The 144,179-nt window shown below is 36.5% G+C and overlaps 2 protein-coding genes across 4 annotated transcripts; one reads left to right on the top strand and one right to left on the bottom strand.

Annotated features, from left to right (window-relative positions):
• Positions 1-27,406: 27,406 nt before the first annotated feature.
• AP5M1 (adaptor related protein complex 5 subunit mu 1) lies at positions 27,407-49,512 on the bottom strand. 2 transcript variants are annotated; one of them, XR_008671488.2, is made up of 9 exons: positions 48,751-49,510; positions 43,220-43,865; positions 37,727-37,954; positions 35,932-36,071; positions 35,144-35,229; positions 34,933-35,051; positions 32,521-32,615; positions 31,156-31,252; positions 28,646-28,685 (listed from the first exon to the last, which is right to left on the bottom strand). XR_008671488.2 is itself a non-coding variant. In XM_004055222.5 (8 exons), exons 1-8 carry the CDS (start codon positions 48,822-48,824, stop codon positions 28,603-28,605), a joined length of 1,473 nt encoding a protein of 490 aa, XP_004055270.1. In that variant the 5' UTR covers positions 48,825-49,512; the 3' UTR covers positions 27,407-28,602. The 2 variants fall into 2 exon arrangements, 1 of the variants encoding a protein (XP_004055270.1); XM_004055222.5 differs by lacking the exon at positions 32,521-32,615 and having other exon boundaries at positions 27,407-28,685; positions 48,751-49,512.
• EXOC5 (exocyst complex component 5) lies at positions 49,148-111,290 on the top strand. Of its 2 annotated transcripts, XM_031001584.3 has the most exons (18): positions 49,148-49,517; positions 70,245-70,339; positions 71,103-71,250; positions 73,606-73,800; positions 78,317-78,381; positions 80,570-80,598; positions 82,108-82,217; positions 83,900-83,944; positions 84,049-84,189; positions 85,185-85,267; positions 86,218-86,427; positions 88,059-88,206; positions 95,492-95,600; positions 98,457-98,577; positions 99,827-99,913; positions 107,826-107,934; positions 108,103-108,318; positions 109,085-111,290. In XM_031001584.3, the coding sequence occupies exons 1-18, from the start codon at positions 49,491-49,493 to the stop codon at positions 109,271-109,273; spliced, it is 2,127 nt and encodes a 708-aa protein (XP_030857444.1). In that variant the 5' UTR covers positions 49,148-49,490; the 3' UTR covers positions 109,274-111,290. The 2 variants fall into 2 exon arrangements, with proteins under 2 accessions (XP_030857444.1, XP_055217877.1); XM_055361902.2 differs by lacking the exon at positions 73,606-73,800 and having other exon boundaries at positions 49,372-49,517.
• The last annotated feature ends 32,889 nt before the right edge of the window (positions 111,291-144,179 follow it).

Here is a 144,179-nt window from a genome sequence, read left to right as displayed (position 1 = left end):
GATTTCATATGTTTAAATTGATATTGGCTATTTCCTGTTAAGTTTACTGTGAATTTAATCTTATGCTACTGTTTAATACATTAAAGTGCCATTTTGGTTGCTGCCACTGCACTGATTAGCATTAAATTTCCCCAGAATGTGTTCTGAATATGAGTGAGCTTGTTCAGGAAAATGAATAATAATTTTATTGTTTTTAAAACAATGAAATATTTGATTACTTTGTAAAAATTCATGAAGTGAACTTTGATGAGGCTTGGGAATCAAACTAAGACTTTTAGAGGAATTGAACATACAAGTTTTGCCTTTAAAATTTTATTTTTCTGCTAGTGGAGATGTGTTATATTTGCATTTTTGAGCCTGAATAATTTTAATTCCATTTTTATTGTACAAACCCAAGAGGAACATTTGCTTTGTTTTCACTGATTAGTTATACAATTATTCTCTTCAGATATTACATGAACCATGAACCATAATATTATATTTCTTGTTAATACATTTTGGCAAAAGTATTTACATGACAACACAATACATAAATGTAATGACTTTCTCAAATGAGTACATTGTTGCCATGAAGCAGTCACCTTTATTTTAATACAAGTAAAATTCATTAAAATTTTTCTCAATTAGCAAAGTGACTTTTCCAAATGAACTAGTGAAGGAAAAACATTTCTTGTTTTATCCTAGCCCAGCTGATTTGCTTTTTATTGCCAGATGTCTATTTGGGAAGGAGAGGAAAAAAGAGGAGTGTTTAATTTTAATAAACTCGATGCAATGCTGACTCCTAGGGGATTAGGTATGGTTCTGATACACTTAGTTCCTTTTCAGTTAGTTTCAAAGTAAAAGTTAAATTTGAAAGCAAAAGCCTTTGAAGCAAAGATACTACTTTCAAGACTCTCTCATGTTGAAAGTTAAAACTTGGAGAACCAAATGAACAAATCCTTTGAATTCCAAACTTAATTTAAACAAAAGAATATTTTATTTTTCTCCTCTCACTAAAATGTTTAAATCCCATCTTAAGTCTAATAACCAGATTATGTCATTTGTCACAGACAGTTGAGTTGAGCCCTGTATCTGTAAATGCAAATGTAGCTTTTTGGGAAAAAATATAATTAACTTTGAATTTGCATTTACATAGCATAGATTTCAGATTAATTTAACTTAACTGCTCCTTATGAAGTAATTGTTTAGGCCTAGTTTTGGTCATTCATTTTATGTGTAGAATGAAGATATCTTTTTTTTCCTTAAGATAAGTTAAAAAATAAATGACAATACCTGTGTATAGACTGAATGACTCAGAGTATCGAATTTGTAAAGTATGTTAGCTTTTTTTTTTTTTTTTTTTTTGAGACAAGGTCTTGCTTTGTCATCCAGGTTGGAGTGCAATGGTGCCATCTCAGCCCACTGCAACCTCTGTCTCCTAGGTTCAAGCAACTCTCCTGCCTATTCTCAAGTAGCTGGGACTAAAGATGCCTGCCACCATACCTGGCAAATTTTTGTATTTTTAGTAGAGCGTTTTGCCATGTTGGCCAGGCTGGTCTGTTAGATATTCTTAATAAAAATGTGAAGTCTAAGAATATTAATTATCCTATATGTTTATGTGGCCCTTGCCTTTAAGATACTTAGCAACACAGAATCTAATTCTTAGAATACCTGATTAGCATTCTTCGGATGGATTGTAAATTGCCAATTAAATAATATTTCTAAGGGAATAAGGTTAAGAATGAAAATTTCAACTTCTAGTAATGTTTACCTAGGATAAGTGACAATTAATATTGTCTCTGTCTTGTAGGAAGCTAGATTAAGATGTTAAAATAAATTATACATTAATCATGAAGAAAGAAATCAATATATTTCTCCTTCCCTGGTCTTCCAAATAGCTCTTAACTTTACAGAAAGAGTCAAGCTGTAAAAAAATAACAGCAATAAAGAAGAGGTACATGATAGACTCCAGTTAAAGGAGCCAGGCTCCATAGAAAAATGACTGATCATAGAGCTGATGCAGGGAATATACACCATGAACCTAGAGCATCTTGTAAAACTAGAGGGTAAGAAAGTGCTCAAAGCACAAAAACAGACAAAAAAAATGAGGCATGTCAGAGGAACACAGGAGCCAAACTAAAGCTGCCAGTGGACAAACCTGGAATAACTTGGGCAACAAAATAAATAAGGTGGTATTAAATTATAACCCAAAGTATAAAATAAATATTCATGAGTCAAAGCTTGAATAAACAAACAAATAGGAGAAGCTCAACACCACCCCTCAAGTAGGTAGAGTTTAACACTCCAACCCTTGAGTTTGAGCTGTGCTTGGTGACTTACTTGTGAGAAGCAGAATGTGGAAAGTGGAAATAAGTAACTACAGCGGAGAAATGTATCATCTGGCTCCAACACATCATCAGTGAAAAGTCATATTGATAGCATGTTCTCTTGCTATGATGAGAATGGCACTTTACCTTCATTGTCTTCCTCCCAAATACTCATAACCCCAGTCTAACTGATATGGTTTGGCTCTGTGTCCCCACCCAAATCTCATGCTGAATTGTAATCTCCAGTGCTGGAGGTAGGGCCTGGTGGGAGGTGATTGGATCATTGGGGTGATTTCTAATGGTTTAGCACCATCCCCCTCATGCTGTCTCATGATAGAGTTCTCATGAGATCTGGTTGTTCAAAAGCGTGTGGCACCTCTCCGCTTCTCTCTTCCTCCTGCCCCAGCCATGTAAGACGTGCCTGCTTCCCCTTCACCTTCCGCCATGATCGTTAAGTTTCCTGTGGCCTCCCCAACCACACTTCCTGTACAGCCTGGGGAACTCTGAGCCAATTAAACCTCTTTTCTTATAAATTACCCAATCTCGGGTATTTCATTATAGCAGTGTGAGAATGGAATAACACACTAACCATGATTAAAAAAAAAAATAGACAAACCCAAATTGAAAGACATTCTACAAAACATCTAACCAGGAGAATCTGAGAAATTGTCATAGACAGAGGAGGTTAAAAAGACATGATGACTATATATAATGTGATATCCTGGAAATATGACCCTGGAATAGAAAAAAAATTAGTGAAACTGAAGAAACTGTGGAATTTCGTTAATAGTAATGTACTGGTGTTGGCTCCCTAGTTGTGACAAATGAGCCAGGAGAAACTGGGTGAGGGGTATAATAAGAGAACTCTGTACTGTTATTGCAACTTTTCTGAGTCAAAAACCATTCTAAAATTTAAAAATTTGTTTAAAAAAGAAAAGGTATTTAATATTTCATTTCTGTTACATAGATCTTGATAGGTTTGGGGGGAAATTGGAGATGGAGGATAGGAAAATATGACACAAGAACTAATTCTGTCTCCAAAAAGCATACATGATTTGTGAAAAATGCCTCCCCGCCACACCCACTCCCAAAGCTTTCCACCCTTCTGGATATTAGTGATCATATTGTAAACTGGGTTTGAAGAAGTCCATGTTTTATATTAAGCTAATGGTTAACGTGATGGATTTGCCTGATCTAGCATAGGCTGGAACTGTGATTCTGATACAACCTGGACTGGCACCTGTAATTGCTGTTGTGCTGGGGATTACCTTTGCCTCTCAAATGTGTAGGATCCATCCCCACTCTATTGGTCTATTGAATTCGAAGTTTTTTTTTAACTGGCTTTCTCTCTCTCTCTCTCTCTCTTTTTTTTTTTAATGGAGGACCTCCTTTAGAAGTTTCATTGAAAAGAATACATAAGGAAGAAAATTTTGGAGAACTTGAATCTCTAAATGTCTCATTTAAGTGATATTTTGATTGGGCCTAGAATTCTAGAATGTAAATTATTTTCCCTCAGAATTTTGTAGCATTATTCAACCTTCTTCTAGTTTTCTGTGCTCTCTTAAGAAGTCTGATCCAATGCTGAATCTTGATTGTTGATGTCTAACATTTTCTCCCTTTAGAAACTTTGTGGATCTTCTCATTGTTCTCTGAGTTCTGAAGTTCAAAATTATGAGCCACGTATAAGTCTGTTTTTATTTATTGGACTGGACACATACCAGGCCCGTTGAGTGCAGAAAGTCATGTTCTTAATCAACTTTGGAAAATTCTCATGGCTGTTTTTTGTTGGTGATTTCTACCTTTCCCCTTTCCATTTTCCCTGTTATCCCATTATTCAGATGTTGAATCTCCTGTATTTCTCCTCTGGTTTTTAAATAAATACTCTTATGTTTTCTATTTGTCCTGACCTGAGGGTCTCCTGACCTTGGGTGATTCACCTGCCTCGTCCTCGCAAAGTGCTGGGATTACTAGCATGAGCCATTGCGTGAGGGTTCCTCTTGTGTTTTGTTTTGTTTTTTTTTAAGAAAAAAACCCTTTCCTGTTATTTTTGTGTGTTTTGTTAAGGCTGACAGAAAACATGCACATGTTCAACCTGTCATCTTTAGATGGAGATCCAATATGTCTTTATAGAGGGCCTACCATGGACTGGACTGTGCTAGGAACAATGGGGAATATAAAGATGTTCCCTCGAGTCATGAAATTGAATCACTGTCAGGACTCAGTTTTAACCTGAAATTTAGAATTGGCCTTAGGAAAGACTGAGTAATTCAAGATGCTGATTTTCCCATGATTGAGGTCAAATCAAAGATGGAAAAAACATAGTGTAATAATTGTTAGAATGAGTAAGAAAAATCTTCCTTAGGTACTTTATGTATTGAGATTTCTATATGCTGTAGTAATTTTTTTCTTCTTTTCTTTTACTATTCGACCCAAAAAACTAATTAAGATGAAAAAGAGAAAAACTTTTTTTTTCCTCTGAGCATTTTCAAGATAGTCTTGTGAAAATAACTCTACTTTGAAGGGGTGTTAAAGTCCCCCAGGATTCAAATATAATAAACTTGATGTCACACAGTCAAATGTCCATAGAAGCTACCTGGGTGTAAATAAAGAGAAGCAATAGAGAAAGAGACATAATATATGGCAGAAGGCCCTTGACCTTAGAGCTGGGGGACCACAGAAAGCAGCAGGAACTGTGGAGAACTGAAAAGGGCATACCCTATTTAAAGAGGGTCGTCGCTATTGAACTTCAACCTGTTGCTGCCTTGTGGAAATGAACAATCCAAGTTGTCAAGGGAAACCAGAAATCTGTGTTTTTAATATGAAAATTTAAAATAAGATATTAAAACAAAATATTAAAATGTTAATGTGAAATAGTCCAATTAAAACATTTTAAACATTAAAAAGTAGCTAAACATTTTTTTAAAAAAATACTGTACAGGCCAAAGAAAATGTGTTTGTGAAGCAGGCTGAGTTGTAGGTCTCCAGTTTGCAACCTGTGCCATAGTCTTCTATTTGCCCTGGATTCATTTTTCAAGATTATATAGGGCCATTCACAATTGTCATGGCAAATGTAGCCGCAAAGATTGATATTCATCTCTGTAAATATTAGGCTTAGCAGGATGCAAAAATGGGAGATTCCGACTTACTAAAAAAGTGGCCCAAAAATCCTATATGCTGTTTGCCATAAGAGTTACACTATTTTTTCACAAAGAGTTTTGACTCCATTTCTCGAAACCAGCCAGCTTTTTCACAGTCCTTCTAATCAGAATTGAATTTTTTTGTTTTTTTTTTTGGGACGGAGTTTCACTCCGTCGCCCAGGCTGGAGTGCAGTGGCGCAATCTCGGCTCACTGCAAGCTCCACCTTCTGGGTTCACACCATTCTCCTGCCTCAGCCTCCCGAGTTGCTGGGACTACAGGCGCCCGCCACCACGCCTGGCTAATTTTTTGTATTTTTAGTAGAGACGGGGTTTCACCTTGTTAGCCAGGATGGTCTCGATTTCCTGACTTCGTGATCTGCCCGCCTTGGCCTCCCAAAGTGCTGGGATTACAGGCGTGAGCCACCGTGCCCGGCCTCTGATCAGAATTGATCTTGCAATGCTGTATAGCTGTATATAGGAGTGAAGAAGCTCTCTATCTATTGTTAGGAAAGGACTGCCAATATATATTCTTAGGTGAAAATAATCAAGGTGAGGAACAATGTCTAGTGTGCTACTTTTTGTGTTAAAATAGAGGAAAATAGAGACATATTTGTCCATTTGCTTGTATATGCATGAGTAAAATCTAAAAGGTTACGTTTTAAAAATTAGGAACGACCTGTGGGGTACTGGGCAGATGGCCGGGCGCGGTGGCTCACGCCTTAATACCAGCATTTTGGGAGGCCGAGGCAGGCGGATCACGAGGTCAGGAGATTGAGACCATCCTGGCTTATACGGTGAAACTCTGTCTCTACTAAAAATACAAAAAAAAAATTAACCGGGCGTGGTGGTGGGCACCTGTAGTCCCAGCAACTTGGGAGGCTGAGGCAGGAGAATGGCGTGAACCCAGGAGGCGGAGTTTGCAGGGAGCAGAGATTGCGCCATTGCAGTCCAGCCTGGGCGACAGAGCGAGACTCCGTCTCAAAAAAAAAAAAAAAAAAAAAAAAAAAAAGAAAGTGGGCAGATGGGAACAAACTGGAGAGAAGGCGTTCATTATATACCTTTTCCTTGAGTTATGATATCATCTTTTTGAAAAGTTAAATTAAAAATTATTCTATTTTTAGCCACGTGCAGTGGCTCATGCCTGTAATCCCAGCAATTTGGGAAGCCGAGGCGGGCGGATCACTTGAGGTCAGGAGTTTGAGACAAGCCTGGCCAACATGGTGAAACCCCGTCTCTACTAAAAATACAAAAAATTAGCCAGGCATGGTGATGCATGCTTGTAATCCCAACTACCTGGGAGGCTGAGGCAGGAGAATCGCTTGAACCGGGAGGTGGAGGTTACAATAAGCTGAGATTGCACCATTGCACTCCAGCCTAGGCGACAAGAGTGGAAACTCTGTCTCAAATTTAAAAACAAACAAACAAACAAAAAAACCTATTCTCTTTTAATCACAAATCCATATCAAACTAACTTAAGTTTGAAAAGGGTGGTGTATTGCCCTATGTACCTGAAGAGTCCAGGAGCAGGACTAGCTGCACAAGGCATGGCTGGATAAATTAGGATTTTTTTTGCTTTTGTTTTCTTTCCTCTCTAACTCTCAACTCTCAGTTTGAGGGTGTTCGCTGCCTTCTCTTACAGCAGATGGCTGCCCCCTAAGATTCTGGAAAAATGGTTGCAAGATGTATGAGTCACATGCCTACAGTGGCTACAATCTATTATTATAGATTGCCAAGGAGGAAGAGAAGATATCTTTCTTCTTTGGTAATAAAGTCCAAAAAAGAACTCTGGATCATCTTAGGCTACATACCCATCCCTGATCCCTGAACCAATCATTATGGTCAGAAGGTAGAGCACTTTGATTGGCTAGGCTTAGGTCACATGGGGATATTTAGCTTGTCTTCACTTGTACCACATAGAAAGGGCAGGGATATTCCCTCAAGCTAGGGGTGATGGGCCATGAACACAAATCTATTATAGAACCAAATGGGCTCAAAGTTAAAGCAACCCTTCTAAATCCCTGTGGCTCAGATCTTTATTAAAGACCTGCTGCAGAACTCAGGGAGCTGCAAGATGCCAGGTACCTGGAAAATGACCATTAATCATCCAAAAATACACTCGCAATTTACATAGGCTGCAAAGTTGAGACTAGAATATGACATCTTTTCCTAGGCCCCTACCTGATTAAAGTTGCTATTTTGCATACCAGGAAACAGAGTAAGCCCGTTTTCCTCACAGATTGTTTATTTCACTCAGGTATAAATGGTTTGAAAGCCCAAACTAAAATGATGAGAGAAAAGAAGCAATACAGCAAGCTCTGATTTCAGAAATGATGAATTAATGTTCACCAACTTGACAAATTTTTCAAAAATAAAAACTCAGCTACGTTCATTAAAAAGTCATCTAGTCTGATGACTGAAGACAAGTGAATGAATGTCCTGTCAGTGAGTTAGCTAGTTTATGCATCCTGCAGCTTTTTCAGGACCTGGGGAAAACTCATTTGCTTCAAGGACTGATTCCTCTCACAATGCGTAAGGTGTGGCTATTTTTGAGTGTACCTAAATTCTCTCTTGAAGGCTGAATCTAGCCACTTGAATCCCTTGAAATATCAGTTTCTCTGTCTTTAAAATTGAGATGATAGTTTTGTTTTATAAAATTGTTGGGAGCTGCATTAGTGTCTGCTATAGACTGAATGTTTATATCTCTCCAGAAAGTTCGTACATTGAAATCCTAACCTCCAGTGTGATGGTGTTGGGAGTTGGGACCTTTGCATGAGTGGAATTAGTGCCCTTATAAAAGGGACTCCCAGAGAGTTCCTGTTCCCTTCTGCCACATGATGTTACATGAAAAGATATCTGCCTATGGACCAGGCAGCCAGCCCTCGCCAGATGCCAAATCTGCTGGCATCTTGATCTTGGACTTCCCAGCCTCCAGAACTGTGAGAAATAAATTTCTGTTGTTTGTAAGCCACTCAGTCTACAGTAGTTTGTTACAGCCACCCAAGTGGATTAAGACAGTATCCTAATTAGTCAATTGGTTGGCCATGTTTGTGGTAATTTGTACTGCATTTGTACAATTTGCATTTGTACACTTTGTGTAATTTGCAATACAAATGAACACAAATGTAGCTTAAAACAACACAAAATTATTATCCACAGTTCTGGAGGTCAGATGTCCAAAACGGGTTGGCAGAGCTGCATTATTTCTGGTGGCTCTAGAGGCAGAAGCCATTTCCTTGCCCTTTCCAGTTTCTAGAGGCTGCCTACATTCCTTGGCTCATGGCCATATCACTGATGTCTCTCACAGTTATATCTTCTTTTCTGACTCTGACCCTTGTGCCTCCCTTTCAGAATGACTCTTGTGATTACACTGGCCCACCCAGGTAATCGAGGATAATCTTTCATATCAAATCCTTAATAACATCTGCCATGTAAGGTAACATATTGACAGTTTTTGGTGACTAGGATACGAATATCTTTGGGGGATCATTATTCTGCCTACCACCAGAGTAGAAAATGAAATAATGTCTGTGAATTTTCTTAGCACTGTGCTTGCCACATATTAGATACTAGATTAATGCTGATTTTAAGTTTCTAAGTTTTACCAATTCAGATGTTTGACCATGCATCCTGTCTAGCCTTACATTTTTGGATGTTTGGTATCCTGGTAGAGCAGAATATATAATATTATATTCCCATGAATACAAACCTAATTTTTTATACTTATGAGCTCTTCGTACTTGAAAGAGATTGTTTATCCAAAAATAAAGGGCAGTCCTTGGATGGAACTATTTTAAGCGGCAAAATTGCCAACACGCACATTCTTTTCAGCTACTCTGTAAGGAAGACCAAATGTACCACATGGATTGTGGAGAATTTTCAGAGGATACTCAATGTCCTAAAGAATGTTCCATCTTATATATAGCAATAAAAGGGTTAGTTCATCAAGGTACACTGCAGGAGGTCAAGATTTGGCAGTACAGGTGTTTGTACCTTAGCACATCTCCCCATTTGTCTTTAGGTTAACAGGTTCCAAGGGCATCGCAGTGTCCTTCTTTTGGGGGGGGGGGGTCCTGCTGGCCCAAAATTATACTCAGCATGGCCCAGTGGCTCTGATTCGGGGGGTTGAATGGTGAATTTTGATGTTTTTCTCCTGGCCTATTATACTCCAAGGACTTTAATGGCAAAACAGAACATGCTACCACATTGAAGAATGTGCAGTGGACTTTGAGAGCCTCCCAAAATGATGCATGAAGCCTAGTCACATATCTAAAGAAAGGTCAAGATTAAGGCTTTATGTATTCTAGCAGAAAAAATGAATGCCCATGATTCCCAGAGGGGTCAATCTTTGCAGTAATGAAGTTTATATTTGGGATGATGGGCCATCCGTCATATATGTTCTTTTGGTTAATAATAGTCTTTGTTTAGTAGTCACTCTCCTAGGAGGGAATGCTAATGTAATACTCACTGAGTTTTCTGCTGCTGGCTGGGGATTATCAATAGGTCATTAATAAACTACCATCACATAGAAAAGACAGTAAGATTATATATACTCCTACTACCTCCAATTACTGTAAGAGTAACAATTATAAGGTTGTACTCCTACAGCCACCCTAGGGCGAAAATGAGAGGAAAATGTTCCATTAGCTTAATGAAGAGAACACGGCAGAGCCACAAATTTCCTCACTATTAGCACCCATGGTGTGCCCCAGCACAGGAGGGAAGCTCAAGTTCCAGGGTAACAATTAAACTTTCTGACAATTAGCCCCTGCAAGGTATGGTCTCTGAACCTAAAGGAGACATTTCAAGGAATCCCATTTACATTTTTCTCACCTCTTGCCTCTGAAATTTGAGTGAGTCATTTGCTTGTGGAAATGGAGGGCATCAGGGCAAAAGTTTCTTTTACAGATGACTACAAAGCATTATTGGCAGGCTTGCCAAAGAGCACCCATCAACTGAATGCCCCTGTTAGTAAAAGGGAGGGTTAAGAAAGGTGAAAGATCTGCAGAGAAATGTTCACACCAACCTAATTAGGGAAAAGATGAACTGGATCAATGTGAGTACTTCAGCTTTAGTGTTATTTGCGTTAGAAAGAAGACCACTGAAGAATAAGATGTAAGTCCTGGCATTGCAACTGTCAAAGAGTCAGGTTTGCTCCTGGCAGGCCTTGTATTAGAGGGAGAAGAAATCAGGCTCCCCAGACAGGCTGCCCTGTATTCACATTTTGGCTCTATCGTTTACTCTCATCAAGCCCCGATTTTTCTCCTCTGCAAAATGGAGGTACCAATAGAACAAACTTCCACGGTTTTGGGGAGGATTAAAAGAGAAAATCCATAGAGATTAATCAATAGTAAGTGCTTGACAAATGTTAGGTATTATTATCTAGGTTCAGAATTAGCCTACAACACCATGCATTTGTATAGCATAAGTAAATATGTGTGATAATGAATACTCTCAACATTTCCTTTGCAAAATTTCCATGTTCAAACTTTACTTGGGTGTAATTAAATAGTTGACTTAAGATCCTCTCAATTTAAGAAGTAGTACAGAATATTTATACAATTTGGAGATGTAACATGTCTGAACTGTTCTACAAATTGATCATAAATATATGGATAAATATGGGCAAATAATGGACTTTTCCGTCATTATCCAAAACACAAGGGGCTTTTGTTTCGTCCAACTTCTTTACCCAATTAAATGGAATACTGATGTTGAGCACGCCAGTCCACTACTTCTCTTGCCCCTTATTGCAGCCAGAGCCTGTTGAAAAGTGGGTGGTCTACTGCCTATCTCTCTGGGCAAGACAAAGCAGTTCTTAGACAAAGCCCAACTTCTCTTCCTTGGAGCTGACTTTGACCATGGTGCAGCTCTAATGTACGCCTCTTTCTCTTTTATACCCCACACCCTCCAGGGTAGCAGTTGGCCTCAGCAACTCTAGATCAGTCACCTCATGAATGCAGTTCCCCCCTCCCCATAATTTTGCTCAAAATACTCTCAATGGATCTCCTGAATTGAAAATTTCCAACCTCTGACTTCCAATTATAGTTACTAATAGAAAGCTTAAAAAAAAAAGTCAAATAGCGGACTATCTTATTGAGAAACAGTCTTGCTTAGGATACAATATTTCAAGCATTATCTTTCATACCTGTGGATTTTACACTGATGTTTCAGAAGGTAGTTGGCAATTGCAATTAGGCTTTAGGTGTTTTGTGAAACTACAACAGTTGTTTTTTTAAAAAATCTTTTAAAATAGCAAGATACTGAGTTTGAGAAATAGAAGTACTTCTCAATGATACCTTTGCCTGTCCTGTGACACCTAGATGTCCTTGTGATGATTAAGCTTGGGTCACTTCTTTTTCCCGGTGTGTGGATTTTGCCTTTCACAGCACTTGCTTCTCTTTTCCCGATCATTAGAGGGTTCACTTTTGCCCCCTGCTACCTGGCTCTCCCCCATTTTGTGACCATTATACATTACGTTGTAAAAATTGTACCCCACTTCCATTCCTATGACTCTTTGTCCTGATTACCCCTCCCCTCTTTTTTTAACTCCAAAGAATTTATCACCACCTCATATACTATGTATTTTACTTATTTACATCTTTATTTTCTATCTCATCTTACTGTAGTTAAGCTCCTTGAGATCAGGGGATTTTGTTTTATTCATGCTGATCCCCAGTGACTAGAATAATGCCTGGCACATAGTAGATGTTCAACAAATAGTTATCTATAGGTAAAATGTATTAATTTTTAAAATTGTGACCCAACCTCCAAAATTATAGGTGAAGATTTTTATAACTCAACTTCCTTAACTATGAACCCTATCATCATTGTCATCATTACTTTTTTCTTATTAATTTGTCTCATCTCTCATGGCTACTAACAATAAAATTTAATACCTATACTAATTTAAAAAGAGATCTAATTTTAAAAAAAGAGGTTGACTTTTTAAAAGATTTAAAAAGAGATGGATAAAAAACAGATAATCTAATCATCTTGTCTTGCTTCCACATTTTTCAGATTTAGAAACTGAAAATAGATATAATTGTGATTGCACAGCTACTTGCACTGTGTGGATCTCGGGGAGTGGGGGAGTGTTGTTTTAGTTTTAAGATGGAAAAGCCCTGTGACTTTATAAAAAGATTTGATAACCTGTGCTCATGAGGATAGATGCTCCCATAAGCTCATGAGCCCTAATTCCCTGTTTGCAATCACGAGTAATAATTTTGGCTGTCCCTTTATCAAGGTGGATGGACCACATGAGTAGGATGAATAAGGAGGTGCTGATGTAGCATAGTTTGAAAGGTATCTAACAGTATGGAGGCCCTATAGCCCTAAATACAGAACACTGTCAATGTCAGAAATCGCACCATTGGCCTTTTTGCTCAGCTTTACTCACTTTGCAACATTCTATCTGAAAAGCAAATCCTCTAATATTAGAGCACGTGAAGTCGCTAATACTTCAGTGGGGACACAGAGACTTGGAAGTGATTCCCAAAATCTAGGCACACAGAAGTACTGAGATTTTAGGTATGGAGAAGGGGCAAAGTGGATACTAGTAATGTACTCAAAGAGAAAGCAAAAATGCTGAGGGTCAACTGCCCACCTAAGGCCAGCTCTGAATTTCCTCCCCAGTAAAATGGGTCAAACGAGCCTGCATAGTGTTAATGGTGGACTATGATGCAGAACTAATCACGTTGTATAAACGCCTTTGGAAGCATGTGGTTGACACAATTATTTGAGAATTGTGAATTTACTAATAGATAGCATCCTTGGATCTCCTTCTTACTAAGTGAATATTGACGAACATATAGCATTCAAGGTTGGTGCAGCACATCTTTGAAGGTTTTCTGCAGTTGGATGTCCCTGGCACAAAACAAAACACGTTTTTGTTGAGAGAGATGAAATGAGGGAATGCAGTAATGTGTCGAGGGCAGGGTAGTCCCCTCCTGATGCAGGCAAAAGGGGATGCAATGTCTGTAGAGAAGTACACAGTAATAAAACTGACCAAAATTTGTCTGCTTTTCATTATCACTATGTGCCACCAATTCTCAACTATGCAAATAATAAAATAATCCTCCTGTAAACTGCCTTGTGTTAAATTCTAAACAATTGCTCTGGTTGTGGTTGAGTTGAAATAAAACATATGAAAATTTCAAATGAGTACATCTTGATAACTTACCCTTTAATAAACATTGTATCCTACATGTAAATTAATTTGGAGAATTTCCAATTATACAGTTAATACCCCACAAAAGGGCTCTGCTATACCCATTCTTTTTGAGAGTAACAATTGTGAAGTGCTGAAACTCACTTTGAAGGCAATTTCTATGTTTAAGCAGTATAATTGAAATTAACAATTTAGCGCTGTGATTTTAAAGATGAAGAAACAGAACCTGAGTTACTTCAATTAGGTCATTCTGTGTAGTTTTTATTACAATAGTGAAGCAGCATGCCAAGTCTGAGGCATGTTTTTCACAAGTGTAAATTTAATGTTTTTGACAAGTGCAAATTTTATTTCAAGCATCATCTTTTACTAAATTTGAATAGTATTACTTTATTGTTAACTCTTTTTTTTTTTTTTTTAATTTTGAGACAGGGTCTTGCTCTGTTGCTCAGGCTGGAGTGCAGTGGCACAATCACAGCTCATTGCAGTTTCGACTTCCCAGGCTCAGGCAATCCTCCTGCCTCAGCTTCCCAAGTAGCTGGAACCACAGGCTCACACCACCACACCCGGCTAATTTTTAAAAATTATTATTAGAGACATAGTCTCCCTGTGTTGTCCAGGCTGGTCTTGAACTCCTGGCCTCAAGATATCCTCCCACCTCAGCCTCCCAAAGTGCTGGCATTACAGGTGTGAGTCATCGTGTCGGGCCTGACCATTTTTTTTTTTTTTTAACTAAAGAATAACTCAAGAAAACAGAATGTTACATCAGTGGTGTAATCTAGTTGTCTAAATTGTACCTTTTGCAGATGTTTTGGTTTTACTAAAACTCAGTTACCAGTTACTGTAATGTTAGTATGCATTACTGAGACAGACTAACATGTAGGTATAAACTCTCCCCTCTTTTTGAGATATATAATATAATTTAAAAGTATTGGTATTTTTTATTCTGTAATATTTCCTTTTTAAATTTTTGTACTGGCATGATTATTATGCATACACACACACATTTTCAATAAAAGACCATTTTTAGTATCTGCACTCCTTTTTCAGCCATCATTCTCATTCCTTTCATGATTATTACTGAAAATAATTTTGTCCTGTGAAGATGGGTATTAAAAAAATCCACTTTAGGTGTGAAATACTCCAGATATGACACTAATACCTACAGCACTGGTACTACAATGAGATCTTTTACTCGGAGCTCTTAATTAGCTGCAGCTTTGCAAATACACTTTGTACCTTCACTGGCTGATTTTTCTAGTGATTGCTAAAACAATGAGCTACTTAAGACCAATCTGAGCTCCGTTTAATTCAGTTAAAAGATAATAATTCTTATTATTGCAGTTACTTTGTCTTGATTGGTTAAATTAACATTCAGTTATTGGGGTTGCTGTGCAATATACGGTACTATTTTACCTACTGTGTGTTCAGAGTAGTCTTGTCATAGTAACAGCATGCTAGCATAGGAAGCATTATAACAAATAGGTAAATACATGTCTTTTGTGAATTAAAGGAGGTAATTATGTCAGCCTTACTGCATTTGTGGGTGAATAGCTAAAAATAAACTAAAAATGCCAGAAAATATTTAACATTAAATAAAAATAATCACAAGATTGTCATGAGTGAAAATGAGCTATAAAACATAATTTTTAGTTTCTCTTGATAGACTATTTCAAATTAGAATATGAAAACACATATACAAATACTCTTTTATTTTCCCTTCATTCAAAGCAGTCCCAGTCCTAGACTATACTCTACAGCTACGATTGCTGTAATTTTCCTGTCAAAATATTTGTTACAAAAGACTTCCAAATAATTGTTTTTATTTTTATAATCTATCTTTATGCTTTGTACAAACAAAACCCAAATAAATCTTGATATTTAGAATATTTTGGCTCCCTAGAAACATGTAGGATTATGCTGTATGGGGTGTCCTATTGAGATTCATTTAAAAACAAACACATCAGAACTTGCAACTGAGCCTCCAAGTAGTCTTTGGTTAACTACACACTTATTCCAATGATTCTGCCATTGTCCCAAATCTTTCTGGGAATTTTTTTCTTTGTGGATGGCCTTTAAACCATGTGGCATATTCTTCCAAATATTTGATGTATTGAGCCTCATGAATATAAGGTGGTTAATTATGTTAGATAAAATGGTTTTTATTTAAACAAAAGAGGAAATTATGAGGTTCATTTTTCTTTTGTAGCTTCTAAATTAGCTTCGAAGGCTTTTCCAAGAGAGGTCCCCTGAATATTTTTCTAGCTAGGATACACTGGAATCGTATCTAGAGGAGACTAATTTGAAAGACATGTATTTGAACTGGTAGAGTTGTTAATGATGTGAGTCCTCCTTTTTCTTTTAATAGTCAAATAGATTTTAATGGCTATTGATGTAAAGCAACAATCAGTGGCATAACACAGCCGTGTGTGGGCAAGAATGAAATGCTTAAATTTAGAAGCCACCAGGGAATTATCTGACATCAGTTTCAGGATCACATTACATTTTCCCCAATCTTTTTTTCTAAATTTGGCCTAGAACATCACTCAGCAGTGGGTTGACATTATTTTGCATATATAATTATCCTCAGCCTTATTCCAAAAATGATTTGAGAAAACTATAAGAGAAATAGTAGTATATCAATAAAGATCAGTACAATATGATAGGGCAGTACAATAGGATGCAACATAAAAAATAGATTGAGGGTGGGAGAGGTGACTCACACCTGTAATCACAGCACTTTGGGAGGCTGAAGTGGAAGGATTGCTAGAGCCCAGGAAATCGAGACCAGTCTCCCCATCTCTACAAAAAAAGGTTTTAAAAATTAGCTGGGCATGGTGGTAGGCACCTTTAGTCCTAGATACTTGAGAGGCTGAGGCGGGAGGAATGCAGAGCCTGGAAGATTGAGACTGCAGTGACCCGTGATCACACCACTGCACTCCAGCCTAGGTGACAGAGCAAGACCCTAGCTTAAAAAAAAAAAAAAAAAAAATTTGAGGCAAAGGGAAAATAAGGATAGAATAGAAAAATGAAGACAATACAAAGCTATTAACAAAGCATGTACATGAAAAGACTCTGCATACCTCTAATAAAGATCAGAATTTCAGCTGTCAGTTTCCTAGTTACCAAACCAGAGAGGAAAATAATCTGTTACAAAACATATATATACTAATATGTGTGTGTGTGTAGGTGAGGTGGCACTGGTTAGCTTAACTAGATGAAAATCTAAACCTGACTCTGCCATTGACATAAACTTTTGATTTCTATGTGTTGCAGTAAACATGAGGATTTAATACTTGGCTTTTCCCTATTATACTAGAATACATTACAAACAATAATTGGAATGTAAGTAATTATGACCTATTTTCAGTTCATAAGTCATTAATAGAAACAGCTGACATTGATATTCGAGGGGAGTCAAAGGGAATGAACAGGCATCACCTATGTCGCATTCACTTTGTATATGCTACATCATTTAATTCATATACCAGTCTGAAGAGGTAAGGTTCCTATTTTATAAATGAGGTCCCTGGGCCCCAGGAGACCTTCTTAAACAGAGATGGCATTTGAACTGTGGCCTGCCTAATGCTACAGCCAGAGTATATTCTCCACTTACTACATTGCTTACTAAGCCTGCCAAAGGCTTTATTGAGAAACTATCTTAGGTAGGATAATAAAAAGTTATCTTTCTTTTGGATTCCCTAAGCATCAATCTTTGGTTTTCACAAAGGCCCAAGATTACTGTGCACTCATTTGAGTTTTAACCTTTATGTTAGCTATACTCTACCCAAATGATTTACTCATTTTCTTTATATGAATTCCTTTTAAATTTATTTAAAGATAACTTTAAATCACTATTAAAAATGTAAAACCAATGTGTTTGCCAGAAATAGAAGACACAAAGAGAAGTAACTATTAAAAGATGGGAATATGTGTAGTTCCTAAGAAGCTCTCTGGCACTACCAACTGTGCCTCCCTGGAGGGTGGGGGCCCTCCTATGCAGGACTGGGAAGTCAGGAAGCTCCTTGAGTGTAAGGGAGTGGTCTCCGGGAGTTTCTGAGGATCAAATCCAGGCCTCGATGTCATTTACCTTTCTCTTTTCAAACATGAGAGAAACTTGGCATTGTGGCAGAGACGCAACCCAGGGAAGATGAAGGAATATACCCACTGCCATCAGAAATGTGTAGCTGCAGCCTAGGATACCTTATTCAATGGAGCAAATTTGGGCAAAATGCTGGTAGAATAAAACAAAACAAAATGTGTCTTTTCTGTGAGATAAGAACAAATTATCTCCCACTCCTTTTAGCATTACTGAGATTTAAGTGCCCTTGTTCTGAAACTTCAGATTTTCAGGAAGTAAAATTTGACAACTCAAATGTTTCACCACATGAATAAATCAAATAATCTGATATTAAAACACTTTATGTTGTCAATCTTTTTCTATTTTTTTATGAAAAAAAAGTCAAGAAACCCCAAGAGATAACAGCTGGTACTCAAAGCATTTCTACATCTTTTAGATTGTAAATTTTAGGAAAGCAGGTACTTATTCTAATTGTACATTCCCGCACCCCCCCACCACCAAACAGGCCCCAGTACACTATTTTACGCAATGTGTGTTAGAATATTCTGAACATATTCATCTCTTTACCAGACATCCAACTCAGGTTTGATCATGGTTCATCTTAAAAAGAAATGACTTCCACAAACAGCAATTTGTTATGAATGGTACAGACCATATGTTGGACAATGTAAAAGACCTCCAGAAGTTAATTGAGCTCTATTAATAGTTTGTGCATTATTACCACATTTGTTCAATGTTCCTGTGGAATAATTTTATTTTCACTCAATCCCACTTTGGGTAGAATATAACTGTTTTCTTATAATTTGTGAATTTTGAGAAAACGTCTTTCCATGAATAATGATGAATTGTTAAACTTTAGCAAACTTTATAAAACACTTACACCCACTCAATTGTACAGCCATTTCATTAACTCCAAACACCCATTCAAGCAACTGAGTAGGCATTCCTGCAATACAGAATTGAACATTCAAAACCAAGGGCACATGGACAATTCATATAATTTTGATAATCTGAAGGCACAGTCACATAATTATAGGTAGAGACAATTCCATGAAAAGGCCATTATAAGTCTTTGATACAGAAGGGAATGAACACTGATTGAATACCTATGCACTTATAACTTGGTATCATTCAATGCTCACAATAACCCTACAAAGTTGGGAGGAAACTGAAGACCACAGAGGTTAAGTAATTTATCCAGGACCACCCAGTTTGTAAATGACAGAGCTGGGATTTGAAATCAGGCCTGTGTGACTTCAAAGACTGTATTATTTTCTGTATACCACTTTGCCTTTATGGTTAATGGAAATGTTCTAAATAATCACTTGGAACTTTTGGATACTGGCGACTCCATTTCATTAGTATACGGGGACCGCTGAAAGCTGTGGCTTTATAGGATAGGGAGAGTCATAGCATATCAGGTCTCATTATGCCAAACAAAATCAGGATTGACTCTAGTAAATAGTAGGGAGCCCACAAAGCTGTTGTAGAGTGAGTTTCGGAAGGACATTTCTAAGATACGAGTGCCAAATGTTTTAAAGTTCACTGAAGCATAACTGCAAGGAATGTGTCCTATGATGGGCAGCCTCAGCTGTTGCCAGTCTGACAGTTTAAGCCAAGGCACTACACAGTGTGTCTGAAGATCAGTGTCATAAATGGCAACAAATTCTCTGAAAAGTGCTAAAGATGGCAATCGCAGGGCAGAATTCACCTGTGCCCAATACAGACTGAACCACTGTTTGCAAAATAGCCTTTCTATATACACATGCAAAACCCTAATTACTCAAACATCACTAATTTGTTTTAGGTGACAGGACAATCTGTTTTATTATGTATTTAACATTTTGCTACTTCATTAAATCAACACTAAGCTGCTTTTGTGTTTCTGGTGGCACTGGAAATCTAAAGGTATGAAAATGAATGTCATTGTCCACAAGAAGTTTGAAATATTAGGGAGGTAGGGGAAAGACTGGCACACTAATATAAATCAATGTGAGGCCACTACTCTAGAGCTTGTATTTTTCTTGTTTTCCACACATGCGCACACACACACACACACACACACATTCAAAATAAACAAGGCTAAGAATGTTTTCCAAGGTAGAAGTTCTACTGGATGTGAACTATCCTAAAGAAAAATTTAGTTTATCAATTGACTACACATTAGGATAGTTGGTAAATCTAAGACACATTAGCATACAAATGTTAGATTACCTAACATTTCTTCACATATATATTTTCCTTATAATTCTATATAGACATCATATTTTCTTCACTGATAAGGCAGAAGTAAATCTCATACTAGCAAATTGAGCACACATTCAGTATCAGTGAAGGAGGCAGGAGGGGAATCAGTGGGAGAAACGTATAGTTAGTATGTAGGAGTTTTTTGTATTTAATTTAGTATTTCAGTATAATAAATTAAATATCAAATCAAATATAATAGTAATTACTTTCATTAGACATTTATATTTACCCTACATATCCAAACCCCAAACATCTGGAGGCAAAAAAAATTCTCTCTCATGAATATACTTACTATAATCTTTATTTCCTTCTGCTATATCAGGTGCTCAAGTTCCTGGGATTCTGTTTGCTAGAGATAGACCCATGGAGATATGCTGCCCCCACGGTGTGCCCTTTAACTGGCTGGTGAACTTCAACCATCACCTTTTTGGGCAGTTTCTGTAGTAACATACAGAAATAGTCTCCTACGCTACAATGCTAATAAACTGCAGGAGGTAGACTATATCATTCAAAATATGGAACTGTTTTTTGTCTTTTGTCTAATCCCAGAGTGGCATACAATATGAGCACAAAGCTTAACATTAATTATGAATTTTTATTGACTAAATTAAGGTCTCCCTCTCAACCATATTGCTCAGCAGTTCTAAATTCCAAGCCATACCTTATGTTCAATTGTGTTTAGGCCTTCAATATTAAATAAAATAACGTGCTATTTTAATATGTATGAGAGAAATACTTATGGCACGAGACCACTGCTATTCATATTAAAAAGTCCTTTTGCTCCAGTTGGTTAACAAGCTACAAATATTACTAACCACTTCTACTGATTATTGCCTTAGCAAAAGCAGAATTAGAAGCGTGGCCATCTACTTTATTTTAGATTAAACATTTTTTGATTATTGACAAAGACATAACTTTTTACTGATTCTAGACTTAAAATAAATATATGATGCTCTATAAATGTACATGTTATAGAAATGGTAAGTAATAAAGTAACAGGCTAACAGTTTCTTAAGAGCCTTTAGCAAGGGGTAATTAGAAGCGTGGCATCTACTTTATTTTAGATGAAACATTTTTTGATTATTGACAAAGACATAACTTTTTACTGATTCTAGACTTAAAATAAATATATCATGCTCTATAAATGTACATGTTATAGAAATGGTAAGTAATAAAGTAACAGGCTAACAGTTTCTTAAGAGCCTTTAGCAAGGGGTAATCTTTGATAACTGTGATAGATACCATTTTTAGGTTGAAATGTGGGAAAAGGCCGACAACTTGTCCTGTTGGTAAATCTAAGAAAATAGTTCTTCAAAAATCAGCCAATCCATAAGGGATTACAGAATACTAAACTTGTATTCAGTAACACTAAGAGACCAAGTAAAACATTTTAATCCCTGTTAAATACTATATTTCAATTTCTAAAGTGTAAGAGTGATTTAAATTGTTCATTTTAGAAAGGTAAAGGCTAAAATTCTTTCTAAATTTTTAATTACTAACTTTCCCATTTATCAATGCATATAATAAAGATTGAACTTTTAAAGGTCAAATTGGTACATCTATTGTTCAATGGCTTTTTCATTCTCAATGTAGTCTTTACGAGGTAGTTCAAAATAACTGTAGCTCTCAAAAGTTATCACAATAATCAACCGGTATTTCTCCAATGCATATATTACATACTCAATTACATACTCATTTCAGTAATTTCATAATTGTTTTCATTTTTTGATTATTTTCAGCTTATTATTTCTTATGTATTGCAGCTTCTGGGAGGAAAGTTACATAAAGCATCTGGAAGTAACTGGAAGGTATACCCAAATAAATAAATAAGAGTTTCTTTCTTTTTTTTTTTAATGGAATATATTTCCTAGAGACAAAAATCTTTAGTAGAGAAGGTAACATTAAGTTTGGCACTTAAACATTTTGAAGTAACATAGTTGAGAAATACTATGTTAAAAGTTATTTATTTTCTAAAATGTACAAGTGACTGACTCATTTTTATTATCACTCATGCACTGTAACAGTCTGGAGAGCAGCAGGTTGCTTGAACAAATGCAACAAATATTCTTTCAACACTTCAATAAACACAATGTAAACATTCACTTTAATAATGTTTCCTTTGTTAATGCAAAACCGAGTGCATTTTTTCCTTCCCTCTGGCTGAGCTATGACTAGCTGAGTAGCAACAGCAGAGTGCTGAAAGAATTTTTCAACAGCAATTTGCTTGTTCTAATTTACTTTTCAAGGTTGATGATCAGAATCATTACGTTGCTTGCAAAAAGATCTATTTCTATTAATTTGATCCAGTCATTCCTCTTCTTCTCATCATATTTAATTTCCCTGGCAGCTTCACCAAGTAAGTTAATTGAATCAGAAGTGCCATTACCACTCCAGTTCTGGTTTCATATAAAAAATGAACTCCTATGTCCTTTAGAAACAAATCTGCTACACCTGTTGAGAAAGTATGGGTGTACTGAAATGAATAACTCATGTATTTCCACAGGATGGTGATGAAACCTTTGCCTTTTGCTCTTCAAATACTCTTTCTAGTTTAGTAGACCCATGTCTGCAACGGGCAGTACCAAAGTATTATCTGTTCAGTACTCACTTTTTTAAAAAATAAGAAATTCTAAGAAGGTCTGTTTTTTGAGCTAGAACACAATCATCATCAACAAGATCAAGAAAGAGAAATCTTGTGTAATTTTCAAATTATTTTCTTTCATGTAATTTTACATGATGCATGTTGAAAAAGCAAGGCAAACGTGTAATATTCTAGAAACATAATGGGAAACAAGCTATTCCCTACATCTGCAATAACTTTCAAAATAGCTGTTTTCCTAATCTCCTTTCTGTGAGGGAATGTGTGTTACTATAGTTACAACATTTAAAGAGCCCCAGCTAAGTAGTCTGGAAGTTCAATGGTATCACATTCTTCACACTAAACACACCTAGAAAACCAGTGGAGAAAAGAAACTCCAACTTCAACCACTGGCAAATTAATAAGAGTTAATATAAATAAATTAGCTCACACTTTCTTTGAAATTGGGTGTAAGCAGGCTATGTGTATGAAAGAGAAAAATCACAGGGTTTTAAAATAGATATAGTCACTAATTATCTCTTTATAACCTGCAGAGGGCACCCAAGTCCTTTGAAGGAAAAAGTAAAAATTTAAGAGGAATAACTAATTTTTAAATTTTTCATAACAAAATTTATAAACATAAAATATCATTTAAAGAGGCCATTTAAAGGAAACATGTAGTTTTGACTTTAAATGTTCAACAGATTAGAAATGCAAAATTTCACATCCTACTGGAAAAAAAATTCAGCAGGTGGTTTTTAGTGTGGAGCATTTGTCCATCTGTAAATGCTTGTGCATCATACATTAACATTACACTGATGTCAATTACGCAGATTAGCTAGGGCATTAGAGAAATCAACCAGACCTTGCAGTATCCTGCTTATAAGGCAAGAAGCTAGTGATACAGGTACAGCCTTGTATTGTTCCAGGCTATACACAAACACTAATGTTATATCCATGAAACAACTGGTGCGGACAGTTGGAGGCTAGTTGGAAAGCCTTCAGGTCATAAGAGTTTTAATCACTTTGTTTCAATCACAAAGGAACTCATGAGTTCCTTTGCAATTTTCAGTTTAATGAATCCTTTCATTACTATAATACTGTGTTTGGAGGAAAGATATTTGAATATTTGACCTTAAAATATTCTTCATCTTACATGATACTGACATGTTTCACAGGGAAACCCACCAAGTCAGACACACTAGTGTTGTACACATTTACGTAAATTCATATACTTGTTTATATATGTTGTGTATATATATATATTCTGTGATGGTGAATTTCAAAATATATCCTGTTTTATTGAATAAATATAACTGCACGGAGTGTAATGATTAAAAACACTAGTTTCTTGGCAACATAGCCATGGGAACCTGCCCTCTATCTTTATAGAATGCCGTATCTTATATTTTTCCTGATCCGCAATTTTGCTGTGGTTTAGGAACTTGCTATTTGAAACTAGTTATTAAATTGAAACTAGAGGAGTCTGGCTTGGCACAAACGTAAGTTAGGTATGCACTTCTTTGAGTCATTGTTTCAATTTATAAATTAGATCACAAAAAGTCTGAGCCAAAAAAAGTATAATAATCTAAATACATCCCTTGTATTGCAAAATGCTACTAGAACAGTAATTACTAAGCATTAAAATGCTGTTTATAACTAAATCATTAATCAAAATCTAATCTTTAAAAACACATTTTGTAACAAATCACTATAATTTTTTTTTAAAGGTCTTAAAATATACTGGAGGAATAAATCCTGATTTGACATCTTACAAGATAAAGACTGACATTGCTATTGAAACAGTTTTAAACAGCAAATTGAGAAACCTACCATGAAACATTACTTTTCTTTCTCAAAATACTGTGCAAAATTCCATATAATATTTCAAAATTTAAAATTACGGAAGAAGAGGTACTCAGATAACTGAGAAAAAGGCAGGCAGAAAAAATTTAATTACTCGAGTATTTTGGTAATGCTGTCACTTTTTTTTTTAAAAAAAGCATTCTGAAAATGAATGCAATTATTCTTATAATGGAAACACAAGAAGCTCCTTTGCCTCAAGAAAAGAAATAGTTAACAAAGCTTCGAAATCATTAGTCTTAAGGTGGATAACTGTGTACTGCAACACATTTTCCTCAACTGGATTTCTTTACCACACAGTATGACATTTTCTAACGGTGGTGGTGGTGGTAGGGGGAAAGGTGAGAAGAAACCATGCAGCTTAATAAAACAGAAGCATTTTCTCAGCCTAAGTTGTAGCCACTGCTTTGATTTTTGGTTATGTCAGGGCCAGTTAAGTATACTCCAGTGCATGAAACAAAACTAGAAGCAATACTTAGAATGTAGTCTTTGTTTCTTCTTTCTTCAAAGCCTATGTTTCCTAATATCATTGTTAGGCAAAGCAAAAAGAAATGTTTGTTCTATTACGTAAGAAATAAACTTCATTTGGTATTCAATTGACTTTCTAACTTAGCAGACAGGACTTTACATCTTCAAATACTGAAAATAAATTGCATTCTTGGCCCTTGCTTTAAAAGGTTATAGAGAATAAACGCATACCCTGGTAGTGTTCTAGTGATCTCCCTAATCTCAGTTGCACTTTGTCAGAACGAGGTAACTGGTAGTTAAGTGAAATACCCTAGATCAAAGGGGGATTAATCACCAACTGAATCCTTGCTGAATAAACCTGTCATTCAAGAAAATTATTTCCACTGAACTTAGCAGAGGATTGAAGGTATTTGCATAACAGGGACCAACGTACTTCAGCCAGGTTAAAAGGTTCAGAATTCATCCCATGTTTAGCTTTTTGCCTCCTTTTCCTTTCAGCAGCCTGGTACAATGGTTTCTAATCTGATAATACAGCTAACTATCTAAATGATGTCAGAACAGGAAAGTATTGCAAAGTTTGGATGAGGGATGGATCAATTTCACTTTCAGTAACTCCTAAATCTGATTTGTTGGAATTTAAGATGTAATCCTAAAAAAGTCCCTTAAACCTGAGGACTGTTTATTAACACCCCTTTTTCTGACCTTTGTCTTAGGAACAACCACTCTGTTGTGGCAGCAGTCCCTACAGAAGGCCTGGATGATAATTCCACCTACCTAGCTCCCAGGGGTAGTGTAGGAGTCTATCAATGTCTATGAAGTATTTTGAAATACTACAACAAAAACCAGAAAAAAAATTGGCAATTGTTACCAAGTATAAATGTCTGCCTTGAAAGATCTTAAATCATACAATGTATAAAAACACCATAATTTTAACCTAGTAGAAATACTGAATTGGTGTGAAAAAAATGAAAACGATTTTATGGGACAGACTAATGTTTAATAAAAAAATTTTTTTAAACAAATAATTGTCATCAGAATTCCTGACAAGACTACTTCAAACTTGACATTTGAATCAATTACTTAAAAAGTTAAAAAAAAAATTGCCACCACCGTAAGGGTATTGCCTAAGTACTATATTGCTGGCTCTAAAAAGTTTTTAAAATATTGTTTAGTAAAAAATGGAGAAAAGAAGGGTTTACAAAATCATGAACCATCTTTTCTGGAGTTCATTCTAAAAAATTTAACACTTTTTTTTTTTTAAACCTTTCGAGTTTATTGAAGAATAATTACCTATGTGATAGACATCAGATTTCATAACCATATTTTGGCACTAAAAGGGAATTTAGCAATTTTGCATCTAGAGAAGGTCTGACACTATCCAAATCTTTCACTGGAAGTAGTTGCTCATATTCACTGCAAACGCAAAGCATCTTTCAAGTTAAAAAATGCAAAGAATAGTTATCAAAGAAAATGAATAAAATCCATAGTGAGATAATTTTTTAGAAAATGATTGAAGTTTTAACCCAAGAAAGGACTCTTAGAGTGTCTTATAGCTTAGAATAAGAACATGTCAATCACGATTAAGCTTCTGGAATCGGAATCCCTTTGAAATGCAGCTGTTTCTTCTTTAATTGTGGCAACGGACTCTGAAGAAAAGAAAGGTCCAGCCTTAAAGATGAGTAAGGAATACAAAATAGCTCAGGATTAGTTGTGGAGTTCAAAGGTCGCTAATTACACTAAGGAGTTCCCAGACACAGGGAAAACATTAAACAGGTCACCTACCAAACGGGAAACAGACTTTGTCTTCAGAAATTATCCTGAAGTGACAGGTTTCTAGACAAAATCAAAAGCATCACAGTGTGCCCAGCTGATCTCAATGGGATGAAAACCTAAGTTGGTTCAGTTCTGTAGCACTATGTTAGAATGAAATGGCAACAGATGGCATCAGGTTCCCCAGCACCTCATCACTTTTCCAGGACACCCTAGATTTTCCTCCAGTTTCTAGAAATGTCAAATAGAAGATTCACTGATTTTTCTAACTGCTTATAAACTTTTGCCTAGGGGATTATTATATTAAATCTTTGCCTACTCACTAGATAAATGCCTCTTGCTTACCTTAGTGTATTTGGTAAACATTTATACAATCAAGATTCCAAATGGCTCCATTACCATTAACTTTTCAACATAAGTGAAATGTTAAGCTTTATTTGAGTTTAAGAGAGATCAAATAACTTATAGGGAATGATATTTTCTTCTTTCAAAAGGAAAGTTTTCACTGCTGATTATCTATGATTAAGCTAGAATAACAAGTTAAAGTCCTGGTCAGGCAGTTATTCTTTTTTTCTTTGTTACTTGGGATAATTTTGAACACAGAACCTTATGCCATGATAATGCTTTGCAGAAAATGAGTTTATGAGTAGGACTGACCTTAATTAAAAAATCATATTTCAAATCCTAAATTTATATGCACTATACCTTTAAACTATCATGCTTTCTTTTGAGGAGTTAGCAGCTTTTCTAAGCTTTTCCTTAGAAGACTCATTAAAAAACAGAACCCAAGATATAATCAAATTGAGTATTAATCTTTAATGCATATTTTTTTTCTCATTTGTAAAAAGACATGAATGAAGTTTTGAGGTTCGTGAGATTTCATCTTTTCTTGAATGGTCACTTAAAGTCCAACTTGACAATGAACTACTCTGAAAACATAATATGATATATAATTGCAGAAGCAGGTAGAGGATAAAGATGATGACTAGATGGTTTCTGAAGAAATCAAGAGAATGGTAAGAAAGTGAGAGTGACAGCTTTAAGGAGATATATACTACATGTGACTAAAATAAGCTTAAATGATACTCTCTACTCACAGAGTGCCTTTTGAATTTTTACCAGAATTCATTCATTAATTTTAACTTAATAAGACACAGCAAGAGCAGTATTAGATCTAAATTACCTTTAAAAATTTGGCTGCAGACATTAAATGATTACAAAACACTATGATCATCTTCTGAAGGTATTCCACACATCTTAATATGGCTACTGACATCCTAAGCAAAATGTCAAAGTGGCAGATTAACAAGCTTACTTAAAAACTAACTCTAGAACAGAGATTACACACCTTAAGTAGAATTATGCAGATTATTTATTAGTCAATAGGATAGTTCTGATTAAGAAGAACAGGTTACTATTTAAACACTTTTCCTTTGTCTCTGTTGGCTGTTTTTTGAAGAGATGTAGTTGTCTCTAACATGGTCTCTGGTATTCTGTAACAACACCTTATACTAGGAGCTTAGTCCTTAGATTTGGAAGAGAAAATAGTTTTTATCTTGCACATTATCTACAACCCACTGGGAGTGGCTGCCTGAATCTCTGAACTAAAAAGGAGCCTGACCCTTTATCCAAGGCTCAGTACAGAAAAGGGCTGTAATTGATTAGCAATGTCTGCCACAGAAACACTAGGAAACAAGTGTGGCAGGGTGACCCAGGACCAGTCTAAAATGAGCCCAAGTGAATCATTACTCTTCTACGTTCTGAATTATACTGGCATAAAATCGAAGGTTAACAAAATTGGAGACATTAGCTTTTAAAATGTCCTTTCAAGCTCTATCAGACTACAAACACTACGTAAGACTACTTTTACAATTAAATCATTCAGTGATTTTTCACTCACAGGTTATATGCATCCACATTAAAAATATAAGATTATGATTTTCTTTAAACTGTTATCATTATATAATCCCATTTAAACATGAGACTATTACAATAATAATGATCCATATGTTACTGGAGCAGGGGCTTTAGAATTCCAGATGTAATAATCAGAAGAAATTAGTTTCCGGTCTAAAGAAAAGAAAAAGAAATTAATGATAAGACTAGTTCAGCAAAAATTCAACGAGAGCAAAGTCATGATTCCTGAAATTGTGGAATGCAGTTATTTCAAGGCAATACTTTGAAATATTCATTTTAATTTCATATTATCAAGACTTTATTATAACTTTTACCATTTTACAAATATGGACTCATTAAATATTTGAAGAATCCATCTTTGACCTTATATGAAATATCTCTCATTTATGCCAAATCTGCCAATTTTATCTTCACATTTTCTCTAAAATCTTTTTTGTATGGACCATTACTCTGACTGCAAAAACATTAAAAATTTTTCATTGGTTTCTCTTCTATAACCTTATCACCATAGCCCTGATTCTGGGTCTTGCTATTCTTTACCCAAAGTGTCAGATATATAAATTAACACCCAACTTCCTAGCAACATTCTAAATAGTTTGCTTCACTGGTTTCTTATTATAGCTCTGATCAATTTAAGCCTTTTTAAAAATAGCTTTGAAACTCTACAAAAATGGCAACCTATTTGAACTAAAGTTTTCTGATATGTAAAGTTGAGATAATAATGTTCATTTGGAGTTACACATGTAAATTCTTTTTATATATATATATAATTAAATATCCAATTAAATATAATTATCCAATTCAGCCTGTTCTACCTTTCTTCTTCATGCCCTTCTTCATAATGAAAACAATATAGACTATATTTTTTGTTCTCTTCAAAGTTTGAGAACCCAGTAACAATGAGAGGCAAGGCAGCATACTGTTAAGTGGACAGGTTCCAGAGCCAGAATGCTTGAGTATCTGACTCCCAGTTCTGCCATTTGCAAGCTATGGGACCCTAATCTCTCAGTTCCATCAGTGTCCTCATCTGTAAAATGGAGATAACAACACTTACATAGGGTGCTGTGAGGATTAATGAGACAATGCACATAAAACACTTAGAACTTTGCCTGGCATATAGTAAGCAATAAATATTAGCCATTATTATTTAAATTGGTATTATTATTACTAAACTATTTTTAAACTAAGTTGTATATTATGAAAATAGATTTTATTGTCAAGATGATGGCAAAATAAAGTTTTACATAATTGCACAAACTGGCAGTCACCTTCTGAAACTAACAGAGGAAAGAAAAGATGGGTCATAATATTAATTTAAAATGAATTCTTTCATTCAACATATTTTGTATTAAGAAGCAGGTACGTTCCTATCCTGTATTATGTTCTCTGGAAATTACTGCAGTATGTTTAGTTAACATAAATAAATTATTTTCCCATAGGCAATCTAAAATACTGGTCTGTTTGCTTTCAGTCTCTCATATATACAACAAAAAAATGATGTAAGAGAAAACACAGGGCAAGCCTAGGGAAGTAAAGAATACTGGTTTATCCTGGTTACATTACATAGTAGAAGTTATATTGACATGCACAAATAGTTGCTTAGAATTCTGTAGTTCTGAGTTCTCTAATTCTCCTGAAATGTACATGGAGAGTCCTTTCCTATTCTTTCTATTTTAGGAACCCTAATCCTTAGTTTAAGAAATATTTATCTAACTATAATAATAAAAATGTGTGTAAATTGGGATTATTCTTATCCACATATATAACAGCTTTATTCTCCTTAATGTATGAGGCAAAAAGGTTCTGTTTAAGTTTAGATAACTCTACCTCATTTTAGCTACTATTCGATATTACATGTTTCTATTTGATCTGAATTAAATACTTTTGATTCATTTATAAATTGTTTTTTCTCATTATATTTTCATATGTTTCGTGTGTGTGTGTGTGTATGTGTGTGTGTACACACATATAGATCTATACTTTACCAACCATTAAACATACTAAAATCAGGAAATGTCTTTTTTATTGTCTTCCTATTGATATAATAGAGAAGGTGCTAAATAACGCTTATTGATTGCAACATTTGCTAAAGATATTTAAAAGTTTTAAATAAGAATCATCTCTAGTATCTACTAAATTTACACTATACGCTAAGCATCATACTAAGTCAATATAATCTTATCTAAACCTCATAACAATCCTGAGGTAAATCGCACTATTATTTCCATTTTATAAACAAGAAAATTAAAACTTCAAGAAGTTCGCTAACTTGCCCAAAGTTATACAGCTAATGAAATGGCTGAGCCAGGCTTAAGCCCTGTCTGTCCAACATCACAGTCTCTGTGAACCATCTCTGAATAACCAGAGAAAAACAAATCCAATTTTATACTGAAGTTCCCCTCTATCCCAATCTTTGCTTATCCAGACCACTTTATAAACAAGAAGGCGGCAGAGGGCAGTGTAAAGTACACAAACTGTTATGTGGGGTAGAATCAGCCCAGAATTTTATAAATTGGGATTATTCTCTAATCTCTAAGTTCTGTTACATTCAAATTTTACCTTAGGTAATAACTGCAAACACCATTTTAATTCCCTTAAGTTAGTTTGAATCTGTGTAACTTACGTGCACTTATTTTTGGTTTTCCTGATGCAAAAACTTGAACTGAATGCTGATCTGCATAACATCCAGTAAGTGTGTAATCTAAGATCCTAAAATGAAGCTAGAAAGAAGAGAGAAATGTACCAAATTAAGGTGATTATTTGGTAAAAAGGATAGTTACATTTTTTCCCTTAACCCAGTCTTAGGGAATTTATTTTACACAGTTCACAAAATAAAAACCACAAGTACTAAACTTGAATTGTGTGTGCGCGCACACATATATATACAAAAACACATACAATTTTTTTTTCCGTTTGCATTAGGGCCATTTTTTTGTAAGGCTGTCATTATGAAGTACTTAACACATAATATGCACTTCACTAACAGCTCTAATCCATACTGCAAGGTATGCTGAGTGAATTGACGTTCAAAGATGGAAGCAATTGGTATCCTAGCACGTAAGCAGCAGAGCTGGCATTTGAACTCAGACCTTACCGACTCCAAAAGCTGGTGCTGTCTCCCCCTGTGCTGCTGTCTTGCATGCCCTATATTCTCTTCTATCCCTAGGGCTATGTGGCTATGATATATTCTAGATCATAAGTCTTTTACAGGCAGGAAAGTATACACCTTCTAATAAAATATAATTTAATTACGAAAACAGAAACATCAGTTTATCTTGTGTTTAGGGGGAATGAGCTGCGCTACTTAATTTTCCAGAAGGGTGAAATTTAACTTTTACAGAACTAAGCTTAGGAATTACCTTTTCCCTCACCTAGAAAACCTTTCTAAAACGTACTCCACAATTCCTGGATTTCACTGACAATGTGGGGCTATCACTACAAATGCCAACTATTATACTGTGCTGTAACAGAGTGAATCATTAGTACCTTCCCTGAAAACAGCACACTCTGTTGTCCAGGTTGCAGTGCAGTGGCCAGGGTGCCCCTAAGTTACAATGACATTCACATGACCTATGAAAAAATCTATGCTTCATGGAGCTCTAGCAGTATCCTGATATCTTTTTATATATTTTTTCTCCTATCTCTATTCCCAGCAAATTTCTCCCATTTCCTAACTTTCTCTATTAATTACCAAACTAACTGATCACGTGCATAAGATGTGATTTAGAATGTAATGTAATTTTCAGATCTTCTCAGCAATTTTTTTTTTCCTGTTGCAACCCAAATTATCTCTGATAATAAAAGGCTGTTGCTTGCTTTTTTGGTATAATTCTCAATGCTGGAAGTTATGACAAGACTGATTTCCATACAACTGAAATACTGTAAAACACACTTAGATCATTCAGTCAACAAAAATATGTGCTACATGCTTTCAATGTGAGTGTAACTGGTTGGTGATGGGAATGAATAGAAAAATCGTAATTCCTACCTTTGAAGGACATAGAATGTGTGGTAATATTCCACATTTTTTTCTGAAAGGTATCTGAAGTAGGAATTTTTATAATAATCCTTGAAACAAAGCTTCTGGACATAAGTGAAGCCAAGATAGAAGAAATGAATTATCATCAGTATACTTCTGACTTCACTACCACTTCCCATAGTTGTCTGTATTTCTCTTGATGTCTTTAATACATTTTTTAGGTTTTCTTGCTACCTTTCTAATCACTCCTTCAATTCCCTCATTTTTTTTTTTAATCTTCCTGTATTATTTTATCCTTTTCTGATCTTATTTATTTCCACTGCCTCAACTATTTCTTCTCTGTGGCTAATTCCTAAATCCTTGTATACAGCTGAGCCTTCTCTTAAGAATCAAGCTTTAGGCCGGGCGCGGTGGCTCACGCCTGTAATCCCAGCACTTTGGGAGGCCGAGGCGGGCGGATCACGAGGTCAGGAGATCGAGACCATCCTGGCTAACACGGTGAAACCCCGTCTCTACTAAAAATACAAAAAATTAGCCGGGCGTGGTAGTGGGCGCCTGTAGTCCCAGCTACTAGGGAGGCTGAGGCAGGAGAATGGCATGAACCCGGGAGGTGGAGTTTGCAGTGAGCCGAGATCGCGCCACTGCACTCCAGCCTGGGCGACAAAGCAAGACTCCGTCTCAAAAAAAAAAAAAAAAAAAAAAAAAAAAGAATCAAGCTTTAGAGTTTTAGCTACCCACTGAACATTTACAATGGGCTATATTGCTATTGCCAGCAAAAAATATGATATAAAACCCATTTCTTCCCAATTTTCTCCATATCAATAATTTAGGTATATTCATCCATTCAGCAAATATTTATGTGTTAGGTCCTGGACTAGATATTTGGAATAAAACAATGAATGAATGAGATTCACGTCTCTACCCTCTTAAAAAGCATCAAGTTTGGTTTAAGTTCCATTTTTTTTTAAACAATATCATCTTGGAACAACACCATTCCTTGTCTCTGTATTTAATTAGTGGTCAAGGCTTTACTTTTATCACAGCTTTTACGGCAGTCCCTTCATTTTTCTCCCTTCTCCCTTCTTTTCTCTTTCTGTTGACACTACACTAACTCAGCATTATTAACTTATTACAATATTACCCTTTCATATGGAATATTAATATGTTACAGAATGGCTTGTCTCTAATTTTTTTACTCACCTTCCTTACATCCATTTCAGATTAACATTCATAAAGTATCACTTGTGAAAGACTATCCCCTACTTTAAAAAGTACACCATCAACCAAAGGAATAAAAGTCAGATTCAAACCCTCTATAATCTTAATCTAAATTATGTATCCAGTCTCTCATAGTACTACTATTTTTAGCACTGGTTTCTAAGCATGCCTTGTTTATCCTTCTTTACTCTTTTAAGTAATTTCTTTACCTAAACAAATGTTAGTCAATCTTCAAGTCTTCATACTCATGCATTACTAGGCCTCAGAGTTTGGCTTAAACTTCACCTCCATTGTAAAGCTTTCCACAACAACTTCAGCTGTAGCACCTTTTTCTTGAAATACCAAAGCTGTTAGCACTGATAAATTGTTGATGTGCAACACTGAAAAATTCCTGGAGGGCAAGGACTACATCTTCTATTTTCTGTATACAAATCTCAATTTTTTTGTTTTTGAGACAGAGTCTTACTCTATCGCCCAGGCTGGAATGCAGTGGCACAATCGTGGCTCACTGCAACCTCGAACTCCCCAGGCTTTGGTGATTCTCCTATTTGAACCTCCCAAAAAGCTGTGACTAAAGGTGTGCACCACCATGCCCAGCTGATTTTTCTATTTTTTGTAGAGGCGGGGTCTCACCATGTTGGCCAGGCTGGTCTTGAACTCCTGGGATCAAGCGATCCACCTGCCTTGGCCTCCCAAAGTGCTGGGATTATAGGTGGGATCCACCATGCCTGGCCCAAATCTCAAATTTGATAACCAAGAGCTGAGCAGATTTAGACTAAGTTGGGTATTAGGTTAGCTGGTTCCCTTTAAAAAACAAACAAACAAACAAAAAAACCCTTGTTTAATAGAGATCTGGTCACACTCTGTTGTCCAGGTTGCAGTGCAGTGGCACAATTTAGCTCACTGTAACCTTGAACTCCTGGGCTTGAGCGATCCTCCCACCTCAGTCTCCCCAATAGCTGGGACTACAGACATCCCGCCACTATGCTTGGCTTTTTAAAATGTTCAAGTATTAAGTGAAATACAAGTGACTAATACTAAACAACAACAAAAAACAAACAAAAATCCAAAAAAGAACTTATCCCAGACAAAAAGAACAGAATTCTAAAACAATTGGTGGAAAACATTAAAAATCAACTAGAAATATGCAATTTATAAACAAAGGAAGGGTGCTACTGTAGTGAGCTGTATAAATATGTTTACCTTTAAATATGCTGTTTCTCCAGTACAAATTGGGTCAAATGGCTGCTTCTCATGGCTCTTGGCTCCAAAAGTTACAGTTCCAGAAAGACTAATTTCCATTGATTTTGGGAACTTCTGGCCTAAAACACAAATATACCAATAAACAATTCTAAATTAAGTAGATTCTACAGTAAATGAAAAGAAAAAAAATCAATAAATAAAACTTGCTCACCAATAATCCAGATCAATAAGCTTTTCTCTCGAAATACTTCGAGCTGGCCAAAACTAGTTTTGTATTCCAAATGTGTAATTGGACCTCTTTAAAAAGAAAAGGATAAAATAGAAAAAGATCATAGATATAACAGTTTTAAGAGATCTAAGTCAAACTTGGCCACTGTTACTTAATACAAGGACAGCATAAAAGCAGATCTGTATTCAAGTTTGCAGAATAGAATAATGAATGTTAAATCTTCAAAAACAGCAAGCACACATAAACATTTTTGGTGATGATGTGTATTTCATTATTAATCCTTAAGACAACTATGAAATCATACGAAATGTATTAATACAGTCACATGGGTTGCTACAATAAGACTATGATTTTACTATATATGTAGATATATTTTGACAAAAACTATGCTGCAGAATAAATTTAAAAGTAGAATTGATAATAAAGTAATATGATGATATAATTGGCTAATTCACCAGGTTGTTGATAGTTTGGTTTGACTTGTATATGGAAAAATTGCTAGAAATAAATCCGGTAGAAAAATAATCCCTGAGGAAGCTACATTGGCTTAAGTGTATAATTTACTAGTAAGTTTAACTAGAAAGATAAAGGCATATTTAAAGGTAAACAGATTATTTTTATGACTATATCATGAAAATCAGCATTCATTTAAATAAAATAAAATTGTTCAGACCTTAAAAATAAGGTAAAAGACAAAGACAATTTACTGTGGGACAGTGGAAATGTATTAAGGAAGACAGAAATTATGGCAATATGCATTTTATTCCTACCTATTGTAAAAAGGTATATGGGCTTCACAGAATTCAAAATTATTTTTCACACTTTCATGAAGTTTTAAATTAATGGTTATTCTTAGTTGTACTTCTTCCTCCTTCATTTGATAAAAACCCAAAATTGGTGGGACAGGGACCTAAAAAGAAACATAAATGTCTATATAATTCTCAGGTTAATGGGTCTAAAACACCAAAAGTAACTGAGAAAAGAGTTACTTTTAATGACTTGGAGATTATTCCAAGTTGTTTTGGTAACAGCAATGATGAATCTATATTCATCTTAAGGATAGGGATTCTTCTCTCTTTGTTTTCAGAGATGAGAAAAGTGCTTTACAAAGGTGTACAATGCATTCTTGTTCCTATACTTGCTCGTCCAGGCTCCCCGTCTCCATGTTCTCTGATCTGCCGCACAGGGCATGCAGTAGGCATACTGATTACTGCCAACCTGCCCACAGCTCCTGTTGCTCCAACTGAATCCCGTGAGTTCTCCAATCCCATCGTTCAGCAGTAACTTACTTGGTTGGTCATCAGTGACTGACTGACGAGGAAACAACTTGTAGGCTGGGGTGAGCCAATCATTATTTCTGGTACATGTGAAGTAAGACACAGAAAGACTACTTATACAGGGCAAGCCCTAAAGCTGTAAGGTCATGTGTAAGCAGAGAAAGCCAGTTGAAAGAGGAGACTGAGAAGCAGAGATGTGACAGACAGGGTGGACCTTGAGTACAGGCTGATACTAATTTTCTGGTTCTAGTCCCAGTAAGAATTGTGTCTGCTTCTTTTCTTATCCTTAAATGGCAATGAGATTGCCTATTGCATTCTCAAAATAAATTTGCTCTACTTAAGCTAGCTTGAGTAGGTTTTTCTAACCTACTCATTCACAACTAGGACAAGAGATAAATGGTATAGTAGAAACGAAGTTTGGGAGTCTGAAAAATTGGGGTTCAAATCCAGGCAGTGCCATTTATCAACTACAGACCTGGTGCAAGTCATTTCACTTCTTTGAGACTCTCCTCAGCTGTAAAATGGGGATAATGTTTAATCTAAAGGTTGTTAGCAGTACTACAGTACTAGAGAAAATACATGTAAAGTGCTTAGGACAATGTCTGACACACAAGCAATTATTCAATAAACAATAAATAGCTATTAATAATTATATTTGTAATTCAGGTTGCCTGCAATGAGGGGTATTTTATGTTCATGGTTAAAATCATGACTAAATCATACCAAAATCTATCCCATGACCATGAACTCCTTTTTAGGGAATATTAAAAAAAAGTTCAATTATTTTGAAAGCTATTTACAAATAGTTACCGACACCAAAGATAAGAGGTATCTTATTTAAATAAGTGAATCTTTTTTTTTTTTGAGATGGAGTCTCACTCTGTCGCCCAGGCTGGAGTGCGCTGGTGCCATCTTGGCTCACTGCAACCTCCACCACCTGGGTTCAAGCGATTCTCCTACCTCGGCCACCCAAGTAGGTAGGACTACAGGTGCACGACGCCTGGCTAACTTTTTGTATTTTTAGTAGAGACAAGGTTTCATCATGTTGGCCAGGCTGGCCTCGAACTCCTGACCTCAAGTGATCCACCTGCCTCAGCCTCCCAAACTGCTGGGATTACAGGCATGAGCCACCATGCCTGACCTAAATCTTCATCTTCAATCATCAATTATTGTCTGATAAATAGAACTTTTTCTAAGTTCTCATACCAAGATTATGAATTATCCACTTATCAATAGTATTTATGAATATAAAGATCAGCAAACTCTCAACTATTCTAGGGTTGTTTACCTGGGAAGTGTAGTAGCATAAGTTGAATGACTCTGAAGGTGGAGTGAATGGAAATTTGTAAGGCCCACTAAATGCAGAGTCATCCATTGCATCAATACTACTAGAAGTCAGAATTGCAGAGTCAAGAGAAGTTACACAAGGGTGAACTAGAATATCCTGAAGTGGAGATCCATTGGTGGGGAGACTCAAGCTGATGGTAACATTTGGCATGATTCCTTCCAAATCACACTGAAATGCAAACAGAAAGATTATCACCAAAATCTCAGAAGCAAATGTCTGTGTGAGGCTTTTCAAAATTTATCAAAGTCATTTTCCCCAATTAACTCACTTTTCTCTAGGTATTGTTCTCTTTGCTTTCTGTGTTCTTATTAATGGTTTTATCATGTTCTTAGACACCCAAGCCAGAGACCAGGAGAGCCCTCATAGACTCCATTGCTTATCTCTAAAGCTCTTACAAAGATAATTTAAATCTGCTGAATTTTCTCCGTTCCTGTTGAAACACATTGATATGGGCCCCTACAATTTCTGCCACAGCCCTCTAAATATTTCTGCACTTGCTTTCCTCTAATCAGTCCTCTAATCCTCCATTAATGCCAGAGCTATCTTAATGAAACATAATTTTTATTGTATTTTTTCCATGCTCAAATCCTTTCAGTGATTCTACTTCAATTCTGTATTACCTGTAAAGCCTTTCATTGTTTGACTGTCATCTACTTCCTTTTTATTTTCCTTCAAGTTCCAGGGTACATGTGCAGGATGTGCAGGTTTGTTACATATGTAAACGTGGGCCATGGTGTTTTGCTGCACAGATCATCCCATCACCTAGGTATTAAGCCCAGCATCCATTTGCCATTCTTCCTGATGCTCTCCCTCCTCTAACCCCCACAACTGACAGGCCCCAGTGTTGTTGTTCCCCCCTTGTGACCATGTGGTCTCATCATTCAGCTCCCACTTATAAGTGACAACATGAGGTGTTTGGTTTTCTGTTCCAGCATTAGTTTGCTGAGAATAATGATTTCCAACTCCATCTACATCCATGCAAAGGACATGATCTCATTCCTTTTTATGGCTGCACAGTATTCCATGGTGTATATGTACCACATTTTCTTTATTCAGTCTATCATTGATAGGCACTTATGTTGATTCCATGTCTTTACTATTGTGAATAGTGCTGCAATGAACATACGTGTGTATGTATCTTTATAGCAGAATGATTTATATTTCTTTGGGTATATACCCAATAATGAAATAGCTGGGTCAAATGGTATTTCTGCCTCAATGTCTTTGAGGAATCGCCAGTCTTCCACAATGATTAAACTAATTTACATCCTCACCAACACTGTAAAAGTGTTCCCTTTTCTCTGCAATCTTGCCAGCACCTGTTGTTTTTTAACTTTTTAATAACAGCCATTCTGACTGGCATTGGATGGTATCTCATTGTGATTTTGATTTACATTTCTCTAATGATCAGTGACATTGAGCTTTTTATCATGTTTGTTGGCTGCATGTATGTCTTCTTCTGGGAAGGGTCTGTACATGCCTCTTGCCCACTTTTTAATGGGGTTGTTTTTCTTCATCTACCTGCTTAAAAATTTTCTACCCTGCAACTTACACGTAGTCATACTGGATTCTTGCATTTCCCTAAATAAATCATACTGTCTTATACCTCCAAATGCACCTTTGCATGTGCTATTCCTTGCAGCTGCAATGTTCTTTTCTCCCTGTAAATGCTTTCATTCTTCATGTCTTAGCTCATTAGATGCTATGTGTGAAGCCTTACATTCTGTATCACCTCTACAGCCTACCTTTGCTATGTAGAGAAGCCCAGGATCTTCTTCCCTATGTAGTCTGGGTTAGTTTGCCAGTGAGAGGTACTCATGAGAGATTCACAAGGGAAAAGAAAAAAGGAAGTAATTTTTCTTGAAAGTTCTTTGAAGCCAGACAGGACAGCCTCTCAAACCTGTCCTTGAGCTCCTACTTTAAGGCCAAAGTGGCCAGATGCTGCACTTCTGCAGACCTTTCCTTGAATTTCCACTGTGAGGTCATAACAGACAGATATGGCAGTTTCTCAGACTTCTTTGTGAACTTTTGATTTGTCTATCTCCTCCAGTCTCCAGACTGAAGTCTTTAGTGACTGTTTCTGAAAGGCTACAGCTAGAGGATCAAAGACTTATTTCCTCAGTGCTTCCTGAATAAGCCCTAATTTCTGTATTAGACATCTTTATTCCCATAAATCTGGTTGGGCTTCTTCTGGCCCAACCAGACTGATATACTTTACTTGTGTTTGTGTAGGTAGTCAGGGTCTTTGTACCTCTATCTTGAAATTCACCTCTATTAAAGCCTGGACCAAACTGACCAACTGAGCCCCATAAGAATTATTGATATCTTCTGTTTCAGCAGAAATATTTTAAGAGTTAGTGAACTCTCAAAGCATAACACTTAGCTCCTAATGTACTATCATATATTAGATTGCACCATGCATTAACTGTCCACTATCTACAGGTATCTGGTCCATTTCTCTTTTCAAGCTTTAAATTCTTTGAAAGCAAGAATCGTTACATTTTTCTTAGTATCTCTAGTGCCTGACACATTTCTATGCGTAGAAAACAATAATAAAAAATGTTTGCTGAGTTGCTATCTTTTTCTAATTATAAACCTACTTTTGTTTTCAATTTCTAATGTGAAATGTTTCACTTTTAATGTTTTACCTACTATTTGACATGTGTGGGAATTCATTATGTATCTGCTATACAATGTAAGTACTTACAGAGCAGGCAGGCATTACGAAGAGTACTATATACAATTAGTGCCTTTATAAGGTCTGTCAGTGACAATTACAATAATGTCAGTCACATTAAAAATAAATATGCCAAATAATCTTACTTTAAAACTTAAAAAAAATTTTAGGGTTTCAACTTTTAAACCATCTGCTATTTTCTATGTGAACTAATAAGAATCAATGAAAAGTAGTTTTGCTTTTGATAGATATTTATGGAGACAAAATAAGCAAACATCAATAGTAAATACCATTAAAATTTAATAATATTCAGTTTATACTTAGCAAATTAATCTCTTAACATTTGTAAAGGGTCAGAGAAAGATCAACCATCATGGAACCTGCCGATGAATCTATCTGCGCACTTAAAATGCCAGATCATCAGTTATTTACTATAGGTTGAGAACATCCATTCTAGAAGGAATTGGTGTACTACCTTTAAACCAATCTGGCATATGTAACCCAACTTCAGAAGTAAAAGTTATTTAAAAAAAAAAAAGGCACCTAAGAGTTTATCTCATTTTAAAAATGAGAAAAGATTCGCAAAATTGTGTAACTTTCTAAAGACATACAGAAAATTAGTGGTAGAGTGAGGTCTAGAACTTTGGACCACTGGCCTTTGGCTCTGGTTTTCTACCGAGTAGGATAAAATGAAGATGATTATTTCCATTTACAATGGGCTTCACAATAAAATTCCTTTAAACAGTAACTTTCTGAAGTACTTAAAGAATGTTTGGCTAACAGTTATACTATGTACATACAACCTTAAAGAAACATTTAGTATGTAGGTTAAGGTATAGCCCCATTTTTTCCCCCCTTAAAAACATTTTTTAAATAAGGAAGTTGTCCATCATGATAATCTGTATCAGGACTAAGAGTAGGAACCAATCTGAAATTCTCCTAAGAGTAAACTGGAGTCAGCCTATCAATGAACAGAGACATTAAATGCCATGATATTAATTAGCTTATATAATAAATAACATATTTCCTGTTTATTGCTACAGAATGAAAAAAAAAAAACAGAATTGGCGAATTTTCCTAATTTCTTTTTTTTTTAAGACAGAGTATAGCTCTGTTACCCAGGCTGGAGTGCAGTGTCATGATTGTGGCTCACTGCAGCCTCTGCCTCCCAGGTTCAAGCGAGTCTCATGCCTCAGCCTCCTGAATAGCTGGGATTACAGGCGTGCTCCATCATGCCTGGCTAATTTTTGTATTTTTAGTAGAGATGGGGCTTCGCCATGTTGGCCAGGCTGGTCTCAAACTCCTGGCCTCAAGTGATTTGCCCGCCTTGGCCTCCGAAAGTGCTGGGATTACAGGAGTGAGCTACTGCGCCAGGCCATATTTTTCTATTTTCATTTCATTGAACTTAGGAGAAAAAAGATTTAACTACTTTAAAACTTAAGAATGACATAATCCATGAACACCTCAATTTTGGAGCCATTTACAATAGTTATTTCTAATAAAGTGAGTAACTGGAGTATATTTTTGACCATGATAGATATGAGTTTAAAATAGACACAAAAACTTTTAGGTAACTTTAACGTTAAACAGGATTTTAAAAAAAGACAGACCCAATTTTTCTGTCAGGACTGTTCTAATTCTCTGCTCTTGAACTCTAGTTTTATTCTGTAATATTTATACATAGCCACACAACATTAAATTTGACATATAAAAAGTATACGTAACTGCAGGGAATAAAGGAAGATAGAAAAATAAAGAAATGAGAATACTATTAATATAAACTTGTAGGAAGTTTACCTGGAGGATTTTATTTTCGATCATTATTCAACATGGCATTAATCACTGCTAAATGTATTGTTATTTACGTTGTCTTTTCCTGTTTTCTATTTCTACAGAGAACCCAATATTAACCTAACGACTTGTTTAAATAAGAGCCCTTCAACATGATTTTAGATATGTCAGAGATGTCAATTTCACCCCTCTAAAGAAAATGGAAAACAGCAGTGGTGACTTTAAAATATGTTCTGAAGTTATTTGACATTACTCTTTTCATAGGTGGAGCCTAATTCCACGCCCCTTGAATATGGACCACTTAGTGACTTGCTTCTAATGAACAGAAAGTAGTGGAAGTGTAACCTCCCAGCTAGGTAATAAAAATAATCGCTTCTGCCTGCCTGCCTGTCTCTCCTCTCTCTTCTCTCTTCTCTCTCTCTCTCTATCTCCTCTCTCTCTCTCCCCCGCCCCACCCCTCTCTTATCATCTGGTCTGAGGGAAGCCAGTCACCAAGTGTGAGGACACTTAAGCAGCCAGTTGAGAAGTCCATGTGGAAAGGAACTAAGGCCTTTCTCCAATAACTAGGACCAACTTGTTAGCCATGTGAGTGAGTCATCTTGCAAGTAGATCTTCCAGCCTCAGTCAGACCTTCAGATGACTATAGCCTCAACTGAAAACTTGACTGCAACTTTATGAGTGATTCTACACTGAAAGTTCCCAGCTAAGCTAATCCCTACAGAAACTATGAAAATAATAAATGTCTATTTTGGGGACAATGAGACAATTCTTTACACAGCCACAGATAACTAACATAATTGGTAAGGAATGCAAAAAGATAACATAAAATTTTACATGACTCTCCCATTTAAAAACTGCTGCTTAAGATGAAAATAAAAAATGTTATTTAAAATACAACTAGCAAATTTAACTTTTCTCCATATGTTAAATAAAACGATAAAGCAAATACCAGAGAAAAATCTCACCTTGCAAGTCACTGTTCCAACAACTTGCCATGTATCTGCTATACCCTGTTTATCGTATTGCATGGATTTTACCTTTTCAGTGATAGAAATAGAAACTTGTGGTTTTCCTTTGTACATCCCAGTTTTCCAAGCAGGCTGTTTCTGTGGCTGAGTCACAGACGCAAAATTGGTATTATCTAATGAATTCTGTAAGTTGGCATCTAATAAAGTACCAAATGGACAAGCCTGCAGAAGCAATTCAGGCAACTGGCTCAATTTTGTATTCAGCTCAGAGTCATTTTTTTGACCTGAATAAAGAAAATCCTGTATCCCAAAAAGAAATTCAAAGCCTTGTGAAACTCCACTGACACTAATTAATGGCGGACGAGGGGACAGAGTTTGTTCAACTAGTGGAACACAAGCATATATCATGTCATTCTTCAGAAAAGCAACAACTGGCCAGAGTTCTTCACCTCCTATCAGGAGTCCATAAATGGATGTTTTATTGATGCGTGAACAGCTATCACGACTCTCAACGAAGTCTTTATCATCATCCAATAATCTAAGTTCAAAGAGCAGTGCTTTAAGAAAGGGACCATCTTCAGGAACAGGCACATAACTTGCTCCATTGAAGACTCTGGCTCGTTTTTCAACAGTTGGATACCGTCTGTATTATGGAAACAGAAACATTATAAATGATTCTTCCAAGTAAAATCAAGATGAAAGAATTTTTTTAAAACTCTCAAATATAAGGCAAACAGTAATAACAATAAAATACACAAGAAACAAATATATACACACATCCACAAAAGCCAACAACCAAAAAATTATAATGCCCATTAAGTTACTATTAGAGTGACGGTTTCATATTTGGTATATAATCTGTTATTCAAAATGCTTAATTCAATTTAGTTATCTAGTTTAGGTAGAGAACATGATTCTAATTCAAAATCCTTGTCTCTCAGCCACTCAGATACCATCTTGGTCAGCAAGGAGTATATACTTGAACCGTTTAAGGCATCTATAAGAATTTTTTTTCTTCTGATTCTATCTTAGTAGCTAGAGTAGGGCTAACAAAGTGGTTCAATTTAACCCTCCACAATTTTGGATTCATTAGTTGAGATGGTACAATTTTAAAAGGAATGTTCTATTCTACTTAACCTATAGTGAATGACAGGTACCCTGAGTCTTCTTGCCAATCCCTACAAAAACATGGAAGATCATTTTAGTAATAATGGGTTATCTCTATGGCCCTGGAAGATACTTTTAGATAATAAAAAAGAATAAAATCAGAATGTTTTTGCAATATTCTGAGTTGAACTGTAAGCAGTTACTAATTTATCTTTTCTTTGCTTGGAAACAGAGATGCTTTTGCTTATTTACAGAAATCTGTTAGATCACAGTTTCTCAGTTCCAAAATATGTACTTTTCCTCATTCCTTCTGCCTCCACTCCAAAGTCCAGAACAATGTCATTTATCAGCTGTTAACTTTTGAGTAAATCACTTAACTTCCCTTTGCCTATTTTCTCGTTTGTAAATAAAGGGGTGGCAACAAATCAGCAGTTTTTACCAACAGTCAAAAACATACCTGGCTAAAACAGTTTTTTATTAAAAAATATTGATGTTTACTAATATTTTAAAAAAATATAAGTAAGAATGTATTCAAAGTTATTCATATGTAGATTAGGTGCAATGGCTAATCCAGCACTTCAGAAAGCTGAGGTGGGCGGATCACTTGAGGGCAGGAGTTTGAGACCAGCCTGGCCAACATAGTGAAACCCTGACTTTACTAAAAATACACAATTTGTGTAAAATTTGTGTAAAAATACACAAATTAGCTGGTTGTGGTGGTGCACGCCTGTGATCCCGGCTACTCGGGAGGCTGAGGCAGGAGAATCTTGAACCCGGGGGGTGGAGGTTGCAATGAGCCGAGCCGAGCCGAGCCGAGCCGAGATTGTGACACTGCACTCCACCCTGGGCAACAGAGTGAGACTCTATCTCAAAAAACAAACAAACAAAAAGAAAAACACCAACCAAGCAAGCAAGCAAACAAACAAAAAACCCAAAAGCAGTTACCCATGTGTAGGTAAATATCACCTACATTCTGATGCATTTTCTTGATTAAGAAAGGGGAAGAATCAGGTAGCACACCAGTAATGGCATGGCATAGCAGGTAAATGCCATTTATTTCTCTAAATCTCTGTATATGAATAGTAGAGATCTCTGGACTAAACTCTAGTCCAATCTCTTATTATCTAGTTTTCCAGAGGATAATTAAAGTTCTTAAGTATAAAAATTTCACAATTGACTGTGAAGATAAGTTAATCTGGGAACTTACACAACACCCCAATATGTGTTCAATAAATATTTTGTTGGATGACTCAACCTATCATTTCTAATTTATTATATGCTTTTTCTAAAACAGGATTCAAGGCTTAAATGGGCCTACAACTATGGGGTATGATACCGACCTAAGCCCGATGTAAGCTGATGCTATTATTATCTGGAAAGCAAACCTTTAAACCAGAATCTTAACCAAGTTTTGTTATAGGAAATAAGTACTTAGATAGAGAAAACATCATTTGCCTTCTTAAATCTTCAATATTGGCTACTTATTGACACTTATAAAGTGTCAGTGCCTATCTGTGTAGCTCTAACGCCTCCCCCAAGAGGTTAGAAAACTGAAAATATAATAAAATTTAACTAAGTCATTCAATGATACAGAATTAAATTATTTGAACCCAACTTGCTACCTCCATAAATGTATTAAAAGCCCATCCAAACATATCTGACTTTTTATTCTGAAATACTATCCTGAACACAGTGAAAAAACATTCTGAAAACTAGGATTTAAGAAACTTATTTTCTTAAGCAGTAAAAAGTTCACCTCTATGAAATATTAAGATAAGCTACAAAGCAACAGATATGGTATTGGTACAAGAAAGACAAAGTACTAGAACTGAGACAGACCAACATTTATATGAGGGGACATAACTAACACTACCAGTAGCCTCACAAATTAATGAAGACATGACATACTGCTTAAAAGATGATGTCAGAAAAACTGACCCACACTACAGAGAAAAACGAAATGGGATTCCTACTTAACATCATATCCAAAAATGGACTACATATGGGTTAAAGACCTAAATGTAGCAGATGAAATTATAAAGAGAAGACAATGTAGGAAGATATTTTTGGGAAATATGGGTGAGAAAAAACTTCAACAAATTCCCAAAAGCAATTAACTACTTTGATTGCATCAAAATTAGTGATTTCTGTTTAACCAAGGGAAACATACAGTTAATTAACAATGGTAAATTAAAGAAAATATCTGTAATATCTAAAAATGACATAGGACTAATACCAAGAATACGAAACAAACTCCTACAAATTCAGAGGAAAAAATAAGCAACTTTGAAAGAAAAAAAGGACAAGACATGTACAGGCAATTCACAGTAGAGGAAACTTAAAGGACTAACAATCATTGCTACATACAGAAATGCAAACGAAAATAAGATGTTCTTTATTGGCAAAAATTACATGTTAGGAAAGAATGGAGATACGGGAACCCCTTCTTGCTGCTAGTGAGTGCGTAGGTGGCTGAAAGCATTCTGTGGAGCAGATTATTTGGCAGTCTTTAGTCAAAATCGGCATAGACATGCCCCATGGACAGATTTGAGGATGCATACTTTGGCAGTGTTCTTTGGAGGCAAATTTGGGAGAGGTCATCACTAGGTAAAGGGCATAGGTAAATGTGTAGGATGTGAACCATGAGTACTACTACAGAGCAAGAAGAAACAATGGCCTAGATTTGCACTGTCCAACATAGTAGAACTACCCACATGTGGCTATTTAAACTTAAATAAAAATCAATTAACATTACCCAAAATTAACAATTGAGTTCCTCAGTTATGCTAGCTGCAGCTCAAAAGCTCAATAGGTACTTGTGGCTAGTGGCTACAGTATTAGCCAGTACAGATTAAGAACATTTCTCCTTTCCATCATCATAGAGAATTCTATTGGACATGCTGCCTTAGATGAACACAAAGTATCATGGATGTTTCTTTAAAATAGTGTTGAGAAATGTGACAAATGTAACATTAGGAAGTGAAGTCTAAAGCACACTTAATTATGTAATTTGAAAAATGCATACAATGAAAAAGAGTAACATCGAAGATGTAAGAGTTACCTGTCAGTGGGAAGGGAACGGCAGTTAGAAATAGGTAACCAAAGGGAATATAAGTAAAATGAGAGATACTTTGTACGGACTGATGCGCCTGGTAAAACCACGTACTAAAGAATATTATTAATCTCCTGTATTTGAGGTCCAACAACAAATGTTGGGGTTAGTGTCAGCCAGAAATCCTGGGGGGAAATGGTAAACTCCAACTCTGATGCCCTCAGGAACAAAAACTGTTAAGGTTGCAAAGAAGGAATTTTTCATATCCCCATTGCCAACCAATTTTCATTTAAAATTAAAATCTTTTTTTTCTGCCTCAATCTCAATTCTACTATGGTACTACTTCACTATAAGCTTTCTTCAGGGAAGAACGAATTGTGACAAAAAAGAACTGTCAATGGCCAGAGAATAAAAGGTGAAATAGACCCACTCGATTGCCACCAACATTTTACAATGAGTTACTGTACAATTCCCTTAACAGAGCTATTTTGATTACACAGGGCAAATTCTAATAGTGGGACCAGATCAACTTAACACAATATATGAAAAAGTGAATAAATTTTTTTGTGTTTCTATTTTCTTCAACAATTAGGAACTGTAAACTGATGATTTCTACCAATGACACATATTAACAAGATAAAAATAAAAGCCTGGGCGGGGCGCGGTGGCTCCTGCCTGTAATCCCAGCACTTTGAGAGCCAAGGCGGGCGGATCACGAGGTCAGGAGATCAAGACTATCCTGGCTAACACGGTGAAACCCCCTCTCTACTAAAAATACAAAAAATTAGCCGGGCGTGGTGGCGGGTGCCTGTAGTCCCAGCTACTCGGGAGGCTGAGGCAGGAGAACGGCATGAACCCGGGAGGCGGAGCTTGCAGTGCGGAGATCGCGCCACTGCACTCCAGCCTGGGGAACAGAGCGAGACTCCGTCTCAAAAAAATAAAAACAAAAAAATAAAAGTCTGATATAACTTAGCATGGATTTTTCAGTAGAATAAGTTAAAATGTTCTTGAACGATTTTGTCAATGCATGTTGAAAAATCTGAAAATGTTTAGTGCTCAGTAAATTTTCTACCGTTCCCTTAGTCATCTCCATTTTAATTCTAAGCAGACGGAGGTCATTTTAAAATACGATACTAATAGAAAACATATACCGTAAATAATATGTACCAGTCATCAACTCAATTCTCACAACACTGTAAGGTAGGACTATTAAAATCTCCATTTAACAGACGAAACAGAGGTCTGTTAACTGGCTAGCCCAAGGTCACGCAGCTATTCGTGGCAAACCTGGGCCACGAAGCACCACAAAACTATGCTACTTCATCGATCTTTTGATCCATCATCCCTGAGGATTCAGATTTGCATTTACCTGGAGAATCTCACGGTGCCACAAAGTGGAGTTCCCGGTTCGTGGCTTATGAGCCACACCGCCCGCTGCGCCATGGTTAAGTCAGTAAAGCATTAGCTCATCTCATAATTAAGGTCGCCACCGAGGAACAGCGCAGACCGGCTTTCTCAGACGGACTCTTAACAGAAGCCCTGAGGCTCATCCTGCGCCGCATACCGGTCGCGCTCAGCAGAGAGGTTAGCTTTTTTAGGTGAAGTCACTAACGCTTCTGAGTCGCTCTAGGCCAACACACACCACAAAAAGTTCTAAGAACCCCAACCTATAACCTTGAGAAATTTACCTATACCCTGCAACTCCGGTATTTTCTTCCTCTAAATTCTACTTCCGGAATGGTGGCCCGCAAGGATCAAAGTTCCTCATACACGGTAGCGTCGAGCCTTTTTTCGGTTCGCCCGCCGCTCGTTTTCTTCGCCGGCCCCTCCCGACAACCTCCCTGGCGCGCGCAGTTCCACTTCCGGCGTATGAGGCGGTGACAATGGGAGCAGCGCGGGCGGCGCCGGGAGGCAGCTGACAAGCGTTTGCGGCTTCGCTTCATGGCCGCTCTCCCGCCCCTCCTGGGATCTGTGGGGAGCCGGGGAGCCCGCAGCGGCCCGGAGCCGGAGCTGGCGAGCCGAGCGGAGACCTGTGCGCCGCGCCTCTGAGGCGCAGCATGTGAAGCGGAGACGGCATCCAGTGCGGGGCGAGCCTCTCAGCCGGCCGGGATGGCTACCACGGCCGAGCTCTTCGAGGTGGGTCCCGGCGGCTCTACAGGGAGTGGCAGGCCCGGGGTTTGCAGGCAGCTGGGTGGGCGGGCCGAGGAGCGGGCGTTTGCTGGCTGCCCAGGAGGAGCCCTCGGGAGAGAGGTGCGAAACTGAAGGGTTGGGGTGGCAGCTCCGTGTCAGCGCGGGCGGAGCGTGAAATGGGGGAGGGGTGCTTGGGGCCGAGGTGGGCTGGGCGGCCGGTCGGCAGAGAGGGGAAGCCGGGTGTCCCAAGGGAGGAGGGTTGCTTTTGTTTGTGGGGGCAAGAGGGAAAGTCTGGAAGGTTCGAGTGTTGGAAGATGTCTACTCCGGATGAGTAGTGGGAAGGGCTGACTCAGGACGAGGAAAGAGAGCCAGGAGCCTCAGGTTGGGCGAGTCTTGTCGCTGGGGTCCTCGCGGGAATAATAGGAGGAAGCCACTTGAGATCGAGACTCTTGGGGGCTTCTCCTTTTGAATAATTATTCCATTAGTAAGGTTGCAGGTGGCATTCATAGGACTGCTAGTTTAACCTGACGTTTGAAAAGGCTGGGACAATTTTTTTTTTTTTTTTGGACAATAAAGGCCTACTTATTTCTTTCGACTGAAGAGAGATAGACTGAAGGGAGGCAAAATTCAAGTGAACACTTTATTTCATGTAATACATGATAATACACTCGAGGCATTTACGTGTATTATAAAATAAAAAAACGTTTATAAAATAAAACGAACACTTCGTTTCATGTATATAATGCACCTTAAGTGTATTATATGCATTTACGTGTATTATAAAATCACCTAACTGCAAGCTAGAGAATCCTTAATATGTAATAGTGAGAATACTAATGTCTTTCCTCGAGCGTTTACAGTATCTAAACCTTAAAATTTAATTTCGTGAAGTCCGTTGGAAGAAGCTGTGATAAAAGTTTGAGATAATAGAATAGGAAAACTCTAATTAGGCTACAAAACAATGACACGTATAAAGCATCTCGTTGTGTGAAAGAAATGAAAACGGATAAGAAAAAGGAAAGAAAGACCCCTTTTTTGTGTGTGTGCTTGTGTTTCACATTGAGTAACAAAAGTGTAATAATTGAGAAGACTGTAATCCGCAATAGGGAACTTCTCCATAAGTGAAAATGGTATCCTTTTTCTGCGTAAGATCAGCAGTTTTTGTGGCTTACAATTTGAATGCCACAGTTTTAATAACAAATGGAAATTTATATTTGTTATTGTTACTATATTTTGCATATCAGTCAGCTTTTGGATAGATAATGCTTTTTTTGAGAGGAGTAATATATGTTATTGTTATAATAAGTTGTAATAAGACAGTAATTTGTGAATGAAGGATTGTAATTACAAGAAAGACTTCAGAGATATTGTATTTTCTCACTTAAGTGTTGGGAGATATGCTACATTAATTTCTGTAATTCCAAAATTGTGCCATCTGTTTATTGACACAAGAACGGGGAGACATTTTTCCTGCTAGGAACTTTTACTGTGTCCCTAGGTACTAAGTAGTGCTGTGGTTCCTTGTTTTAATTTTCACATCTTAAAAAGGGAGAAAACGATGAAGTTGTATGAGATCTTTAATTAAGGTATTTGCCGGCAAGCCAGCTCTTAACTGAAAACTGTTATATATGTTGTCATACAGTTCATGAGACATTATCCTTTGAGTTAATCCTGCTTGACAGTTCCAGTTGTACCTTGGACCATCTTATGTATATTTTTATTTAAATGTTTGACCACATGATTTCAGTAACTTATTTGGAAATATGTTTGATTTTTTTTCCCCTCTCCCTAGCGGGGAAGGGGAGGAGGTGGGGGAATATATATTTTGCTTTTTGGGGTCCTGCCATTAGGTTAAGCAGTGTATATATATACGTTTTATATATATATACACACACACACGTATATATAACGTATATATAACGTATATATATATATATATATAAAACGTAATTTAGTGACTCTAGTTACATGGTAGCCAGTAAGATTCAGTGATAATAGAGACAGTAGCCCTTAGACTACTCGTAGGCCAGAGGGTTTTTAGGACAAATTTAAACGTATTTATAGATCTTAAAACTTACGTGACTTTTTTTCTTGACTATATGTAGCTTGTTGCTTCATCATAATTAAAAGCATAATAGTTACAATTAAGTTTTAATAGTTATAATTAAGAAGTGCATTTATCTTTTCTGGTACTGCTATGAATCCAGCCCTACAGTGGACTCTACTCTTGAGTAAGTTTTCATCCCCAAGTGAAAAGTTGATCTCTTGGCCTTGGAGGGAGGAGGAAAAAACATCCTGTCACTGCTCAGTTTCCTGTAGCTACTGCCATAGCATCTAGGTTGCAGTACAAGTCACAGGAAGTATCTTTTTCTCCTGCTTCCCTTTCTTAGTCCCAGCTGGAGAACTGTGGAAAACAGAAGGCAGGATGTAGTCAAGGATGTTTGGTTTTTATGCATCCTGATTTTCATGCACTGTTAAATAGAATTATGCTTTCACTTTTCATGTTAGGAGAAGTTAAATGAAAACAAAATTAAGCTTTTGAATCCATGAAATTTCATTATGTTAACTCTGCTTCTTTTAAAATCTTATCGGTCCCATGACTCTCAATGAAAACAACTTCATGTAACAGAATCAAACTGTAATATATTTCCTCAGTTGACCGAAATGATTTAGTAATAGATGATTTGGCTATTGTAATAGTGTATATCCTGGAAGTTTCTCAGAATACCTTCTTAGTTTCAACTTTTGTTGACAGATCTTTCTGAAAAGATCCATGTACAGTGTTTTAAAATCTCCTCAGGATAGACATTCTGAATAAGGATTCTTATGTGGTGTAGATAAATTGTATCTTCTACATATACAAAGTGGCTGGGCTCAGAAATTCCTTTTTAAATTTTCTTTTCTTTGTTTTTGAGACAGGGTCTTGCTCTATCGCACAGGCTGGAGTGCAGTTGGGTAATCACTGCTCACTGCAGCCTCTACCCTCCGGGCACAATCCATCTGCCCACCTTAGCCTCCAGAGTAGCTGGGACTAGAGGTGCCTGCCACCATGCCCAGCTGATTTTTAAAAATTTTTGGCAGAAACAAGGTTTTACCGTGTTGCCCAGGCTGGTCTTGATCTCCTGGGCTTAAGCAGTCTGCCCACCTTGGCCCCACAAGGTGCTGGGATTACAGGTGTGAGCCACCGTGCCCCGCCAGTTCTTTTTATGTTGTTGCAAATATTCCTCTCTCCTTTTATTGTACTACTGAGGACATTCTTTTCTCATTTGCTTATTTTTTTTCCCCCATAATTCTTCAAGAATCTTCGCTTTTCTCTGTTTGGGTTACCATTATGGGAGAGTTCTTGGTTAGTAACTAGGGTTAATTATTCATTCATTCTACAAATATTTATTGAGTACCTATTAAGTTCAAGATAAAGTTCTGAAATTAACGAGGCTGCATGTCTCAAAGGGCATGCCATAGAAATACTAATCCTACGAGATGTGTTGCAAAAAAAATAAAAGGGTTCAGTGACCAAGTAAGTTATGGAAATGAGCATAGTCTGTTTTGTTGGAGATTTGCAGTATACCTTAATATGTTAAAGATGATGAGAAGTCCATTTCCCCAACTTTTTTCACCATGAGACTGTTTTCTTTCTTTTTTTAAGAGACTTTTATTTTCTACTGCTTGTTAACTTAATTTTGTGAATTACAAGGTACATATTTTGGAAAATAGAATTAAGTATAGAACCTGTCCTTATCAAATGGAGAGAAGGTGGATATATGATACTATACTCTTAAAAATAAGGTTATAAATGGTTTCAAAGAGGTCTAGATGTGCCATAGGTGTTGAGAGGATGGGAAGATTACCTCTAGAAGAAAGAAAGGATTAGAAGGTGGCATTTGAATTACCTACAGAGGATAAATTAGATTTGAGTTTGTGGAACTGGATGGAGGGACTTTTCAGTAAAGCAGACAATAAAAGCTAAGACATAAAGGGAGGGTTGTAGGCCCTGGAGATAAGGGGAACATTCATTTTGGCTGGAGTATATATAGCACACATAAAGAGGAGGAGTGGCATGTAAGGTAAATCGGGGTTCAATTTTGGAGGTCCTAAATGCCAGGATTAAAAATTCATATTTTTTTCTTTCTGTAAATATAGGTTCCTTGATAATAGTGCTTGAGGTCAGGTAATTTGGCTATGATAGCAATGGCTGTTTGACTTCCAAATTAGAGTATGAATATTGAAGAACACATTTTCCCACATTTATTTGTCTCTTAATTTTTCAAACTAAATTACAAAAGCTATTTAAACAGACTTGTTGAAAATGATGTCTCTTGTTCAATTAGCTAGCCAGGTATATACTAATGAACATGAGATACACAAGTAAGGAGCACCCCGTTACTGTCAAGGTGCTGAAATGCTATTTATTTTAACCATATTAGTTGTTAAGTGTTTATAGACCTTGGCTACCAATTGTAGTATCATGGATATGATAGAATGTATTCATTCTGCAAACATTGAATGAATCTGTAGGCCAGACATTCCAGGTACTAGAGTTAAAAGATGTTGAGTTAAGCATCTGGTTGAGGAAGACAGACATGTTAATACATTAATACAGCGCAGTGGGAGTATAGAATCTTTTCCAGGGATTATTAGGAAAGGTTTCATTTAGTAATGGCATATAGAAATTGGATGTTGATGGATGAGTAGAGATTTTTCAAACAGGAGAAGGACATTCCAAGGCAGAGACACAAGATGGCTCCAGTTTGTTGTAAGGTGAGGCAGTTGAGAAGAGTTAGGATGTGTATGTGCATATTTTAAGAATAGGGAGTGGTGGCAAGGCATTGAGACCATAGGAGTTCGAGGGCAGTTTTTTTGCTTTTTTTTTTTTTTTTTTGGGGCTGGAGTGCAGTGGCGTGATCTCAGCTCACTGTAACCTCTGCCTCTGGTTTCAAGCGATTCTCCTGCCTCAGCCTCCTGGGTAGCTGGGATTATAGGTGCCTGCCACCATGCCCGGCTAATTTTTTTATTTTTAGTAGAGATGGGCTTTCACTGTGTTGGCCAGGCTGGTCTCGAACTCCTGACCTCATGATCGACCTGCCTCGGCCTCCCAAAGTGCTGGGATTACAAGCGTGAGCCACCGTGCCTGGCCAGTTTTTTTGTTTTTTGAGGCAGGATTTTGCTCTGCCACCCAGGCTGGAGTGCAGTAGTGTAATCACAGCTCACTGCAGCGTCGACCTCCTAGGCTCAAGCGATCCTCCCACCTCAGCCTCCCGAGTAGCTGGGACTACAGGCATGTGCCACCATGCTTGGCTAATTTTTTATTTTTTGTAGGGACGGGGTCTCACTGTATTGCCCAGGCTAGTCTCAAACTCCAGGACACAAGTGGTCCTCCCACCTAGGGCCTCCCAAGGTGTTGGGATTATAGGCATGAGCCACTGGGCCCAGCCTGGGGGAAGTTTTAAGAAGGCTTTTTATAGCTCATGCAAGAGGGCTGACCTTACTTTTTTTGGATAAGGGTCAGGGAGACAGACAATTTTAATGTTAGTGTGAAGAATGGCCTTCTATGGGGGAAGAAATTGTTAGCTGGGAAAATAGGGATCATGGGCAACCTGACATAGTTCTTGTCATTTGGTAAGTGTTCCAGAATTATCTATTGACTGATTAATCTGGCCAGATGAAAGTCTAACCTAATTCAATGGTGACAGAGAAGAAATTTGAAAAGAATTTTGGAGGAAGAATTAAAAGAATTTGATTACTAAGGAGTTAAAGTTCCAAATTTGTAAACTTTGAAAAGTAGGTGGTTGGTGATTCATTAACTGTGACAGAGAAAATTAGAAGGACCCTTGCAGGGGGAAGAAATAATATATTCATTAAGTATATATATACACACACACACACACACACACAGTACATATATATTTACACTTTGAGTTTTTAGCAAGACATCCTGGTAAAGAAGTCCACAAGGCAAATGGAAAGATGAATTAGTAACTCAGAAAGAGATCACAGTTAGACATAGCAGTTTAGGAAGTATCACTTTATGTGGATGGTAATTTAGCCAGGAGGTGGATGACATCTCTCAGCTCTGCCCCTTACTAGTTGTGTGATCTTGGCAAGTTACCCAACCTCTTTGTACCTCAGTTTTCTCGTCTGTAAAATGGGGGAAATAATGGTATCTACTTCAGAAGGTTTTTTTGATGACTAAATTGAGTTGAGAAATTTAAATTGCTTAGAAGCATACTGTAGTATCCATTTTAAAAAATTAGGTGTCGGCCACTTTCAATTTAAGTGGATTGAGATGAGAACTAGATTAGAGATCTATCAGGGAGGGAACACTTCAGCCTTCTCAGTCTCAGTTGACTCAGAGTAAATGATCCAAGGAGTAGGAGATTATAGTAGGAGAGGATTACAAAAAGGGGCTGTGGAAGGTTGTATTTTTCAGGATGGTCACAAGATCTGCCATCCTGCATTGTGATGTTTATGCCCCTCCCATAGGAAGTAGGGTCTGTGTTCACTTCTTGAATCTGTACAGGCCTATGACTATAGAAGTGATGCTATGTAGTGATTTGCAAGGTTAGGTAACCTCTTGGACTCTAGCAGCCATGCCAAGAGAAAGCCCATGCAGCCCTTTGAAAGAACCAAGGCCCTTCGCCCTTGGCTCTGGCTGAACTCCCAGCTAACAGTAAACACCAACTTGCCATCTTGGAAGACTATCTTCTAGCCAAGTTGAGCAGCCCCAGCTTATTTCATGTGGAGCAGAGACCAGGTTTCCCTGCTGAGCCCTCCTCCAATCAGATTTGTGAACAGTATGATTATTGTTATTTTAGGCCACTAACTATTTGAGTGGTTGTTAGGCAGCAATAGATAACTGTAACAGAGGCCGATCAATTTCTTACCTACACCAAGATCTAATAGCCTTCTGCTGGTCTTAGTGGAGACAGTGGTAGAGGTAGAGGTTGATGCTTAAGAGTAATAGAGTTCCATTTAAGTATTTTATGCTTTGGAGTTCTCCAGTCCAAGCAACTTGGAAGTGAACTTTTGGAATAAGCAAGTCATTAAATTGAGGACAGTATTATAGACTGCACATGTGTGTAATTAATCTAAAATACTGAGTCCCTGGTGTTCCCAGGAAATTAGATAGTTGAGGTGTGTGTGTGCCCACATGTGTGAGAGAGATTTGAAAGAGTGATTGATTGCCTTGTTCTCTTAAAAGTGGATTGCAATTTCATGTAACACCGTGCAAATAAACATAACCTACAAATTAAACGAAAGTTCTAGTTGAGTGGTAAATAATTTAAAAGTTTGATTGTCAATAGTTTATGTATATATATATTTTTAAAACTTAGCAAACTTTTCTGATGTTACTTCCTTGAAGCCGAAATATGAAAATGAGAAAATATAGTTATTTACATATCTTTGCTTATTCAAGATATAATAAACGAAAGAAGCAAATGATTCCTTCACTTGTTTAATTTCATTTCCAAGGTGTTTATTAAATGCCTGTAAGAATATTTAACGTGTATATTTGGAAATACACTTAATTTGATTTGAAATGCTAATGGCAGATTTTATTAAATATTTAAAGTAATTTCACAGTCTATAAATGTTAGAGGCACTATAATAGAGTGGGAAAAATATCTGGGTTAGAATACTGGTTTAGTACCTTGATAAGACTTAAATTTCATGTCCTCAGTTTCTTTATATGTAAAAATGAGATGAAAGAGCTGGGCTGTGATGATATTTAAAGAACACTCTTGCATTACGAATTTTAAATCTAATTATATGATTCTGCTGAGACGGGTATAACAGGAATTGTAACATTTGTTACCTCTCCCTTTTGGACATAGACATCATATATATAACTTTATTGTTCGAAATGAGATATATTCTATCCTGGAAAAATATTTTGCTTAAGAGAATCTAAAATATTTTGTAAGATTCTAAACTACCATCGTTTAAACAGTCTTCAAAACAATTTTGATAACATGATTAATTGGCTAATTTCGTTGTTTAAAGGGCTTCAAGATTGAATGTTAACATTGACTAATTTTAAAAAGTAAAATTATTTATTTTGTAGTGTTTGTGCAAGTAGTTTTCAAGATACTTTTTCAAAGTTTGCTTTAGTTATATTAGTGTCTTAATGAGCTTTATTTTTCTACCTTTTCATACTACCTTTGAAATCCATTTTGCTAGCCTGAGACAAAATATTTTGTGGTGCTTTTTTAAAAACTCAGTGTTCAATAAATATAACTTATTTATTAATATACAGAAAACACATAAAGAATCTTACTGAAAAATCAAAGAAAGTGGGGTTAGAAAGTAGAGGCCAAATATTATAAAATTCTTTTAGTTCTTTGTAGTGCCAGAATTGTATTAGGCTCATATTTGGTTTCTGTTAGAATCTTGGATTGATAGTGCCATGTAATGCCTGTTCTTTATTTCTGGGTTGTGGGGTGGTGGTCCTGCCTTTTTGGTTTTGGTTGTATGGATCAAGAGCATGACTTTCAAGACCCTCTGCAGGGGTTTCAGCCATGGCCCCAACTAGCTAGTGTTTTGGTATGCTCAGCATTGTTCTGTTGACTACAGCTGGAAAGCAAGAGAAATGTATGACACAGCCTCCCCTTGCTTTCAATTTAAGTATGGAGAAAAGAGTGAAACTTATGAAAATGATTCTAAATCAATAAATGACAAAATGACAATTAGTAATATTCTGTGTTGGGATTTGAATTTTTAAGCTTCATAGGGGTTTAAGAGTGGAGAAATTAATGGAGACCATGTAAGGAAGGAACCCTTCAAAGAAGAAACGGGAATAGAGCCAGGCTTTGAGTAATGGTATAGCAGTGTTTGAATTGTTGGAGGAGAAAGGGCATACTTGGTGGGGTGAGTTACCTGGCCACAGGTTAGGAAGCAGGAGTAGCGTGGGCTTGAAAAGAAGACTGGAATAGTCTGACGGAAGTGTGGCTGTTTGTTTTGAGGTACAGAGAAATTTGGGTAGGTGGTACAAGATAAGAACCCTAAAGGGTAGATATAAGAGTGTGAACTTGGCTGCATGTGGTGGCTCACACCTGTAATCTGAGCATTTCCAGAGACTGAGGCGGGCAGATCACTTGAGGCCAGCAGTTAGAGACGAACCTGGCCAACATGGCAAAACCCCATCTCTACTAAAAATATAAAAATTAGCCGGGTGTGATGGCGCACACTTGTAATACCAGCTACTCAGGAGGCTGAGACATGAGACTTGCTTGAACCCAGGAGGCGGAGCTGAGACTGTACCACTGCATTGCAGACTGGGTGACAGAGTGAGACTGTATCTCAAAAAAAAAAAAAAAAAAAAAAAAAAAGAAAAGTGTGTGTGAATTTGATAGTGTAGTAGGAATTATATAGGGAAGTTTCTCACTAAAAGGAGGTAGTGTTTTAATGATTTGTTAGACAGTGGTATCCATAATAAATTTAAGGAAAATACATGACAGGCAGTACTTTTGAACTGATGGGTTAGTTGGTTTAACAAGATACAGAAATATCTCTCTGAAATGATCTGAGACTTACTTTTTTTTTTTTTTACCTAGGCTGGGGGAAATATCCTAGTTTCTTTGAGTTTTTGGGTGGTTCCAACACATTGTATTGGATCTGCTTTTGGGAATGGAGATACAAGAAAATATAAAAATTGAATTTGTGTCAAGGAAGCAACATTATTTAAATTAGGGATTTATGTTCCTGTCCAAGGGATTGACATCCAAGAGATTTTTCAGTAGAAATGACCACAAATACCATTAAGTTCTGGGATACATGTGCAGAACGTACAGGTTTGTTATGTAGGTATACACATGCCACGGTGGTTTGCTGCACCTATCAACCCCTCATTTACATTAGGTATTTCTCCTAATGCTGTCCCTCCCCTAGTCCATCACCCTCTGACAGGCCCTGGTGTGTGATGTTCCCCTCCCTGTGTCCATGTATTCTCATTTTTCAGCTTCCACTTATGAGTGAGAACATGCAGTGTTTGGTTTTCTGTTCCTGTGTGAGTTTGCTGAGAATAATGGTTTCCAGTTTCATCCATGTCCCTGCAGTGGATATGAACTCATCCTTTTTTATGGCTGCATAGTATTCCATGGTATATATGTGCCACATTTTCTTTATCCAGTCTATCATTGATGGGCATTTGGGTTGGTTCCAAATCTTTGCTATTGTGAATAGTGCTGCAGTAAACATACGTGTGCATGTGTCTTTATAGTAGAATGATTTGTAGTCTTTTGGGTATATACCCAGTAATGGGATTGCTGGGTCAAATGGTATTTCTGATTCTAGATCCTTGAGGAATCGCCACACTGTCTCCCACAATGACAAACATCATATTTTAATGTTACAATTGGTAACATTTGTAAAGCATATAAAATCAGTTTAATGGAGCAATATAACAACCAATTATGTAAAGCTAAATTTCATATGATAGTATCTTAGTGCATAGTTCTAGATTTTTTTTTTGGCTTGGTAATTTTTGCTTTTGATTACTATAGCAAAACAAAGTGAAGCTAAACCTTTGTCAGGCTTATAAAATTCTGAAGGATTTAAAAAATTTTTTACAGGTATTTGTATTACAGGGAATTGTTTGAGAAGTCTTTTGGGAGGACTTGGTCATTTGGAGGTCTTAGGATTTGTTAATTTGGCTTTTTGTCACTGTAAGTGCCTTTGCAGCAAGATAAAGTATTAGAAAGCAAGGCATTAGGATTTATTTGCTTATATAAGCAGAATTTTTAAATTTTTATTTATTTATTTTTTATTTTTTGCTTTTTTGGAACTTCCATCCCTTGGGGATCAATTGCTGACTTCTCTTAAACCCTTGTGATAATTTGTCTCTGAGGATAAAATGTACACTTTGCTTCCAGGACACTGACCTCTTATTTTCTTCTGCCTACACTGGTGCCTCTTGCTTTCTTTTGTTGGATTGTTTTCCTCCTCTTATCTCCAAATCTTGGCATGCCTTTCTTCCTCCTAGATCTCAACCAGTCCTTAAATAACCGTCTATATGTTGATGATTCAAATTTTGTGAAGCTCCAGCTTCTTCCGTGTAGTAAAAATTTGTTTTTCCATCTGTGTGCTCTATATTTCTCTTACATATCTAATAGGCATCTGCAATTTAACATATGTGGAACAAAACTCTTGTTTCACTGCTCCCTCATCCATCTCCTTCCCTGATCTTCCCATCTCAGTAATTAGCACCACCATTCACAAAGTTGTCCTGGCTGCAAACCTCTACCTCAGTGAGTAATCTTTTATTCCTTTTTTTCTTTCTCCACATATCCAGTCTATCAGCAACTTATATGAATGCATGCCTTAAAACGTCATGAACCTATTTCTCAGCACCTCATCCACTGCCACTTTCATCTGAGTCACTGCCATCTCTTGACTGGACTACTAAGGTGTTGTAGGTTGGGTCTTTTGGGAAGCAGACTTTGAGACAGTTTAGTATGCAGAATATTTATTAGGAAGTAACCTTGGATGAACATTTATGAGGGGCAGAGCAGGGATACAAGATTGGGCATGTGGAGAAGTAGAGTTAACAGTTTTCGTCCAGTGGCAGCGTTGATGGCTCCTGTGGGGAGGTCTGAAACTAAAATGACCTGTCAGAGTTGTCCTGCTTTGGACCAAAGTGGATTGGCCCTTATACTCCCATCTTAATCAGTCACTGGATATGGATCACATTGGGAAAGACATGACATTGGGTGAAGTGTCTCTTTGCATCTGATGAGGTCCCTGAAAATCTGCCCATGAAGGCTTTTTGTTGACAGCACTATTAGCAGTTAGGGCAAGTCCCTTCTTGAAGGGCAATCTGGAGGGCACGTTATTGTGTTCACCACAGACAACCCTTGTTCCACTATTAGGCTTTACTTCTTCATATACATTTGGGGAGCAGCTCTTCTGACATTCTGGTTGGGTCTCATCCTGGAGGAAAATTAGAAGAAGAAGGCTAGTGAGATGAACTGTGGCCCCCACTGCTATAGCTGGTCTCGGCGTTGCAACTGATATTCACTGTCTCTCACCTCTACTATGGATTGTAACTCTGCCTTACCTTCAACTAGTACCTCTGATGTTCTTGGTATCTTAACTGGTTATAATACCCTTTTTAGGCCAGGGTTGTAACACTTGTCCATACATTTTCAGTATTGGTTGAGGGGGTGTTAAGAGATCCCTGAGAGGATCATCTGTGTGCCAAACATACTGCTCTCTGCCCCCATTGTGTATTAGCATCCCTGCCTCATCCTGATCATTATGGTTGATTGCCCTAGCCAAAGATGATCACTCCTCTTCTTATTCCCTAGTTATAAAGAGACAATATGACCAGGCAGTATTGTAGTTATAGTTTAATGACACTCTTACTATGTTCGTAGGCAAAAGTGTTCCTTCTTTGGGGACCAAGACTATTCTGAAAAACCTGGAGTTACAGGGATCCCAAGCACAAACTGGGAGTCATGATAAGTGAACCCACTTTCTGCTTTTACCTCTTGTTGCCAGACTCATGTGTTTTTCCTGTGGGAGTCACAGCATCATATAAAGCCTTTTAATTCAGAGTATATACTGCATCTTGGAGATTAGTGCTTCTTTTTTTTTTTTTTTTTTTGCTTTTGGAGACGGAGTCTTGCTCAGTTGCCCAGGCTGGAGTACAGTGGTGTGATCTTGGCTCACTGCAACTTCTCCCTCCTGGGTTGAAGCAATTCTCCTACCTCAGCTTCCCGAGTAGCTAGGACTACAGGTGCCCACCACCAACCCAGCTAATTTTTTGTATTTTAGTAGAGACAGGGTTTCACTGTATTGCCCAGGCTGGTCTCGAACTCCTGAGCTCCGGCCTGAGCCACCACACCCGACCAGTGCATCATTTTAATAGAGTATGCCCTCTGAACTGGTGCTTCAGCTGTGCCTTCATCAGGCTGTTCCAGTGCTCTGTTAGTCTGCCTACCTCTGGTTGGTGTGGTTTATGATATGACCAGTGAATCCCATGGTTACCTCCTTTGCTGTAAACTGGGTGCCTGGGTCCTTTGGTGTGATATGGTATGTGGAGTCCTGTGCCAGAAGAACAAACACTGCCTCTGAGGAAAGGCAAATCCAACTCAAATGTTTCTCCTTCTGTCAAAGTAAAATATTCTTTTTTCTAGGGTGGAAAGGGCCCAGTGTAGTCAACTTGCCAACCATGTGATTAGTCTTGAATGGGGCTATTTTAGGGGCTTAGAGTTGGTCTCTGTCACTGTTAGGCTAGATATTTGGTTTCACAGTAGCTGAATCAGCCTTGGTAAGTAGGACCCCTTGCAGTTGGGGCCATGTTGTCTGTACTGTGTCTGCTTTGTTCATGTGCTCAGAGTGCTAATGCCAAGCAAAGTCATTTTTTCTACTTGGTTGCTTAGTTCCTCTTTCATGGTATATGTTCTCTGGTGCTAACATGTTATACAAAAAACTTCATACTTTGCATCCAGTTTCATGTATCTGTCTGTCTGAGTCAGCTCAGGCTTCCATAACAAAATTCCATAGACTGGATGGCTTCAACAACAGAAATTTATTTCTCAGTGTTCTGGGGGCTGAGAAGTCCAAGATCAAAGTGCCAGCAAGGTAGTTATCATGCTGAGGCCTCTTCTCTTAGCTTGTAGGCACCACCGTCTCACTTTGTGCTCACGTAATCTCTTCTTTGTGCAGAGAGATGTTTCTTTTTCATGTAAGAACATTAATCCCATAATGAGGGCCTGTACCTTGTGACCTCGTCTAACACTGATTACCTCCCCAAAGGTCCCATCTCCAAATACCATCACGTTGGGAGTTAAGTCTTCAACCTATGAATTTTGGGAGGACAGTTCTTTCATTGTATAGTCCATATGCCTCTACTCCAGACTTTCTTGTCCTTGGTCTAGCTAGGCCCTTTGCCATTTCCTGTGTAAGGTGGCATCTCATGGTAGTTTTGATTTGCATTTCCCTAAATATTAGTAATGTTGGGCATTTTTTTTGGGGGGGGGGGGGGACAGATTCACTCACTCTGTTACCCAGGCTGGAGTGCAGTAGAGTGATCTGGGCTCACTGCAACCTCTGCCTCGCGAGTTCAAGTGATTCTCCTGCCTCAGACTCCCAAATAGCTGGGACTACAGGCACTCGCCACCACACTGAGCTAATTTTTGTGTTTTTAGTAGAGACAGGGCTTTGCTGTGTTTGCCAGCCTGGTCTCGAACTCCTGACCTCAAGAGATTGCCTGCCTCTGCCTCCCAAAGTGCTGGGATTACAGGTGTGAGCCACTGTGCCCAGCCAATGTTGGGCATCTTTTCATGTGCTTATTGGCCATTTATATATCTTTGGAGAAACATCTGTTCAGTCCTTAGCCCATTTTTGAATTGGATTACTTGTTTTTATTGAATTTTAGGAGTTCTATATAGTCCAGAATTTAAAATTTTTCATTAAGTCTGATTGGTCTATTTTTTTCTTTTGTTGCCTGTGCTTTGGTATCATATTCAAGAAATTATTGCCAAATCCAGTATCTAGAAGCTTTACCCTGTATTTTCTTCTAAGGGTTTTATAGTTTTAGGTATTACAAGTAAGTCTTTGAGATGTTTTTAGTTAATTTTTGTTTGGTGTTAGGTAAGGATGCTTTTGCATTTGAATACCCAGTTTTCCCAGCATTATTTGCTGAAAAGACTGTCCTTTCTGTTTTGAATGGTCTTGGCACCCTTGTCAAAAACTGTTGGACCAAATATGTGAGGGTTTTTTTTCTAGGCTTTCTATTCTGTTCACTTGTTCTGTATGTCTGTCTTTATGCCAGTACCATATACTGTTTTGATCAGTGTAGCTTTGTAGTAAGTTTTGAAATTAGAAGGTGTGAGTCCTGCTGCTCTGTTCTTTTTCAAGATTGTTTTGTGCTCTTTGGGGTTTCTTGTCTATTTTTGAATAAAACAAAGTCATTGGGGTATTCACAAGGATTGAGTTGAATCTGTAGATCACTTTGGGTAGTATTGATGTCGTAACAATATTAAGTCTTCCAGTTTGTAAACATAGGATGTGTTTCCATTTATTTGTGCCTTCTTTGATTTCTTTCAAAGTATTATAGTTTGCACTGTACAAGTCTTTAGCCTCCTTGGTTAATTCTTATTTTATTCCTAAATACTTTGTTCTTTTTGGTGCTGTTGTAAATGGAATTGTTTTTATAATTTCCTTTTTAGATTGTTCATTGTTAGTATATAGAAATGGCAACTAATTTTTCAGTTTTTCTTTTATCTAACTATGTATTTATGTCTGTTAATCAGGCTCTCTTCTTGCTCCCCACCTCCCCTTTACCCTTCCCCGCCTTTGGTAACCACCAATCTACTCTTACTTCTATGAGATCAAATTTTTAAAATTCCACATATGAGTGAGGTCATGTGGTATTTGTCTTTCTATTCCTGGCTTATTTTACTTAATATAATGTTCTCCTGGTTCATCCATATTTTTGCAAATGACAGGATTTCCTTCTTTTTAATGGCTGAGTAGTATTCCATTGTGAATATATGCTGTATTTTCTTTATCCATTCATCCATTGATGGACGCTTAGATTGATTCCGTATCTCAGCTTTTGTGAATAATGCTGCAGTAAACATGGTGGTGCAGATATCTCTGACATACTGATTTCATTTCCTTTGGATATATATTTAGTAGTATGATTGCTGGATCATTATGGTATTTCTGTTTTTAATTTTTTCAGGAACTGCCATAACATTTTTCGTAATGGCTGTGGTAATTTACATTCCCACCAACAGTGTGCAAGGATTCCCTTTTTCTCCACATTTTCACCAACACTTATCTTTTGTCTTTTTGATAATAGCCATTCTAATAGGTATAAGGTGATACCTTACTGAGGTTTTAATTTGCATTTCCCTGATGATTAATGGTGTTGAGCATTTTTTCGTATACTTGTTGGCCATTTGTGTGTCTTCTTTTGAGAAATGTCTGTTTCTGCCCTTCACACATTTTTAAAATCCAGGTTATTTGTTTTCTTCCTATTGAGTTGAATTCCTTATGTATTTTAGATAAACCGCTTATCAGATGTATAGTTTGCAGATATTTTCTCCTGTTCTGTGGGTTGTATGTAATCATGTTAATAATGCTATGGAATTTGGCTTGCTAATACTTCGTTGAGGATTTCTGCATGAATGTTTATAAAGGGATATTAGTCTGTAGTTTCCTTGTACACTCTTTGTATGGCTTTCGTGTATCAGGGTAATGCTGGCCTCATACAGTGAATTAGGAAGTGTTTCCTCTTCCTCAGTTTTTTGGAAAAGTTTGAGAAGGCTTGGTGTTAGTTTTGTAAAATGTTTAGCAAAATTCAACAGTGAAGGCATGAGTTCCAGGGCTTTTCTCTGTTGGGAGATTTTTGATTACTGATTCAGTCCCCTTACTGGCTATAGGTCTGTTCATATTATCTGGTTTTTCAGGATTTAGCCTTGGTAGATTTTATGTTTCTAGGAGTTTTTCTATTTCATCTAGGTTATCAAATTCATTGGTATACAATTGTTTGTAATGCTCTCTTATAATCCTTTTTGTTTCTATAAAATTGGTAGTAATGTCTTCATTTTCATTTGTGATTTTAGTAATTTGAGCCTTCTCCCTTTTTTTCTTAGTCTGTTTAGCTAAAGGCTTTTCAATTTTGTTGATCTTTTCAGAAAACCAACTTCTGGTTTCATTAATTTTTTTCCTATTGTTTCTTTATTCTCTAATTTGTTAATTTCTGCTCCAGTTTTTATTATTTCCTTCCTTCTGCTAGCTTTGGCTTTAGTTTTTCTTTTTTTTCTTGTTACTTAAGTTTATACTTCTTTTTCTAATAACTTAAGTTTTAAAGTTATGTTGATTTGAGATCTTTATTTTTTAATATAAATGTTTCTAGTTGCAAATTTACTCCTTAGCACTGCCTTCACTGTGTCCTATGTTTTTGTATGTTGTGTTTTTATTTTCCTTCATAAGTATTTTACCATTTCCCTTCTAATTTCTTCTTTGATCCATTTACTTAAATCCTCTGACAGTCACTTTATCCAGAGGGAGAGGAGCTTGCAAAAATGGGGAAGGCGCAACAACAAAGGCCACCAGCCTCTTTATGCCCCTGTGGTCTGAAGCAGCAATTAGCCCTCAGAGCAGGGATCTCAGATATTTGGAGGACAAGGTCCTTTTTGGACATGCTGGCCCCTACAAGCTGTGTGCAGGTTGTTCCAGGAATTTTTGGACAGCACTCTGCCACAGGGCTAGGGTGGGACCTGGGTAGCTGCTATTGTGCTAAGAGCTGAAATTGACCAAAATTACCACATTTTCTTGTCTAAGCCTTCCCCTGGGAAGATATAAGCCTTCACTAGCCTACAGAGTTCCAAAATAGTAAGATTCTGCCAGTGCAGTTGTTACCTAGATGGGGAGACAGATTTACTCCACCATCTTCCCAGAATCCTGTCTGTTTTATTGATACACAACCATGCTCATTCATGTGTTGTGTATGTTTGCATTTGCACCACAGTGGCAGAGTTGAATGGTTGTAACAGAGACTGTACGGTCTGCCAACCTAAAATACTAGCTATCTGGTCTTTTAAGAAAAACATTGTAGATCTCTACTTTATATTCTTAAGGGTAGCATTAATTTTTGCCATCCTGCATGATTAGCTACCTCAACTGGACAGGGGCGATTTTAGGATTTTTACCTGGGCTTCCTCATTATAATAGTTCTTATTCTGTAGACCCATATCAGCCACTAAGTGTGTCTATACCTGTTAAACATTTGTAGACTGCGGAAATGACCACTAGGTATGCTCATGGACATACTGGTTTGACTCTGCCAGATCTTGGCCAGGAATCTATTACCTGGCCCCCATGTGTTCTCACTCTGACATGGTCCATGATGCTTTGGGTCAATTAAGTGCCAGTGCCAACTAGGACCGTATATCCAATAGACTTCAAAATATTTGCATATTTTTCTTTCCTTAGTGTACTAAAGTAAATGGTTGTAGCTCCTTTTGGGAGAAGGAATAGGAGAATTATTATTGTGTATAGGCATTCCCAAGAAGAAGGTAATACCTATCTTCTTGAGAACCTGGCCTTTTCTTCAGTCAATAACAGGGAATATATCATAGTACATCCTATAAGACTTTGGTATAAACTCTGGATTCTCATTACCTCTCTTGACCTCATCCACAATTATTCTCCCCTGCATTCACTCTCTTTTAGTCACACTGGCCTCTTTTCATGGATTGTATACCAAGAGTGTTCCCTGTGCTTAGAGTCTACCTCCCGCAGATGGCTTATTACTTAGCTGCATACAGATCTTTGCTCAAAATTTATTTTCTTAGAAAGGCCTGCCTGGTGACTTCTTTCAAAGATAATCTCACTCTGGCCAGGCCCGGTGGCTCATGCCTGTAATCTCAGCACTTTGGGAGGCTGAGGCGGGTGGATCATCTGAGGTCAGGAGTTTGAGACCAGCCTGACCAACATGGAGAAACCCCGTCTCTACTAAAACTACAAAATTAGCCAGGCATGATGGTGCATGCCTGTAATCCCAGCTACTCAGGAAGGCTGAGGCAGGAGAATCGCTTGAACCCAGGAGGTGGAGGTTGCGGTGAGCCGAGATCATGCCACTGCACTCCAGCCTGGGCAACAAGAGTGAAACTCAGTCTCAAAAAAATAAATAAATAAATCATCATCATCATCATCATCATCATCATCATCTCACTCTTATCCATCATTCTGTATCCTCTTTCATTTTCTTCATAGTTCTTCTTGCTGTATCATTTTTTGTGCTCGTTTATCTGTCACTCTCCTCCACTAGATCCAGAGGAGCAGAGATTTTTCCCTCCTTTTTTTACTATTTCCTGGATATTTAGAATAGTCTCTAGCACGTAGTAGGTCCTCAATATTTGCTGAATGAAGGAATACTATATTTTCAGGTAATTGAAAATATTTTGTATGAAAAAATCCTTAATTTTTTGTCAGTAAATACCTGCTATTTATAAGTCTTTAGTGTATGTCATTTAATAAAACCAATATATTAAAATTGATTAACAGTATAATGTGTTTAATTGAAAACTATGATTACTTAACACATAAAATTAATAACACATAAGAACTAAGATTATTAAGTATTTATACAAATGTGTATGCCAAGAAAATGATAGGGAAAGGGATATGATTACTATATGAAGTTTTTTAATGGAAGTACTGTAGATTTTTGAAAGGGCTGACTACTTCCTAAAGTAATTTCACAACTGTAAATTGAATTGGTATTAATAGAACCTACCTTGTAGACTTACTACTTACCATAGTACATATTGAATATGATAAAGTATGTAAAATACTAGGCAATGCCTGGCACATAGTAAGTACTTAAAAATTTTTAGCTGTCATCACCATTTCATTATATAGGGGTATTTCATGTGATGGTCAAGTTTTCTAAAATTTTTAAGTAGCTTAGTTTCTAAAGTTCTAAGTAGCTCTAAATATAAGTTCATCTTGAGTCAGTATTTCTCAATTTTGGATGACGTTAAAAATCTTTATATTCGCATCCACTCTTGTTTCGACAGAAGTGAGGCAGACTAGAGGCTGATTATCTAAATGATATGTTGCTAAATGAGTTCATTGTATTTCAGGGTGGCATATTTTTTACTTTGAAGGATATTAATTCATCCTTGGGACTTAATTCTCAAACATGTCAGCAAGTTATATCTTTAAAGGTTTAAGAAAAAACTTTGCAGATATAAAAGTTCAAATTGTAATCACCAAATAGTTTAAGTTACATGCTAGGTAGGAGGCAATATGTGGTATCCATTTACATGAAAGAGGGTAGTATGAAAAGTATGTAAATTAGTGTGTATTAGTCTAAAAAATGTATTATCTGCTGATGGTGAACATTTGAAATTTTATTTTCTTGATTGAGCCTTCTCTAATATCCTTTTTTAAACAATTTTTTTAAGAAAATTAAAAGATTTTGTATGCTGCTTTTTTCATTAGCTATCATATGTTAGACTTTTTTCTCATTTCTAAACTTCTTACATGATCATGATTTTAATAGGAACATTGTTTTTCATCCTGTAAGTTTACCCTAATTTGTCAATTATGGCTTTGTGAATATTTATGTAAACAATTTCTTAGTAATATACATAATGCTCAATGAACATTCTGCAGAGATTTTTGCATTCATATGTGCTTTTCCCTTAGATTTTAAAAATGGAATTACTGTTAGGGTATACGAGCATTTGTAACACATTGATGTTACCTAATACTTACCCGTTGGCCTCCAGAAAGATTGTACCTGTTGACATTTCTAACAATACTGAGAGTATAAATTTCAGTTTATCCTTTCTTGCCTTGCTCATTATAATTAAAAAAAAAACTTTGTCAGTTTGTGAGATTTTTAAAAAAGGATAATTTGATCTTATTTGATTACTAGTAAGGCTGTACATTAAAAATAATTTTTTTGACCATTTTATTTCTTCTACAAATTCTTGTTTGTTTACTTTGCTCATTTTTCTGTTGAGTTGTTCCAGTTGGTCATTAATACTGTTCTAGTATTTTAATATCCTAATTTTCATTAAGTAATTTGTTTTGTTTATTGAAGATTTTTTAATTGAAAAAATCTGTACATTTTAATAATATAGATGTATTTAAACAATTAGTAATTTCATTTTAAGTTTTTACCTAGTAGAAGCTGTTTTAATTTTATAAGTAATATTAAGTACTTGTGTATGAAACTTTGTTAAAGCGTATTTTTTTGTAAACTAGGAGCCTTTTGTGGCAGATGAATATATTGAACGTCTTGTATGGAGAACCCCAGGAGGAGGCTCTAGAGGTGGACCTGAAGCTTTTGATCCTAAAAGGTGAAATAAAAAAATTTTTTTCCCCACAGATCTAATCTGGTACACATTAGTGTTAGAATAGAGATGACTGTTGAGATTGCTTTCAACATTCCTCTACAAGGATTTTAGTTAACAATTGGCCAATAAAAGACAATACAACAGAGCATTCAAAGTTTGAGATTTTGTTTTTTCTTTGACATTCTTTTAAAGAAGCAATTTAACTGGTATGCAGGAAGTAATTTTATTGAGTATAAGAATTTGACATTTCTTCTAATGAGTCATAAACTAGAAATGGTTATACTTCTAAAATAAAAACATTAAATACATTGTTTTAAATATAGTTGTAAATTGAGGGAACAAAGTCACTGAACTCTGGAATGTATATTATTATTTTTATATATACATTTGCCTTCTTGACTATTTTAAGTAGGCTATAAAGTGTATTTCTATTCTAGGGGTTTATTGGGGATTCTGGGTGAGGTTTTCATTCACCTCTGAGATGATCCACCAAAAAGTCAATAGTTAAAGCCTGGCTATATTTTCAAATGTCATGTTTGCTTTAAAGCCATGTGGCCTGGACAAAACTATGAGGAAGTTATGAAATTACAGAAAGACTTTATCTTTTGATGAAGAAATTTCTAACAAGATGCTATAGAAAAAATTAACATGATCATTTCAAGCTCAAGGAACTCTTCTTATTAAGACTATGATTATAAGTTAACTGGTCAGTTCCTAAGGATTAATAATAGGTAGATTGATACATATTCAAACTTTCCTCTGTTAGATTATTAGAAGAATTTGTAAATCATATTCAGGAACTCCAGATAATGGATGAAAGGATCCAGAGGAAAGTAGAGAAACTAGAGCAACAATGTCAGAAAGAAGCCAAGGAATTTGCCAAGAAGGTACAAGAGCTACAGAAAAGCAATCAGGTAAACATTTTGTTAAGAAATGGGTATTTTATATAGGCTATAATATCTTTATTTCCTTCCAGTTTTAAGCTCTTAAAAAAGTCTAGTCAGATGATAGTAACTGTCAAGATTTCTTTCTACTGCTTTAGTCCCATGGGGTAAAATGTTAATGAATTGTTATCAAGTACTCTTGGCATTGGCTTTCCACAGAGTGTTGGTTTAGGATCACAGTACTCTTCTTAGGATAGAGTGGTAACCAGTTTAGTGTGGTCCTTGATTCTCCTCTAACAATGCGAACTTTGAAGAATGACACTTCAGTAGACCCCTAGTTTTAGGAACTCTTTATTAGCTTGGATATTTAGGTAGTCATTTGCTTTCTCTTTAATCGTAAAACAAAGTAATATGAAAGCAGCTATTGTCTGAATTAGGTTTTCCCTAGAGAAAACCTGGTCTGGGAAGTTTCACAAAAGTCATGAGGGTATGCTCCAGTGAGAATTCTAGTGTAACTGTAGGAAAAACTGCCTTGATCTGTTTTGGAGTAAAACCAAATCACTAGATTGGTCCTGGGGCTAAGCAGGCCAAACTTCTTAGTCACTCTTAGGTCCTAGACTTAATCTGGAACCTCTGAATCCCATTCACAGGCTGGGCCTTATCTGGAATTTGATTCCCCCCCCTTTTTTTTTAAGACAGAGTTTCACTCTGTCGCCCAGGCTGGAGTGCAGTGGTGTGTTCTTGGCTCACTGCAGCCTCCGCCTCCCAAGTTCAAGTGATTCTCCTGTCTCAGCCTCTCGAGTAGGTAGGATTACATGCACATGCTACCACACCCAGCTAATTTTTTCGTATTTTTAGTAGAGATTTTGCTATGTTGGCCAGATTTGTCTTGAACTCCTGACCTCAGGTGATCCGCCTGCCTCGGCCTCCCAAAGTGCTAGGATTACAGGTGTGAGCTACTGCTCCTGGCCTTGATTGCCCTTAGTGTAGTTTGGAATATTGTTTAGCTTTGCTGCCTCCCAGGGATCATTAGTTCTTTAGTGTTAGGGATTAGCAAACTGATTTCTGCTAAAGTTTCAATTTTTTAGATTCCTTTTCTTAAACATATGTGGCTATGAGAAATAAGGAAGTCAGTAATTTAAGATAAGGAATGCATTTTTAAGAGTTAAGGTGACAGTTTCTAAATACTTTTAATGCAGTTTTCCCTTGGTAATAATAATAATAGTTAAGCTAATAAACTCTGGGACCAGTCTGCCTGAGTTTGAGTTTCAGCTCTGCCACTTATGAACTGTGTAATCTCAAGCAATTTAACCTTTTCACGGCTCAGGTTTTTTTTTAATCTGTAAAGTGTGTTGTTGAGAGAATTATATAAGTAAATACATGTAATATGCTTAGAACAGTGTCTAGTCTAGCACAGAGAAAGTCCTTAATAAATGTTTACAGCTCTTCCCCACCTCAATTTAAGGTTGGAAAAAAGTCCCACACTAGATTATCAGCAATTCCACTGTTGGCAATTACAAGGCATTCATTGCATTCAATTTCCATATGCCACAGGACAATCAGTGTACCCTGGGAGAAGGGAAAGAATATTCTAGAAAGTAATATACCTTTGCCTTAGTAGAATAATTGCTACTTTTCTGTTTTCAAAACTGGGAAAGAACTATTTTACTTTATATATAAACATCACTTTTTAAATATTTAAAATAAATTGGTATATTTTACCACTGACTTTTTTTTTTTTTTTTTTTTTTGAGGCAGAGTTTTACTCTTACCTAGGCTGGACTGCAGTGGTGCAATCTCAGCTCACTGCAACCTCTGCCTCCTGAGTTCAAGCGATTCTCCTGCCTCAGCCTCCCAGCTAGCTGGGGTTGCAGGGCCCACCACCAAACCCAGCTAATATTTGTATTTTTAGTAGAGATTGGGTTTTACCGTGTTGGCCAGGCTGATCTTGAACTCCTGACCTCAAGTGATCTGCCTCCCTCGGCCTCCTACTGACATATTTTTTATTCTTTTCAGTTTAGTAGCAAGAGAGCTCCTTAGATGTCTGGTCCTTTTCATACTTAGCTAATTGTTTTCAGAATCATTATTTGGGGCTAAATGGTGTTGAGTGTTTTGTTAAAACAGGATGAGGAGTAAACAGCTTTTTTTGTTTGCTTTTTTGTTGATTAATGTACTCATGATAAATATTATTTTAATAGTTAATGGTATAAAAGTTTGCAATTTGGTTAACAGATTTTCAGATCATGTCACACTAATGAGCATGAATTTTGTAGATCATCTCATATATAACTTCTGTTATCTTTAGTTAGTAGCAATAAGAGTAGTAGTTTAGATTATAAACTGAGCACACTGATTGTATTTTATGCTTATGCACATTTTTCCTAGGTTGCCTTCCAACATTTCCAAGAACTAGATGAGCACATTAGCTATGTAGCAACTAAAGTCTGTCACCTTGGAGACCAGTTAGAGGGGGTAAACACACCCAGACAACGGGCAGTGGAGGCTCAGAAATTGATGAAATACTTTAATGAGTTTCTAGATGGAGAATTGAAATCTGATGTTTTTACAAATTCTGAAAAGGTAAGTGCTGTCAGAGGATAAAACCAAATCACGGCATTAATAACAGTGCCCTAATTATGAGCTGCAATAACTGCTTTCCAGAATTAGACTTCAAATCACTGAGTAGCTGACTTATTAAAAGTTTTTATTGTTCTGAAACGTAAACTAATACAGTTGCTTGTAGATTGCTGATGAAGTGTTAATATTGAGATGTTTAATTGGGTTTCCTGGCATTTTTTTAATGAAATTTTTTGTGTCTTAAAAATGCTGTGGTAACTGTGTTCATAAATATCTCTTTACCATAGATTTCTTTCAATATTAACAGAGTTTCTATAGTTTTTAAATAGTGACAGTCCATTGGGTGGTAGTGGGGTCGTCTGACCTAAATCATTGATAAGCTGAGATGCTTTTCTGTAAAGCAATAAGGAATTCAGAACTTCTGGTTTTTATTACTTGAATAAAGATCTCTTATAAAGAATTAAAGCAGTTTGGACCAAGGAGAGCTGAAAAAAATTCTGAATTAATTGTTTATGTTAATCCTTTTCATAGCACTAGTCACTTACTCCTGGTCTAAGGGTACATGGTATTGGCTGCTCTACAATCTTGAAAGAAGGTAATTTAGCTCACTTTCTTTCCCTCAGGGGAAAAAAAAATCAAAATGTGTGAGAAAATGGACATTCTTATGGATCTTGTATGTACATAGCAACATTGTCCACTCATATTGAATACAGTCTTCCTGAATTATTCCAGATTTACTCCATAGAATATTTCAGATAGTGGAATGTAAAAGCTAAGTATTATTGACACTCACTTTGAATTAAGCAACACTTTTTTTTAATAGAACTCTATAGGGTTATAGAATTTATAATTTTTAGAGTTCTTTGGAAAATAGTTATGTGTGTACAGATAATTCCTCTAAAGAAAAGGTGTTTTTGAAAAATTTAGTTTTTCAAGTACAGGTGGTTTTTTGGTTATAAGAATGAGTTCTTTAGTGTTAAATTCTGAGATTTTAGTGTACCTGTCACCCAAACATTGTACACTGTATCCAATATGTAGTCTTGTACCCCTTATTCCCCTCTCAACTTCCGCCTTTAGAGCCCCCAAAGTCCATTATATCACTGTGTATGTTTTTGTGTCCTCATAGCTTAGCTCCCGCTTATAAATGAGAACATATGGTATTTGGTTTTCCATTCCTGAGTAACTTCATTTAGAGTAATGGCCTCCCACTCTATCCAAGTTGCTGCAAAAGACATTATTTTGTTCCTTTTTGTGGCTGAGTAGTTTTCCATGGTGTAAACGTACCATATTTATCTTTATCTGCTTGTTGGTTGATGGGCACTTAGGTTGGTTCCATATCTTTGCAGTTGAATTAATTTTTGGCCTAGTTCTACCAGTTAGCCATCCTTAAGAACTCATATAGTATTAGATTGCCAATTGTTAGATAAACTCCTAGCTGTCTCAATTTCTGGACTCTGTACCAATCACCTTCCCAATGGAAAGAAAAGGAAAAAGCACCCACAGAGCTAGACCAGTGTGTGATTGTGGGAGGAATTAGAATGGGATAAGATATCAACACATCATATTCTTTTCCTTCTTTCCCCCTAGTCATTTTTGTTTTTTTAATTGTTCTTTTTTAGAATCTTGGCTGGTATGGTGGCTCAGGCCTGCAATCCCAGCACTTTAGGAGGCCGAGGCAGGACGATTGCTTGGACTTAGGAGTTTGAAACCAGCCTGGGCAACATGGTGAAACCCCATCTCTACCAAAAAAAAAAAAAAATTAGCTGACCATTGTGGCATGTCCATAGATCCTAGCACTCAGGAGGCTGAGGCAGGAGGATTGCTTGAGCCCCAGAGGTTGAGGCTGCAGTGAGCTGTGACTGCCACACTGCACTCCAGCCTGGGTGACAGACAGACCCAGTCTCAAGAAAAAAAAAAAGGAATCTTCTCATATTCTGAAAACAAAAACAAAAACAAAAACAAAAAAACCCTAGTATGTGTTTACCTCTGTCCTTACACATGTGTTGGTTTTTGTTTTTTTTTTTTCTTTTTTTACTCTTTTCTTTTTTTTTTTTTTTTTTCAGACGGAGTCTTGCTCTGTACCCCAGGCTGGAGTGCAGTGGCGCAATCTCGGCTCACTGCAACCTCCGCCTCCTGGGTTCACGCCATTCTCCTGCCTCAGCCTCCTGAGTAGCTGGGACCGCAGGCGCCTGCCACCATACCCGGCTAATTTTTTGTATTTTTAGTAGAGATGGGGTTTCACCATGTTAGCCAGGATGGTCTCCATCTGCTGACCTCGTGATCCGCCCACCTCGGCCTCCCCAAGTGCTGGGATTACAGGCGTGAGCCACCGCACCTGGTCTGTTTTTCTTTTTTACCTAGAATGGCAGCTTATTGTTCCTCATGTGGATAATACTTGATGACTGTGATTATCTTTAACACTATTAGCAAGGGTAGTCTCTCACCTCACCCAAATGTCAATAACTATTAGAATATAGTTTTGCCAGCTTTTGTTACTTATTGTTGTAGTATGTTTTAACTGACTAAATGTTGTATATTGTAACCTTAAGAGATATCTGTGCTTTACACAATTTTTATAAAATAATTTGCTATGGAAATTCAATATAAACAAGTGCCATTTACCCCTATACTAGTTAGTATATTAAACAAAGTTTGCAATAGCACAATGATGATGATGACTTCTTAAAAGAACAAAAACTCCTTATGGAAGCATAGAGCAGGCTGTGTGCCAAGTATATTATTTCTGAAGGGGGTATTGGTGAGGAGAAAATGATGGAATTTGCTAATAAAACTAAATGGCATGGTAAGGACAGATACTGCGGTGATATTTGTGCCCATATACAATAGGACAGAGTGAGTGTTTGGTAGTTGAAAATGACAGTGACCTGCTGACTAGGAGAAAAGGGATGACTGAAGCAGAAATGCTATATTCACTATAATTTGGAGCAAGACGGGAGAAGAGGCTCTGCTGTTGTTATTCACAGTTGCTTGTCAGAGTTCACATGCCTACTTAGAAAAATCTATATTGGGCAGGGCATGGTGTCTCAAGCCTGTAATCCCAGCACTTTGGAAAGCCAAGGTGGGCAGATCACTTGAGGCCAGGTGTTCAAGACCAGCCTGGCTAACATGGCGAAACCCCATCTCTACTAAAAAAATACCAAAATTAGCTGGGTGTGGTGGTGCATGCCTATAATCCCAGCTACTTGGGAGGCTGAGGCATGAGCATTGCTTGAACCCAGGAGGTGGAGATTGTAGTGAGCCAAGATCATGCCACTGCACTCCAGTCTGGGTGACCGAGCAAGACTCTGTCTCAAAAAAAAAGAGAAAATAAAAAAAATCTATATTGATGTTCTTAGCTTTTCCTTCATATTTATGAGTCTCACTGTTTTTTCAAATGTAAAAGAAAATGAATCTTCATAAAATGAATTATTAAAATTGTGCCAAAGTAAAACTGAGAACTAATTTGAGATTTAAAGAATAAATGAACGTTATAAACTCCCCTGAACTGTTGTGTAAATAAGCACAGATATCTGCATTAAAGAATTTTAGAACTGTTGCCTAAGTTCCTTAGTTCCACAACTTGAATAAATTTACACATTTCTGGCTGGGCTCGGTGGCTCATGCCTGTAATCCCAGCACTTTGGGAGGCCGAGGTGGGCGGATCACCTGAGGTCAGGAGTTCAAGACCAGCCTGACCAATATAAAGAAACCCCGTGTCTACTAAAAATACAAAAATTAGCCGGGCATGGTGGCATGCGCCTGTAATCCCAGCTACTCGGGAGGCTGAGATAGGAGAATCACTTGAACCCAGGAGGCGGAGGTTGCAGTGAGCAGATATCGCGCCATTGCACTCCAGCCTTAAGAGATATCTGTGCTTTACACACAAGAGATATCTGGGCCACAAGATATCTGTGGCCTTAAGAGATATCTGGGCCACAAGAGTGAAACTCTGTCTCAAAAAAAAAAAAAAGACAGAAAGAAAAGAAATGTACACATTTCTATAATATATTTCATCATGGGGCTTTACATTAAACTTTATATTTTCTTTTAGAACAAGTGTTATAAATTCATATGATCAGTAATGACAGGCATTTAACTTAAAGTAGGATATATGTGGCAGTATGCTCTAAATTATTTTTATAAATCTCGTTTATCCTTTTTGGGTTCATAAACTTAGAATTCTGAGATTTACACTTGGCTTTCAGCAAGCAATGATTTAAATTTCTTTGGAATAAACTTGAACTACAGGTTTCGTTGGGAAGGGATTGTGGCATCAAAAAAATCACAGAATTTCAGTACCAGAAAGCTAAATGTTTATGTTATTATTGACTCATTATTGGTAACACCCCAAATGTATTCTTGTTGCTCATAAAGTTTTATTTGTTGTTGATCTTTAAAGGAAATTTTTTTAGGAAAGGGACTGTGGGCATATGCAGGGAGATATTACTAATTTCAGATATATAATTATTTTTTGATATGCCTAAAAGTTTTTTAAATTATTGCTTTTATTTTTTCATAGATAAAGGAAGCAGCAGACATCATTCAGAAGTTGCACCTGATTGCCCAAGAGTTACCTTTTGATAGGCAAGTTCATTTCTCAAGAGCTAATTTGAATATATGGTATAATTTATAAAATAAAATAGTATCTTTTCCTGTATGATTTTCTTTGCCCATTAATTAAACGGAAATTTATTGAGCACTTGCTGGTTCATTTACTTGCTAGTTTATTCACTTTGTACTAGATGCAGTGTAAAATAGTTTATTGAAAAAATACAGTCTCTTCTTAATATCTAAATTTAATGATAGGCCTTGAAATAATTTCAGTCCCTGTCTCCTGAAAAAAATTTGATGAAGGAGAATTTTGAAATCGACTGAGGTTAAATTTGGATTTTCATATTTTGGACTTTGAGAACCAGGTAGGGTATAGAGAGAACACTTTTCCTATTTCCTGATGAAGGTTCTTAGGCTTTTGGAGGCCTTGGACACCTTTGAAAAGCTGATGAACGCTATCACCTTTCTTCAAGAAATTAAGATACACACAGATTATTGTGTACAATTTCATGGAGTTTTAGACTCTAGCCTATCCACAGAACTCTTCCTAGGGACTTCAGGTTAAGAACCCCTTTTTTTTAAAATGCAAGGCCCCAGAGCCATTACTAAGTTAGATTTCATCCCAAAATAAACTATCCACTGAGAAGGAAATTTTTTCATGATTTCTTCTAGTGTATGGAATGTCAGACTCTTTAATAAACTGTTGGTAAAATAGTACTTCCTCCATGTGAATATTTGAAAGAAATATGATTTAATATATTACAAATGATACATAGTAATAGACATATAATATGTTATTTTTGTTCATACTTGAAGATCTTCAGGAACAGGTAAAATATGGATATATTGCTATACTTAGCTTAACCATCATCTCCCAAACATGTAATGAATTCCCCCTAAAAATGTATCTATTTTATTCTCAACTCTGATTATCATGAAGAATTAGCAATAATGATCATCTATCATTCTTAATAATAATCTGGTAGTTGCCCAGCATTATGATTTAACTTACTGTAATACTTTTTAAAGTCACCCACCAAAACTTCTCTTTATCTCATTTCAGAATTGGACTATTTACTTAAATGGGTAAAATGTCTAGCTCAAAATAGGCTCATAATAATTATTGACTGCATCCCCCTACCCTGTCTTCATTCTATTTTTCCACTCCAGAACACACATGCATATATACATATATATATATGAATATGAATATGTGTGTGTGTGTGTGTGTGTGTGTGTATATATGTCTAATTAGGATATATATTCAACTCCAAGGCTTGGTGAAGAGGCCAAAACAAAACCATAAGAGAAGTATGTACCTGAGTGGTGGTGAATATGAGTGTGTGTGTGTGTGTGTGTGTATATATATGTGGAGTTGAATATATATCCTAATTAGATTCAATTTTTTCACACAGATTAATATGGCCTTATATGTGATCTGATCTACTGTGACTTTGATACATCATTTTTGTATAACACTCTAGATTTTTGTTTCCTTCTTCATTTGTCTTTGGCATCTCTTTTGCCAGCCACTCTTCTCTCTCTTCAAACAATTGCAAACAATCTTAAAATATTTCTTTTTCATGCTATGCATTTCACTTAGATATTTGAGATTTGAAAAAATTCTAATGTGTGGTATTTTAGTTTTTTAATTTGTAAAGATTGAATGGCTACTCTGCTAGGCACATTGCTGGGTCTTCTTATCATTTGTCATTAATATATCGTCATATAATATATTATTTGATCATCTTTTTCTTTTGAATAATAATGATGGAACTTTATTTTTAAAAATACCAACCATGGGAATGGGGAGGGAGACAAATAATGAAGTGTATTTAAAATGCCAGCAAATAAAAGTAAGAACAGTAAGTCAGTTTTGGGACTAGCTGGGTTGTTAGTGTCTTATGCAGAGCAGTTGATTCTTTAAAAAGAGAATTGATTTTCAATGTGAATTTCCTAAATGAGAACCAGCTACCTACCTACATTAAGTTTTATCACCTGGCATGCTTCCTATCAGAATTCTCTCCTCTGATTTTGTCTTTTTTCTTTTTACAATAACCTTTTAACTTTATAATGGTTTTGGATTTACAGAAAAGTTGCAAAGATAGTACAGATGGTTCTCTTATCTCCTGCACCCAGTTTCCCCTTTGGTTAGCATCTTACATTGCCATAGGATGTTTGTCACAACTAACAAACCTCATCGTTGGTTTTTGTCTTTCAGATTTTCAGAAGTTAAATCCAAAATTGCAAGTAAGTGATGTATTTATTTTACCTTTTTTTTTAATAAGTAAAAAAACTACTTGTGTAAAAATAAAACAGCAAAAGGAGTAAAAGCAGGAACAATGTCATCTTCCTACCCTAGTAGGCCACTGCATAGAAGATCCCTGAGTTTGATTTCTCTTCCCTCAAAACAACCATTACCAGTTTTTTCGATATTCTTGCAGAATAATCTATGGATATACAAGCATAAGACATAAATTCTATGTATGTGTGTGTGTACATATGTATGTGTATGTATAGATATTTATATGTACTTCTATCCTCATTTATTTTTAAATAATTGCTACCATACTATATAAATAGCTTTTATACCTTGCATTTTTAATTTAATAGTGCATTTTGGAAGTTGTGTGCTTTCCATACATCTATCTCTGAATAAGATTCTCTCTTTTTTTTTAAGGTTATATAAGCATTTCAGTATCTATTTAACTCCTTACATGATTAGTTTGGTTCTTGCCAGTCTTGGATTTTAGTTTAGGTTAGATCATTCTAGGTTTTTGAAAAGACCACTAAATTTGCAGGTTCCGTGGTAGCTGGGGTCACTATTTAGAGTAGGCCACTGCATAGAAGATTCAAAGATTCATCTATATTCCCAAAAAGTCTTAGAATAAGGATGACACAGCTAGTTAGACTTCCTGGGAATATTTTTGATCACAATAGATTAGTCTGAAGTTCAGGTGTTCGTTAAGAACCATACTAGCCTCAAGAATATAGTGAATAGGGCTGGACATGGTGGTTAGCACCTGTAATCCCAGCACTTTGGGAGGCCGAGGCGGGTGGATCACCTGAGGTCAGGAGTTCGAGACCAGCTTGGCCAACATAGTGAAACCCCGTCTCTATTAAAAATACAAAAATTAGCCGGGTGTGGTAATGGGTGTCTGTAATCCTAGCTACTCGGGAGGCTGAGGCAGGAGAATCGCTTGAACTCAGCAGGTGGAGGTTGCAGTGATCCGAGATCGCGCCACTGCACTTTGACTGGGTGACACAGAGAAACTCTGTCTCAAAAAAAAAAAAAAATGAAAAAAATATAAATACTGCATATTATCAGGATGAGATTTGGTGTTCAGTCGTCAGTCCACTATTGTTCTAGGTAGAGGCATCAGAACTCTAGTAAAGAGTTCTGTAGTCCTCTTCACCCTTTCCATGTGTAGGATTTTTCATGTGCGTTGCTATCAGAAATAGCATCTGGAGGATTTTTTCCAGTCAGCTACTGGTTTAAGTAATAATGGCATATGACAGTCAGACCCTGGAAAGCTCAGTAATTTAGCCAGTTTGGAAGTTTTTTGTCTTGAAAATATAGATTTATATGCCACAGTATATTACAGGGGCTAGGTTCACGGCCTATAATCTCATTTGTTTTTGTAATTCTTTCAAAAGAAAGCTATATTCATAGTCATTATATTTGTAAATAATGTAGATACTCTTAAATAACGTGGATGCCTTGTATGCCTCAGTGTAGCTGAATGACTTTATTTTTAGGTAAATACCATGATTTAGAATGCCAGCTGATTCAGGAGTTTACCAGTGCTCAAAGAAGAGGTGAAATCTCCAGAATGAGAGAAGTAGCAGCAGTTTTACTTCATTTTAAGGTAAATAGTAGGAATTAAAAATGAATAGTGTTCAAGGCTATGGAAATTGTGTAAGTTCTGTATATTATAGTCTCTGATTTCCCCCATTCATTATGTAACTATCACAGTGATAATTTTCATTGTTTTGAGTAATTTGTACATTTGATACTCTGTAAATGGTATTGAATGTTATATATTTAATATTTAAGGTTTTATATTCAATAATATTAATATTGAATTAAAATTAATTGATCAACTAAATATTGATGAATTTTTATACTTTGATAAAGAAAATCATATTGTCTGCCTTTTTGCTTTCACATATTATAATATAGGTGAAAAGAAAGAAAACACGACCGTAAATATCTGTAGGATATAGGAACCAGAGAGTAGATGGAACATGACTAGTAAGAGACTTAAATCCAGGGGACCTCAGGAGGTAATACAAAAGAATTTTGTATTACGGAATTGTTTTCCTAGAATTTGAACTGGGGAGAGAATCCCTGTGTAGGAGTATATTTCTGCAAAGAAAGTGCTTAAAGAAATGGTTCTTCCTTCAATCTGTTTCTTTGATTTGTATCAGATTAGGGAAGGGGAAGCTATTTGTTGGACTTTTCATTTTGGTAAAATCTGAATGAGTATTGAGAATGGCTCTTGAGACAGTAGTGCACTTTATATTGCTTTCCTTACTGGTTTTTATGTATGATTTATTAATAGGCAAAAATCTCATTATGGTGAGCTTAATGACAAATCAGTTTGTTTTAAACACATTTTATTAAAATATATTGAGTTTAAAAAGTAAATTTCCAAACTACCAGCTGAATACAACTGTCCAGATTCTTGCAAGGAAAACCAAATGCTAGAGAAAGGCCAGGCGCAATGGCTCACTCCTGTAATCCTAGTATTTTGGGAGGCCGAGGCGGGTGGATCAGTTTAGCTCAGGAGTTTGAGATCAGCTTAGGCAACATGGTGAGACCCTGTCTCTACAGAAAATACAAAAATTAGCCGGAGGGGAGGCATGTGCCTGTAGTCCCAGCTACTCGGGAGGCTACAGCAGGAGGATCGCATGAGCCTGGGAGGCAGAGGTTGTAGTTAGCCAAGATGACACCATTGCACTCCAGCCTGGGTGACAGGAGTGAAATCCTGTCTCAAAAAAAAAAAAAAAAGAAATATATGTATATACACATATATACATACACACACACACACACACACACACGTATATATACACACACTTTTTAATATAAATATTTTTATATGTATATAAAACACATACGTATATATATGTAAAACCTTTTCCCAAGACCTTGACTCTCTGTGTATGTGTGTGTTTGTGTGTATGCGTTTGGGTGGGTGGGTGTGAGTGGGTGTGTTTTGGAGTTGAAGGAGATGGCTAGATGATCATAGGACAAAAATTACTCTAAAGAACTCAGTTACATACATCATCTTTCTTGTTTTAGTCTAAAGTTCAACAAGGATATGTACCAACTGATAAATTTTATCATAGAAAGTGACTAGGGAGACGATACCTTTATCAAGTTACTGGTTTTCTGCAGTTAATTTTATTTAAGTCCAACAGGTGTTGCTATTGGCCATTTACTGGTAAATAGTCATAGCTTTATGACATATAACACTTCTTTTTTTGAAATAATAATTATTATAATTGAATCAGAATAATAACAATGTGTGTTTCTTCCTTGTAGGGTTATTCCCATTGTGTTGATGTTTATATAAAGCAGTGCCAGGAGGTAACATAACAGTACACTTTGTTGGATATTATTTTATGCTAATTGGTATTTTAAAATCATGTAGAAATTATATGTTCACTGTGTAAAATGTCTCTGCTGTTTAGGGTGCTTATTTGAGAAATGATATATTTGAAGATGCTGGAATACTCTGTCAAAGAGTGAACAAACAAGTTGGAGATATCTTCAGTAATCCAGAAACAGTCCTGGCTAAACTTATTCAAAATGTATTTGAAATCAAACTACAGGTAATTTTAAATAGTAACAAATTAAATAGTTCTTAAGGCAATATGTAATTTTTTCCCTATATTTTAAAAGTATTTTTAAAATTTAGTTTACTTATGTAATGACCTTAGAAATAGTAATCTAGTTAAGGAGAAAGGAATCCTCATGCTTTTTAAAAAATGTTTTGTATTCACCAAGAAGAAAGTGCTAATCAATAAGTATCATCAGAGAACATGCTTGAAATTTGTGTAGTATTCGTAGTAGTAGTATAATATATTGTGGTAAGATAGCCTTGAAGATTTTTCTTTTTTTTGGTCCCTGCCTTCACCAATAGATGTCATTTGTGAAACTGAACAAGAATTACAAGAGCAGTCTGCAGAATTTTTAATAATATGGTACTAACCTGAAAAGGGAAAACACAGAAATTTAATTTACCCCCATATCACTGTACTTTCAGATAACATTTCCTAAGCTGTTTACAACTGGATTAAACAACATTCAATAAATGTTTGCTTTTTTTTTTTTTTTAACACAATTCAGGAATTTTGATAGTATTGTCATTCTCTAGAAGTGGGGATGTAATGTACAGCATTTCACACATTTACTGTCTAAGAAACCCTGTTTTGGAGTAATGCCTATAGACGTCTGAAGGAACACTAGTGTTACCTGGAACTCAGTTTGGGAGATGCTGCTTTAAGGAATTGACTCTATTGTTTGTACTCTCAGTTTTGTTTTTTTGATGTACCTCACAGAGCAGAATAGGCCAATTTAACAGAAAAGGTATTATTCCTAAGACTGATAAAGATCCTCTACAGGTAAATATGAGAAGTGGTAAAATGTAAAAACCTGTTTTAAAATATTTTATGATTGGTTTGTTTTCTGTACATTGCCTTTTTGATTGGATTGTAAGTCAGAAAGGTTCAAAACTGTGGAGTGAATTTTAAAAGAAAAAATATCTTGAGAAGTTGTAGAATTTAATATTTACCTAATTAACAGAATGTTAACCTTTTTCTTTTAGAGTTTTGTGAAAGAGCAGTTAGAAGAATGTAGGAAGTCTGATGCAGAGCAATATCTCAAAAATCTCTATGATCTCTATACAAGGTAAATTTTTAATGATTAGAAAATAATAGATAACAGATTTTTTAAATTTTTTTGATAAAAAACAAGGAAGTATTCAGGTATTTTTGAATAAGTTTGTCACCAGTTTACCTTTTAGCATTAAATGCTTAGCTGTATAGACTAGTTATTGTACAAGACTGTATTGTACAACATTCTTAATACATCAACGTCAGGAATTGGATGTTATGCTTTATTTTTTCTCTAAGCATTAGGGTAATGACATTTATCTGCAGTCAAAACTTTAGAAACTGCAAAAGGAAGTGATGTAATCTTAACAAATGACAATTTCAGCTCTAAATCTTCTGTAGGAATTTGTCTTGTGCTTTTGTAAATGTCAGTGTTACTCTTAGAGATTGTCTCAGAAGCTTCATATGGAGTCTTGTGGGGTTTTTTTTTTCCTTGACTTTTCCCAACCCTATTACTCTTCTTTAGTGTCTTCATTTTGGGAGAAGGTTTTTCCAGAGTTACTGTAATGAGGAAGTCCGTCTCAACAACAACACTGTTATGACCCTATCTTCAGCAATGGGAAATAGAAAATTAGAGGGAAAGTCCACAAGGACAAAACAAAAGAGGGTGAACAGACAGTAGATCTCTCAGTACTCTGTTTTGGGTCCCATGTGATGAATGGCATTAGACATACTTGAGCCCAATCTGCCACTGTCACCATTTCTGGACTAGTTCATTGCCTCACAAGTTCTTTTCCTAGGAATTTATAACAGTTCTCAAAACCATAAAGTTGTTCGTAATATTTCACTGTATTTATATGTAACCCTGTAGAGTTGATCTCTGCATCATAAGTACTCTCCCAGAGTTTAAGAAATGGTGGCTTAACATAAGTCATGAAAGTCACGTTGTAAAAATTTGTATTCCTTAATATTGTTACTATACCTAAAACGTATATTAATATTTTTCTCCCCCTTTTTCATGAAAAGAACCACCAATCTTTCCAGCAAGCTGATGGAGTTTAATTTAGGTACTGATAAACAGACTTTCTTGTCTAAGCTTATCAAATCCATTTTCATTTCCTATTTGGAGAACTATATTGAGGTGGAGACTGGATATTTGAAAAGCAGAAGTGCCATGATCCTACAGCGCTATTATGATTCGAAAAACCATCAAAAGAGATCCATTGGCACAGGAGGGTGAGTATTTTTGTTAAATACTTCTGTTAAAACTGAAGACATTAATAACTTCATTATATTTGGGCAAATTATCAAATGTTGACTATCATTAGAATTTTCTGTGAAGAGTTCTTTTAATCCAGATTGTTATATTATTGATCAAATCTTGTTCTTAAACCACATGTTGAAATGACCTAACATAACATGATTGAAATGTAAGCCGGGCGTGGTAACTCACTCCTGTAATTGCAGCACTTTGGGAGGCCGAGGTGGGCTGATGACCTGAGGTCTGGAGTTCGAGACCAGCCTGGCCAACGTGGTGAAACCCCATCTCTACTAAAAACACAAAAATTAGCTGGGCGTGGTGGCAGACACCTGTAATCCCAGCCATTCAGGAGGCTGAAGCAGGAGAATCACTTGAACCTGGGAGGCAGAGGTTGCAGTGAGCCAAGATTGCGCCACTGCACTCCAGCCTGGGCGACACAGCAAGACTCTGTGTCAAAAAAAAAAAAAAAAAAAAGTAAAGCAGATATTTGTCAATTAAAAAATAACGTTTTAAAACTATCGAGCAGAACACTAGTAATATAAAAAGTTCCATGGTTTCTTTCATTTTTTTTTTCTAGATAGAATAAGTTCCAGGTTATTGACCAGGAAATGCATCTTTTTTTTGTTACTGTTGCAGGTGTGAAAAAAACAGAAAATAGTTTGCAGTTTAAGTACCTTAAATTGATGAGTTTTGTTCAGAGACTTTAGCATAAAAAACTATTAAATTAATACCTTAATGCCTACAATTATTTACAGACTAGAAGAAAATAACTTGCTCCAAGAATAGTTGGCATCTCAGCTACCAGGCTTTAACTGCCTGGAACCCAGATTCTAAAAAGAGACAGAATGACATTGGTGGACTCAAAGTCCAGAATCCCCACACGTATATATCGAAACCAGTTTTCTTATTTACCATTTTGTTGTGTATTAAATAATGATTAGAGAGAGTTAAAATTAGTAGTAAGAGGTAATACCTGAAAGGTAGTAGCAAGGAAGGGAAGAAGAAAACTAATGAATAATAGGAATTTGTGTGTGTGTGTGTGTGTGTGTGTGTGTGTTTATGGTAGTCTCAAGTTACATATCGTAAGAGCAAAAAAAGTTTAACCTTTCAAAGATACCCCATATAAGTGTTTCAGGTGACCCTCAGTAATTAAGAATAGCTAAATTATGTTTAATATATCTTCTTTAATATCATGAATAAATGTGCATAATCTTAAAATGACTATATTTTAAAATTGTTAAACTTTTAAAGGTTTCTTTTTAAACAGGACTATTTCGTTATTTAGAATGCCAACCTATTTGGAATAGCTCACTTTCTAAGGAAACCCAGCAAGTTTTACTATTGAGTCAGAATTGTAAGGCTGAATTGTAAAGCGACTTCAGAAATTAGAAGTCCAAATCTACTCATTTATCAGATGAAAATCTTCCATTTAGAGATCAGGGCTAACTTTATTTCACAAAACTAGTTATTGGAATTAGAAATTAGGTCTCTTGGCTATTGGTCCATTTTTGTTGTTGTTGTTGATATATACTAAGTTTGGAAGTACTCAAAGTTGAAATCTAAGTAAAATGTTTTCTTTTTTTCATTTGTCTTTATGATTTACTAGTATTCAAGATTTGAAGGAAAGAATTAGACAGCGTACCAACTTACCACTTGGGCCAAGTATCGATACTCATGGGGAGACTTTTCTATCCCAAGAAGTGGTAGTTAATCTTTTACAAGAAACCAAACAAGCCTTTGAAAGATGTCATAGGGTAAGAGTGATTGTAAATTTATTTTACATATACAGTTGTTCCTTGATATCTGTGGGGAGTTGATTCCAGAACCTCCGGGATACCAAAATCGTGGATGCTCAAGTCTGTTATATAAAGTTTGTAGTATTTGCATATATCCTATGCACATCCTCCTTTATACTTTAATTCATCTCTAGATTACTTATAATTATTTACATATATTATTACATTACCTAGTGCAACGTAAATCTCTGTAAATAGTTGTAACTTCAGTGTTTAGGGGATGATGACAGTACATATTCAGTACAGATGCAACCATTCTCTCTTTTTTTCTTGAATATTTTTTAATCTGTTGCTGGTTGAATCTGCTGATGCAGAACCCACAGATACAGAACTTACAGATAGAGAGAATTGACTATGTAGTTGTATTTTAAGTCTTACCTTGTTTTACTAAGATATAAATTTACTCTGATTAGGAACAACTATTTTTTGTAATAAAAGATAGGATTTTTATTTTGGAGAACAGAATAATTTTAAAATTAGGAATAAATGTGAATATAACTTTAAATTAAAGTTGAGCAGATCAAATTTTTGTTATGTAAGATTAAATGAAGATGTGAAAGGGACAGTTAGACTTTTCTCATGAAGAAATGGTGCATCAGGGAAAGAACAATGTTTTAAGAGCATCAACATCAAAGGGAAAGAATGAAGATTTGGCTCCATTAAAACTTAGATTTTCCTCTCTAATAAACACAGTTTAGCAAAATAAACAGATAAGTCAGAGTGATAAAGTATTTGTAAATGATACTACTAGCAAAAGATTGTATGAAACAAATAATAGTAGCTAATAATTTTATAGTACATAATATGTTCCAGACACTCCTTTTTTTTTTTTTTTTCTTTAATTATACTTTAAGTTCTGGGATACGTGTGCAGAGCATGCAGGTTTGTTACATAGGTATACACGTGCCATGGTGGTTTGCTGCACCCATCAACCCCTCATCTACATTAGGTATTTCTCCTAATGCTATTCCTCCCTTAGTCCCCCACCCCCCCAACAGGCCCCATTGTGTGATGTTCCCCTCCCTGTGTCCATGTGTTCTCATTGTTCAACTCCCACTTAATGAGTGAGAACATGTGGTGTTTGATTTTCTCTTCCTGTGCTAGTTTGCTGAGAGTAATGGTTTCTAGCTTCATCTGTGTCCCTGCAAAGGACATGAACTCATCCTTTTTGATGGCTGCATAGTATTCCATGGTATATATGTGCCACATTTTCTTTATCCAGTCTATCATTGATGGGCATTTGGGTTGGTTCCAAGTCTTTGCTATCGTGAATAGTGCTGCAGTAAACATACGTGTGCATGTGTCTTAATAGTAGAATGATTTATAATCCTTTGGGTATATACCCCAGTAATGAGATTGCTGGGTCAAATGGTAATTCTGGTTCTAGATCCTTGAGGAATCACCACACTGTCTTCCACAATGGTTGTACTAGTTTACACTCCCACCAGCAGTGTAGAAGCATTCCTATTTCTCCAGATCCTCTCCAGCATTCGTTGTTTCCTGACTGTTTAATGATTGCCATTCTAAGTGGCGCGAGATGGTATCTCACTGTGGTTTTGATTTGCATTTCTCTCATGACCAGTGATGATGAGCTTTTTTTCATGTTTGTTAACTGCATAAATGTCTTCTTTTGAGAAGTGCCACTCTTCTAAGCATTTTAAGTGTGTGTGTGTGTGTGTATATATGTCTTGTTTGTATGTAGTTTACATACGTGTGTGTGTGTGTGTATATATATATATATATATGTATGTAAACTTATTTCATCATATAACCACCCTGTGAGGTTGTTAGTTTGCAAATAAAGAACTGAGATACTTGGCTTTTAAGTAGTGGATTGAGAGTTGAGGCAGTCTTAATTATTTATGTTGATGTATATAATCTGTATTTATAATGAGACAGTAAATTATACATGTGAATATAAATCAATAGAAAACAAGTCAAAGAATACGCATACGCAGTTTACAAAAAGAAAATGTAAATCACTAGTACAATACTCAGTCTCACTAATAGGGAAATGCAACTTATTCATTAGGTTGGGATAAATTAAGAAGTCTGATGACCAAGTGTTGTTAAGGAAGTGGAGCAATAAGCAGTTGTCACACACTGCCAATGGGAGTGAAATTGGTACCGTTATTTTGAGGATTAATTTGGCAGTTTCTTAGAGAAACTCATAGGTTCATGTGATATGTCTAACATCATAACAGCATTTTTTTTCATTGTGAAAAATTAAAAGCAAACTCTCAGTGTCCATCAAAAAGAGAATTGTTAAACTGGTGTTTTTCATACAGTAGAAAAGTATACAACAATTTAAATGAGTGAAGTAGAGTTACATGTGTCAACATGAATAAATCTCAAAAATAGTATTGATATGACTGAATCATATGGTTTTTTTTTAGGAAGCTGCCAAACTAATAGTGTGTAGTGATATTTGATTATAGTTTTAGTTTTCATTTTCCTAATGCAGTGATGATTCATGTTGAGCATCTTTTCATGTGCTTATTTGCCGTCAATATATACTCTCTGGTGAAGTGTTTGTTCAGATCTTTTGTGCATTTTTAAATCAATTGTGTGTTTTCTTATTTTTTGAGCACTCTATATTGTTACAATTTATCAGATATGATTTGCACATTTTTTTTCTGCCTGTGGCTTATCTTTTTATTCTCATCAGTATTTCTAAGGATAGATGTTCTTAATTTTGATGACATCCAATTTAATAATACTTTTCTGTTCTGGATGGTGATTTTGGTGTCATATGTAAGAAATCTTTGCCTAACCAAAGGTTACAAAGTTTTCCTCCTATGTTTTCTTCTTTTATAGTTTGAGGCTTTATGTTAAGATGTATAATCAATTTTGAGTTAAGTTATACAGTGTTGTGGATCAAAGTTCATAATTTTACAATTAGGCATCCAATTGTTTCAGTTTCATTTATTGAAAAGACTATCCTTTCCGCACTGAATTACTCTAGAACCTTTGTCAAAAATCAATGGACCATTTATATGTGGGTCTGTTTCTGGACTCTTGTGTTCCATTGGTCTGTCTTTATGCCTGTACTGTACTGTCTTGATTGCTGTAACTTTATAATAAGTCTTGAATCGGGTAGTGTAAGTCCTAAGTCCTCTAACATTTTTATATAAATCATTTTGTATTATGTCTTATAATAGCTTGTCTGTTTCTGAAAAAGTCTGAGATTTTGATTGGAATTACATTGACTCTGTAGTTCTATTTGGGGAGAATTCACATATTTTGATGCCATTATAAGCATATGTAAATGGTCTTTTTAAGATTTATATTTAATTTCTAGTTTAACTTAGTCTATAGAAATACAATTGATTTCTATATATTGCTCTTATATCCTGTGTGAACGGAAAATAAATCTCTGGACCCCCAAATCACTAAGCCAAAGGGAAAACTCAAGTTGGGAAATGCATCAGGCAAACCTGCCTCCCATTTTATTCCTAAGTAAGATAGGAATTCCTTGTGGGCCTCAAGATCTTTCCCCTAAAACAGTTTTATTGAATTTCACCTTGGCAATGTAAATTGATAACTTGTCTTCACAGTTGCAGGACAAAGGAGAGAACTCAAGTCATCCCTCAGCTCACCTGAGAGAAATGCATATCTGATTGCTTCCTCTGTCCTATTGTTTATGTAAAAATGTAGATTCACTGAGCCAGATTAAGGCACAAGTGATTATTCCTCTACCCACCTCTGACATGCAAATTGTATATTCAGTGAAAGGGTGATCAAAGACTCAAAAGAATACGACTGTTTGTCTCTTATCTGCCTGTAACCTGGAAGCACCTTCTCACCCCTTCAAGTTGTCCCGCCTTTCCGGACAGAACCACTGTACATAACACTTATTGATTGATGTCTCATGTCTCCCTAAAATGTGTAAAACCAAGCTGTGCCCCTACCAACTTAGGTGGGCATGTGTTGGCGGGACCTCCTGAGACTGTGTCATAGGAATGTCCTTAACCTTAGCAAAATAAACTTTCCAAATTGATTGAAACTTGTCTCAGATACTTTTGGGTTCAGACCTGCAACCTAACTAAACTCACTTATTAGTTCTATTTGCCTTTTTTTTTTTTTTTTTGTAGATTCCACTGGCTTTTCTGTGTAGATTATATTATCAGCCCATAAATACAGTTTTACTTATTTTTTCCAATATAGATGTCTTTTATTTGTTATTTTGCCTTATTGTACTGGCCAGACTTCTAGTACAGTGCTGAATAGAAGTGATGAGAGTGAACACTTTGCATTATTTCTGATCTTAAGAATAAATCATTTAATCGTTCACCATTAAGTATGATACTAATTGGGTTTTTCATAGATGTTCTTTTTCAGATTGAGAAAATTATTTTATCCTACTTAGCTGAGTGGTTCTATGAGGATTAGATGTTAGATGTTATGCAAAACTTTTTTATTCTGTTAATATGGTAAATTATAGTGATTGATTTTCAAATGTTGGCCTTGCATTCCTTCTTTGATAAACTCCAGTTGGTCATCAATTGACCTTTGACCTTTTGTCATATTTATATATTGTTGGATTAAGTTTGCTAAACTTTTGTAAAGAATTTTAACATCTGTGTTCATGAGGGATATTGGCCTTTTTTTTTTCCTTTTTTTTTTTGGAGACGGCGTCTCACTCTGACGCCCAGGCTGGAGTGCAGTGGCACGATCCTGGCTCACTGCAACCTCCTTCTCTTGAGTCCAAGTGATTCTCCTGCCTCAGCCTCCCAAGTAGCTGGGACTACAGGCACCCGCCACCATGCCCGGCTGAGTTTTGTATTTTTAGTAGAGACAGGGTTTCGCCATGTTGGCCAGGGTGGTCTTGAACCTCTGACCTCAGGTGATCCGCCCACCTCAGCTTCCCAAAGTGCTGAGATTACAGGTGTGAGCCACCACGCCCAGCTTTTTTTCCTTTTTATGTCTTTGTCTGGTTTTAGTATCAGGGTAATGTTGGCCTCATAGGATGTGTTGGGAAATATTTCCACCACCCCTCTCAATTTTCTGGAAGAGTTTGAGTAGAATTGGTATTCTTTCTTTCTTTCTTTGGTAAAATTCACAAGTGAAGTCATTTGGGCCTGAATTTTTTTGTGTATGAGGATTTTAAACTACAAATTCAACTTCTTTAGTAGATACAGAACAATTCAGGTTATCCACTTCTTTTTAAGTCCACTTTGGTAGTTTGTATGTTTTAAGCATTTGTGTAGTTCACATAAGTTGTTGAATTTATTGGAATAAAATTATATTCATGACATTTTCTTATCCTTTTAATATCTGTAAAATGCGTACAGTGATGTCACCACTTTCCTAATATTAGTAATTTGTGTTATTTTTTTTTCTGATCAATCTGGCTAGAGATGTATTCATTTTACTGATTTATTTCCCCCCAAAGAACCAGCTTTTGGTTTCATTAATTTTTCCCTGTTGTTTTTCTGTTTTGTATTCATCAATTTCTACTCTTTATTACTTCTGTTATTCTGCTTACTTGGGTTTTATCCCCACCCCTCACCCTAAACCCCCTGTTTTTTTAGTTTTCTAAGGTGGAAGCTGAGGTCATTGATTTGAGAACTTTCTTCTTTCCTAATCTAATGCGGGTGTTTTGTCTTACAAATTTCCCTGTAAATACTACTTTAGCTGCATCCCCAGAATTTTTGTATGTTGTGTTTTATTTTTATTCAGTTCAAATCCTTTTAATGTTGCTTTTGATTTGTTCTGGCCCAAACGTGATTTAGAAATATGTTATTTAGTTTCCAAATATTTAGGAATTTGTTAGATGTCTTTCTGTTACTGATTTTAAATTTGATTCCGTTGTGGTCAGAGGATGTACTTTGTATGATGTGAACCCATTTTAAATTTATTAAGACTTGTGGTTTTTTTAGCCCAGAATATGGTCCATCTTTCTTGTATGCACTTGAAAAAATATATATATCCTGATGTTGTTGGATGGAGTATTGTATAAATGTCAGTTAGGCTTAGTTGATTATGTTGTTCAAGTCTTCCATATCCTTACCAATTTTCCATCTGCCTCTTCTGTCTATTATTCATGGATGTTTGGATGTAAATAGGAGGAGTGTAAGAATAGCTTGTGAAGAAGGTAAGAGCATATTTTGAGCATCAGTGATTAGAGGAGGAGGGTGAATATTGGAGTAGAGAGACTGATGAGGGAGGGGTAAAGGTTGGGGTAGTATTAATAAGACCAGGAAGGAAGCTGAGTAATACCAAATCAGTATTTATAATCAGTGGGAATTCAAAGGGGGTTATAGAATTCCTATCAACTTCTAATTTAATACATCAGATAATAAGTATTAACCCCAAGAGGACACATGAATTAAGACTACAAATAGGTTTGACAGAAGCAGAAATCAATGTATAAATAATATAGAAAGCAATTATAAGAAGTCAAGAGTAATTTTCTGACTGTTAAAAAAGGATTTTATTTTCCCAGCATAACTGATAATTATTTTACTAAATAGCTAGTTTAACAGCAACAACAGCACCAAAATGAATATTGTAAGCTCACTATGTGCAAATACTGTGCTAAAAACACTTTATGCTTATTTTCGTATTCTCACCTCAAGGCTAGAATGTAAGTACTGTTAATACTATTCCCATCTTACAAATGAAGAAATTGAGGCATGGTGTGGTTAAATAACATCTCAAAGGTTCATTTAATCAGGAAATGGTAAAACCATTATTTGAGCCAGTTATATTTTATGGTGCATCCGTTATTAATTTCTCCGTCTTTACTCCCCAGTAAAACAAAGAATTCTTTTTGTTCTGAGTTTTACTAGACTGTTCTTTGCTCAGTCAGTGGCTCTCAAACCTCTTTGGCCCACAGTAAGAAATGCATTTTACATGTTAGCCCTGTGTATGTATGTATGTGTGTGTGTGTGTGTGTGTGTGTGTGTGTATACATATATATATATGTGTATATATATATATATGGGGGTATATATATGGGGGGTATACATTTTATGAAAGTATACTTGGATTTCACTAATGGATTGCAATCCAAGTTTGAAAAACATTGCTCTAAGTCAGGAGAGTTGTAGATAAATATGGAGCATTGTAATTGTGTGCGTGTGTATTTGTGCATGCACGCGCAGTATGGGGGGAGCTGTGAGTTATTTTGATACCTGAAACACTGACTACATCCTATAAAAAATTGATTGCTTAAAAAAAATTGGCATTTTCAAAAGGTAGACTTGAGGAGTGATATTGTTTGGTTTTTGTTTTTAAGCTCTCTGATCCTTCTGACTTACCAAGGAATGCCTTCAGAATTTTTACCATTCTTGTGGAATTTTTATGTATTGAGCATATTGATTATGCTTTGGAAACAGGACTTGCTGGTAAGTATATTTGTGTTACACTTGTGTTAAATTCTTTTGATTCTGCTTGGTTAAACTATATGCATAATGTTGTTTTGCTTATAATCATCTCTGTGTCTCAAATTCAATTCAGTGCAATGAAGTTTGAGCTTTTATAATGCAAGGATTTGCCAGGTGCTGAAAGCTATACAGAATGGTTCTCTCATATTGTTTACATATGGCATAATAGAATAATAAGCTGCCTAAGTCACTGCAATGTATGACACAATGTCTTACAATGCTGTAAGTTAGAAAATGTCGAGGAGCAAAATGAAGGCGAAAACAATTCTGATTGGGGAATTGAGTAATGTAAAATTTAGAAAGAGAAGTATTAAAAACTAAGTCTGGAAAAAAATAGATTCAAATTAAAATTCTTATTTTGCTTTTGGTCTTTTGGTCTTAGTAGTTAGTATTGGTAGCATAATAATGACCTGAGTCCCGTCTCATTAATTCAGTTGTCTACTTCACCTGTTCAGTGGTCATCTCAAACTTAACATATCCAAAATGAAACTCTTTATCTTCCCTCTAAACCTGTTCCTTTCCCATTCTTCCCATGTCATTAAAAGGCATTACCAATATGCGTGATTATTGTATGTCAGTTTTTTAAAAGGCATTACCATTTACCACTTGCTCAATCCCCAACAAAACCCAGGAGTTCCTCAATTCCTCCTTTTCAGAAATCAATCCTGATAGCCAATCCATCAGCAAATCCTGTCAATATACTTCCATGCATAAGTCAAATTCATGTACTTTTCTCCATCTTCACCGATGCCACCCTAATTTAAACACCATTATCTCTGTGTACTTGTAACTGGTCTCCCTGTGTACATTCTTGCCTCTCCACATTACTGACTTCATGTAACAGCCAGTTTAATTATTTCCTTATTTAAAACTCTGTGGTGGTTTCCTATTACTCTTAAGGGGAAAACAACAGCAAACTGTAGAGAAGCATGACTTTTTATCTGGCCTGGTATGTATTGATCATCTCTCATTGCATTTTTTCTCACTGCCCAGTCACTCTGACCCTTATTGTTTTTCCTTGCTTAGTCTCTTTGCACTTGGTGTTTCCCTATCCCCAAAATCCTTTTTGCCTCAGCTTTTCTCATGGCTGGCTTTTCAATCATCTGATCTCAACTAAGATGTTATCTTCTCAGAGAGGCCATTGCTGATCATCACCCTAGCTAAAGTAGCCCTCTTCTCCCAGCCCAGTTATCCTTATTATCTTCTCATTGCATTAAATTTTTTTATAGCACTTATCACAATGAAATTTTTATCTGTTAATGTCTGCCTCCACTCATCAGAATTCATTCATTTAACACATGCTTATTAAATGCCTACTCCTGTAATTGTGGAGTTTATGAAGATAGACAAATGATTAGAAAGTGCAATGAAGAAAAGTAAAACTGAGTAAGGGATTAAAAAATTTTAAAAAGTGTGTATATATAATAATTTTGATATGCCCTTATTTTTATTTTTATTTTTGAGACAGAATCTCACTCTGTCACCCAGGCTAGAGTGCAGTGTCACAGTCGTGGCTTATGGCAACTTTGAACTCCTGGGCTCAAGCAGTACTCCTGCCTCAGCCTCCTGAGTAGCTATAACTACAGGTGCATGCCACTGCACCTAGCTAATTTTTTCTTTTTTTGTAGAGTTGGGGTCTTGCTTTGTTGCCTAGGCTGTTTTTGAACTCTTGGCTCCAAGTGATCCTCCCTCCTCAGCCTCCCAAGAATTTTTTGTTTTGATTTAAGCTATTTTCCTAAAGGTTTCTTTTCCCAGTAACTTATGCTGCTGCTGGACCGTTTGTGTGTGCCAGTTTTTCTGTAATTATTGAATATTCTTTAAAAATTTTAATTTTGTGGTTAAAAACTTAACACTGTAGCTGAGTTCTGATGCCTATAAAGAAAAAATGTACATCAATATTGCCTTAATTTTTATGTCTTTCATTAATAACAATGATTCATATTTTCTACATATGTATTGATTTTGTTTTTTTCTCTTGTAAAGTTCATTTGTTATTCAAGCCTTCAATTTTCTTACCAGTTGGTAATCTTGTCTTTTACTTGCAGGGGCAGGGGGGCGGAGGGAAACACCTTTGTTTTCCATTATTAAGACAAAAAAAAATCATTGTTCTATAAAGAACTCTAGGTGTCAAGCCTGTATTTTCTCATTAGCTATGCATATTTTCTTTAGTCTTTTAAGTCTTTTACTTTTAGCTAGAAACATAAACATCTAGGACCTTAGAGTTCATCTGTTATTCTTTACAAAAAGGAGGAAATGGAAATCCAGAGAGGTCAGCTGACATTTTGAGGTCAGAATATGGAGTGGCTTGATTCCCTTTTTATTTTATTCTGAATAAATTCCAGAATAAAATCAGGAATGTAATCTGTAGATAGGACATTTTGAGTATTTTTGAGGGAATAGTGTAGAGCACAGTAAGTGAAATGTGTCAGTTTAGGGATATTACTATGGCAGCAGTATCTAGGGTAAAAGGTAAAGAGACTTGAATGAGGAAGACCAATGAGAAAATTATTCGAACTGTTATCAGAGATAAAGAGGCCTGGTTATAAGAAATATGTGGAGGTGTATTCATGGCTCACGTGAATCATGAAGGCTAAGTAGATGGTGAACATTGGGCACAAAAATAACTTTGGATGAGTTTTACTAGTATAAGTTTAAGCTTGATTTTCCTCTTCTGTCCACAGAAGTCATTATTGATGTATTAAAATAGCGGTTTCATTTATTTTATGTTATAGATTAAAAAACCACATTCTTTTTTTCTGTTGCCAAGATGAATTTCTTCAAGGATGATTCTAACATATGTATGCTTTCTGGTTTTAGGAATTCCCTCTTCAGATTCTAGGAATGCAAATCTTTATTTTTTGGACGTTGTGCAACAGGCCAATACTATTTTTCATCTTTTTGACAAACAGTTTAATGATCACCTTATGCCACTAATAAGGTTAGTCAAATTATCTGATTTTCATTGATATTTCAGTGACTATTATAGCATTCTACATAATCTATATATATTTTCATTAAATTTAAAAAGTACATTTTCACAAAAAATGTCAAACTGGACAAGTGGAATGAAATAAAAATATAAAAGTTCTTAGGAAATAAAACATTAGATATTGTTTCTTCTTGCATTTCTGTTTTCTCTTTCCACTATATTATTAATTTTGGTGTATTTCAAAAGATTTAATCTGTCACAAACCTAAAACTGAAATCTCATGTGAAAGAGGACCTCCAGCTTAGTGAAACTCAGCAAATTTGACATCTTTTAAAAGATCCAATAGACAAAGTCCATGTACCCACTTGTTATAATGTAAAGATACATACAAAAAATTTTGTGAGATTAATGGGATAGATTTTAATGAGGCATTAAAGTAAGGTTTGGTTTATATCTTCGTATCAATTTATGTGAACTTATAAAGCATTTGAGAATTAAATAAGATGGTGTATATGTGAACATGCTTTACAGAATTATCTGTTTAGCACTATTATGTAAGAGGAAAAATACTCATATAAAATTTTTTGACATTTTGTTGTAAACATTGATATGCCAAGACTAGTCCAGAAACAGTCTCAAAGATAACAGTCACTTGTAATCCCTGAATCATACTTTGAAAGGAAATTTACTTTTTAAGAGCTGTTATGCCACAAAGCAGAGAATTCACACAATTATTAGGGTTGCCTATTTCTTAATATTTTGAATGTTTTGACATTCTGATAGCATTCAGAAGGCAAATATGGTTGTCTGGTTTTTAAAAGTACCACTGGATTGGCTGTTACCCTCCAAATTTTATAGTATGATTTACTGTATTCTTAAAACTCTGGTGATGATAGTCTATAACTTTTCTTGGTATTACACTAGATATTTGTTTATAAAGAAAACCAAATCCAAAATTTTAAAGTCACATTTATATTCTTGAGATATGTCTCCTCAGAGATCAAAATAACAAATTTAAGTGGTCCTCTTCCTTCCCTTTTAATCGATTGTTTTTAGTCTATTATAATGAATTGGGCATAGTGAATGCTAAATAATTACTTTGCTTCTTATATGCTTCTTGGATTTGTTAACAATATTAATGTGTATATATGGATATATTTATAAATGTATATAATGTAATACACATAGGTGTATGAAAAACTTTTAGAAAATATTAGACTATTAATATGATTCTTTTTCCCTTTTAAATATACAATAGCTCTTCTCCTAAGTTATCTGAATGCCTTCAGAAGAAAAAAGAAATAATTGAACAAATGGAGATGAAATTGGATACTGGCATTGATAGGCAAGTTGTTGGTTTTGTCTCTTGGATTTTTTTAAATTATAAAAACACCATATTATAGCAGCATGAAAATACTTTGTAGAGAAGAAAAATATTTATCTTAATTCCACCATATTGCTACATTTGATTTTATTTTTACATATTGCCTTCATCCTTATTAGAATGTTGTTTTTATTGGATCCTGAAGTTTTTTACTTTGGACTATCTTGGCATTTAACATGCCTTCCTCACTAAGCTTAATCATTTCTAGCTTTTGATTTAAAGTGAGAAATATGTGACGTTTTTCAGTTGAACACTTAGAGGCCATTGTAGGATTATTGATTGTCCTAATTGCAATGTTACTGTGTTTCAAGGAATAGGGAGGCCCACGTAGAGGCAGAGAGACAGGGAAACAGCCATTAACTGGAGTAGTCAGAACACACACTACATTTGTCAATTAGGTTCACTGTCTTATAGGGGTATGGTACCCCAAAACAATTAAAATAGTAACATCAAAGATCACCGATCACAGATCACCATAACAGATTTAGCAGTAATGAAAAAGTTTGAAATATTGTAAGAATTACCAAAATGTGACACAGAAACACAAAGTGAACACATGCTGTTGGAAAAGTGGCACGGATAGACTTGCGTTGCCATAAGCCTGCAACTTGTAAAAAAACAAAACAAACCACAGTATCTGTGAAACACAGTCAAACAAAGCAGAATAAAACAAGGTATGCCTGGATATTCAGAAATGGGGTTGTTGGATCATATAGTAGCTCTGTTTTTAAGTTTTTGAGGAATTTCTGTACTTTTCCTTAATGGCTGTACCAATTTACATCCCCATCAACAGTGTACAAATGTCCTCTTTTACCTGCACTCTTGACAACGCTTGTTATCTATTGCCTTTTTGAAAAGAGCCATCCTAACGGGTGTGAAGTGATAACTGATTGCATTTTCCTGATGACTAGTGATGTTGAGCACCTTTTCATATACCTGTTAGCCATCTGTATGTCTTCTTTCAAAAATTTTTATTCAGGTTCTTTGCCTTTAATCATTGGATCATTTATTTTTTTGCTATTGAGTTGTTTGAGTTCCTTATATGTTTGGAGTGTTAAACACCTCTGAGATGTATGGTTTACAAATATTTCCTTCCATTTCATAGGCTGTTGATGGTTTTCTTTGCTGTGCAGAAGCTCTTTAGTTTGATGCAGTCTCATTTGTCTTTGTTTCTGTTGCCTGTGCTTTTGAGGCCATATCCAAAAGGTCATTGCCAACATCAATGTCAAGAAACTTTTTTCTTATGTTTTCTTTTACTAGATTTATAGTTGTGGGTCTTATATTAAATTTAATCCATTTTGAGTTGGTTTTTTTTTGTGTAGAGTATAAGATAAAGGTGTCATTTCATTTTCCTGTGTGTAGATATCCAGTTTTCCAGAACCATTTATAGAGGAGACTATCCTTTCCCTATTGTGTGTTCTTGGCACCTTTGTTAAAGAGCAGTTGACCGTAAATGGATGGATTTATTTCTGGGCTCTGTATCCTGTTCCATTGGGCTGTGTATCTGTTTTTATGCCAGTACCATACTGCATTAATTACTGTAGCTGTATGATATATTTTCTAACCAAGAAGTACAATGCTTCCAGTTTTGTTCTTTCTCAAAATTGCTGTGGCTATTCAGGATTTTTTCTGGTTCCATAAGAATTTTAGTGTTTTTTTTTTTTTTCTGTTTCTGTGAAAAATGCCATTGGAATTTTGATTGGGAATGCATTGAATTGCTTTGAGTAGTATGGACAGGTTAACAATATTCTTTCAAGCTCTAAACACGAGATATGTTTCCATTTACTTGTTTCTTTTGGCAATGTTCTATAGTTTTCAGTGTATAAGTGTTTTACTTCCTTGGTTAATTCCTAAATATTTTATTCTTTTTCATGCTATTGTAAGTGGGATTTTTTTTCTTTCTTTTTTGGATAGTTTGCTGATAATGTATAAAAACAACTGATTTTTGTATGATGATTTTCTGTCTTGCAACTTTACTGAATTTGTTTATTAGTTCTATTTTTTGATGGAGTCTTTAGAGTTTTCTCTATCTAAGATCATATCATCTGCAAAGAGACAGTTTTACTTCTTTCTTTCCAATTTAGATGTCTTTTATTTCTTTTTCTTGCCTAACTGCTCTGGCTAGGACATCCACTACTGTGTTGAATAGAAGTAGTGAGAGTGGACATCCCTGATGTTAGAGGAAAAGCTTTGAGCTTTTCACTTTGAGCTTTTCACACTTTGATATTAGTTGTGGGCTTGTCATATATGATATTTATTATCTTTAGGTATATTCCTTCAAACCTAATTTGTTTGTAAGTCTTTGTCATGAAAGAGTGTTGAATTTTACCAGAAGCGTTTTTTTTTTTCACGTCGTCAGACATTTATGTGATTTTTATCCTTCATTCTGTTAATGTGGTCTGTCACATTTATAGATCTGCATATGCTGAACCATCCTTGAATCTCAGGGATAAACTCTGTTTGGTTATGGTATATGATCCTTTCAGTGTGCTATTGAATTCAGTTTGCTAGTTTTTTTTTACATCTTTATTCATCAGGGATATTGGCCTGTAATTTTCTTTCCTGTATTGTCCTTCTCTGGCTTTGGTATGACTGTAATGCTGTCTTTGTAAAATGAGTTTGAAAGTGTAATCAGTTCTTCCATTGTTTGAAAAAGTTTGAGAATGATTGGTGTTAATTCTTCTTCTTCTTTTTTTTTTTTTTTTTTTTTTTTTTTGAGACGGAGTCTCCCTCTGTTGCCCAGGCTGGAGTCCAGTGGCACGATCTTGGCTCATTGCAACCTCCACCTCCCTGGTTCAAGCAGTTCCCCTGCCTCACCCTCCCAAATAGCTGGAATTACAGGCACACACCACCACACCCAGCTAATTTTTTTGTATTTTTAGTAGAGACATGGTTTTACTGTGTTAGCCAGACTGGTCTTGAACTCCTGACCTCAGGCAGTCCACCCGCCTCAGCCTCCCAAAGTGCTGGGCTTACAGGTGTGAGTCACTGCGCCCAGCCAATTCTTCTCTTAATGTTGGGTAGAATTCACTAGTAAGGCCATCTGGTCCTGGGATTTTTCTGACTTCAGCAGGACCTCTGTCTCTTAATCTCTTCATCTTATGCCAATCTATTATCCTTTTCCTAGCTTTATTTCTTTAGTTATTGTGCTTATATCACTTGGTCCATCTTTTGAATTACTTTCTTGAAATACCCTAAAGTACATTTCCTTCAATCACAACTGTCTTACAGACCCTAACCTCTGATAGATGCAGTCTCTTTTATTCCCATAACTGGTTGGCTCCTCGCTGTTGGAGAATATCACATAACATGTACGTTATTGGTACCACTGCAAATCTATGCTTTCATTTCTCAGTTGGATCTTTAGTACTGCTTATCCATCCTTCTGATTGTCCTTACACTGTGAGACTCAGTGTTGCTCCTACCTGTTTTTCCCAACCTTGGCCATTCTTCATAAGTTCCCTATCTCCACCGGAAGCATTCTGTACACATTCAGCACCCCTAATCCAAAAATTCAAAATAAAAATGCTTCAAAATTTGAAACTTGAAACTTTTTGAGTGCTGACATTACCCTACAAGTGGAAAATTTTACACCTGACCTCATGTGACAGGGCACAGTCAAAATACAGATGCACAGCGCACGGTTTATTTGAGTATCCACAAGGGAAAAAGACCCACCCAACCCTCTTCAGCTGTGATAAATATTTTCTGTGCATGTCCAAATCCCCCCCTACAACAAGCATGCCTACAAAGAATAATAAAATGGCATGTGTGTAGGCTGGACATGCCAATGGTAGGTGGCTTACAATGCCCCACGTGCAGCCAAGACCTGTGTGTGTGCTTTTTTTTCTCCTTATTCTGTGCTCTGTGGTATAAAGATGTTGTGGAATCTCAAAAAGGCCTACAGATACCCCTGAGGTTAACAGTGATAAGAACAAGAGGAAACATTTATGTTTATCTTTTTGTTTGTTTTTGTTTTTTTGAGGTGGAGTCTCACTCTATCGCCCAGGCTGGAGTGCAGTGGTGTGGTCTTGGCTCTCTTCAACCCATGCCTCCTGGGTTCAAGCGATTCTCCTGCCTCAGCCTCCCGAGTAGCTGGGACTACAGATGCGCGCCACCATGCCCAGCTAATTTTTTGTATGTTTAGTGGAGACAGGGTTTTGCCATGTTGGCCAGGCTGGTCTCAAACTCCTGGCCTCAAGTGATCCACCCACCTCAGCCTCCCAAAGTGCTGGGATTACAGGCATGAACTACTGCACTCAGCCTGTTTATCTTTAAAAAAAAAATTTTTTTTGTAGCCAGGCACAGTGGCTCAGTCTCGAACTGAGACCACCCTGGCCAACATGGTGAAGCCCCATCTCTACTAAAAATACAAAAATTGGTCGGGCATGGTGGCAGGAGCCTGTAATCCCAGCTACTCGGGAGGCTGAGGCAGTGGAATTGCTTGAACCTGAGTCAGAGGTTGCAGTGAGCCAAGATCACGCTACTGCACTCCAGACTGGGTAACAGGAGCAGAACTGTGTCTCAAAAAAATAAATATATAAAAATTAAAAAAAATTTGTTTAGAGATATGATCTTGCTCTGTAACCCAGGCTGGTGTGCAGTGGCGCAATCATAGTTCACTGCAACTTTGAACTCCTGGGTTCACACAGTCCTCCCACCTCAGCTTCTTGAGTAGCTAGGACCACAGATGCACACCACCATACCCAGCCATTTTTTTTTATATGTAGAGATAGGGTCTCATTATGTTGCCCAGGCTGTTCTTGAATTCCTGGGCTCAAGTGATCCTCCCACTTCAGCCTCACAAAGTGCTGGGATTACAGGTGTGAGTCACCATGCCTAGCAGCACTTACGTTTATCAAAGCTGCTGGACAAACAGGATGGCGGTGTAAGTGTGAAATGTCTTACAGAAGAGTATGGTATTGGAATGACCACCATATATTACCTGAAGAAACAGAAGGAGAAACTGTGCTGAAAGTGATGAACAGAAGTTAATGAAAAATATAAAAACACTGCATAAAGTTAAAAGTGAAGGTCTTGATTATGTATTGAAAGAGTGGATCTGTCAGCATTGCAGTGAATACATTGCTACTTAATGGTATGGTGATCATGAAACAAGCAAAGATCTGTCATGATGAATTGAAAATGGAAGGGAATCGTGGCTATTCAATGGGCCGTTTGCCAAAAGTTAAGAACAGACAGCGTTACGTTTTTAAAGGTTTGTTGTGATAAAGCATCTGCTGGTCATGAAGCAGCAGAGAAATTCCTTAATGAGTTTGCCAGGGTTGTTGCTGATGAAAATCTGGTGTGAGAATAAGTCTATAATGTTGATGAAACACCACTATTTTGGCATTACTGCCCCAAGAAGACACTGACAATACAGGTGATAAGATGGCTCCTACAGAAATTGAGGATGCCAAGGACAGAGTAACTGTGCTGGAGTGTGCTAATGCAGCAGGCGTGTATAAGTGTAAGCTTGCTGTAATAGGCTAAAGCTTGCATCTTCATTGTTTCAAAGGAGTGAATTTCTTGTTGGGTCCACCGTTATGTTAACAAAAAGGCATGGATAACCAGGGATGTCTCTTCTGATTGGTTTTACAAACATTTTGTACTAGTGGCTTACACATACTGCAGGGAAGCTGGACTGGACAACAACTACAAGATTTTGTTATTCCTTGACAACTGTTCATGTCATACTCTTTCCCAGTGTGACTTTATTCAGTCTTCTGACCAAGGTTTCTTTAGATCAATGAAGAGTAAATATAGAAACACTTTCTTGGGTGGGCATGGTGGCTCAGGCCTATAATCCCAACACTTTGGAAGGCTGAGGCAGGAGGATCACTTGAGCCCGGGAGTTTGGGACCAGCCTAAGGCAACATAGTGAGACCCTGTCTCTACACAAAAAAAATTTAAGAAGTAGACAGGTGTTCTGGCATGTGCCTTTAGTCCCAGCTACTCAGGAGGCTGAGGTAGGTGGATCACTTGAGCCTGGTAGGTCCAGGCTGCAGTGAGCAATCATCACACTGCATTCCAGCCTGGCGATGGAGTGAGACCCTGTCTCAGAACACTTTTTTTTTGGAGACAGAGTCTTGCCCAGGCTGGAGTGCAGTGATGCCATCTCAGCTCACTGCAACTTCATCTTCCCGGGTCAAGCAATTCTTCTGCCTCAGCCTCCTGAGTAGCTGGGACTACTGGCACCCACCACCATGCCTGGCTAATTTTTGTATTTTTAGTAGAGACGGGGTTTCACCATGTTGGCCAGTCTGGTCTCGAACTCCTGCTCTCAAGTGGTCCTCCCACCTCGGCCTCTTAGAACACTTTCTTGAACAGCATACTAGCAACGGTGAACAGAGGCAGGAGTATGGAAGGTTTTCAAAATGAGCTGAGCATGAAAGATGCTGTATATGCTGTTGCCAGTGCTTGGAACACAGTGCTTAAAGACAGTTATGCATGCCTGGCACAACCTCTGGCCTTCAACTATGTTCGGTGAAGAGGATGAACAAGGTGGTGACTTTGAAGATTTCCATATTTCAAGTGAGAAAAAAGTGATGTCTGACTTCTTACGTATACAAAAAATAATACGTTTAGAGTCCATCAGTAAGTTGGATGAAGTGAATATCAAAAGAATTTTTTAACATCAGTGAGACTCCAGTTGCTCATACATGGACTGGTAGTGAAATAGCCAAAATGGTTCCACATCAAGGTGGTTGTGATAATAGTGACAAGGTAACGTTGCTAACACTGCAGAAAAAATGCCTATAGATTACATGGTGAAAATGTGCAATGGACTTATTAAAGGTACAGCAGTGTACATTCATAACAACAATAAGTCATATCAGTTTACAAAATCAAACAGACTTCTAAGACAAAAACCATTATTAATGAGGCAGATAACTCCAGAGGAAACTTTTAAGAAGCCATCCAGCAGAATATCTCCTCATCCAAAGAGGTCCTGCTTTCTGGTCTCTCAATTGCTTCTGTTGTTTCTTGTCACCTAAAAAAATAAAATATAGAATAGAGTAACCTTTTCATGAAAGCACAGCATGGTACGTGGAGACTGAAAACCTGCTACATTGTTGTTGTTTAACAGGCAAACAGGTATTGTGGTGATGTTACTGTGCTGTTTGGTTACCTTAAATATCTTATTTTTTCTCTGTATGAATGGCATGTCATCTTTTTTACTGTTAAGTACTTATGTGTGAGTAAGTATAAGAAAATGATTGCTTATTGGTAGCATATAAATTCAGAGTCAGGAGTGATGGTAATGCCAGACAGCCACGGATTGTCCACATGGGTGTCTGAGATAGTGACATCTTTGCTTTCTGATGGCTCAATGAACATAAACGTTTCATGTACAAAACTATTAAAATATTTTATAAAATTACTCTCAGTCTATATGTATAAGATATATATGAAACATAGATGAATTTTGTGTTTAGAATGGGTCCCTTCCCCAAGATATCTTATGTATGTACAAATATTCCAAAATCTGAAAAATTTCAAAATCCAAAACACTTCTGGTCCCAAGAATTTTGAGAAAGGGATACTCAACTTGTATATGGTTTTGCCTTTGAAAATCCTTAGTTGTTAAGGAATTAAATTAATGACAGACTTCTGAGATCTTTGAATCTTGAAGTATTGCACAAAGAATTTTTGCCCTCTGTTTTGAGCAGAAAGATAATAAAACCAAGAGCTCTTTCATATTAAGACCTAGAGCTGACTTTTTCTAATATCTAAAGTTTACCAATAGTAAAAGAGTTTTATGGTGATAGGAAATTAAATAACTGATTTAATTTAGCATAAATAATATAATTAAACATAAACATAGAGTAAGTTAGATGGGTTAAAGAATGTTGTGTTCTCAATTCTCTAGGACATTAAATTGTATGATTGGACAGATGAAGCATATTTTGGGTGCAGAACAGAAGAAAACAGATTTTAAGCCAGAAGATGAAAACAATGTTTTGATTCAGTATACTAATGTGAGTAAAATCATTCAGTTTGTTAATACTTTGTTAACATTTTCATTGGTGTATCCTACTGTGCCCTAGATTTTTTTCTTTTATACTTAAAGATTAATGAGAAACTATTTCCTCTTTAGCTAAGCTGGTATACATTCCTGTGTAATGAATGTAGAAAAACTTTTATAGGCCTGTGTAAAAGTCTGTGCTTACGTAAGAAAACAAGTGGAGAAGATTAAAAATTCCATGGATGGGAAGAATGTGGATACAGTTTTGATGGAACTTGGAGTACGTTTTCATCGACTTATCTATGAGCATCTTCAACAATATTCCTACAGTTGTATGGGTGGCATGTTGGCAATTTGTGATGTAGCCGAATATAGGAAGTGTGCCAAAGACTTCAAGGTATGTATACACAAAAACATCAAACTTGCAAATAGGCCCAGGAGCATAAGTCAGATTATTAAAAATCACTATTTATTTATAATTAGTGAAAGGTTTATAACTTTTGTTGATATTGTATGAGATAGATTATCACATTCTACCTGAAACAGTGTTGTTCCAATTATTATTTTTTTTAATTTTAAGTTTTTATTTATTTTTTTTCCAAAGAAAGAGTTTCATGATGTTGCCCAGGCTGGCCTCTTACTCCTGGGCTCAAGTGATCTGCTGCCTCAGCTTCCCAAAGTGCTGGGTTTACAGGAATGAGCCACCACATCTGGCCCATATATTTAATATTAAACCCATTTTTGCTTTATGGTGTATTTTCAGTTCCACAGTCTTTGACTTATTGACATCCATGACTAATGTTATATATGTCACACATTAGGAAAATAATGTTGTCTTCATTTATGTCCCCCTGAATATTTCTGTAACATTTAAATTATGAAAAATGCTGTATGTTAATAACTAGTTTTAGTCCTCTGAATTATATATGATTGTTACTATTGAAGAGAATTGACACATGAATCTTTTTGAAATATTATAGCAAGTTTATTTAACTACTGAAATCTTTAAGTTTTAATGCTTTGTGATCTTTAAAAAATTCTTATATGTTGAACTTCACCCACACTAGTAAGTCCCACCTGACAGTATGTAAAAAGTTACAAGCTAATTGTAAAACTGGAAATTGTTTTGTTTCAATATTACTTTTTTTCTTCTCTCAATTCAGATTCCAATGGTATTACATCTTTTTGATACTCTGCATGCTCTTTGCAATCTTCTGGTAGTTGCCCCAGATAATTTAAAGCAAGTCTGCTCAGGAGAACAACTTGCTAATCTGGACAAGAATATACTTCACTCCTTCGTACAACTTCGTGCTGATTATAGATCTGCCCGCCTTGCTCGACACTTCAGCTGAGATTGAATTTACAAAGGAATTCAGTGTCAGTTCCTTTACAGAGGAATGTCTTATACTTCAGCAGCCCTCGGTTGATAGAAAGCACAGGAGATACCTTATGACACAGCCAACATTTTGTGAAACAATGACTGGAACAAAACAGCAGCCATACTTACCTTTGAGGTTTTATTTAAAGTTTGGATACCACTAGCTATATTTTGCTTTTTTCCCCTTACATTGAATTTTAATTCCATTCTTGAATGTAGAAATTTCAGATTCTCTAAAACTACGTGTCACTGTTTTTATCCTAGAAAATGTTGCTGTCAGAAGGCAAAGGAAATGTTACCAGTGTTTTCGGTTCTTGTACTTTTAACATATTCCATTTAGAAATTTTGCCATTCTGTTTTCCATTAATAATAGGTGAAATACAGGAAAACTACATTTGTTATTCCTCAGTTTTTAATGACCTTTTCAGCATCAATTGTTAATCAGATTATTTTAGGTTTTCGTAAATAATTTTTTTGCCTCTTTCAAAAGGTTAACAATTAAGCATACTTTCTGCAGTTGGTTGATTGGATTTTTTTCTGAGGTACAGCATTAATACTAGTCCAAAGAATGTCATAAACTGAACTAAAATGATGAAATATTTTATGTAGTCATTAGGAGTGGATCGGAATACTTCTGCTTTCTGGGTAAAACTTAAAAGTTTACTATTTCTTATTTGGTAAATAGATTTTAAGCCAATTCTAGTAAGAAATAAATAAAACTACCTTATTTTGTATTTCACTTAAGGTGGAGGACCTTAACTAAAGGACCATATTTATTCATTATTTTAATATTATAAGGGAAGTGAAAAAAAGTGAGGTATAGTCTAAATGGTGCATATAAGAAATACTGACAGTGTTTAGCAACATGCAGCCCTTTAAGATTTCTGTCGTAATGCTAAACTTGAATAAGATGGAATGGCTGAACATGTGGTTAGTCTTTTATTTTAAGAAGAATTGAGAATTGATAGATTTGGAGATGAGCTTTGCAAAGGCTGTTTGCTTTTCATGTTTATAGGTCTGTCATTGTCCTTTTTCAAAGCATTTCTGAAGTTATTCCTACTTGGATATAGTTAATGGAATTGGCTTAATTTGATGACATAATAAATCACTTATAAAATTTTAAATATCAAGTGAAAATTTAGAAAGGCCATTACTATTCTATAAACCTTATAAACTTGCTCTGGGAGAATGCATTCTAAATTATATATAGTGTTTCAGCTCCCATTGTGGTGTTCATAGTCTTCTAGGAACAGATAAACTTAAGTATTCAATTCACTCTTGGCATTTTTTCTTTAATATAGGCTTTTTAGCCTATTTTTGGAAAACTGCTTTTCTTCTGAGAACCTTATTCTGAATGTCATCAACTTTACCAAACCTTCTAAGTCCAGAGCTAACTTAGTACTGTTTAAGTCACTATTGACTGAATTTTCTTCATTTTCTGTTTAGTCCAGTGTTACCAAGGTAAGCAAGGGAATGAAGTATACCAACTTCTTTCAGAGCATTTTAGGACATTATGGCAGCTTTAGAAGGCTGTCTTGTTTCTAGCCAAGGGAGAGCCAGTGCAGGTTTTGGATACTAGAGAAAGTCATATGCTTGTACTATTGCCATTTTAGAAAGCTCTGATGTGAATTCAAATTTTACCTCTGTTACTTAAAGCCAACAATTTTAAGGCAGTAGTTTTACTGGCCATTTAAGCTCTTTGTACAGTGTCAATTTGTAAAAAAGAAAAAACGAAAAAAAATCTCAAATAAAACATGAGATAACATTTTAAGACTTCCAAATCAGAGAAGTGCTTCAAATTATTTTGTTTGGATTAATTTTTAAAATGTAAAGCATATACTTGTTGCTTAGTTATTTTGTTTATTATTTTCATGTTTGAGTTCTGTGCAATATTTTCTATTATGTCCGTTGATAGGACAGTGACAAAATTCGTAAGTGAATACTTAATTTAAAAGTGTTAACATTAATGCTCAATAAACAAATTCCCTGCAGTTGTTTTTTTTATTTCACTCTTTTTATATTTTAGAGCCATCCATCCTGAATTTTATAAATGATTTTTTATTTAAAAATATGAGATTTTTAAAATTTTTCACAGCACAGGTCTTCTCATTTTCTTTTTTAGCAAAAAATACTTGACTATATAAACAAGACTAGAAATTTATCCTAAACAGATGGTCTTTCTCTAAGGGGAAAAAAAAAATGTGTCATGTGAGGCAATATGCATTCTTTGTATTCTGATTTTTTAAGTGTTTTCATATTTATAGCCATCACAAAATTTTGCCCAAAGTGTATGGCTCAGAAGAGATGATCAATAACTAAAATGTTTTTCGTTTTGCACATGGTAAAATTTTAGGTAGAGAGTGGAGCTTTGTATAATTGGTAACTTTAACCAACATTTACGTAAGTACGGTCTTTGAAGTATTACACAATACCGCATGAGCTAATATGCAGTATTTAGGTAATGCATTGAATGAAGTTGAAAATATGCTCTTAACACACTGTGCATTATTTTTCTAAAATTGAGAAATATCTGAAATACAGAATACAAGTTTAATAAAGGAAGCCTACCTTATGTAAATTATGATGTTGAAAATGACAGTCAACCAGAGTAGATGAAGTGTCCTTATGAAGAATTATTAAATAGTAGCTGGATGGATCTTTAGATGGATGACCACCTGACCATTCCAGGACAATTTTTGGTCCCATTTTGAGGATTGCCATAGTTGCAAGTCCTTAGGATCTTCCTTGTTTTAAAAAGAACTGTCAAAGTAGGTTAAATTAAAATCTAATTTAAATTAGGTTAATTTATATTACATTGTAGATCATTCTTTTTTTCCCCCTCTTTCACTTCTAAATATTTTGCTTTCTAAATACTAGCCTTCTGGTTCACAGTGAAATAATTTAATTATCAATCAGTAGATTGACTCCAAGTGGAGAATTCACTGCTTCCCTAAAATGCGTTTTTCTTACCTGTAATGGTGAATATTTACAAGGATCTGGATAAAGAGATTTTGATTTTTGAAATGCCACAAAACCCCTTAAAGTGGTCAAGTACCTAAGGTAGTGGCTAAGGCATGCTTGAACTGTGTTTGAGAGACAGCAGTTCAGTCAGTACATAATTTGTTGGTGACTAACAAAGCTCACATCTGGGAGATTAACTTTTTTTAACGCAAAAATATTCTGCACATTACCCATATATTGTTGAATTTTACATACAAAGCATTTTGTGCTTTCATTCAATTAGTTTAACTATATTCAGTTTCTGTATTATTTCTCTCTGATCTATCCTGTAATACATTATTATATACTTTAGAAGAAAAGATCAGTTCATATTGTTAGACTGAATAATTCTACATGAAGTTAAAAGTTAGCAATTTAAAAAATTTTGCTGCATAATAAAGATAATTATAGTTACATGTATTGATTTAAGTCTCACACACTGTGCTAATAAGTCCTTTGCACATATTATTGGATTCTAGAGCAACCCTAGGATTTGGGTACTATTATTTCCATTTGACAGATGAAAAACCTAATGCATAGAAAGGTAAGTAGACCAGTCAAGGTCTACAGCTAGTAAAATGCTCAGATTGAAACCTAAATCTTTTCTCACTCACTTTTAGGTTCTATATGCTATTCTCCTTACGTAACATTAAATAGATCCTTTAGTTTGATAGGTTCATTAGTTTTGCTTAATCGTTGCTTCCAATATGATTCTTATTGTAGCATTTATATTACAAAGTTGGCATACAGGGTCAATATCTAATTTACTGTTGTGTTTTTCTTAATATGTTCAATGTATGGTCATACTTTTTAAATTTGATTTTTTAAATTTTATAAGTGGTCATGAAATTTTAATGTTAAGTTTGTACCTAATAGAAATATGTCTATCACAAATCTTTATTGGTATTATTTTATATACTTTTCCAGCTTGATAATTTTCACAATAGAAAGAGACCAAATATTTTGTACTATATTTTGTGACATAGAAGTAAATGACAACTCTACCTTGGAAGATATGAAGAAATCAGTGTTTTTATGTTCAAAAACTATTTTAAATGTCATAGGCTTGCCAATTGTGTTAACTATTTAGTACATTGGTAGTTTTTAAATGACTAATGCTGGAGTGAAAATGTAAGGCAAAATATTTAGTATATTAACAGTAGATAGTCATTTTCATGTAATCAGAATTGCATGTTAAGGGTTTTAAAAGCTGTCATAACTCTTACCTTTTATTTCTACCAGTGATCAATCATTTCTCTTTACAAATTTAGGGAGGAAACAACTGTTCAAATATATAGGGGACAGAAACCTGACATTTAGAGAACAGAAATTTTAATTGCCAAATTAGAGCAGCTAGGCTGCCCCTGGGCTTAACAAAATTCCTATTTTTGAACTAGACCTGATGTATTTTATCATTATTATTTGATAGGTACCATTAACCTTTGTTTTGTGATTATCGACTTTTGGAGGGAAAGATGAGTAATTAAACACACTCGCCCATTTTCTAAGTGGTTTAGAAGGTTGCAGTCTGCCTCACCATACAAAGCCAGTTTAAATAGGAATATATCACATCATACTTCACATAGCAGTCAACCTCAGAGGAAAGTCATTTATTCAGAAGGCATAGATTTTGCTAGACAGCAGTGATGCATTACAAATATATAATTATTTGCACTAATATTTGAGCAGGTGGAATGGATTAGAACATGGTCAACATTATGCTGCTGATAACATGTATTTTTCTATATTAATATGTACTGTGCAACATGTATTAAAATTGTCAATAATTCATTTTAGCCAAGATACTAATATTTATATTACTGTGTTTAAGAGACAGTATCCAACTGAGCCACTTTTAATTTAAAAGTCTGAAACTGGAATTAAGTTTACTTTCAAAAATCACTTAAATTACTTTATAATCAGTGAAAGGTCAGTAAAATGTAGAATTATAAGTGCCTAGTGACTTAATAGGAGGAAATATGGAGGGTTAAGGAAGGAAGAAGGAACCTGGAATAAGAAAGCTAAGTTTCATTTATAGCTCCAATGAGTGACTTTCTTTGTTTTCACCATTGGGAATCTTAAATGAAGAAAGTGTCGTATCCCTTCCAGTTATCTTTATGTTAATAAACTAAGTGAAGTTTGGATAGAACTAACAAAGGAATTAGTCTCCAATGGTGGACTTCCAGAGTTTTGAGATTAAACTTTGAGAGGTGAGAAGCCTTCCTGATGCCCCTGTAATCTTAAATTGGCAGGTGCCTCTAAGTGAGGCCATCCCTCTTTGCCTGCCTATCATTTTAATCTTTATACTGTAACTGGTTCCTTTCAACTCTGGCCTTTTATTGTAGCACTTTTATCAAGTCTGCAGCTTCCCAGCTACTTTGGAGGCTGAGGTGGGAAGAACACTTGAACCTAGGAGTTCAAGACCACTCTGGGCAACATAGTCCCTGTTTTTAGAAAAATAAATAACCTTTAGCTTTTTGCTATAGAAAATATCCAAATAGAGTCTGGACAATGCTGGATGTAAAGAAAACTGTGAAGCTACCTCTAAGCATATTGTTTGTAAATACTGTGTACCATTTAGAGGATAACATGGGGGATTCACATGAAGTTATGTGAAAATATTTTATAGGGAATAATACCTAAGTGCCTCTCTTACAGTTCTCCAGTAGAATGTATTTTCAATCTTTGCCACAAGGGGGAGAAATTATTTTTATAGTAATATGTACATTTTTTTTATTTTAAAAATAGAATTCACACAACTTTACAGCATCTATGAACATTTTGCTATCCTAATTATGTGTGTGTGTGTGCATGTGTGTAAACAAGATTCTGAAAGTCTTGCATGAGAAAAACTTCAAAGGAAATTAATAACAAAACCAAAACAGTTTTGAAGAACATGTGCACAGTGGACACAGGAATTGAACAAAGTTTACCATGATTAACATTATGTTTTCTTAGTTATATATCACATTGAATTCCTTTATCAACTCTAATAAGAATCTACTGATTAGTGTTCTACATTCTGCTTTTTAAAGAAAAATTTTTGAAACAGACTTAACAGAAGGGTTGTAAATACTGTACAAATAAAATTTTTCCCTTTTGAGAATAAGTTGCTGTCATGATGCTGCACCACTCTCCAATACTTTTGTATTTCCAAGAAGAAAGAATGCTTCAGTATAACTACAATACATGAAAATTGGGAAGTTAACATTGACATATTACTACTATCTAATCCTCAGACACCAATCGTTTTACTAGCTGTCCTAATTCCTTTTAAGGATCTCAGTTCAAAATCATGTGTTGCTTTAGGTTGTAGTGTCTCTAGTCTCATTCATTCTGACACAGTTCCACAGTCTTTCCTTGACTTTTGTGACTCTGGACATTTTTATAGATTATAGGGTAGTTACTTTGTAAAACACCCCTACATTTGGATTTCTGTTTCCCCGTAATTAGATTCTGGTTGTGCTTTTTGGCAGACATACCACGGATGCAACTCTGTGTTATTGTTGCATCCTATCACATAGTACACAATTTCAATTTGCCCCATTTCTGATGATGTTCATTTTTATCACTTTCTTAAGGTGCTATTTACCAGGCTTCTCCACTTTAAAACTATTACTTTTCCCTTTGTAAATATTTTGGAGGTAGATACATATTAATAGACACAGACATATATAGGTCCCCCTTATTTATTTATTTGGAGACAGAGTCTCGCTCTGATGCCCAAGCTGGAGTGCGGTGGCACTATCTCAGCTCACTGCAACCTCTGCCTCCTGGGTTCAAGCGATTCTCCCACCTCAGCCTCCCAAGTAGCTAGGACTACAGGCACGTGCCACCATGCCTGGCCAATTTTTCTATTTGTAGTAGAAATGGGGTTTTGCCGTGTTGGTCAGGCTGGTGTCAAACTCCTAGCCTTAAGTGATCTGCCCACCTCAACCTCCCAAAGTCCTGGGATTACAGGTGTGAGCCATCTTAACCAGCCATCCTTTATATATATATATTATATATATATAAATATATGTATATGTGTGTGGTGTGTGTATATATATACATATGTGTGTGTATAGACGTGTGTGTGTATAGACGTGTGTATATACACGTGTGTATATATATATACACGTGTGTGTGTGTATACACTAATCAGAATTCTCTTGATATCACTATGTATTCATAGTTTTCTGTTCAACTAATTATAATCTGTCATTTTACCAAATCTCAAATTATCCCAAATTTGGTCAGAAGTAGCCTCTTCAGGTTGTCTCCTGTGTCGTTTTGGCATGTTCCCATCATTTTTACAGCACTTTATTCTGGGCACAACAGGATTTTCCAAGTTCATCTTGTACTTGCCTTGCCCCAGCTCTGCAATCAGCCATTCCTCCACCTTTTAGTGAAATTGGCAGTTAGAAATCAAGATTTGTGCATGAGATGTGTTTATTATTATTGAGATGTCTCACCCTACTCTTTCTCAATAGATAATGCTAGGGGGCTTTATGTGTGCATACACACACACACACACACACACACGCATATTTTAAATATACACCCACACCCATGCTCCCCTCTGCAACATCTTCCTCACCTCTCTTGAGCTTCCATACTCTATACTGGGCTTCCCCTCTCTCAGGAGGAGACCATCCTCATCTCACATAGCTCTTGAAGTTTTGGCTTTAGGACCAAATTGAGGGAATAAGAATGGTCATTGCAGAAATCATGTAAAAATTTTAAAATATTAAATTTAAAAATTACAATTTTATCACGCAGAAACAACTATATTTTTGGTGGAAGTTTTTTTTTTTTTTTTAAATGTAGTGAGCAAATTAGTAAAGCTGAATTGAGGGGGTAAAGTGTTATGCCCAAGACACAGAACTTACATTTTGAAAGAATTAAATTTGAAATGCATACCGTATGTTTTTCTATTATACAATCTCCTTGCTACTGTAATTGCTATTTAATAAGAGTGCATCAGAGAAACTGTATGAATGGAAACCTGACCATTAAGCACTGAATACCAATAGGATATTTTTACTAATAAAGTTCAAAGGAAAAATGATCATACAATTGTTGTTTTTGTAGGCCATTAAAAAATATGTATGCTAAGAAGGATAGACTTCATGTGAGAAAGGAGTCTCTGGGCTGGATCTATTATAATAGATGTTACAATAAACTTAATGTGAAATAGGAGTCAAATGGAGGCACAAAGAAGTTAAATAACTTCACCAAAATTATATATCTAAAAAGTAATAGAGTCAGAATTCAAACTTACATCCTTAGGCTTCTATAGCCTATGTTTTAACCACTTTGCTCTGTTACCTCTAAGAAGATTTCATAAAAGAGGTCACATTTCAGCTGTGCTTTAAAAAGGCAAGTAGCATTTCATCAGTGGTGGAGGAGAAGGGGAATTCTAGGCAGAAGTAACTTATACTTGCAGGGTATGGAGGCATGAGTCACTGGTATATCACTGAATGGAAAAACTGCTGGTGAGTAGAGCTCAATGTGTGGGGTCCATCAAAAAGGGCAAGTTAAAACGAATATTTGGATTGGGGTTAGCTTATTTAGAGCCTTTAGGCCAGGCGTGGTCGCTCATGCCTATAATCCGAGCACTTTGGGAGGCCAAGGTGGGTGGATCACCTGAGGTCAGGAGTTCGAGACCAGCCTGGCCAACATGGTGAAACCCTGTCTCTACAAAAATACAAATGGCGGGTGCCTGTAATCCCAGCTACTCGGGAGGCTGAGGCGGGAGAATCGCTTGAACCCAGGAGGCGGAGGTTGCAGTGAGCCGAGATTGTGCCATTGCACTCCAGCCTGGGTGACAGAGCAAGACTTAGTCTCAAAAACAAACAAAGTCTTTAAAATGGTATCCCAATTAATTTAGGCTTTACCATAAAACCAGAAAACTATTGAAAAGTAAGTGAATGACATGAACAATTCTGTGTTTTAGAAAAAGATAACTGGTCAGAATGTATGCAGTGGACTAAAGGAGAAAAGAGGGCAGAAACCAGGCTACTGCATTAATCTGGTGAAAGCCTGAACTGGGGGAGTAGCACAGGAATGAAGAGGAGGTGGTGGATTCAGGGAGTATTTGGAAGATTAAACCAATAGGACTTATTAATTGTTGCTTTATTAGATGTGGGGGGTAAGCAAGAAAAGGAATCAAAGATGATTCCGAGATTCTTAGTTTACATATCTTGGTGAATACCAACACTATGGACTTAAAATATATACATTAGGAAAAGTAGGTCTAGGTGGAATGCCACTGACTATTGAAAGAACATCTCTTTTGCCAGAACTTGGTTCAGGTCATGCAAAAAATTTAAACTTCATAATCTGATAGAAGTTGTGGCAGGAGAAAAAAAACTCCATCTATGGCTTTGAAAATAGGAGAATGATTTTTAAATTTTAATGGTATATAATTTGATTTTTATATATAATTGTTTGAATTGTTTTTTACTTAAAGAAAAAAAAAGAAAAGCTTTCCAGCATTTTAGTGCTCGAATATAATAATGGGTAGACTCAAATGGAATAACACCGGTTGCCCTTTTTGATGTCAGTCCTTTAGAGAGTGTACACTGGAAGGTCTAAATATGATTTTCTCTGGTTGGATTATTCACATGCTAGGAATGCTTTACATTCTGATTCAAATTCTAAGCCAAAATCTTCCACTTTATCACTTAGGACATCAAGTAGTCTCTTCCAGGAAGATACTGCAGACCTTGAGACCCTGCAGATCTACAACACAATTATCAGCCATTATATTTTAACTATGATCCCATAGGTTGCATGTTTATCTCAGTAAGGTCAACAAAATGACTCCTTGGCAATATTATGTGGGAAGTGTAATTACACATTATGGATATACCACAAACACATTTCCTTTGACTTCGTGGATTTCAGATAGGTGTTTTGAAAGTACACTTAAAAAAAATCATTTATCACGCCTGTAATCCCAGCACTTTGGGAGGCCGAGGCGGGTGGATCACGAGGTCTGGAGTTCAAGACCAGCCTGGCCAAGATGGTGTAACCCCCACCTCTACTAAAAATACAAAAATTAGCCGGGCATGGTGGTGGGCACTTGTAATCCCAGCTGCTCCAGAGGCTGAGGCAGGAAAATCACTTGAATCTGGGAGGTAGAGGTTGGAGTGAGGTGAGATCACGCCACTGCACTCCAGCCTGGGCAACAGACCAAGACTCTGTCTAAAAAAAAAAAAAATCCTTTACAGGTTTAACATAATCAGGTTATTTAAAGCAGGCTGCTAGTTAACCAAAGGATTACCAGATTACTCTGGAGGTAATTTTATTTTCAGATCTAGTTGGAAAATATCCCACATTGTCATTCTTACATTGCCTATGGTTTCTATTCTACTTTAAGAATTATATTAATACAACAAAATGAAATAATTTTTGGTGTGATTACTAATGGCTTTGACCAAAAGAGCATTTACAGAATGTTGAATATTTTAATAGCTAAAAGTTATAGATACAAACTTCATTAAAATTCTGAAAATAAATTTAGTCAATAATTTTAATGTATAACTTTTGTTAGTAAACAGAAACATGTTTAGATTTTAATTTTTTATTTTTCTGTGAAGGAGATTATATAAAACTAAAAATGTCACACATATCCACAGAATACACATTCATTTCAAGTGTACATGGAAATTTACAAAATTATGTGCTGGACCATAGTGTCCTAACAGTTTTTAAAAATTTGTAATTATTCAGAGTGTTCCAGTGACTGCAATGGAATTAAGCCAGAAATAACAAAAAGCTTACCAAAGTTTTTTATACATTAGGGAATTAATGCAATTTTAACCTAGGAGTGAAGAAATTACAATGGAAATTTTAAAATATTTGAACTGAGTTATAAAATGCAATTTATCAAAACTTGTGGGATGCAAAATGCATATATTAGGAAAAAAGGAAAGCTGAAAGCAATTATTTAAATATCCACTTCAATATTAAACTTTCAAATTAAACATTAAGGAAGGAAAGAAGGAAGGAAAGAAAAACTAGAACAAAATAATAAAATATAAACAAATATAAAATATAAACAAAAACAAATAGGAGAAACCAAAGGTTATTATTATTATTATTTTGGTGAAGACTAATAAAACTGATAAACTTCTGGCAAGACTGACCAAGAAAAAAAAGAGCACAACCAACCTCAGGAGTAAGAATGGAAGCTTCCATTTGTTCTACAGATATTAAAAACAAAAAAGGTTATCGCCAACTCTTGCCACCAAACATAAATAATAGATTAAGTGGTTATTTTATTTCAAAAAAAGGTTTAATTTACCAACATCGATATAAGATAAAAATAGAAAATATTAACAGTCTATGCCAAAAATAGTGAATCCATAATTAAAGACTTTCCTATGAAGAAAACTTAGGCTCCAATGACTTTCCTGATAAATTCCTCCAAACATTAAAGGGAAAAATAATACCAATATTGTTAAACTCTTTCAGAAAGTAGTAAAGGAGAGAGAACATCCCAACACATTTTATGAAACCAGCATAACCTTGATGTGAAAAATTAACAAAGACATTACAAGAAACGAAAATTACAGAACAGTCTCTCTCGTGAACATAGATGCAAACATCCTGAACAAAATATTAGCAACCCAAACCCAGTAGTATATAAAATAGAGAATACAATGCAACCATATCAGACTTACTTCAAAAGTAGGTTGATTAGACACTTGGAAGTCAATGAAATTTACCATATTTAAAGAATTAGGAAAAAATCATCTCAATAGAAGCAGGAAAAAAGCAGGTAGTGAAGTTCAATATCCATTTATTATTTTAAAGAAACATAGCAAATTAGGAATTAAAAGGAATTTCTTTAATATGCCAAAGTATCTGCAAAAAATATATGGCAAACATTATTATAATGGTGAAATATTGAAAGCTTTCTTCCAGAAGTCAGTAATGAAGCAAGGATCCTTGCTATCACTTCTGCTTAGCAATGTACTGGAGATCCTCGCCAATGCAATAAGGCAGAAAGTAAGAAATAAAACTCATTATTTGCAGGTATGATTGTGTACATAGGAAGTTCATATAAGATAAACTATTAAATGAATTTAGCAAGGTTGCTGGATACAGAATCAATATACAAGAAACTAATTATTTCTTTACACCAGCAATAAACAATTTGAAAATAAAATTTAAAAAATACCAATTACAAAAGCACCAAAACATCAAATATATAGGTTTGTGAAAAACTATAAAATATCGTTGAGAGAAATTAAGGGAGTGAAAGGCCATATTCATGAATTGAAAGACTCAATATTATAAATCAGTTCTCCACCAAGTGACCCAAACATTTAATAAAATCCTGATTAAAATCAGCAGGTTCGTCATGGGAATTGATAAGCTGATTCTAAAATTTGTATGAAAATGCAAAGGTCCAATAATAGCCACTGGATACCAACACTTATTTTAAAGTTATGATAATTAAAACAATTTGATGTTGGCCAAGGAAAAAGAAATAAAACTATAGAGCAAAATAGGAAGTCCAGAAATAGACTGACAAATGCACAGATACTTGATTTATGACATAATTGGCACTGCAGAGTAGTGGGGGAGAGGCAGTTTTTAAAAAATTGTCTACTGTCTCTCACTCTAGATCTTGACCCCTCTTAATAGCATACACAAAAATAAATTCTAGGTGAATAATGCACTTAAATATGAAAGATGAAACAATAAAGCTTCTAGAAGATGACATAGGCAAATATCTTCATGATGGTGTAAGCAAAGATATCTTTATAGGTAACAAAAACAACAAAACTGTAAATTAAATTAAAATTAGGAACTTCTGCTTAAATCAATTTGTGGACTCATCTGGGCTTTGAGAAATCCCTTCTGCTATGGTAGAATTTTACCGTTTGGACTGTGGGAATCAGATCCCCCTCTGGGTGGGTAGGACAGAAGCTTTCATCTGGAAGGAAAAAAATATTCCCACTACCAGTTATCCTAAGGCAGAAAATGAATAGACTTTGGAATTAAGAGTGAAGAAGTAGGAGCAAAAGAGCCTCTGAATCTTTGGGGCCAAGAGGTTGGGTAACTGGATTTAGAGGTATAAAGACTCTTGAAAAGTTTTGTTGATAGGAGTTTAAGAATTGAAAGGCAAAACAAGTATTTGCAATATAAAATATAGTTGCCAAAAGATTCATATCCAAAACATATGAAAAATGTATATGTCATTAAGAAAAATATAATCCAATAGAAAATGGGCAAAACATTTGAGACTTGATCCACAAAAGAGAATATCCAATGCCCAATGGACATATGAAAAGGTCCTCAACCTCACTGGTCACCAGAGAATTACAAATTAAAACCACAGTGAGATGCCATTACACATCCCCAGAATGGCAAAAAATAAGAAGCCCTAACAATTCCACGTGTTTGTAAATGTGAAGCAAGTGGAACTCATATATGTTTCTGGTGAGAATAGATAGATATATTGCTATTTGGATAACTATGTTTGTTTCTACTGCATATGCATACCCAGCAATTCCACTCTTTCCTTTGAAAAGAAGGATGGTGTCTGAGGATGGCAAGATGGTAGCTTCTAGGATGTTTTATTTGTTGATCTGAGCAGAGTTACATGAGTGTGTTCACTTGGTAATAATTCATTGATAATACATTTACAATTTGTTCACTTATTAATTTAAGTTACATTCTAATAAAAGGGTTATTTTAAAAAAGTAACTGAAACATAACTACTTCAGTTTTTTATTCATAGCCATTAATGGTGCTGTAAAAAATACTATAGAACCTAAAGGCACATTTTCTAGAACTTTCTGGATATAATACAACTTCTAGCTTGTACTGCTTGTTAATAATTAACATAATTTGACCTCAAAGCATAAGAACTATTGTAGTAATTCCTGTAGATGGGTTAAAACACATGTATATATAATATTTTTGTATTAATAATATATTTTTTCCTGTTATCCTTTCATTATACATGCTATAAATACTCCAAACATTATAGAAATATGCAGCATAGTATAACCAGAAATAGATAGTGTAGTGTATTCCTGCTTTATTGGCTTGGGCTATAAAAGGTTAATTTTTAAACAAATATTAAAACTGTAACAACTCCAATCCAACACCGTGAATTCCCCCTAAACCTAAGGTTTTAGTGGTTAATGAAGTTTTACATGCAGTAAAACCACAGGGATAACCACAGTATACCTCCAAAGTGATTTACTTTGCCATTGGCAATGATTTTTCTTAGGTTCAACAGCCCCAAATTTAATATCAGGGACCCTCTGGAGTTTCTGTCAGGCTCCAGATGTTGAGGTCAACTTAATGCCCATCAATAAAACTCTCTGAGAACTTTTATGCTCCAAATCCAGACTCAGAGAAGCTCTTTCTGCCCCACCCCATTAGTCCTGATTTCAAGACCTGTTCATTTTTCTGCCTTAAAATGATTGAGATGGGACCAGAAGGTCAGTCACAGTAGAGTGGGTTTCTCATATCTCAAGTTAGTTCATTTTAATATCACCACATAGGAACACTATCTAAAACTACACATAGGAAAGCACATCTGCAGAGCTTCAAGAGCCTAGCACAGCCAACTCCATATCCAGGTACTAAACGGAACTCCTAATGAGGATAGCTAACACTCATGGAGCATTTACTCTGTGCCAGATGCTATTTTAATGATTTCATATTCTATCTACACAAAAATTCTATGAGGTAGATGCAAACATTATTATCATGAGTTGAGGCATGGAGAAACCCAATGCAAATCCACCCAGGTACAAGAAGGTAAAACCCAATGCGAATCCACCCAGGTAGAGGATTGAACATGGGCAGTCAAACATTGGCACCTGTTCTATTGAACACTTTGCTGCATTTGCAAAATCAGTTGCTCAGACTGTAATTTTGGGATTTGGATTTTCTGTGACTTCACATATTCCTTCAAGATCAACTGATGAAATTAATAAATTTATTTTGTATAACAAAAGAGCCTATTCTGGATAAGTTTCCTGAAACAAACTGAACTTCTCAGAATATAATGGATGTATCTACTATCAGAAGCCCAAACTATCCAGCAATCCCCTAAAAAGCAGATCACTTAAACAAAATTTTAAAAGTGAAAAATCCCAATAATCCTGCCCCTCAGAGCTGAACCCTGTTAATAGTCGTGCCACAAATTTTGATTGACATAGCTTCCAAAACTCTTCCTTACTCTTGGAAAATCCATACTTTTCATGCTTAAATATGCAGCATGTTTAATACCAATGTTGGCCCTTCATAGCATGAGCAGAGGTTAGAAACACCTGCACAAACATGTAGAGTTTAGGGAGTAAGCCTTTCCTTACTTAGAGAGCACACCCTTTCTGAGCTAGTGGGTAAGAATTAATGGGCTAGTAGGTAATAATGTTCCCTGAATGTTGGACTAGGCCAGCCCCAGAGCCTGATCTGAAGTTTGCTTTATTAGTTTGCCAGACCCTCAAGCTTGGTCCAAGTTTAAAGATGAGTGATAATGACAACTTGGCCCTAGTATAAGGTTGCTTTTACTCAGTTATCTGACAAACCAGCAAATGAGCAACAGAACAAGTGTGTGTGTGTGTGTGTGTGTGTATGTGTATGTGTGTGTGTGTGTAGAGCCCCCAGTGTCTCCTTTGCTCTCCATGGAAGGGTGTCCAAAGTTCAGAAGTCAATGCACACATTTCCAGTTAACCATCACCACAAGACTCTACCTCACAAGTTCTTATTATCCTAGGATAGATGCCCAATTAGCGTTCAAGGGTTTATCTTGTCATTTGTTCAATTCAGTAAATATTTATTGAGCACCTACTATGCACTGTCCTAGGCATGTGAGGTACATCAATGAACAAGACTCCAGACATTGCTGAGCTTACATCCTAGCAGCTGAAAGCAGACAATCAACATAATTAATAAACCAATTCTACAATACATTAGAAAGTGATAAGTGTTTTGGGAGGGGAAAATAGATCAAGGAACAGAGAAAAAGAAGAGTTGATGAGAAAGAGTTTCAGTTTTAAATATGGTGGCCAGAATGGCAGGGTAAGCTTTATATTTGTGTGACCTGTGCAGTTGCCCAGGGCTCACTAGCCTCCAGAAGAGTCCATATTTGGTTTAATGCCCTGCTGTCACCGTCTTGAAATTCTTGATAATTTTATCTTTGAAATTGTGTTCTGCTAAATGAAATCTGGTGGGACAATGAAGAATGTAAGCAAGCAGAGGAGATATGCACAGTATGCATGTCTGCCATGTTGGCTGACATTCTAATTGAAACTACATTGCATTGGTATATTCATTTGGAGGAGATTGGTATTTTTATAATATTGAGTTATTTCTATCACAGAACATAGTATAGCTTTTCATCTGGTTTTATGTTCTTCAGTGATATTATTTAGATTTTTCAAAATTTAAGGTAAGCACATTTTAAATTTATTTGAATTTAAATCCTATTTGGGGCTGGGTACATGGCTCACACCTGTAATTCCAGCACTTTGGGAGGCTGAGGTGGGTGGATCACCTGAGGTCAGGAGTTTGAAACCAGCCTGGCCAACATGGTGAAACCCTGTCTCTACTAAAAATTCAAAAATTAGCCAGGCACAGTAGCGCACGCACCTGTAGTCCCAGCTGCTCAGGAGGCTGAGGCAGGAGAATGGCTTGAACTCAGGAGGTGGAGGTTGCAGTGAGTGGGGATTACACTGCTGCACTCCAGCCTGGGTGACAGAGCAAGCAAGACTCTGTCTCAAAATAATAATAATAATAATAATAATAATAATAATAATAATAAATTAAATTAAATTGATAAACAAAAAATTCCATTTGGGTTTATTCTTAGGACTTTGGGAAACAGTTGTTTCAATGCAAGCCCCATCTTTTTCATATTAAAAACAGGCATTTTGTCCTTTGACATATAATCATAGAGGAAGAAAGAAAGTTTTGGAGAATATGCAATGAGAAACAAAGTAGTCTATTGTTTCCTGGCATGTTGTCTTTCTGATTGACCTTTGCTTGCAAGTTTATTTTTTTCACTGAAAACCTTTCAGAGGAAAAGGGATCAGAGAGTTTCATAGAGTAGCAATGGATAAGACAAGGCCAGTACTGGCCGTGAGAACAGACTGCCCTGTGTGGTTACTTCTTACAGCCATGGTTGTCAGCAAGGCCAAAGAGAAGTAACCAGAGAGGTCACTGACCTTGTGGCCTCTTGGGTGGGGTCTACATATGTACTTTTGACACTGATGGCCAGTGAGGAGGGAATGCTAAAAGCAGCACAAGCAGGGGCCACAAAGGCTGATGTGATGTGTGGTCCAGACCTGATCTGTGCAAACCAGAGGAAATGGAGCTCATGCCAGATCAAGGCTGTAAACCTTATTGTAACCCACAACAGACACATTTACTTGGCAGAAATATTTTGCATCGGCAGTGTAGAATGTGCCAAGGCACAGAGATGGGAAAGCTAGATGAAAAATAAGAGCAACAGCATCATGGCAGAAAGACGTGGACATTCTAGACTAAAATGAAGTGGATACAGAAATGCTTAGTATACTGCTGCAGCCCTCCAGCATAGTAATTCACAAAAGCAATCAGCCAGGCTAGGACAAGCAGGGATACGAGAGGAGGAGAGGCACAGAGAGGAAGCCCAAGACTAGGTCTGAGACTGACTCTATCCACTCTGGGCTAGGAGAATACCTAGCATTAGAGAAAATGTATGGAATACAGTGTTTTAGTGGTGCCTAAACCAATCACTTTAGTGAGTCCACCTGTCATTTACTCATACAGATATTATTCTTACCAATTTATTCCTTTGTTTATGGTGGCCAAAATCTTCATTCGGATGTTAGAATAGAAACAAAGAAATGTTCCATACCCAACTAACTTTCAAGCCATAATATTGATTCCAACCAGGACATTTAATTATCAGGCCCCAGTTTTGTGGACCACTGCAGATCTGAGGGTATGGAAAGGTAGAATGGGAGGGTGTTGTTCAGATCCAGGAATTGCAACACTACTCTTAAGTATTTATTGTTTATCTGAGCATTGAGTGAGCCACAGGCAGGGAAAGAATTAAGTATGTCAAACTGCATATGTGAAATAACAAAGAGAGAGAAAGAAATGTTACCAGCATATTTTTAAACAAAAGGCATGAAAATGGCGGCTCTTCTGGGTATGGAAAAAATTTTCCTTTTCCTACATATTGACAGCCAGAGGGGGTTATTATTGAGAATATGGGTAAAGTTACCGCCAGTTTCTGCTGGTACTCATGTTTAAAAAGAAACTATGGAAACCAGGAGAAGGAATATTAATTAAGTTCAAATTTGGAATGTCTTTGCCAGGAGCAGATGAATGAATTCAATGAAGCAACCTGTTGGGTTGTAATTCAGTGTTTTGTTAGTACTTTAATAGAATGCTGAACTTTTCAGAAATTAATACTTTGTTTTAATAATCTTATTAAAAAGTTATTTCTTGATAAGATTAGTCCTGGAATGTGATTTTTTTTAATTTAAAGAACCAGTATATATTTTCTTTCTTTTTCACAATTTTAAATATTCTTATTGGTTATAACTAAAAAATGTTTATTTACATGTCAATAAAAAGCACAAGAAAATAAGCGGCAAGTAAAATGTCTTTCCCCCTCCAAACTTTCTGTCTCCTCCTACCTCTAGATGAAGAAACCTGTTATCAGTTTGCTGTGGATACTTTAGAGATATTATTTGCACTTAACTACTGGCCTACAAGGGCCTCAACTGTTTCAAGGCCCTTTGATGATTACATCTTTTGAGTCTTATTTGCTAAGAACACATGCTTTTTAAAAGAATATTTTCTAATAGTGAAAGTAATATGGATGCCTGGAGAGGGTAATGCTAATGAGAAAATACAAAATGGGGAAATTATTCACCTGAATAAACCCGGAGAGTTTACAAGTAAAGCTTCACTGGTCACTGCAGGGTTTAAAGGAAGTTTCCACTTTACAATGTAAATACGTTGTGGTCGTCTTAGTTCTTAGACTAATTTGCTTCTTTCTGGTGGGGAGGATAGCAATTTGAGAAAACACTGACTAAATCGAAAATCGGCTCCATGTAAATGTGAAGCTGCGTTCTAAACACAAGCATAGTCTGCTGAAGGGCTCTGAACATTAAGCTGCATGCCTTGCTGAGTTTTATTCCAAATAGACAACAGCAGATGGTAACAATGCACTTCTCATAGATGGTAGGAGGGAGGCAGTCTTGTTTCAAGTAATACTATTTCTGGGCGATAATCCAAAATGCGCAGTAGGCAGAAGTTAAAAGGAAGCGCTTGCTTTTAGGTTTTAAAAATATATCCCTTAATCCTGGGTGATGATTGACAATCATGATTTAGAGTATGAGGGGCCTCTCTTTAATCCGGCAAGTTTGATGTTATTTGCGTATCTAGTAGGGCTTTTATTCAACTAAAACTAAGTGGAAGCCTGTGCAATTGATGCCGCATTTCAGAATTGATTCTTGGCCTGGTACTCTATTTACAGATTAGTAAGTACACAGGATCTGTCCTCCTCCTCATCTTTTTGAAATTTAAAGGTTCTAAAAGGCACATTTACAATTAAAATATTTCTTGCTGTGTAAGAGTATGACCAGGAGATGACTTTTTTCTGTATAATTTAATTTCTTAAGAAGCAGTCTGTAAGATTATATTAATCCTGACTTGATTATCAAATTATGATATTAGCTATTGGTATTTATAAATGATTAAAATGTTGTCATTATTGACTTCATGTGGTTTGGTATAAGTTCTTTGGAGAAATTTTAATGAATCACCTCCTAGTCTCTTGCTCCTATTAGGTTTCTTGCAAAGCTTTTCTAAGGAATAGATCAATGTTAAGCCATTATATTACAATTGTTTTATCAGCTGTGACAATAATTTGATTTAAAATCACACATTAAAATAAAATTAGTTAAATCATAAACTCCAAAACAAGATATCATTAAGAAAGGAAAATATACAGGAATGAAAGTTAACGAATTTTACAGCAGAAACAGGAGTAATTTTTTTTGAGACACTTAAGCACTGCGGTCAATGTCTTTGTCACAGTTCCATTCGACAAAGCGAAATAGACTACATGTGAAGCCCAAGTGTCTTTCCTGTATTCTCATGATGTTTTAAATTATGTAGTTTTTGGAAAATGTTTAAGAAGTTAAATACATTCATTACAGAAAATTTGGAAAGTACAGAAAAGTATGAAAAGAAAATAAACATTACCTTCATTCCCAACAGTCACTACTGTGCATCGTCTTCTATTTTTTTTTTCTTATATTTTGTTGCAAGGATTTAGATTTAAGGGCTAAAATGTACTTCCCAGGAGACATCCTGGCTGCTAGGAGTGTGTAGAAGCATTCAAAGTGGGTTCCTCTGGAGTCGGGTGAGTGACACAACCTGCTACAGGTTTGGTCTGTATTTTGTAAGCTGCGTCAGCAGAGCTTTCTATTAAAACTCCAGTGATGGGATCCTTTGTGTTTAGAATATACTCTAACCTAATAAGTGCATGTTGATAATACCTCTTTCTGTTAACATTTCAAAAGCCCGTTTTGCTGTAGAATCATGCATTTGATATTTAAAAGCTAATAAATCCAACTGATAGATAGTAGGAAAATTTTATTGATATATTCATTGCAAAATAGTTCTTCAAACCAAATTTTGTTTTTGCCTTTGTACTCATAGTTTCTTGCCAGTAAATGACTGAGTGATTGCTACAGTGAAAACACTACTTGCCTACAGCTTTGCTCAATTAATTCATAAGGACTACATAGGTAATTCATTAAATCTTAATGAAGATTGGATATAGAGGAGTATAGTAGTTGGATCCAAATCTGCAGCTCAAAAATCAAATCCTAACCCCTTAGACTGTCAAATCCAGAGAAAAGTCAAGGCCCTTTCTCTGCAGCCAGCGATGGCTATCATCCCAGAAACCTACACTGTTGCACGGTTTTTCCTCTGCCTGGAATGCTCTTCTCCTACCTACTTCCCACCCTCAGGTCTCGCACTGCAGCTCTTCCTTCCAGAAACTGCTCAAGTGTCTCCATGAAGCTTTTGGCTACTGCCTCCTCCCCAAGGTCCTGGCCCCTTCCTCTCCACTGCCAGGGCACTACACACACACACACACACACACACACCCCTCCACGCAGCTCTCATCACCTCTAGTTTCCATGATTTATTTACTGTCTGTCTCCTCCTTACCTGTAGTCTAGTGAGCTCTCACAGTCTAGCACAGCATTAAAAAATGGTTTGTTGACTGAATGACTTGCTAAAATAGATGAATAAACAAACGGATGGTTGAATTTGCTCATGAGGTAAGGGTACCCACCACCCAGCATGTGTCTAGCACATAGTACACATAGGAGCAATGACCATCTCTGATGTTATTACTTTTACTGAATAGTTATCAGACATTGCATTCAGTGCTTTAATGCATCACTCATTTATGGTAATCTTACTGCTATCCATATTTTACAGAAGAGGTAACAACCAATAGCTCACAGGGCAGGCATCAAACCCATGCTGTCTCATTCCAAAGCTTATGTACTTGGCAATATTAAATGATCTACTGCCTTTTTCTATAGGAGGCAGTCAATACTTGAATGAATGAGTGGATGAATGCTTCCCCTCTATGAAAGAAGCTATGGTAAGTAGGAAGTTACAGTAAGCACCTACCACCAGGTGCACAGCAAGTGCTCAATAAGTGGCAATGCTATTGGCTTTGTTATTTTATCATACGGTCTCCCTCAGAATGACCAATCCAAATAGCATCATTGAAAACAAGACATGGTATTAGGGCTGGATTGAGACATACAAGCACCAAGTGTGTTGAAAATCATGGTTCAACATTTGTTTAGTGAGGAGTGATCAATACTGGCAAGGATGTTTTGTCTTGCTTTGTTTTGTTTTGTTTTTATTTATTTATTTTTATTTTTTGAGACGCAGTCTTGCTCTGTCGCCCAGGCTAGAGCGCAGTGGCGCGACCTCGGCTCACTGCAAGCTCCGCCTCCCAGGTTCACGCCATTCTCCTGCCTCAGCCTCCCGAGTAGCTGGGACTACAGGCGCCCGCCACCAAGCCCGGCTAATTTTTTGGTATTTTTAGTAAAGACGGGGTTTCACCGTGTTAGCCAGGATGGTCTCAGTCTCCTGACCTCGTGATCCACCCGCCTCGGCCTCCCAAAGTGCTGGGATTACAGGCGTGAGCCACCGCGCCCGGCCTGTTTTCTTTTCTTTTCCCTTCTCCATTTTAATCTCTTCTGAAAGGTGATCTACTTTAGTAGAAATGCAACCATGTTATATTTTGTCCTTTGTGCTAGGATGCATAGACAAAGAACTGAGTTCACTGACAACATATTTCCATGGTTTTTGTTTTTGTTTTGTTTTGGTTTGTTTGTTTGTTTTTTTGAGCATTTCTAATATATAAGTGCCACAGGTATTTGTCTGATTGAACCACCCTATAATCTGGCCTTGAATAAAGAATGATATTATGACAAGTGCCACAAAATGTCTCAAGTGCCAGTGATCTACTTGGCTCAGAGATTCTTAGCCCTAGTTTTGAATCAGCTCATTTGGGGAATTTAAAAAATCTTCAGATACCCAGCATCCAATCTCAGAGTTTCTGATTAAGGAGAACTGGAGGGTTGTGGTTGACACATGTACTTTAAAGTAGCTCAGTCCTATGAATCGGGATGAGAAGACTGTGTCCAGAACTAAGGAGACAAAGTACATACAGGCCTCTTCTGTGTCTGGCATTTAAATATAAATACAAATCTTCCTTACCTTGAAACCCCCTAATTAGGATGGCAGATAGAAAAAGACAGTAAGGATTTATTTCCAGCCTTGTCTGGGGGAGAGGGGAATCTGACTGTGGCTATGCAAATCATTTGCACAGACATATTCAGTGGTTTCACAAATTTGGCTTTTTATTGGAATCACCTGTGGTAGTTTAAAAACTAATCCGCAAAAACCATAATCTGAGTTCATTGGCAACACATTTCTGTGGTATTTTTAGCATCCCTAAGATATTGATGCCACGGGCTCCCATCCCTGGGGATTCTGATCCAATTGATTTGGGGTGTGGCCCAGGTATCAGGACTCTTGAAAGCTCCCAGGTGATTCTAATGTGCAGAAGAGTTTAAGAACCACTGGTCTGTTTGGAGAGACTGCATCAGACATGGAATAACTGACTCTTTTTGGCAATTTCCTTTCAATGAAGGTATCCTCTTGGATTGCTCTTTCTGCCACTCTCGAAGCCTAACTCTCAGTAAGTAGACCTCTGTTTCAAAGGCAAGAAGAAGGGAGTGCAGTGAGTACAGCTAAAATGTAGGACTCTCTGGTTTCCTAGAAGTTCTAGATGGGACCTCTGGAAGATTTTGTGGAGGCACTTTTTTGATATGTACCTTTGCTCCATCCTTATTCTCACAAAGAGAGCTCCTGACTTTGTAAGCTAAGGTGTTAGGGTGGCCAAGAGAAGTAGTCCATTTGACAGTCAAAGATCTCAGTAAAACTGAGTATGGCAGGGTTATGATTTATGTGGTAAATTAGTATGCGCCAGCTCACGAGGGCCTGATCACCCTCTGGTGCAGTAATAAAACTCTGCTTCAGAGCCTGCAAAACTGAGAACCAGACCTTGCTTTCTCAGTGATCCTAACAAATTGCCATCCTATGAGGCTTGTCAAGAAAAGGACAGCCATCCCAGGTCATCTTTTGTAAAGAATGACCTGGGAAGCATCTCCAAAGCATTTACTATGCTAAATAAATCAGGGCACTTTGCTCCCTTAGCGGAATGCTGAAAGTTATAGACAGGGATTTGGTCAGACCTAAGAAGGAAAAAAACCTGCCATCATGGAGAGAAAAAAGAAATAACTGAAGGATCTATTTGCCACCAACATGAACACCAGTCAAAGGATGGTGTGTCTGAAAGGGAAACCATGAGACAGAGTGATTCTAAACCAAATGCAGGTGTCTGAATGACCTTCTCATTGCTGAACCCATGAAGCTCACTAATTAAGATGACATCCACCTCTGCAGGGAGTAATTTCAACAAAGGAGTCTTCTCTTCTCTCTCTAACTCTTCCTCTTTTCTTCGTCGATCATGTAGCCTGCCTAAATGTCCCACTACTAAGGCTTGTTATGATATAAAATACAAATATTTTGGGAAAGAGTAATATAATAAGCCTTCTCATGAATGTATGTATAGTGATTTCCAACCCTGGCTACATGTTAGAATCACTTGGAGGAGAGGAGTTGTTTTTGTTTGTTTGTTTTTAAATACTGATGCTAGAGCTTCACTGTCAGAGATTCTGATTTAACTAGTTTAGGGTGGAGCCTGGATATTGTTTTGTTGTTGTTGTTTTAAGGTGATTTTTAATATGCAGCCAAAGTTGGGATCCATTGGTCTAGAGGGTGGAAAACATCGTATTCTTCCTGGAGGGCAGATTTTGATTGGGAAGGAAAGAAAACTGAGTCTTTAGCCAAAAGGAGGTAGGAAGAAGCACCTGGGATTTTTATAGGAGATGGGGAAAGTGGAGATTAGGAAGAGATGTAGTGCTGAAAATAAACTTTTATTTGTCAGTTTTGCCTAGGGCTGTCTCTGACTCAGGACATAATAGCGATAAGAAGCAAGGAGGAGAATCAGCTTATGAGAAAAGTGCATCTTCATAAATACATTTTTTTTTCTTTTTTGAGAGGGAGTCTCATTCTGTCGCCCAGGCTGGAGTGCAATGGTGCAATCTCGGCTCACTGCAACATCCGCCTCCTGGGTTCAAGTGATTCTCCTGTCTCAGCCTCCTGAATAGCTGGGATTACAGGCACCCACCACCATGCTCAACTCATCTTTGTATTTTTGGTAGAGATGGGGTTTCACCAGGTTGGCCAGGCTGGTCTCAAACTCCTGACCTCAGGTGATCCACCTGCCTCAGCCTCCCAAAGTGCTGGGATTACAGGACTGACCCCCTGCTCCAAGCCATGAATACATGTTTAAATCTGTCTCAATAAGAATTCTTTTAATTATTCTTTGAGTTTCCAACACTGGAAACTGACCACCTTCAACTAAAGCAGTTTTAGTTCCTATAGCACTTGTTCTTCCTGGATAACTCTAAAATAAAAAATTTAGCAAGATGGAGAATTAAAATATGTCTCTGGGAGAGTGGTGAGTGTTCTGCTTAAGGATCTCTCAGGATAGTTTATGTAAGAACCTTTAAGTGTGCTCTCAGAGAAATAAGTCTCAATCTGTTATTGTGAAATGACTCTGTAAACATCTGTCTGTTGTTTTTTTTTAAAAAGAACATTCCAGTTATATCTTGTTTTTGTTTGCTTCTCTATCGTTTGCTGGCCAAACAGCTTGCCCCTTGCCCTGTTGTCTTGTTACTTTGCTTGGCATGAAGAATTTTAATGAGTTTTATTGGTTGCCCTCCTGACTTTTGTTCAGAACCATTTCTCAGGGCTGCTGTTGTACATCTGTTCCTCGGCCTCTGAGAGGCAGTGTGGCATCATGCATCGAGCTTGTGCGGCCTGGGTTTGAATCTCGGTTCTTTGACCTTGGGCAAACTTTATTGGATTTCCATTTCCTCATCTGTAGAATGGGAATGATACTAATACTAACACTCACAGAACTGTAAGAATTGAATGAGAATACATATGAAAATTACTCTGTCAACCATAGCATGCTGTGCAAGGGATTTTTCTCCCCCTTCATTGGCCCATCCCATGGGGAAGAACTGTTAAAGTTCTTCAGAAGCACATGAAAAAGCTAGACTATTTGGGGATATTTTTATGGCATCAGCTCCTGGTCTATGCAGCATTTCAGAACAGAATTACTGAGATCATCCTCTAGCCTGCCTGAGGTCACAGCTCATGGGTCATTGGCACCAGCCTCTGGGAACATCATCCACTGGATGCTCTGCCCCAGAACCTGGCATCAGATTTGTATGGGCTACTGGGTTTTGTTGATCTCACTTTAGGTAGGGTTCTAGATTAAGTCACTCTAGCTTGTGATAATCAGACAGTGAGCTGTGTAGATTTTGAGGATGTCGGACCAGAGTTTCCTCTTAGAATCAACATCTTAGCTGTAGTCTACTCATCTCTCAGCCCTTAAAGGACCCCATTCTTGATACATAACTCCCTGGGGATATGAGAGTCTACCAAGGCATCAATCAAAAGCGAACTTCAAGCAAGAGCTTTATTGTTAGGATTTGTGGTTGTTCATCAATATTACGTGATGGAATCTGACATGTAAATACAATTCAGGAGGAAACAGGAGTTTATATTTTCCCATTCCAAGGCTTTCCTAGTGTTGATCTGAAACAGCAGTGATTCTCAAAGTATGATGCCCAGGCCAAGCAGTATCAGCATCAACATCAGCACCAACATCAAGAGAATGTGTTAGAAATGCAAATAAATCACTGGCCCCACCCCAGATCTCTTGAATTACAAACAGTGAGGGTAAGGCTCAGCTATCTGTGTTCAGCAAACCGTCCAGGTGATGCTGATGCTTATTAAAGTTTGAGAAGCACTGATCTAGAAGCTGTGGCCACCTGTGTTTTCTTTTGGTTCTTTAGAAGTAGGGATGATGATCTTCAGGGGGTTCTCTCAGATACCTTCATTATAGTCACACCCTTGGGGAATTAAGCTTTATTTGAAATATATTGGTTGCTGTCTACTATATTGATAAAAAGTTGTAAACTACTTGAATTTGCAAACTATGTCTTTTCTTAGAGTATACCTCGATTCTTTCAATCCAGTGAATCCCGGGGCAAAACTTTCAGCCTGGTTGGTATTAGAGGGAGAGGAAGACAGTATTAGGAGGGTAAAATGAGGCATTGTCTGGAATTCTGTAGTTGACGAATGAATCCATTGAGGAGTGGGAGGATGATTGGGATGCCAGAGAAGAAGTAAGAAGCTGTGGATCCTGTTTACCTGGATAGTTGGCTGTGACAAAGGACTGGTTTGATTAGAGTCATAAATTGTTTTTTAGGCCAGGCATGGTGGCTCAGGCCTGTAATCCCAGCACTTTGAGAGACTGAGGCAGGCGGATCACATGAGGTCAGGAGTTTGAGACCAGTCTGGCCAACATGGTGAAACTCTGTCTCTACCAAAAATACAAAAATTAGCTGGGAGTGGTGGCACGCACCTGTAATCCCATCTACTTGGGAAGTTGAGGCAGGAGAATCACTTGAACTGGGAGGGACAGAGCGAGACTGTGTTTCAAAAAAAAATGTTTTTTTAAGTTAGTTAATTTATTTTTATTATAAATGGATCTAATTTATAGTTGTATATATTTATGCAGTACAAAGTGATGTTGTGATTTATGAATACAATGTGGAATCATTAAGCGAAACTAAGTAACATATCCAGCACTTCAAATACTTATTACTTTTGTGATGAGAACATTTGAAATTTACTCTGAGCAATTTTGAAATTCACTGCACTATGCAATAGATCGCAAAAGAAAATAACTTATTCATCATATCTAACTGAGGCTTTGTACCCTTTGACCATCAGCTCCCCATTTCCCCCATCCCCTCACCCCTGGTAACCACCATTCTACACTCTGCTTCTATGAGTTTGATTGTTTTAGACTCCACATGTAAGTGAGAACATGTGGCATTTAGCTTTCTGTGCCTGGCTCTTTTCATTTAGCATAATGTTCTCCGATTTCATCTATTTTGTTGCAAATGATAACATTTCTCTTTTTTAAGGCTGAATAGCATTGCATTGTCTATATCTGCCACATTTTCTTTATCCATTCATCTGTTGATGGACACTTAGGTTGATTCCATAACTTGGCTGTTGTGAGTAGTGCTACACTGAACATGGGATGCAGGCATCTCTTCCACATACTGATTTAAAATCTTTCGGGTAAATGTCCATTGGGATTGCTGGATCACATGATAATTCTATTTTTAATTTTTTGAGGAATATCTGTACAGTTTTCCACGATGGCTTTAGCAGTTTACATTCCTGTTGTGGGAAGTCAGGGACCCTGAACAGAGGGACCTGCTGAAGCTGTGACAGAAGAACATAAATTGTGAAGATTTCATGGACATTTATCACTTCCCCAATCGATACTCTTATAATTTCCTATGCCTGTCTTTACTTTAATCTCTTAATCCCATCATCTTCGTAAGATGAGGATGTATGTCGCCTCAGGACCCTGTGATGATTGCGTTAACTGCACAAATTGTTTGTGAAGCGTGTGTGTTTGAACAATATGAAATCTGGGCACCTTAAGAACAGGATAACAGCGATTTTCAGGGAACAAGGGAGATAAACTTAAAGTCTGGCTGCCTGTGGGCCCGGCAGAACAGAGCCACATTTCTCTTATTACCAAAAACGGGTAAGAGAAATATCGCTGAATTCTTTCCCCAGTAAGGAATATTAATAATTAACAGCCCTGGGCATTCCCACCAATAGAGTCATAATTTTGATTCAGTTCCAAGGTTTAGACACGTAAAGAACAGAGACCAGGACAGCCTGCCTAGTTGAGTTTAATTTCTGATCAGAATATTATGCACGTGGAAAGCATTTCCTTTATTTTTAAAGTCACTTTAACCTCCCTGAACTAGAGACAATGTAACTTAGTAGAAAGAGGACTGACTTGTGTGCAGAGCCATGTGTTCTAGTCCTGCCTTCCTACCAGCTTGCTGTCTATCGTGGGCAAGGCAGCTCTCTGGACCTTTGTTCTCACAATTGTAAAAAGGGGTTTGACTCCATGATCCCTCAGGTCTCTCCTCCAGCTCTGAAGTTCATGGATTAATTCCTCCATATCCCAAAAGCACTTGGTACTCATCTCACTTGTCTGCTTTCCTCTTAATGGCACAAACCATTTGATCCCACCTTTTCACCACATCCTTTTTCTTACAATGAATCGTGTTTAAATGTGGCGAGAGGCGCACAAAGACCCCCAGTCCTGTGTGGTGGCTCCAAGGGTTGGCTTGTCACAGCAGCCTTCAGAGGCCCAGCAGTGGACATCCATCGCAGAGCCACACGCAGCTTGCCTGCCAGAGCCCTAATGGCCAATGAAGGAGCTGTGATCAACGCCCTGTGCTCTGGAAGCAGCCTGCCTGGCTGCCATAGGATTCTCCATCTGAGGAGCGGTTCTCTCAGAGTGTCGTTTCATCAACTTCCTGGGTTCAGCTGCTTTTACTTTCAGGACTCACAATTTTGGGAAGAAAAGCCTATGATTTCTCTTCCTGGGTAAATGTGCATTTTGTTATCTGACCTCAAGAAATAGCATGAAATTAACTTATTTCCCCTACCCTTGGTTAAAAGAAATGTAATTTTGTTCTGTGGCTCTTCACACGTTTGGTAATATCTGACCATAAATAGTTTTAGAAGTAGAGAGGGTCAAGCAAATAAAACAGCCTTGCCCATAGGCTGGGAAAAAATATTCTGCCCAACAAATTTAAATTGCGTTTCCTTTGATCATAACGCATATTGGTGGCCTGAAGGAGGATAGTACCAGTGTGCTGAAGGCTAAAATTTCCATTTCTATCACATTTTCTTTACCCACTGGAGTGGCTATCTGAAGGACTGCTGGTCATATCCTCTCTCTAAGTAGGGCTCTGTGTCAGTTTCTGCTTTCAGAATGTGCTAGAGATCTGTGTAAAATGGCACTTTTTAGCAACAGCTAGTAATGTATATTTTCTTGTTTTGCATATGATGACCCCTCTGATATTAATATCTGACTGGTCACATTAGGGAGGCATAGCAAAAACACTTTTCTTACTTTATTATTGTTCTTGAGCCCTAAAAGATTGTTTCTCAGGTTCTAATTGATAAGACAAAGAGATATTCATGACCCACAAATTCAAAGGCAGTTTCTGAATGTTATTCAACTCTAAGATTCTATGAGATAAGTCCAAGACTAAGTAAGATTTCCCTCTTCATTTAATAATGAACTCAAGACTCTGCTGTGTGGTAACAAGCCCTGTATCAAAGTTTTAATGGTAAAGTGAAAATACCAGATTCTTTCATTTCCTCGCCAACAAATACTTAAGGGAGAGAGACAGTGATTTCTGGCTTTTACCCCATTTTAAGCCTTTCTTTTGTCATCATTACCCATTATAATGTGACAAGTGGGGGCTGAAAAAAATAAATTGGCTAAAATATGGGTCACAGGTTTGCAAGAAAAGGGCCAGAGCAAGCTTGTTCGACTAGCTGCTGAGTACTAAAAATGAACCATCTAAATCCATCCCTTTGCCAACTTTGGTTGGCACCACCTGTGGTGATTTTTTCACTCTGGCTTATGTTATCAATAGGAATAATTCTAGGTCTGGTGACTGTCTAGGACTGACACGACAATGACAGCAATTCCAAAATTCTCCCAGATAATTGCCTCTCCTTTCTTCGGCCAGTACTGAGATTGGCCTGGGAGGCTCCTGGAAGATGGGGTCCCACTCTCTATGTCCCTGCTTCCCAGAGTTTTTCCCTGAGGCCTCACCCTCATCCTAGGGAACATAAGAACTTTGCCCAGGCCCATCTGAGCATGAGAGCTGGGGGAAGACAGGACCCAATTGCCAATCCTGGTACATTCGAACTAATGAGGGCTTTCTCTATTTAGACTGCTAGCACAACTAGAAGTAAGAAAATGCTTAAGTTATGTTTAAATTGAGTTGCAAATACAAGTAACATACTTCTGAAAGAAAAATTCTAATTTTCATTAAACCTTTAATTTATTCTCTACCTCATTTTCTTGTTGCAGCTTTACATGATGGTGGGTTGGGGCGGTTTTCATGATCTCCTTTTTTTCAGATGAGGAACCTGAGGCACAGAATAGGCAAATGGCTTGTCCAAGATCACACAGCAAGACAGCAGTGGAGATAAGAGTCACTGCTTTTGATGAGCCCAAATCCTTTTCCACCTGTACCTTGAAGCAATGAATGTCAGGCAGCATGTCCGTTATATAGGTGAGACGCTGACCATTTTTTTCTCTTCCCCCACACAAAGAAGTAATCCAAACAATGGTCTAGCATTAATAAAAACAGAAATACCTTGTTAAAATAACAAACATAAATTGGACTCAAAAGATGACAGATTTTGTATGTGCCCAAAGTTTCAGAGATGGTTTTATTCATGGCCATGAGCCCAGCACATGCTTTTGTAACTTCCCAAGCTTTGCTTCTTCAACCCCAGTATGCTTCAACCTCAGGAAGTCCTCCTTGTTACCCTCTTTAAGTTCATAGGTAAAGATGTGTTTCATTTTGTTTATTGAGAATGTTTTGAAATTATATTGTGTCCAGGAGAGTTTGGAATGGATTGGAAACCATTAACCTGTCTCGTTATTGCATAGCCAAATGCTATTTAAATGAGCAATTATTTAAAGTAGTCCAAAGCAATATTTTTTTTTCCTCTAAGGAAGAATCAGTTTTATCACTATTTCTTTCCCCAATTATTTTATCTTCACCTTCAAAGAAATGGAGTTTTTTTTTTTTTTTTTTTTTTTTTTTAAGTTGAAGTCTCACTCTGTCACCCAGGCTGGAATGCAGTGGCATGGCCAGGGCTCATTACAGCCTTGACCTCCCAGGCTCAAGCAATCTTCCCACCTCAGCCTCCTGAGTAGCTGGGACTACGGGTGTGTACCACCATGGCTGGCTAATTTTTTAATTTTTCATAGAGACTGGGCCTCACCATGTTGACTAGGCTGATCTTGAACTCCTGGGCTCAAATGATCCTCCCACCTCACCCTCCCAAAGTACTTGGATTACAGGCTACTGCGCCTAGCCAAGGTTTATATTAACCTGTTAATTGCTTTTCTTCATTTATTTTTTATTATTTAAATCAACCAGGAAAATATTAATCTTTCTAGTCTGAGACTGTGGGAATAAAGAATGAATGATTTGATCTTATGACTTGAGTACACTCTGGAGAAAGTAAACTGGTAAAAATATCTTAGTATCTAAGTTCAAGGTTGAGTTTTCAATGATTTGACTTTAAAGTACAGGAATAAAAAATCAACTGTTTAGAACAGTGTGTCCTGAGTTCTGTACATCAAGTGTAGTGTTTTCTTTAGGCGTAGAGTAGACCTACTAAGAAGCTTCTTTTTGATAATAAAAATCCATGTTGCAAGCTGTGTCCCATATTTTTCATCTAGGACAGGGATAAGCAAACTTTTTCTATAAAAGGCCAGATAGTAAATATATTAGGTTTTGCGGGCCATAAGGTCTCTGTCACAACTGCTCAACTCAGTCACTGTAGTGCAAAAGTAGCTGTAGACAATATATAAATAAAGGAGAATGGCTGTGTTCCAATAAAACATTATTTATAAAGAAAAGCAGTGGGCTAGATTTTGGCCCAAGGGCCATGGTTTGCTGACTTCTAATCTAAGAATTTCTTCGGGTAAATTCGTTATATTATTCTGCACTGGAGGAAAAATATGAAGGTCAGTCAGCTGTAGACAAGAAGCTACCACTTCACAACTCTGACTCCTGTGATTCAGTCTCCAGAACTATACTTTAAAAAGAGAGACTTCCTGCTCTTGAATTAGGAATTAGAATGAGTGATTAAGAGAATTTTAAGTGATTCATTTTAAAATACAACTTTTAAATGGGGTTTGTTTCTCATAAAATATGTATTACATATGTGCGTGTTTATATGTATATCTCCATTGTATACAGTTATCTATACTTCGAAAATATACCTGTCTAATATGCTGGAAACTCTATAATCACTTTTGCAAACTTTATTTTTGTTAGCTACATTCACAAATAACAAGACTGGGTCCCTCCTTGTCCTTCTCTAGGCACCAAGTGAAACAAACATCCCAAATCCACCATATGTCTGATTCCAGAGTTGGTCTGCTCCAGGTGAGAGCTGTCCACAGGGCAGCATGTGGGTATCTGTCATGCTAAGACTGCCCCCTGCCAAAGTGGTTGTTTGCTTGGTTGTTTGATCAAAGTAAAGAGACGGTAATCAGAGCCCAGGTCATGAATGCAAGAACTGGAGTCTGGTAAGGGCTATCAAATGGACAAGTTAGGTAGATGGATAAGAGAGGTTCAGCAAACTGAAAGAAGGAAGATGGAACAAGGTATAATACTGATAAGAGAGCAGTTCAGAGGCAAATTCTGTGAACCCTGAATTTCATGTCTTTTGGGATATCGCTTTGCAAAGGTGCCCTGGCACCATTTCCTGGCTGGAGGCAGGCTTTCATAATGACTATCCTGAGGGTTATGCAGTGACCCATTCTAGGGATTTGTAGGTTCCTGAGGGATCCAGATCACCTTGGATTCCATAGAATAAAGTGGACTGGCCAGAATGAACGCTGGTAAAACTGTCATCAAACCAGTATTAAGCACAGAATCTCCTTTAATTGTTTGTTAGTGGCATTTTCAACGTGCGCTATGGGTTGAGGTATCCCTGGAGGCAGTCAAGGTTAAAAGCAAGAGCTCTGCCGTCCAGCTCTCAGGGTTCAAATGGCAGCTCCACCACTTATTAGTGTGTAATGGTAATATATAAAATAACCCAATCTTTCTAAAATCATCTACTCTGTAAGATAGTCTATTCTTCTTTCTAAAAGACTGTGTGTGCCTCCCTGCCCACCTACCGCCCTACCTCCCCACCCCAAGTATTTGGCTGCCACAAATTGCTGGGTGGAATCATATGAATTCTAAATTACTTTTAGAAATTGACATTGCTTTGCTGCAAGCCAACTACTTCATAAGCTGTGTCAGCTAAAGGTCTCCCCACCAGTTAGTCTGAAGAAGTTTTTGCTGTCATATCTGTCCTGTTAATTTAAGCAGAAACTGTAATTAGATGTAAGTGGTCTTGTTCCCACAGAAATGAATGGCAGCATCTGTAGAGAGGCAACCGTTCCAAACCCTTTTGGCTACTGGTGCTCTACAAGTTAGCAGTATGGAGCGAGGCCCAGATCCAGACTTCTGTCGGCCTAATTTTATATCTGTGGACGCACAACACTAAATCCAATATTTCTAATGCCTTGCTGTGATGGGTGCAAAGCCAAGCACATTCCAGACTTTTATGCTGGTGGCTCCCCCTGAGAAGGACACACTACTAGTGTGTGTGTTGGGGGGTGTGGTGCGGGGGATGTTCTATTTCCCTAGTCCCTTAGCATAGACAGGAAAAATAAATAGAGGTTTCATAAGTAGCTATGTGGAAAACCAGATAATCAGAAAAAGTTGATGCCTGTATTTATAACCAAGCAATTGAATCACAAAGATATTTTGTACTTTTGTTTACTTCTCTGATAAAGGAATGTACTACTTGTATTCTGAAAGTCTGGCCAATAATAGAGCTAACTGCAAGAGCCTCCTGTGTATATAGGGGTATATTTCAGGGAGGAGTATCTGTGGCAGACAGGTTTATTTCGGGGCAGTTAAAGAAATCTGTGTTGAGATACTGCATAGTGCACTAAAGCTTCAACAAGCAATGAAACCCGCAGCTGTTGAGTATCTCTCCTTTATCCATACCACACTAGATGCTTTGGGCTTGAGGTATGCAAGAGCCATAGAATGCATGATTCTTCCTCTCGGTGGACTTGCAATTTGGTTGAGGGTTAAAACATACAAATTTAAAAATAATATGATATAGAATTGAGAAGAAATAGTAGAGTAAAACTCTCTCCATAATGAGAAAAGCATAATCCAGAAAATTCACTGGCTTAAAATCTGATGTTAATGAAATAACTAGAGTGAGGTTGCCCAACTAGCCAACCATCTGGGAGATGCAACGGTCTGTGCCATCTACATCCATCCTGGTCCTGGCCACAGTTTGGTGTCACCTGGTGGCACTTGTCCATTCCAGCTTAAAGATACATGGAAAGCTTCTGGGTCCTGTGGTGGGCAGGACTTCCAGGAAAGATGCAGTGATTCCAGTGTAGACAAGAGTCTATATTAGTATCTGATAGTGTTTTCTCAAATTTTTGG

This window comes from Gorilla gorilla, chromosome 15 (assembly GCF_029281585.2).
Source record: "Gorilla gorilla gorilla isolate KB3781 chromosome 15, NHGRI_mGorGor1-v2.1_pri, whole genome shotgun sequence".
NCBI lineage: Eukaryota > Metazoa > Chordata > Mammalia > Primates > Hominidae > Gorilla > Gorilla gorilla.
The sequence above is the reverse complement of the archived record's forward strand: the minus strand, read 5'-3'. Positions and strand labels throughout refer to the sequence as shown.

Excerpts from the sequence above, each read along its gene's own strand:
- AP5M1 (XM_004055222.5), bottom strand. The coding sequence starts at position 48,824 with ATGGCGCAGCGGGCGGTGTGGCTCATAAGCCACGAACCGGGAACTCCA. Across the intron at positions 37,955-43,219 it reads TTGGAACAGTGACTTGCAAG|TGTGATTTGGAAGGAATCAT; the intron begins GTGAGATTTTTC and ends TTTGCATTTCAG. Across the intron at positions 28,686-31,155 it reads AAAACCAAAAATAAGTGCAC|ACCGGAAACTAATTTCTTCT; the intron begins GTAAGTTACACA and ends TCTTTTCTTTAG.
- EXOC5 (XM_031001584.3), top strand. The coding sequence starts at position 49,491 with ATGGCTACCACGGCCGAGCTCTTCGAG. Across the intron at positions 83,945-84,048 it reads ATATAAAGCAGTGCCAGGAG|GGTGCTTATTTGAGAAATGA; the intron begins GTAACATAACAG and ends TCTGCTGTTTAG. Across the intron at positions 99,914-107,825 it reads TTGGATACTGGCATTGATAG|GACATTAAATTGTATGATTG; the intron begins GCAAGTTGTTGG and ends TCAATTCTCTAG.